General features: G+C 42.7%; 2 protein-coding genes across 2 annotated transcripts; one reads left to right on the forward strand and one right to left on the reverse strand.

The window, feature by feature from the left end:
* Positions 1-18,307: 18,307 nt before the first annotated feature.
* Positions 18,308-19,450, reverse strand: LOC311187447 (adenosine 5'-monophosphoramidase HINT1). Its single transcript, XM_084258852.1, has one exon. It carries the CDS (start codon positions 18,691-18,693, stop codon positions 18,313-18,315), a length of 381 nt encoding a protein of 126 aa, XP_084114978.1. The 5' UTR covers positions 18,694-19,450; the 3' UTR covers positions 18,308-18,312.
* A 9,875-nt stretch (positions 19,451-29,325) lies between these two features.
* On the forward strand, positions 29,326-119,042 carry ADGRG4 (adhesion G protein-coupled receptor G4; the record flags this gene model as incomplete). Its single annotated transcript, XM_084259028.1, has 21 exons — positions 29,326-29,395; positions 41,836-42,450; positions 56,227-62,193; positions 66,540-66,634; positions 68,686-68,750; positions 76,629-76,777; positions 78,166-78,298; positions 80,157-80,275; positions 86,897-87,113; positions 88,283-88,445; positions 93,425-93,559; positions 98,247-98,366; positions 99,506-99,551; positions 101,218-101,321; positions 103,906-104,027; positions 106,972-107,240; positions 108,744-108,822; positions 111,055-111,332; positions 115,739-115,840; positions 116,748-116,915; positions 118,915-119,042. The coding sequence occupies 21 exons, from the start codon at positions 29,326-29,328 to the stop codon at positions 119,040-119,042; spliced, it is 9,144 nt and encodes a 3,047-aa protein (XP_084115154.1).
* Between the last annotated feature and the right edge of the window lie 25,137 nt (positions 119,043-144,179).

Here is a 144,179-nt window from a genome sequence, read left to right on the forward strand (position 1 = left end):
AGTGTTTGATATAAACCATGAGCCCAACATAATCAGTGGCTTCTACTTTGGCGGCACATACTATGTGCAATGTGCTGAGGTTATGTGCTTTGCTCACATCATCTCTTGACAATTGTGCGGAGGTCAGTGGCATTATCCCCTGAAATGTCTAGCACTACTGACGTGTAACCGCACAGCTCAGATCCCTGCCTTTTCTCGTCTCCCCCCCCCCTTCATTTGTGGCCAGAGGACAAGAGATGTTTCATCTGCTCAGAAGAGAATAAGGACAGGAGGCCAAGGGAACTTACTGACTTGAGGCTGGAAGAGGGATTTGTAGCAAGACATAAGATTTAAGTTTTCATGCAAAGAATAATAAAATTGTCACTAACAAAGAAGCTTGTTTGGGGAGAAACAAATACAGGATGCATGCAGATACTTGAAATCTTTTTAAACCAGAATACTAGCAGTTGGGGAACAGGGGACCGACCACGTTGGTCTATTCCCTGGAGGTGGCACAGAGCACACTGTCATGCACTCACAGACACCCCCCGCCCCTTCTAGGCACAACTCTGGGGAAGGCAGAAGGTGCAGCAAGTATAGTGCAGCCACTAGGATGCTTGTGCGACCTCATTTCTTAAAGATGGAAAGGTCCTTCATAGAAGACAGACCTCGCAGGCAGCGAACGTCTCTCTAACGACTGAGGCAAAGACTGAAGTCCCATCTGAAGAGGCTGCCAGCCACAAGGCCACAGCCAGCTCAGCAGCTCATCTGCAGGAATCAGCAGCAGCTGGGAAGCACAAGCCTCTGGAGACCTTCCGGCCTAGGAGGGGTTAACCCAGGTCAAGTGCCTCCACATACAGCTCTACCCCCTAGGCAGCCGGCTAGAATGGGGGGTGGGGTGGAAGGATGGAGGGCTGGGGGGATGGAGAGATGGGGGGATATGTCTCTGCAATGACAAGGTTATTTTAATGCCACTGAACACTGAATTCAATTTTTCCTTTGGTCTCTGGGATGCCACAGCCCAGAATTTCAACACGTTTCACTTACACATCTGTGTCTAGTTCCAAATTCTGGGAGTAGTTTCCCCTTCCCCGTCATCTCTGCCAATTCTCTGGGTGTGGTGGAAAGGAAGCACTTTCAGTCTGGCCTCCCAAATTCACGGCAACATGAATGGCAGTAAAATCATTGAATTGTGCATTGTTTAAAAATAGGAAAGTCAGTTTATATTTTTCTTTGCTGGTATTTTGCACCTTACTTTTCAAAACCTGTTGTTAAAGGACACTTGGGGTGTGGGTGGGGGTATATGAAGGGGCATTCTGAGCAGGGATACTCAGAAGCACCAGAGATAGAAAAAACGGTAATTACTCTGAGAGCTCAAAGTCTTAATTTAGTCACTTTCCTCTACATTTCGCAAATGAGACAACTTGGAGGGGAGTGACTTTACCAAGGTCACATAGCTCAGTAAATGGCAGCAGCGCTGTTTGTTTTCAAAGCCCTATTTTCAAAGTACTGTTATAGAAGCCGACTATATATTTTTTTTAAAGATTTATTTATTTATTCATACAAGCACTGGGTACAGTCAGAAGCACGGGAGGGTGAGAGAATTCACCAGAGCCAGAGCGGGGAGCAGAACAGGCAGACCGATGAAACACACTGCTGAGGGGAGCAGCAGGCGGCAGGAGAGGTCTGCGCGCCATGTGGGACCCTCACAGGTGGGCGGGAATGGAACCGGCACTGTAGAGGCTGCAGGCAGCTTCGCAACCCAGCGCTCAACCGCTGCGCCACCGGGGGAGGCCCCAGAAGCCGACTATATTCCTAGTAGTGTGTGTGTGTGTGTGTGTGTGTGCACAGAAATTGACGCGATAATCAACTTGCACGAAGCGTCAATGAGATAACATCTGTGAACTGCCATGCACAGTAGCTAAACAAAACTAAATCGAGATATTCTATCAACTACACAATTTGTTTCCTTTGGATTTGGGTCCAGATATCTTTTAGGTTTACACAGTTGTAATGTTTGTGTCTATACCACATTGTGATCTCCTTTTTTACTTAATATAGCCGGCATACTTACCATTTTAATGCCTTGAAGAACATTCCATCTGGTTGGTAGACTCTACTTTTTTTTAGACACTCTGCCATCACTGAATATGTGGGTTGCTTCCAGCTTTTCACCATTATAAATAGTGGGGCTTGGAAAAACCTCACAAAGCTTGCCACCCTCCCACCCCCGGGGCTCCTTTTGGACTTGTTTGTTTGGAATGTGTTCTTAAAAATGGAAAGAGACCTAGAAAGAGCTTTCAAACCAGACTGCTCTCCAGAAAGACAGCACCAGTTTGCTAAGTTCTTGTATCACCCAGAGTGGGAGAGGATGTCATCGGTGGGTGGGGCGGGGGTGGGCGGAGGGGGGGCCTGGTAGAGTTAACTCTTCCCTCTAGGTCTGGAAAAGGAACTTGGGGATTCTTGGTTGCAACTTCCTTCCAGGCCTCCACTCACCCCACCCGCTTATCCTTGGCAGAATTCAGCTTTCCTTGCCTTTTTCTAACTTCCTCTTTCTGCGCTGGATCTTGGAACAGAAGTGACTGTGCTAATACAGAACAGTTTCTGTATTAATATGAGGCAAAAGCTAACAAAAGCAACACATGGAAGCGGGACAATCCACAGAACTTCACCAAATAAAACGATGGCTCTCCATCACGAACAAAAAAGCCATTTTGATATCACCCTGGAGTGAACACTTTTCTCCAATTTATGGATGAGAAAACTGAGGCTTGGAAAGATTAACTTGCCCAGAGTCACGCAACTAGGAAGTGTTAGAGCTGTGATTGAACTCAGGTTTGTTTGAGTCGAAGACCTTTTTGTTCTTGATCTTGTCTTGCTTCTCAAATGCTCCTTTATGAACTGGTCACTTCGCTGCCACTGACCCTAATACTGTTTCCAGGATCAAATGAGATAAAAATTTCCAAGTGATTTGTGATGGGTAAACAAAGCATTGACTAAAATTCATAGGTATTTTGACAACTATCAGTAAAATTGGGTTGAATTTGGTGAGGTGTTACAGGGCAGGGTGAGGGGTATACTCTGGGACCCCTACACCTGCATGTCTAAAGGGATTACCTGGTTATAATAGTGGCCCCACAGGACACTACCAGGTCACATGACTTGGTCTAGTACTAGGCTTTCTGGAAAGACTCAGTAGTTTCCATCCTCAGAACAATTTCTGAGAAGTGGGGCCCTCGATGATAGGTACACGAGGATATTTGCAAATACAGGTGTCTCCCACAAGAGAGCTGTGAAGAGAAAGCAGAGGTTTACCTGTGCTGATGGATTTGCTCTTGGTGGTCTGCATTTTCAAGAGGAGTCGGAGGAACAAAATCAGGTATAGTAAAAGACTTGTCGTCAGGGTGATGACACTGGGATGGTAGCGGGGAAGAACAGCTATCTCTCACTTCCTCTCCTAAGAGAGAAACCCAGAGTTAGACACAGTCTACCGAATCGAATCCCACAGTTAACCTTCTAAGTGGCTTAGATCCCCTCTCACTGGACACTGCCACGGTGTTAGTTCCCTGTCCCACCCCGGAGGAAGGATGGAGCTGGGCAGGAAGGCGAAGCTGGGAATTTTCACAGTGTAAATTCCCTGCCCCACCCTAAGGAAGGGTGTGGCTGGGCAGGGAGGTGAAGCAAACACAGGCACTGGGGAAAAGGACGGAGCTGCTGTAGAAGAAGCAGAGAGATGGAGGAAGAAGACTGGGGAGGCACGTGGAGCGGAAAGATGCGTGAAGGAGAAGCCCTGCTTGCTTCTCAGCCTTGGACTTGTTCCAGGGACTTGGGGGACATAGAAGGACACACTTGAAACAGATGCGGTGAGAGACCCATGGGGAGGTTGACAGGGGCAGCCTTTACCTTGATTTTGCTCTTTTCCTTCCAGATTTGCCTGGCCCCTTCTGCCCCTTTCTTATGCGTTGCCACCAGAAGGTGCCTTAGAATTATGGCAGGCTTTTGGCCTCAGCTGTCCTGCTTTGGGCCAAGCCTGTTTGCCTGGACGTTTGCGCACAAGGGGATGGGTAACTTTGGGTGTTTGATTTGGAAACTTTTTTTCTTTTTCTTCTCTCTATTACACACTAATCGTATTAAAGTTCTTTTCTATCGAAGGTCTTATGCATTAAAAGTATGTTTTGTCTTCATGGGGCAGATGGCAGAACCTACTTAGAGTAGGCAGGTTTGGGGGTCCTGCAGTGTCCCTCTCTCTGCCCTATAATACACTGACCCCTCCCACTTCTTACTGCTGGAATATAGCTTCATTGTTTTTGCTTAAGATGCACGTGCTGTCTGTAACGGGAAAAGAGAAGACAAGACTTTCATGCGTGTGTTATATCAGACTCTGTCCCTGGAAATAATAGCACACGCAGCTTGGAGCATCCCTGTTAGTGACATGCCTGAGTGTTCTGTGCTTCCCTGCTCCTTGGAGTTGCGGTCTCTAAATCTGGTAAGGCCCTGGGAGCAGGGTCCACTCTGTCCATATGAAAAATGAAGAGCTAGAGGCCCAGAGAGGTTAGTGTATATCTCTCAGGAAGCACAATTACAAGTGAAATTCTTGGGCATGTTCAGCTCTGGAAAGAAGAGCTTGGGAGTGAGTTAAGAGACTGGCGTGCTAGTTCCCACTCTGCCTCTACTTACCTGTGTGACCAAGGGCAAGTCATTCCTAACAAAGGGAAGGTTCCCACTCAGTGGCTGTCTTGGTTTTTTCCCGGTTTTACCTTTTCTATAGCATTATTTGCGATTACTTGTGATTGGAATGAAACCTGGCCAGTTTTTCAGGAAAATAAAAATAGCAATATGATGTATAGAGGTTCCCCCCCACCCCCCATCAAATATATAGGTGAGAGCTTTCATGGAATTAACAGCAAGGACACTTTTCTTATTTGGCAACGCTAAGTGTTGCTGCCACCTAGTGAGAAGAAGGAATATGGCTTCATGCAAGGGCTGGGCCTTCTGTGGCCACCTAGGGGAAAATACCAGAAATCACCCAATCCAACAGATAACTTACGATTTCACTCATACATTAAAATTTACAATGTTTCTGCAAGCCAATCTCTTTCCCTTTGATTAAAATGAAGCTGGAAGACGAGCTTCTCTGGGCAGTATTATTAAGTCGACATGATTGGTCTTTGGCCTCCTCCAAATGTGTATACACTGTGTCCTTTCCTGCTCTCCTCTTGCCAGCCAAGAAGGAGACCCTGGAAGGTCTGAGCAGGAAGGTAACATTCTCAGAAGATTTCCAGGGCAACCTATGTCATAGTGTTGACCTAAAAATTTAGGAGGCCATTCAAGAGGCCATTATTTGGAAACAAAGACCTGCAGTGCAGGGTGCACAGATTCAGGCATAAAACCCAAATGTATCCCAAGGGAGGGACAGAAAGCTGTTTCTTTTTAGTAGGAAAAGGGTGCCATTATCAAGGAAGAGGTGATGGAGGATGAGATAATGGTCAGGTGAGGGAGTCACAAGGACCAATGGTCCTGTGGATTGTCACAAAGAAAAGGAGATAAAAGTTGACTGTTACTAGTCCTTTCAACTGGATGTTCTTTCTTGCTGGCTTCTTGGGATGTTGGGTGTTAGGCTCAGTTGGGTGGGGGGTGTTAGACCAGTTAAAGGGGCCATTTGTCTATATCGGCCACCCTGACCCCAATTTAAACTGGCTCCACTTAGAGCAACTTTTCACAATTGTACAGAAGCGAGTTTGTAGGGGGTCACACAGGCAGTAGGTCCATCAAACTAGGTGGTTTGATATTTGCAAAATCACTGGCTGGGAGCAAGATTAAGAGATCTTGTCCATGATACATATTTAAAGAGAACCGACTAAGTGGCCTGGATTGGGTGGTCAGGTGGGAAACCTGGAGGAACCTAGGGGAGTTGAGGGGAGCTTTAAACTTAATGCTTTAAAGCTGGCGGGCAGCTGGGTGTCAAGGCCCTAGGGTAGGAAATCTCAATGTTCCCAAGATTCCCACCTTTGGAGCAGTGCTCAGGGCTCCAGATCACGGGTGGAAACCTCTTCCTCTGCTATCAGGAAAGAATATCAGAATTGTTAACAAAGGTTATTGTGACATAATTTGCATCTGCTAGAATATATGTGAACAAATTAAAATTTTTACTACCCTGGTAATAAATCAATTGCAACAAACTCACAACTGCTAGTTCAGGTGACCCATTAATGATTTTTGCACGGTGACCAACCTTACAATTAGGACGACAATAATGATAGCTGCCATTATCTAGAGAGTCCCTTGAGTCAGGGCTTTGGGTTCATGATCTCAGAGGATCTGACAAAGGCCCAGTGAGGTAAAAATGTTGTAAATTGAGTCTGAGAGCAGTTTACTCAGAGGCCCCGAACTCCCCGAGAGCTAATACCTCTCAGTAAGCACCACAGGTGTTCCCTGTAGCTAGTGGACATTTACAGCTCTATTTCTAGGGAAAGGTTCCTCCTTGCCACTCGCACACTCCACTGTAAATTAATTTGGGACATTCTGGTGATAAGTTTCTCCTCCGGGAACTGATCTACCAGCCAGTGGCCTGTAGGGGGAGAGATTACCTCGGGGAAAACATTTTTCCCGCGTTTACAGTGAATTGTTTCCTGGGCTGGTGTAAAGGGCTGTAGGAGGACAGCTGACTGATTAAGGGGAAGAATTTTGGGTTATCTGTTGTTTCAGCTTCTCTCTGTTAACGTGGATAATTAAGAATTAACTGTAGGTAAGCGATTCAAACCTCCTTCCCTTGCACACAAAATTCCCTTAAATAATATGTAAGTATACACAGAATTATTCACCAAAAGGGATGGATTTCCTTCCAGTGTTGGTTGTCAAATATGCCCCTCCATTTCTCCCATTAATTTGTCAATTAGGTGAAGCAATTCCTTAAGCAAGAATCTTATCAATCAGTCTATCTAACATTTACTATACATCTATGTAATATGGATGGAATATGCACTGCACTAATTTTATTCTTACTCAAGCCCTCCACACTTTTGAGGTTTTTGTGGTTCCTTGGGTTATATAACATTTTATGCTGCCTTTCTTTATTCTTTTTAAAGGCAAATAAGAGCAAGGACATTTAGGAAACATGAACAGGAAATAGTTGAGCATAGCTGAGAAAGCTGTGAAAAAAGGAAGTGTGTCGGGGACTAAGGAAACTTTGTGTTGGGAAGGTCATCAAAAGAGAAAATGCCCACTAAAAAAAAAAAAAAGAGGCCCATCACCTGCCCAGATGCCAGGCACTAAGTCTGGATGGTCATCAGAACTTTCAGCCCTTTCCTGAAATAAAGCTGAGGTGCAAGTGGACCACAAGTTGTCTTCAGGCATTGAGAGCAAGTCTCCTATCATTAAATCCCACCACATTGTCTTGCCCAGTTTCAGCTCGGCTGAGATGTCTTAGATACTCAATGAATATATAGTGAGTGAAAGTAAATTTTGTAGTAAGTATCCAGTCTTCAAGAATCAAGATTTTTTTGGGCTGTTAAACAGTCAAAGAAATGAGAAACTCTGGAAACTTCAAGTTAGTGTGACGGTGGTACCATAAAGAGAGTAAATGTTCTCATCTCCTTTTGTGTAAATCATAACTGTAACAATGTAGCCCGCAGCACATCCGGCTGCTCCTTATGCCACTTATTTCAGTAACTTCGCTGGCGAGCTGTCTACTTTTAATATGCAGTTAACTCTGAAAGAAAATTTTAATCGTATTATTATTATTATTATTTTTTAATAGAGGCATGTTTTATTTATTTATTTGTTTGTTTTGTTTATGCATGCACTGGGTACAGTCAGAAGCGCGGGAGGGTGAGAGAATTCACCAGAGCCAGAGCAGGGAGCAGAGCAGGCAGAAGGACCGAAGTACACTGCTGAGGGGAGCAGCGGGCGGCAGGAGAGGTCTGCGCGCCATGTGGGACCCTCCTCTGGTGGCCGGGGAGCAGCCGGGGATCGAACCGGCACCGCAGAGGCCGCGGGCAGCTTCGCAACCCAACGCTCAACCGCTGCGCCACCGGGGAGGCCCATGTATTATTATTTTTTAAAGATTTATTTATGCATACAAGAGCTGGGGTGCAGGTCAGAGGTGTCGGGGCGGGGGTGTGTGTGTGAGAGGATTCACCACAGACAGAGTGGGGAATAGAACAGGCAGATTCACTGAAATACTTTGCTGAGAGAAGCAGGGGGAGAGACAGGAGAGGTCTGCTGTGCCATGTGGGTCAGCTCCCTGGCTGGGGATTGAACTCAGTCTGCAGCGGGTGGCGATAGCTTGATAGTGCTGCGACTTAACCCCTTGTGCCACCAGGGAGGCCTCTATATTATTTTTTATGGAGGCAAAATTGTTTTACCACACTATAGGATTTAGGGGCAGAGGCTCACACCTCTTCAGAAGTATGTCAACACACCCACCACCAAGGCACCCACAATCCTCCATCACAGTCTGTAGGGCCCCCTCCCTTCTTTGTTACCACCCTTTCATCCCCCTTGGCAGTCTCAATTCTATAGTCAGATTTCTAGGGGTTGTATTTTGATTTGTTTGTGAAACAAGTTTTTAATTAAAAAGGAAAACAGTGTGTGCACGCGCATGTGCGTCTCTGGCCACCTGCTCGGTGAGTTGTGTGAGAAGTTCCCAAAGCTGCCTAGCCTAGCCCCCTGGCCTGTCCCCCATCATGCAACTGCTGCTTAAAATCCTGAGGAGGGAGGTCAGGTCTTAACTCAATGGCTTTTATTCAAATTCTGTTTGGGAAAAAGGGTGCAGAAATCACCGGAAATCTTGAAAGGGAGCACCTATTACTTGCCAGGCACAATGCTGGCAAATAAGCATATGAAAAGATGCTCCACTTCCTTAGCCATTAGGGAAATGCAAATTAAACACCCAGTGAGATACCCCTGCATACCTATCTGGATAACTAAAACAAAAACAAAGCTAATACTCTCAGGTGCTGGCCTGGAAGCTGAATATTCAGATCTCTCCCAAGCTGCTGCCGAGATGAAAAGTCTTTATGGGAAGCAGGATGAAGATGTGTAATAATTTGGTTTCTTCTATTGAACGGAGCTTGTCTTGTTAGGGGCTGAAGTAGTGTATAAGCAGGTCCTGATATGGGCAGTACCTAAAGACAGTGGTGGCTGCGTGTTATGTGGTGACTCAGTCATTCCAGAGTAAAATGAAGAACTCTGGAGAAAGACTTAAGTTCGTGATCTTAGCCTGAAATCTGGTCCAAAGAGGGGAGCTTATTTAGCATTCTTTCTTTTTTTTTTTTAGAGGCATGTTTTATTTATTTGTTTGTTTGTTTGTTTGTTTTGTTTATACAAGCACTGGGTACAGTCAGAAGCGTGGGAGGGTGAGAGAATTCACCAGAGCCAGAGCGGGGAGCAGAGCAGGCAGAAGGACCGAAGTACACTGCTGAGGGGAGCAGCGGGTGGCAGGAGAGGTCTGTGAGCCATGTGGGACCCTCCTCTGGTGGCTGGGGGAGCAGCTGGGGATCGAACCGGCGCTGCAGAGGCTGTGGGCAGCTTCGCAACCCAGCGCTCAACCACTGCGCCACTGGGGAGGCCCCTTATTTAGCATTCTTTCCAGTAAAATGACATTCTTCTAGAAAGCTGACCCTAGAGAATGCCATCCCTCCTTTCAATGTTAGGAAATTGGTCACGTCTTTGAATTTGGAGTCTGAGTGTGAGAAATTGAGAGTCTGTAAGAGAGGTTGAGTGTCTGTGTGAGAGATTGAGAGTGTGTAAGAGAGATTGAGAGAGTCTGTGAGGATGTGCGTGAGAGACTCTGTAGGGCAAGTGGAATTAATAGGGCTTTTTATGCCATTAGCCTCTGTGCCTATCGCCTGAGGGTTGCTATAGAAGGCACTTGGGAGCATGGGTGCGGGGCACACATGCCTGACTGTGGACACCTGAAGCATGGGTGTGGGCATGTGTAAGTGGCACACCTGAGGCTAGAGGACAGGGATATAAGGACAGCTACAGGAGGACGGCGATGGGAGAATGGCTACCAGGGGATGAGTGAGTACAGAAGAGGTGAAACTACGAGAGAGCCCAGAGAACGTGTATAGAGATTCCGGGTGGGGGTGGGTGGTGGTTATGGTGCTGGTAGGCTCAGTTGCCTGCCTGCCTCCCAGCCTCCTGCCTTGCACATGCCTGCCTCCATACGTGCCAGCCTCCCTACCTGGTGTGCCTGAGAGAGCATTAAGGACTGAAAAATTCACTGAGGGCTCTGGAACCTTTTGCCCAAATCGATAGTGAACCTGCCCTGTGCTTGTTGGCACTACAGACTCAGAGAAGATGTGTGAATCTGAGTACATGTGTGAGAGAGATTGAGAGTGAGTTTCTGTGTGAGAGAGACTGAGAGTGTGTCTGAGAATCAGTGCCTGAGAGTCTGTTAGTTTGAGAAATTGAGTCTCAGTCTAAGAGACTGAGAAAGTCGTGTGAGAAAGAATTTGTGTAAGAAAGTGTGTGTATGTGAAAGAGATTGAGTCTGTGTGTGTGTGTGAGTGAGAGAGAGAGAACTTATGACCATCTTGTGTAACTTCTTTTGCAGATGGACCTAGTGAGGCCCAGCACTGGCTAGAAAGATCTTGCCTCGGTTAACACTATGAAGCTACTGCCCATATTGGGACCTGCTTATTCACAATGGTGGAGGTAAGACCAGCACCTGGGCCCCTGGATGCCCAAATTAATCCAGTGCTCCCTTCTGATGACTGTACCATGTTGCCTTTTAGTCCTCAGTTTTCTGTACAATTTTACTGTGCAAATTAGTCCCAGCAATCTGCACTTCCCAGAATCAGTGACACTTGGAGAACATCTCCAGATAAGGGATGGATGTAGTCACAGGATTTACTGTGCTTTCCACAATCAATACCGATTACTTCCTCTCATTAATGGCTTCTGCTTTCAGCAGGAGTAGGGCACCTCCCCAGTTCTGTCATTTCCCTGACAGCTATAAATGAAGGTCAAGGTTACCCTCTTATCTCCACCTGACTCAAATCACCCTGCTGGCTTGGAGGCTCTGGGCAGCTTACTAGTCAGATGTTGCTATGGTTGTGTTTGCCTGACTACCTGCCAGTTTGTTAATGCAGGCAAATAAACTTATGTTCTGTCTTTTACCCATGGAGGGGACCTGTCTGGAGTTAATTGAAATGGCGAGCATCAAATAATCCCAATAAATATACACTGTGTCATACAGGGCAATTAAATCAAGCTGGAGAGTCGAGTGACGACTACTATATGGAAGCTGGAGTCTGTTGATGTTACATGCCTGAATTGCTTAGGTGAAGGCCAGTTTTTTTTGACCAGAAAGTGACCGATGATTGTACAATCAATGGGATCGCATCTGGTTGATTTTATTCTGGTTAGTGCATTAGCAGACCAGTGCCCAGACTGTCCATCTTATTTCTAGTTGTTCTGGAAGAACAGATTGATTGAGGACTTTTATCATTCATGGAAACAGATTTGTTTTATGTATGTTTTGATATTTAGGCTTTTGGAGCCCTTTCCAAAGTTCCAGTCTTTTCCTTAATTAAAACATACATCTGCCTGGAGGCTGAAAGTTTATAATGTATCACTCATTACTTGTATAATTAAATCACTAAGTGCTCTGAAAATGTTCTTCCTCTTCACCTCAACTGCTGCATTATCTTGGGGGTGACTTGAACATCTACCTCTCTTTCCACCTAGAATATTCTATGACACTCAGCATCTCCCACCAAGTACAGGTGCATGTTTGAAAGGAGGGACTCTGAGGTTCCCTGAAGCTTCATTTCTCAAACCTTGAGTTTTTTTTTGCAATTTTAGGTATGGAAAGTTTTTCTATTTTTTAAAGATTTTTATTTCTTAAAACTGTTATCTCTTGATATATATATATATTTTTAATATTTTATTTTTGCATAGAACTGAGGTGCAGACCAGAGGTACAGGGGGTGAGAAGATTCAACAGAGACAGAGTGAGGAGCAGAACAGGCCGACCTACTGAAATACACTGCTAAGGAGAGCAGAGGGTGAGACAGGAGAGGTCTGCTGCACCCTGTGGGTTAGTTCCCTGGCCAGGGATCGAACTCGGGCCATTGTGGTGGTAGCACTAACACTTTACCCCTACAGCACCAGGGAGGCCCTAACTCTCTTAGTTTATTTTTTTGTTTAAAGATTTGTTTATTTATGCATACAAGAGTTAGGGTACAGGCCAGAGATGCTGGGGGTGGGGTTGAGAGGATTTACCAGAGACGGAGTGGGGAACAGAACAGGCAGACTGACTGAAATACACTGCTAAGGGGAGCAGCAGTTGAGTCAGGAGAGGTCTGCTGCGCCATGTGGGCTGCTCCCTGGCTGGCCAGGGGATCGAACTCGTGCTGCAGAGGCTGCAGATTGCTTCATAGTGTGGTGCTTAACCCCTTGCGCCACCAGGGAGGCCCCCTACCTCTCAGGTTTTTTTTTTTTTTTAAAGATTTATTTATTTATTTATATAAGCACTGGGTACAGTCAGAAGTGCCGGAGGGTGAGAGAATTCACCAGAGCCAGAGCGGGGAGCAGAGCAGGCAGAAGGACCGCAGTCCACTGCTGAGGGGAGCAGCGGGTGGCAGGAGAGGTCTGTGCGCCATGCAGGAGCCTCCTCCGGTGGCCGGGGAGCAGCCGGGGATCGAACCGGCGCTGCAGAGGCTGCGGGCAGCTTCACAACCCAGTGCTCAACTGCTGCACCACCGAGGAGGCCCCTCTCTTAGTTTTGACTTATAAATTCATTTATATATTTAATGTTTTCCTCCCCTGATTGGCTAAGTTTCATGAGCGAAGGGACCACGTGTAATTTGCTCATCATTAAATCTTTAAGAAGTTTGGTGCTTGGAACAGAGCAGGCCCTCAAGGAATATTTCTTGGCCCAGCACAGTGCCTGTTGGGACTCATTGCTGGACTGAGTGAGTCAAGGGAGTAGAAAGGAGCACAGCTCTTCTGGAACTTTCTGTGGACAGAAAACCTTAAAATAGCCCATATAAATAAAGGTGTCTGGGCATATTTATGAGAGTGGGGAATGGGGAAGGAAGCAAAAGGCATGGTTGGGTATTAGTGCAATAGAGACTGGACCTGTCATTCTTTAGTGCCTACTATTCCCCTCCTCCAAGCCCCCTGGGGGATGGGCAGGAGGCTGTGTGCAACAGCAAATAGAAAAAGCACAGGGAATCAGAAACAGTCAGTGAGCATCATTAGAATGAGCTAGTAATAGTCATAATAACTGCCATTTACCAAGTTTCAAGCCCTGTGCTCGATACTTTCCCATACATTAGCTCCTGTCTTCCTCAAAATGAGTCTGTGGAGAGAGATATTACCTCCATTTCATGCTGTGGAAACTAGGACTCAAGTTGGTACAGAACTTGGCAGTGTTCCCACAGGAGTCCAAGGTGCTTTAACTGGTTGTTCTGAGTTCAGAGCCCGGACTCTCTTTAACTTACTACACTATTAGCCAGAAGAAGAGTCTAGAAACATGTAGAATTGCCTGTAAGTGAGGGGTTAAAGTAGCTTCTCTGGAGCAATTTGGTCACTTGCTAGAGCACCAGACAGAAGATATTTGCTGCTCTTTGGGTAGGGGACCTGGGAGAGCAGGATCTGGCTTGAGCCATGACAAGGGGGCTGGAAGCAGGATGGTTTCTTAGTGGGGCAAAGCTGAACTTGGCCATGCTTTTGGTCCTCCCGTTTGCCCAAGGAGTGTCCCCAGGTCATGTGATCTATTCAGCCATGTGACTGAGTGGCGGGTGCTGTGGTTGCTGGCAGCTCACCAGTGAGAGCTGTGTGTCAAGATGAGACGTGTGCCAGACATCTATGTTGTGGCCCGACTCAGCCCCCTGAACTTGAACCTAGATTCTAGAGCAGTGAAAACAGCAGTGACAGCTGTGAAAACAAGTTGCCTCGCTCATCTGGGCTAGGCTAGAGTTGTCAGGACCGTCATCATTAGAGAGGGAATCAGCAGCGTCTGTCCCGCTGGGCGCTTGTTTCACTTATTGTAGTTACGAAGCCCTGCCATGCTCCCACTCGATAACTACTGTAAAGGATGCCAAAGAGGAGTGAGAGACAGAAAGAGTGAAGGAGAATTAATTTACCACTGGGTGAAATGAAAATGTACTGAAGTGTAATGGAATTTCATTAACTTCGGAAATGATGGTGAATGCTGTCCAAATAATTCTTACTAATGCATAATTCACAGCTGAAAATAGAGCCAAACTCCCCTAAAAAGCACATCCATTTATGCCCCCAAATTAATTTGGTGTGTTATTCAGGATGGTTGACAGGATAAAAGATCTACTATGAAATGTAATCATCTATTAAGATTGGGAATCTATGAGTCTTTCTAGTTTAGTAGATGATGGTGGCTGATAACAAGTGGCATCTTGAGAGGCAGACACCCACAGTCCTCATCCTTATCATTTGAATCTCCCCAAAGACATCATTTCAGACATAACCACAGAGAAGTTAGGATGAGCTTTGAGATCTCCATAGCAACCATGGCCCAATTCATATATATATATCCGAAAAGCAAATTAAAATCAGTTTCAAAAGATTCAAGTGGGGTCAGGAAAAGGCCTATACCTTTTCTGACTGGTGATGTCTTTACATTATATGTTTATATAGCATATAAATATAGATAGATCGATATTACATACATTTACATATAGAAAGATGTTTAAATTCCTTTCCCATTTTATGTAATACTGTCTAGCCTATTTCACGTACTCTCAGCGACATTTATCACTTAATGTCTCAAGATTATGAGCTTTTAAATAATCTCTTCACTAAATCCCTCTTAAGCTTTTTGTATACTCAGGAGAGTGGTAATGGGGGAGAGACCTTTTCACCTTAAGATCTAAAACAAACCCCCACCATGGTTGGCAGAGAGAGAGACTATTATTAAGCAGCAGGGCAACTATTGGCACAGCCTCTACCAATAGGAATCTGTAATTTCAGAGGCCAGTCAACACCTCACAAAGAAGGAATCAAGACTTCCCCCCCACCAGTCCCTTCATCCAATTAAAGAGAGACTTGGTTACACCTGTAAATACTAATGTCGGGAAAGACTTCTGGAAATCTCCAAACTCCTTCCCCAGGGTGGATTGCACTGTGTGGAGGTAGGGAAGTCATGGGAACACTGCTTTCCAGGGCCATGCCTACTGCTTTTAATGGCCAGTCCTGGGGTGACTTGGGGTGGCAAATAAGCACATTAGCCGTGAAAACAGAAGATGATGAAGTGGGAGGTGTTCATTGAGTCACCTTGCACACCCTAGTGATCAGAAGTGGATTTGTATGGGGGATTAAGATTGTCTAAGGCCACTGTGATATTTTCATGAATAGCCTAGCTATCCTGGGTGTGGTGGTTGCAATCAAGCACACTAGCTGTGGATACAGTGATGTAATAAAGTGGGAGGCAGCTATTGATCCAGCTCCCACTAATGGGGACTTAGTTTGAGGGGCCATCAATGCCTCACAATGAGGCACCATGGTCACCTGCTACCCCCAAGCCACTCAGAGACCACGCTGTGATGACATGTTAATAAATATATGAAAGATGACATCTGCCAGCTCTATTTCTTCTACAAGGGTGTGGTGTGGTGTGCAACCTGGAAGTGTTATGGAGGGAACACTATCATGTAGAGGCACCCCTATTTCTCATAAGAGCCCGAACCTATGATATGGGTGGTCAGGCAGAATCAGTCACTTTGGTTACTGATATCGATACTCTAATTAATTTTTTTATAGAGGCATGTTTTTTTAATTTGTTTGTTTGTTTGTTTATACATGCACTGGGTACAGTCAGAAGCGCGGGAGGGTGAGAGAATTCACCAGAGCCAGAGCAGGGAGCAGAGCAGGCAGAAGGACCGAAGTACACTGCTGAGGGGAGCAGCGGGCGGCAGGAGAGGTCTGCGCGCCATGCGGGACCCTCCTCTAGTGGCCGGGGAGCAGCCGGGGATCGAACTGGCGCCGCAGAGGCCGCGGGCAGCTTCGCAACCCAGTGCTCAACCGCTGCGCCACCGGGGAGGCCCGATACTATGATTAATTAAGAGGCAGTCACTGAGACAGTTTCCTCCAATGAGAAACCTCAGTTAGGAGGGTCATCAACACCTCACAAAGGAGGCATGTTGGCTCTGCCCCCATCAGTCCCTCAGCAGCACCATGGGTGCTGAGGTGTAATCAGACTATTGGTTGCTGATGCCCAGGACTGATTGACATGCAGTCATTGGGTCAGCTCCCACCAATGGGAGACCTTAGTTTTGAGAGGTCATCAACTGCTCACAATGAGGCACCATGGCTACCTGCTAAGCCCAAGTCACTCAGAGAGCACCTTGTGAGGACGTTTTATCAGGCACGAGTACTGCCACCTTCTATTTCTATGTGAGGTGGAAGTGTTATGGAGAGAACACTACTACCCAGGGCCGCCATCCCTATTCCTCTTAACAGCCGAACCCTATGATATGAGTGCTCAGGTAGAGCAATCACATTGGCTATTGAATCAGTGGTCTGCTTAAGTAGGAGGCAGCCACTGAGCCAGTTTCCACCAATGAGAAATCACATTTAGCAGCCCAAGGCACACTTCACAATGGACACGTCATGGTCCCGCCCCCATGGGTCCCGGAGCCAATCAGCGCCTTCGTTGCTGAATTGTGACTAGTAATGACCTGGAAAGTTTGGTGTCCTTTCATACAGCTTACCTTGTAGTAGAAGTTCTAATACACAAATTCATTATTAACTTCGTTATCTCAGAGTTCCCTAAAGGCTCTCAAGAGCCCCTTCCTCCCTTTCACCCCCATATCTTCACCCAATTTCTCAGCTGCTGTTTTGTGGCCTCATAGCCTCCTTACAGCACAGTATCCTGGCAACACTTGTTAAATCCCCTCGTTCCTGCCCTTTTCCATACTTACGAGTTTCCATCAACATTAAGACATAATTTACATATTATCCAACATATATTCTAAGTGATTACACAGGAGCCCAGTTCTGTTCTTCAGCAGGCATTCAGGATCCTGTGTGATTTGTCCCTTGTCCCCCCTCCAGCACCTCCGTGTCCCAAGGCTCCTCCCCATCATCTGCTCTAGGCACTATACCCAGGCCTAGTGTAGCTACCAGTGTCTCTTCGTAGACTGAAATGCTTGTTACTTCATTTCTAGCCATACACTTGTCACTCATCACTCAAATTCCAGGTCCGTTATTTCCTTTGAAACCTCCTCCCATCCGGTAGTTTATTTTTTTGCTGTTAATTTGAATTGACTTTGGTGTCCTAACTGAATCTTGGGCTAGAGTACCTGCTTAGTGCCTTTATCTTTTTGCCCTCTAACATTTGTTTAGGGTGCTATATTCAATGAATCCTCATAAACTGTCTCCAACGCTCTGAAGTGAAAGAAAGGAAAACAGTGAAGTAAGAGAAAGCAAGAAAAAATAAGAGGAAGAAAGGAAAGAAAGAAGATATGAAAGAAAAAAGGAAAAGAGAAAGCCAAAATGAGGAAGGAGAGAAGGGTAGAAAGAAAGAAGGAAAGGACAGAGGGAGGATGGAAAGGAAAGATCTGGAAGAACTTGGTGACTCCTCTGGGCTACTTGTCCCATCCACTGCACCCCCTGTTACCTGGTTCTTTCTGCTCTTCTTGGCCACGTCTGCTTTTTCTGATGGAACTTGAATGATGTCAAGCGTAACTGCTGGCCGGATGAGAGGATGGAGGATGGTAGCTGGATATGAGCCTTCCACCCAGATATGGTCCTGATGTACTCAGGCAGGCTCTTCTCCAGTGTCTAAACTGCCCCAGAAAGGGAGTCTGTATTTATATCCTGGCCCCATCCAGGGCTACTATGATCTGAGCTGACTATGACATAAGTGGACCAGCACTGGGTGCCACAGGAATATATTTCAGTGAAATACAATGTATATATTTCAATTGACTAGTTGTCTTTTATTATTGAGATAATGTTTCTTACAGTTGTGTATGTTTTAGGAGTATGGATTCATACCTATGCTACAGAACTAACAATCTCCTGCCACAGTCCATTGTGCCCTCTCTACCCTTTGTTCCCACCCTGAATACTTTTGAAGGTAGAAGAGATATATCTATATATCTCCATAGCAACCATGGCCTAATTCATATATATATGTATATATATATATATCCAAAAATATAGATCTGTATCTATATATTTCTTTTTTTTAACCATTCAACAATGTCTTTTATTATGTATGCATATTTAACATTATTTCCTCAATCCATATATAGGCAAAAGTGTATTGTTCAGCAGTACACTTGGAATTTTCAAATTTAATCATTGACTATAGAAGAGAAAACCATCCCTGAAACATGCTTAGCCAGGAGGCCAATTCATTTGCCGACCTCCAAGAACATGGAGATGAATATGATAGACAGTCTGTCCCCCATCTGAACCGTCATTCACCACCATACGATAACCCTTCTTCAGGCCCAGATCAGCAGCACATTTCTTGCCAACAATCATTAAATGTCCAAGAAGACTTTCATCAGCATCTTCCGCTGCAGAAATCTGAGATATAGGTTTTTTGGGTATCACCAGAAAATGTGTTGGTGCTTGAGGGGAAATATCATGGAAAGCAAGACACTGGTCATCCTCGTAGATGATTTTGGCGGGGATTTCCTTGCGGATGATCTTCCCGAAGATCGTGTCGCCCCCAGGCCGGGCGGTCTGCGCCTTGGCGATCTCATCGGCCATCTTTGCCTCCCTCCCGCGCGGCCGCCACGGGAGAAGCCGGGGAGGAAGGAGGAGCCGCGCCGGCAGGGGGCGAGAGCGCGGGGCCCGGCCTGCGCGGGGCCCGGGGCCGGCGCGCGGGTGTATCTATATATTTCTTTTCCCCACTGATTTTAAAATAAATCCTTACCACATTGTCTTTATTTTGTAGTTGTTTTTCAAAATATTTATGTATTTATTATTTTTTTAAGGATTAATTTTTAATTTATTTATGCATACAAGAACTAAGGTATAGGCCAGAGGTATGGGGGGATTATGGTGAGAAGATTCACCAGAGACAAAGCGGGGAGCAGAACAGCCAGATCTACTGAAATACACTGCTGAGGGGAGTATCGGCAGAGACAGGAGAGGTCTGCTAGGCCCTTTTCCTAATTTTTTCTTTCTTTCTTTTTCTTTTTTAAAAAGATTTATTTATTTATTTATTTATTTGTTTATTTTTATATTTAAAGGGCAGGTTTGTTAGGGAAGGGATAAAACAGTTAAAGACACTTGCAGAGACACAAGCGGGCAGAAAGAGTTGCCCCAGAAGGGACAGGTTTGCTAAGAGAGGCCTGCATGGTTGCAGGCGGGCGGCCTTGACAGGTCACAGGTAGGCAGGAGGCTGCTGCCCTGCAGAGGGAGAGAGTTGGTGAAAAGAGGTACATGCATAGTCATAGGTGGGCAGAAGGAGTGCTGCTAAAAAGATTTATTTATTTATGCACACAAGAGCTGGAGTACAGGCCAGAGGTGTGTGTGGTGGGGAATGAGAGAATTCAGCAGAGACAGAGTGAGGAACAGAACAGGCAGATTGAAGTACACTGCTGAGGTAAGCAGCGGGTGAGGCAGCAGAGGTCTGCTGTGCCATGTGGGCAGTTCCCTGGCTGGCCGGGGGATTGAACTCATGCTGCAGTGGCTGCGAACAGCTTCATAGGTTGCGTCTTAACCCCTTGCACCACCAGTAAGGCCTTTTCTAATTTTTAATTTTCTCTTTTTTTAAAACTAGAAAACACTTATCTATTTATTTATTTTGGGGAATTGAACTGTTTTCTTTTTATTTTCTCCCACCACCATCCCTTATATTACCTTGTCCCTTAAATATATAGTATAAATTATATATACAATATAAAATAGAAACACATCATAATTATATATGTATTTAAAATATATAACCATATTATATACATAAGCACAAAGACTAATACAATGATTGTTTACCACAAAAATTTCCTAGAATTCCAAATTCACAAGCCCATTTCTCCCTTAGTTCAGGGTGAAAAGGCAACTAGGAATACTGCCATAGTCACATGGGAAAATCATTCATCTTTCATTAGACCCAGAGGTCTGGATATGATCCCCACAACCCCCTGATCAACAGCAGTAGCAGAAGTTGAAAACTTTGGTTGCTTCATTTCTAACTAAACGTGGTGGTTCTCTATACTGAAAACCTCTTGTATTCCAGAACAATAGTCACTGCTTTTTAGGTTGTTACCTGCTTCCTCTAAAGTGTGGTTGCTTTTTCCTTTGAACATCACTGTTCAGCATTGTGGTACTATAAATCCAGCTTCCTTCCTTTTCCTGAGAAAGAAAAATCCCTGTAATTGATCTCCCCTGTCCAACAAAAACTTCCCACATGCAGTGGGCCTTCTCAAGATACACTTGAGGAAGGCTAACTGAACATGTTTGCTAATTCTTGCCTAAAAAGTAGCCTCGGGCCTCCTGGGTGGCGCAAAGGGTTAAGTCTCAGTACTATCAAGCTATCAGTAGCCACTGCAGCATGAGTTTGATCCTCAGTCAGGGAGCTGACCCACATGGCACCGCATACCTCTCCTGTCTTGCCTGCTGCTCCACTCAGCAGTGTATTTCAATACAGATGCCTGTTCTGCTTCACACTCTGTCTGGTGAATCCTCTTAGCCCCTGTACCTCTGGCCTACAACCCCATTCTTGTATGCATAAATATATAAAAATAAATCTTTAATAAAAATATGAGGGCCTCCCTGGTGGCGCAAGGGGGTAAACACCACACTATGAAGCAATCCGCAGCCTCTGCAGCACGAGTTCGATCCCCGGCTGGCCAGGGAGCAACCCACATGGCGCAGCAGACCTCTCCTGACTCGCCCGCTGCTCCCCTCAGCAGTGTACTTCATTCAATCTGCCTGTTCTGTTCCCCACTCTGTCTCTGGTGAATCCTCTTACCCCCCGCATCTCTGGCCTGTTCCCCAGCTCTTGTATGCATAAATAAATAAATCTTAAACAAAATAAAAAAGTCACCTCAAATGACAGAGTATGCTATCCCAGAATTAAATTTATCCTAAAATATTTACATATTACAGAAATGAATCCATTCGTGTGGCTTAATTATTTGCCCTGGCCTAGACTTGCAATGATGAAGTGCACAGGTATAAATACTTACAGTGAGTGATGGTAAGTTTGATTTTCAGTTAATCTGACTTCAAAATTCTCTGGAACAAGGGTTTTCTAAGCTTTTTATAGGACAGATACACCTATAAAAATGAAGAAATGAAAGACATTTCCCTGGATGTAGAGTGAAAGAACTAGCTGTAATACAGGTAAAGCCATCCCTGTGTGAAGACTCAGAAGCTCATGAAACCTTAGCCGACTGCTAATGCCAACCAAGCAGCTTCACCAAGATAAACGTTCCTGTAATCACCCAGAAAAGAGCGGCTTTAGCGGAATTAAACAAGATAGCTGTTAACTGTCAGAGATAAGCCCCTCATTTGGAAAAATGATATCAGGGGAGAATGTGAAGTCTCATTACATAGAGTATTTGGCACACCCATTGTGGCTGACTAGAAGCACCGAACCCTTGAAAATGGAATTTTGCAGGAGCTCTTTGTGATACTGCCCATAATCGTGGGGCTAAAGTGGCCACGGTATTGCGGTAACTTTGGTGGGGTGATTTCAGAGGATTGTCATAACAATCCCAGACAAACTGTAAAGGTGGGTCAGGGACAGGAAATGAAGCCAGAAGGGGCCTTTGGACACCTCCAAGTGGACTTTAGACAAATGTCTCCTCAATAGGCTATAAATATGTCTGGTTATAGTTTATTTTCAGGGTGGGTTAAAGCATTTCCTGTCAGAGGGCTACAGCTCTGTGTTGGTCGGCTAAGGCTGCTGTAATAAAGCACCACAGGTTGGTGATTGAAATTGAAATTGATTGTCGTAGTTCTGGAGGCTAGAGGTCCCAAATCCAGATGGAAGCAGGGTTGATTTCTTCCGAGGGCTGTGAAGGAAGGAGCTAGGCCTCTTTCCTTGGCTTATAGAAGGGTGTCTTCCCCCTGTGTTTTTTTTTTTTTTTTTTTACCAATTTCTCTTTCTGTATCCAAATTTCTCCTTTTTATTTTTTTAAAAAGATTTATTTATTTATGCATAGGAGAACTGCATGTAGCCAGAAGGATGTGTGTGTGTGTGTGTGTGCGCGCGCGCGCACGTGTGTGTGTGTGTGTGTGTGTGTGTGTGTGAGAGAGAGAGAGAGAGAGAGAGAGAGAGAGAGAGGAAGGATTCACCAGAGACAGTGGGGAACAGAATAGGCAGATCGACTGAAATACACTGCTGAGGGGAGCAGCAGGGAGACAGGAGAGGTCTGCTGCGCCATGTGTGTTAGCTCCCTGCCTGGGGATGGAACTCATGTTGCAGTGGTTGGTGACAGCTTGATAGCACTGTGTCTTTAACCCCTGCGCCACCAGGGAGGCCCCCAGCACTCTTTTTTGTGCCTTTACTCTTGTAATGTTGCCTATTCTTCTACTTTGATGCCCTTTCGAACACTAATGTGATGTCCTTTATCTCCATCCGATTATCTTTGTCTCCTTATGCTTCCCTCTACCACTTAAGAAAAAACCAGACTCTCTTATGTGCTTTTTTCCCGTAAGCACTGCTCGGAGTTTCACTGACTGCTGTACCTGTTACCCCCTACCTAACTCAGCTGACAAAAATTTAATAGCTGTTCCTTTAAACACTTCAGGAGGTAGATTCCCTTTTACAGGTCGCTTCTGGTACTTGTTTCCCTCACAGCATTCACCCCAACCCTTAGTCTTGTAAAAATTGGACCTCAGCTTCACATCAGCAAAATGTTTCTGCTAAAGTCATTATAATCCCGTCAGCAAGGCCTGGTCATCAGAAGTGGACTTTAATATGGGGAATATCTTAGTTGCAATGATCTCCTCGACCTGCTTAGTGGGTACTGTTTAACCCCACTAAAGGGATTTGTCCATTTGAGAGACATAAATAAGCCCACTCTTACTGTTGTAGATGAGTTATACTCTTGATACTTGAGTACTAGTTCTCATGTGGACAGCAGCCTTAGGGGACTAAGAAGGACACCCAGAAGACTCCAAAATAAAGTAGACACAGGTGATTCAAGAGAACTTCCCAGGAGACGACTGATTTCTTCTTTATGCCTACACTGTGAGCGGTGATTCCTATAACACGGACAATCACGTAGCCCTTGATTTCCTCTTAGCTAGCCAAGGGACAGTGTGCGTGGCACAGCAAATACTACTTGTTGCACTTATGTAAATACTGCAGGACAAGCTGAAGAGTTCATGATTAGGCTAAAAGTGTGAAGGGTGTGTCCCTCTGTCAGGACTGCTCTTTCCTCAGGTATCCCCACAACTCACCCCCTGTTTTCCTTAGGTCTCGATTCAGTTATCACTTGATCAGTGATCACCCTATTTAAAATTGCTTTCCCCTCCTCCTTGTAGAAAGGCTATATCCCTTTCCCACTTCATTTTCCCCTATGGCCTTTGTCACCTAATATATTGTATGCTTTACTTATTTTTCTTGTTTTGGCCTGGCTACTCCCATTGGAAGTAGACTTTATGAAGAGGGAGAGAGAGAGAGTTCAGCTTGGCTCACTGGTGAATACTCAGCATCTTAGAATTCCCAATGTTTCTTTTATTATTATTTTTTTATTTTTTTAATTTTTAAAAGATTTATTTATTTATTTATACAAGCACAGGGTACAGTCAGAAGCGCGGGAGGATGAGAGAATTCACCAGAGCCAGAGCGGGGACTAGAACAGGCAGACTGATGAAATACACTGCTGAGGGGAGCAGCAGGCGCGGCAGGAGAGGTCTGTTGTGCCATGTGGGACACTCGCCGGCAGCTGGGGATCGAATTGACACTGCAGAGGCTCCGGGCAGCTTCGCAGCCCAGCGCTCAACCGCTGCACCACCAGGGGAGGCCCTCCCAATGTTTCTTGATTACATGAATACAGTAGAGCTTGAAAAATAAGTTGTAGAATAGCAGATACTAGCTCACACTTGCACATTTATTATACACCAAGCAGTATTTGGAGTGCTTTATATTATTATCTCACTTAGGCCATAAAATCCCTTGAGAATATCATCATCATCCCCATTTTGCACATGAAGAGGCAGAGGCAGTGAGACATGAGGGTTTCAGAGTCTATTTTATTAGCGATCCTGTGGGATATACCTTTAATACCATGTTTGAAAATGTGCACTTTTATGTGATGTTTAAAAATATGTACAAGATAATGCTCATGATGCTTAGGGACGCCTGCATATGTAACAAAAATGTGAAGGTCTGCATGGGGCTGATGACCAGCAGGGATTCAGTGGCATAGTAGTGCTAAAGGTGGCAATCAAACATAATCAAAACTGTCCTTGAAACTCTCCTAGGAGTCACCAACACAGATGACTTTTACTCCAACATTAGACCCTTTTGCTGTTTCTATGGCCAAGCCCCGAATTCAATAGTGGCCTTGCAGCTGGGAAATCAACAGACTCCTAACAAGCTTGGGGGGACGTTTGCAGCAGGCCGGGGAGGAGGGAACCATGACAGCCCAGACCTTCAGCAGATAGTGGGTCTCAGTGTCAGAAATGGGAGCAGAGTCTCAGCAAACTCAGCTCCTCTTTCTCTGGGAGGACACGTAAACGAGCAGAGCCATATGGCTATCTAGACCTTCGAGTTTCTAGGGATGGATGGCGCATGACTTCCTATGATAGCCTTTTCTGGTGGTTATCAACTCCTATCATCAATAATGGCTAATTTATGTTTGTCTCCCATGCAATTTCAGTCCATTTCTTATTACTCTGTAGATACAGAGAACAGATGGTGAGCATTCTCCTTATGACCTTCTAGAGAATGGAAGACAGCCTTTCCTTCCTCCTTCCTCAGCTGGTTTTGTTCTCTTTGACCAGAGTTCCAACCTCTTCATTTTTCTACACAAGTTTCATTTTTAGTCAATTATTTTATTTGCATTACATTGGATTTTTAATCAAATAAATAGTACTTTTCTTGGCAAAAGGAACACATGCAGGTAGTTAAGATTCTAACAGTACAAAAACACATGTGGTTTTCCTTCCATCCAAGATTTCTCAGGCACTGTCTCTTGATTCAGCTCTTCTCTCGCCAGCAGGTTTTTCCAGAGCATTTTCTTAACATGTCCAAGTATAGAAGAATATATTTTCTTCTACATCCATCTTCAATTCAACACATTCATTAAGGACCTGCTATGTGCCAGGTACTGTGCCACTCCTGCGCCGGGCCACACACAGAAGAGATGCGTCTCCCTGTCCTCTGTGCATGCGTTTCTGGGGGACAAAGGAGAAAGGCAGAGCCACTCATTCATCAAAGGCTGGTTCATCGAGCGCTCGCTATGTGTCAGGCAGTGCAGAAATCACCGAATAACAGGAGTTCTTGCCCTTCCAGATCTTGTAGCCTTATGGGTGGAAGGACAGACTAATGAGCTGGCATGCTGTGAAATGTCAACCAATGCCAGGGAAATGCCAAGATGACCCTTGACAATTGTCCTAGATATTATAAGTTGCATGGCCTCATGTGGGAAGTAGTCACCAAGGTCAAGTCCTGTGCCTAGTGGAAGGGGGGAAACATGGCAGGAACAGCAGCTCCAAATCCAGTGGCAGGCCCGGAGCTGAGCACTTTCCACACACTCTTACAGGTGTGCTTGGGAGGTACGAGGTGAGTGCTATTATCCACATCTAACAGGTGAGGATTACGGGGCTCCACGGATGTTAGGAAACTGACCCCAGAGCACAAAAATGAAATTCAAATTAAAGTGTCTTTCTGCAAAGCCACCTTCCTGATCACTGTTTCTGGGCATGGGTGTGAAGGGTGGGTGATTCTGATGCTCCTCCTGCCCTCGTGGAGAGCTACCGGACTACACATAAAAGGTTGACTCAGTCTCTCACTAGACTGGCTTTTTTCAATATAAGCTGTGAAATGCAGAGGAAGATTCACTGGTCTAGGAGTCAGGAGATCCTGGTTCTGTTCCTGCTCTACCTCTCACAAGCTCCATGTTCTTGAGCAAGACATTCTACCCTCTGGACCCCAAGATCCTGATCTAGGAAATGCAGCGGCTGGTGGGGTCACCTCTGTATGCTTGATGGGCTTTGATGATATTTTGATCTTCCTCAAAGGCTGTAATGATGCCTTCTGGGGCAAAATTTGCATTTCCCCCTGGAGAATGACACCCAACTAGTTCAGTCGATCTGTTTCTTTTCAAGGCGATTTGAGGACTCTGCGGTGAACACCTTACTGAGCGTGCTGTGTGTGAACGTGCTAGTAATACGTCCTTGGCCTCTGCTGTTGCTCGTAGTTCTGAACACTATCTTCCCCCCACCTTTTTTCTCCATAAAGAGGAAGGAGCCTTAGTTAAGTGAGCAAGTACCCATTTAATATAGCCAGCTTAATTAAAGTGACAATCAACCAGCAACAGGAGATAACCCATAGGGAAACTGGGAAAGCGCCCCCAAAGTGATGACTGATTGCAGGTATGTAATAACCTGAGAACTTTGCTCTTGCTGATTTCATGCTTGGGAGAGCAGCCCCATGACGTGCTGTAAGCCACAAAAAGAGGATCTGCCCTGGTCAATAAGCCCCATAAAGCTCAGGGAAGAGAGGCTGGTGTGATCCAGAAAAGAAGGTGGCCAAGGCACGGCCAGCAGATAACAAGTCTCTGGGTTTTTGCTCCTTTTATTTCACATGAAACGTGGGGATTTAGAAACCAGATCTGGTCATTTGTAAAGCAGACGGTTTCAGACTCCCACAGTGAAGTCAAAGGAGCCCCTCCGTTCCTCGGTAAGTGTCTCCTTCTCTTCTTCCCTCCTTTCCTTCTTAAAAAACTTAATTATAAAAATAATACAGTCATAACAGTACTTAATACCTATCATGAGGTGAAATATATAAAAGTCCTTAAACCCCAACCTCTCTTTCTCACTTCCTCTTTCCCTTCTTTCCTTTTGTCTTTCATTTAAAAAAATTATTATCTTTTTTAGATTTATTTATTTTTATTAAAGAGCTGGGGTACAGGCCAGAGGCGCGGGAGAGTGAGAAAATTCACCAGAGGCAGAGCAGGGAGAAGAGCAGGCAGAGGACAGAAATACACTGCTGAGGGGAGCAGCGGGCAAGACAGGAGAGGTCTGCGCGCCATGTGGGACCCTCGCCGGCTGTCCGGGATCGAACCCACACTGCAGAGGCTGCTGACAGCTTCGCAGCGCGGTGCTCAACCTGCTGCGCCATGGGGGAGGCCCTAAAAAAAATATTAAAATAATGCATGCTCATTATTAAAAACAGCACAGAATGGCTGTTTTTAGGTATAAAGGAAACCTCTTTCTTCCTTCATATTTCTTTTCTTCTTTGCTGTCTTCCCTCTCTCCTTTCCTCCAATTATAAAAATGATATAAGTAACATAATGATAATTGCAAAAGAATCAAGCAGTACAGAGCTGTATGTTATATGAAGGAACAGTCCTGTGTCCCCACCCCCCAAACCCCTCTTTTCATGCCTGACAGACTTATGGACTTGCCTTATTCCTTTAAATGGCTGCATAGTGTTCTGTCTTGGCACCTGTTTACCGGGTGCCAAGCAAGTTTCTGAACTGTAGCAGTTCTTGTCCCAAGATTGTCCTCCTGCGTCTATGCAGGTGCCTTCTTCTCCTTTTTTCTTTTTCCTAATAAACCTGTTCTTTTAAAATGCAAAAAAAAAAAGTTTTTGAAACCTACCATGGAATTATTATGCAAGCTTAGAGGAAATGCAAGAAAGATATTGTTTGCTGCTGAAAATGCCATTTTCTAAAGAGCGATCACATCCATTTCTATAGCACTTGATACTTTGAAAATTGCCCTCAAAATATCACCTCATTTGGTTTTCTTCTAGAACAGCTCTGGGAAATAGGCAGATTTTTATCTCCATTTTTACAGATAAGGAAACTGAGGCCCAGAGAATTTAAGGAACAGCAATATAGTCCACAGCTAGTTACAGATGCTCAGCCTGGTCCTCTTGTAGCAATGCCAAATTAAGCTGCATTTCATCTTGCAAGCCATAAAAAATTTAGACACCCCCTTACTTCTAATTAGGCACACAGTTTAGAAAATGCATCCAAACCATACAAATTCCCTTATTACCTTAATGAGAATGGCAGTAGCATACTTGGTAAATATGAAGAGCCTTATTAATGGCTGGCACTCATTGCAAGCCCAAGTTCATTTGGTTTCCTAATTGGCTTCTGCTACTTTAAATGTAAAGTGAGTCTATTCATGCCAAATCCCACTTAGAAGTGGAGAGAAATATAATATATCGCAATAACCTATAGGAAAAAAAATTATAAATCATTTGAAAGTATGTTTTATTTAAAGAAGGACATGCCCATCATGTTATTATCAAGCTTCTGTAATATGTTTCTGCAGGATTTGTAGTTTTAATACCATTTTGGGTGGAGAAAGGATTTCCAGTGTGATTCCCAAATAGGCAACTTTAGTTCTGATTACTGCAGGAGAGAAGCCGGGTGACTATAACGGGATGTTCAAGTTTCTGTTGACAAATCTACTTAAAAAATACAAATGGGGGGCCACCCCGGTGGCGCAGCGGTTGAGCGCTGGGTTGCGAGGCTGCCCGCAGCCTCTGCAGCGCTGGTTCGATCCCCGGCTGCTCCCTGGCCACCAGAGGAGGGTCCCGCATGGCGCGCAGACCTCTCCTGCCGCCCGCTGCTCCCCTCAGCAGTGTACTTCGGTCCTTCTGCCTGCTCTGCTCCCCGCTCTGGCTCTGGTGAATTCTCTCACCCTCCCGCACCTCTGACTGTACCCAGTGCTTTTATAAATAAATAAATAAATAAATAAATAAATCTTAAAAAAAAATACAAATGATTTGATGAATTGCTCTTGGCCCTTCCCCCTTCTTACAGAGCTTCCTTCAAAAAGTTTAGGATCATTAAAACTGCAAGTTGTTTGGTTGAAGTTGTGTGCATTAAGGTTGTAGTTAAGGTTAGTTACATTTTCTATTTATGCATTTAATGTCCGTCTTTCCTGCTGAGCTAACTGACCCATGAATGGAGAGACCGCTCTCTGTCTTTCCTTCTCAAGTCTCATTTGCAGTGTGTAACACAGTGTCTGGCACATAGTAGGCACTCTGTACAATTTGTTGAATTGATAGCTAGAGAAATCAACTGGTGAGGTTTCAGCCAGGCTGCATAAGTCTATCTGGCTGATATGGCTTTAAGCAATAAGAAAGACCCTTGTGTGGGGTATGAGGAAGAAGTGGGGTCACACACTCAGATGCTGTTTGTTCTGAACCTGAGTTGGCATATTTCTGACTTTTTTTGAACACAGGTTTCAACAATGAAAGAACACATCGTTTATCAGAGGCTTTATGGATTGATTCTCATGTCCGGTTTTATCTCTTTCTCAGGTGAGAAAATGTATTATTATCTCTTTCAGTGTCTCATATACAGTAGATTATAGAAATAAGCCATTTGAAAACTTGCTGGGCTATCTCTCAATGGCTTCCTTTTGGCCAATATGCTCTAGGACGAGCTGGAGCTTCAGTAAATGCATCCATTCATTCAGAATCATGTATGACCGATGGAGAACTGGCCTCAAGTAGACAGTAGCCTACTGACATTTCTTAATGCAACTCTGAAATGCCATTTGGCGGCTAATGCACACCTAACAGAAGCTTTAGATTTTCTTTTGGGCTGTTTTCTCTCAAGCATAATGCTTTATTTCAAGCTCCCTGGAGCATTCTGATATCTTTCTGTCTCCATTATATGTATATGGCAACAATCATAGAATTGAAACGGGGAAACTGAGGTATGCCCAAAACTGGTAACTGATTCACAGTGACAAGCAGCCTCAGACACAAAACCATTATTTTAGTTTCAGGTGCACAACATAATCATTCAGCATTTGTTTATGTTGTAAAATAATCATCTCAGTAAGTCTATTTACCATCTTTTCTTAGCAGCTTTCAAATTTGTAACATCATGTCATTAGAGTCCCCATGTTATACGTTACATCACCTTGACTTACTCATTTTATAACTAAAAGTTTGTACCTCCTGCTACCTGCTACTGTTCACCCATTTTGCCCACCTCCCCTCCCAACTCTCCTCTCCCCTGGAGATAGATTGTTTTCTGCTATTTTGTAGCCAATTGATGATTAAGACAGTACAAGCGAAGTAGCTGGTAATTTGGAGACTTAAGGAAAAGGTTATCTTGGAATACTATCATCTTGTCCATATTAAATAAATGTAGTTGATAGCATTGCTCATTTAGTGCATCAGTCTAGCTAAAAGGTCATACATGCCAGTGACTGACAATTCCCAATGAAATAGACCTCAGGTTTAATTTGAACAGCCCTCAGATTTGAGAGCTAATCTTCTGGAAAAATACCAAATCATCATCACCATCAACAACAAACACTGGTTTCCTGTTGTGTGCAGAGCCTGACGGGAAATCATATTTCTTATAATAAAGGTTGCAATGGGACCTATGGGGCACAGTGACAATTCTGTCGCCTGGCCTTGACTACCTGCTAAGATGTTGATTTATCTTTTCCCAACCTGTTTCCTCAAACACAAGAAGCTGTGCTTTTCTATTTCTTTCTCCAAAACATCCAACACAGAGTTTGACGCTTGGTTAGGCACTCAGTACTTATCTGTTGATTTAATAAATTAATGCAACTTGAAAGGATAAAAGTTAGAACATCCGTATTGTGGTGGTGGGTTTTTGGTGAGGGGTCATAGAACATGGACTAGAGGGAGCTAGGAAGAGAAGGATCTGAGGGTCTCTAGTGCAGACAAGGAAGAAAAAGTGGAAGTGTGTGGCACTGGAGAGTTCAAGTGGATTTTGTGAGGAATGTCAGTTGGTCAATGAAAATAATGATAGATGCGAAGATTTTAAATCTGCACAGGTCACTTTAAAACAGCCATGGGGTTTTCCAGACTGTTTGAAATCCATGAGTCAAGGTTATGATTCTTTTCGGATTGTCAAACAATGAGGTACAATTGTTCTTCAACTGGTGAGAAAGTCATTATCTTCTTCCTGGGACTAAAAGGCTCTGTCCTTGAATCAATGTATAACTAAGATTTGGGGCCCTTTAGGTTCCAGAAGAGTCACCAGCCTCCCAACTGGGGAGAGAGTTGGGACCAGATCAGGTAAAGGGTGACTCAGAGGCTCTAACTGAAAAAGAAAGAGATGGATGGGGTTACTGTGTCCATGCAAGATACCAAAGGTCAAGAACACAAAAAAATCTGTCAGAAGGTTTGAGGGGTGAGATCAGGACCAGCAAGAAGAGATGAAGACTGAGGTCAGGAGTTGAATAGTTGCAGAATGGAGCAGGGAGGAATAAAGCAGAGATGAGAGAGGAGGGCCCAGGACATATTCCTACTCAGAGCTTTTTTTTTTTTTTTTTAAGATTTATTTATTTACACAAGAACTGGGGTATAGACCAGATATGCGGGAGGGTGAGAGGATTCACCAGAGACAGAGCAGGGAACAGAACAGGCAGACTGACGAAATACACTGCTGAGGGGAGCAGCGGGCGAGACAGGAGAGGTCTGCCTCGCTGGCTGGCCTGGATCGAAACAGCACTGCAGAGGCTGCGGACAGCTTCACAGCGTGGCACTCAACCCCCTGCTCCACCAGGGGAGGCCCCCCTACTCAGAGCTTTTGACCTGAAAAATTATACCTGTCAGACTCTAAAGCATACATTTCTTTGAAATAATTGTCAGGTATATATTTCCCTGAGTTGTCATAGCCAAGGTGCTTTTATAGCCAGTGTAGGACAAATCAGAAAAGCTCAAATGATATTTTTTTTAAGATTTATTTTACTTATGCATGCACACAAGAACTGGGGTGCAGGCCAGAGGTGTGGGGGGTGTGTGTGTGTGAGTGTGTGTGTGTGTGTGTGTGTGTGTGAAGATTTACCAGAGACAGAGTGGGGAGCAGAACAAGCGGATATGCTGAAATACACTGCTGAGGGGAGCAGCTGGCGGCACAGGAGAGGTCTGCTGCGCCATGTGGGTTAGCTCCCAGCCAGGGGATCGAACTCATGCTGCAGTGACTGGCAATAGCTTGCGAGTGCTGAGACTTTAACCCCTGCACCACCAGGGAGGCCCTGTTACTTGTTTATTGACTGTGTTTCTCTCTGGGACATAAGCTGACTAAAACCAGGGACCCAGCGAGCTATGGAACTCAAGGTACTACAATGGCTGTGAGAGCTGAACCTCCTTTTGTTAACTACTCCCAAGACAGTGTGGGGCAGTGCCCCTAGACTTGCAAAATGAATGTACTGATTGCTGTTGGGAGTCTGATAGGGGTGGGAATCCCTTTTGATCTTTTTTTTTTTTTAAAGATTTATTTATTTATTTAATTTATTTATTTATACAAGCACTGGGTACAGTCAGAAGCGCGGGAGGGTGAGAGAATTCACCAGAGCCAGAGCGGGGAGCAGAGCAGGCAGAAGGACCGAAGTACACTGCTGAGGGGAGCAGCGGGCGGCAGGAGAGGTCTGCGCGCCATGTGGGACCCTCCTCTGGTGGCCGGGGAGCAGCCGGGGATCGAACTGGCGCTTTAAAGGCCGTGGGCAGCTTCGCAACCCAGCGCTCAACCGCTGCGCCACCGGGGAGGCCCTCCCTTTTGATCTTTTGTCAAAAGTTCTCTTAACCAGTGGGGTAGGGCACAGTTTCAGTCTGCAGTTCAGAACTTCTCATTCTGTGCCAGATGCTTCACCCATATTCCTGATACCTTCACCCAAGACATAGTCCTCCATCTGTCCACCCATTGACCTCTAACTTGGAGCCATAAGCCAAGGCACAATCATTTATTCACTAAATAGCTATAAAGGACCTATTATGTGCCAACCATTATGCTGGGCAATGGCAACTGACCGTAGGGTCCAAGGCTCTGGTGATGCCACTGCCCTGCAAAATCAGATAATATAAAAGTTGCAGCATTCTGGGAAAAAACAGCATTGTTTAATGCTCAATGAATTCAATTTGGCTTAAACAGGTAGCACCAGGAAAAGACATTGTCTGCAGGCAGCTTGAGAATCTAGGAAAAATCAAAATAAAAGTACATGTTGAGTAATCACCATAGAAGAGATTTATTTTCTCCCAGGCACTGCCAGAGAAATAGGGGTACCATCTTTTATTCTTTAAAAAAAAAGATTTATTTTATTTATTTATGCATGTAAGAGCTGAGTTGTAGGCCAGAGGTGCGGGGCTAGGGGTGTGTGTGAGAGGATTCACCAGAGACAGAGTGGGGAACAGAACAGGCAGAGCTACTGAAATACACTGCTGAGGGGAGCAGCAGGTGAGACAGGAGAGGTCCGCTGCACCATGTGGGTCACCTCCCTGGCTGGGGATGGGATCTAACTCATTAACTCATGCTGAAGTGGCTGGCGATAGCTTGATAGTGCCCAGACTTTAACCCCTGCACCACCAGGGAAGCCCCTTTTGTTCTATCAGTTTGCTAGAAAGTTAAAAAATGGTAGCTGGCAGACAAAGACATCACACTAAAAGAAAACTACAGCCGTATATCCCTTATGAATATAGATGCAGAAATTCTTACCACACACTAGCAAACCAAATTCAGCCTCCTATTAAGAAAATTATATACCCTGACCAAGTGGAATTTATTCCAGGAATACAAAGTAGCTCAACATGTAAAAAGTGATCAATCAATTATAATATACCACATTAATAGATTGATGGGGAAAAATTCACATGATTATCTCAATTGATGCATAAGAAACATTTGACAAAACCCAGTATCATTTCCTTATAAAAACACACCAGAAGTAGAAGGGAACTTCCTCAATCTGATAAAGGGCAGCATGAAAAACCCACAGCTAACATCATACAAAATGGTAGACGACAAAATATTTTCCCCTAAGATCAGGAACAAGATAAAGATGCCCACTTTTGGGCCTCCCTGGTGGCACAAGGGGTTAAGTCTCAGCACTGTGAAGCTATGGCCAGCCACTGGAGCACGAGTTTGATCCATGTGACCCACATGGCGCAGTAGACCTCACCTGCCTCACTTGCTGCTCCCCTCAGCAGTGTATTTCAGACCATTTGCCTGTTCTGCTCCCCACTCTGTCTCTGGAGAATCCTCTCACCCCCCTGTACCTCTGGCCTACACCCCAGCTCTTGTATGCATGAATAAATAAATCTTAAAAAAAAAATGCTCGCTTTTACTGCTTCTATTCAACACTGTACTGAAAGTCCTCACCGGGTAAATTGGGGTAGAAAAAGAAATAAAACGCATCCAAAATGGAAAGAAAAAATAAAACTAGATTCACAGATGATATGCCCTTATATGTAGGACATCCTAAATGAGTCACCAAAAAGCTTTTCAAGGTAATAAATTCAGCAAAGATGCAGGACACAAGATCCACACAAACATTAGTGGGATATCTATGAATTAGCTTGAACAACCTGAAAGTTAAAAATATTCATTTATCTAGCATTTAAAGAATTTAAAAAAAAGAATTAAAAACCTAGGAATAAATTCAGCCAAATAGATGGAAGATTTCTACAGGAAAACTACGAGCATTTCTGAAATAAATTAAAGAAGATATAAATAAATGGAAAAGACCCAATGTTAATGGATTCAATATTTAATGTTAACATATCAATACTCCCCAAAGAGATCTACAGATTTAATGCAAACACTATCAGAATTCCAGTAGCCTTTTTTTTTTTTTTTAACAGACATGGAAAAACTGATCCTACAATTCATATGAAATTGTCGGGCCTCCCCGGTGGCGCAGCGTTTGAGCGCTGGGTTGCGAAGCTGCCCGCAGCCTCTGTGGCGCCAGTTCGATCCCCGGCTGCTCCCCGGCCTCCGGAGGAGGGTCCCACACGGCGCGCAGACCTCTCCTGCTGCCCGCTGCTCCCTCAGCAGTGTACTTCGGTCCTTCTGCCTGCTCTGCTCCCCGCTCTGGCTCTGGTGAAGTCTCTCACCCTCCCGCGCTTCTGACTGTACCCAGTGCATGTATAAACAAAAACAAACAAACAAATAAATGAATAAATAAATAAAACATGCCTCTATTAAAATAAATAAATAAATAAATAAATGAAATTTATTTATAACCAAAACAATCTTGAAAGAGGACCATATCGGAAGACTCGTACATCCCAATTTCAAGACTTTCTAAGTTGCAATAATCACTGTTATTAGCACAAAGATAGACATAGCTGAATGGAACAGAAATGAGAGTCTGGAAAATCGACAATATATGTATTGTCAATTAATTTTCCACAAGGGTCCCAAGACCATTCTATGACAAAAAATGGTCTCTTTAACAAATGGTGCTGGGACAACTGGAGATGTAAGCACACACATGTATATATGTATGTATATAAACAAACATGTAAAAGAATGAAGTTGGACTCACTTCATACCACATACAAAAAATTAATTTAAAATGGATTAATGACCTAAGTGTAAGAACTACAACTGGGCCTCCCTGGTGGTGCGGGGGTTAAAGTCTCAGCACCATCAAGCTATCACCAGCCACTGCAACAGGAGTTGTACCCCTGGCCAGGGAGCTACCCCCATAGTGCAGCAGACCTCTCCTGACTCGCCCACTGCTCCCCTCAGTAGCGCATTTCAGTCAATCTGTCTGTTCTGTTCCCTACTCTGTCTTTGGTGAATCCTTTCACCCCCATACCTCTGGCCTGTACCTCGGTTCTTGTATGCATAGATAAATAAACCTTAAAAAAAAGTGAAAATTTTTGTGTCAAAGGACACTGTCAAGAGAGTGAAAGGATGACCTCAGAATGGGAGAAAATATTTGCAGGTAGTATGGCTCATAAAATCCTAGTATCCAAAATATAAAAAGAATGCTTGCATCTCAACAGCAAAATGATGAACAGCCCAATTAAATGGGCAAAGGAAATACTCAAATAGCTATTTCTCCAAAGAGGTTATGCAAATGGCCAACAAACACATGAAAAAATGCTTCACATTGTTAGTCATTAAGGAAATAAAAACAAGGTCATCATGAAAGACCTCTCCACACTCTTCAGGATGTTCTAATACTAATCGAAAAGCAAGTGTTATCAAGAAGATAGAGAAATTGGAACTCTCAGACATTGCTGGTGGGAATGTAACATGGGACAGCTAGTGTGGAAACAGTTTGGCTGTTGCACAAAAAGTTAAAGATAAAATAGTTTGCCTCCCTGGTGGTGCAGGGGGTTAAGCACCACACTATGAAGCAATCCGCAGCCTCTGCAGCACGAGTTCGATCCCCGGCCAGCTAGGGAGCAACCCACATGGCAAGGCAGACCTCTCCTGTCTTGCCCGCTGCTCCCCTCATCAGTGTACTTCAGTCAGTCTGCCTGTTCTGTTCTCCACTCTGTCTCTGGTGAATCCTCTTACTCCTTGCATCTCTGGCCTGCACCCCAGTTCTTGTATGCATAAATAAATCTTTAAAAAAAAGAAGATAGAAAAGTTTATGACCTACTTCTGGGTATATACCCCAAAGAAATGGAAACATGTTTAACAAAGTGAATGGCCTGATTATTCAGCAATAGTGTTCACAATAGCCAAAAGGTAGAAGCAGCACAAGCGTCCATCAACAGAATGAATAAACAAAAAAAGGGGGGGGGAGAATGAATAAACAAAATGGGGTCTGTCCATCCAATGGAATATTATTCAGTCATAAAAAAGAATGAAGTTCTCTCACAGACTGCAACATGGATGGACCTTGAAAACACATGCTGAGCGAAAGGTTATATATTTTTGTGTGATTTCATGTATGTGAAATTTCAGAATTAGCAAATCCACAGAGGCAAAAAGCAGATTATTGGCTGCCAGTGACTAGGGGAGGGCCAAATGGAAAGGGGCTGCTTAATGGGTATGGGGTTTTCTTTAGGGAGATGAAGATGTTCTGGAACAAGATAATGATGATGATTGCACACCCCCGTGAATGTACTAAATGTCACTACATCATGTACTGTAAAATGTTTAAAATGGTGAATTTTATGTTGTGAATTTCTCATTACAATAAAAATGGTTCATATGGGTGGGGTTGGAGCAGGTAGAGGGGTTGATTGGATAGTGGTGGATGGCAACTAGACCTTTGGTGGTGGGCAGGTGTGGTACACAGTAGTGTCACTTTCATCAAGTGACAAGGACACTTTCTGAGAAATGCATTGCCATGGTGCGAATTTCAGGGTGCACTTACACCATCTAGATGGCGTGGCCTCTTGTGCCTAGGCTGTGTGTAGGAACCACTGTCGTAACTGCAGTGCGTCACTGACACAAGAACCTATGCAGAGGTGATGAGATGCTAGGCACCCTAAATGTAGCCCATCTTGTAAACCTCGGTTACCTCAATTGAAAAAAAAGTATTTTAAAAGATGCCTGGCACTCCCGGGGCTGTGGCAAGTTATCTAATTGTTTATGCTGTCTTGGACTTAGTGAAAGAATTTAATGGTGACCAGAGTAACAGGTGGGAGGGAGGCAGATGGAGTAAGGACACAGGTGGTTTGGTGGAGGGCAAGAGGAACATGTGTGCATATGGAAGAATAAAAAAGTAACCCCCAAATTAGAATCAATCAATAAAAAATAAATAAATAAATAAATAAAAAGAAATGTTCAGGGTAAGTTTTTCTTTTCTTTTTAAAAAAAATGTATTTATTTATGCATACAGGAACTGGGGTACTGGCCAGAGATGCAGGGGGTGAGATGATTCACCAGAGACAGAGTGGGGAGCAGAACAGGCAGACTGACTGAAATACACTGCTGAGGGGAGCAGTGGGCGAGACAGAAGAGGTCTGCTGTGCCATGTGGGTTGCTCCCTGGCAGGCTGGGGATCGAATTCGTGCTGCAGAGTCTGCAGATTGCTTCATAGTGCAGTGCTTAACCCCTTGCACCACCAGGGAGGACCCACGGTAAGTTTTTCTAACACGGAGACTACTTGGGTTCCAGTGTTAAGTGAGAAAAAGTGGGCTACCTGCTTTTCCATACAAAGTAATCTCAGTCACATAGAAACAAGCAAATCCTGTGCACGGGGGTGGGGTGGGGGGATGGGGGAACTCCAAGGGATATACATCAAAATGTTTCTCTGGATGGTGGCACTCTGGCTGACTTTGTTCTCAGTTTTTAACCTCCTAATAGTGATAATTTTCAATTTTTCTTTTAAAAAGTTCCTATGGCATCATATTTATAATAGAAAAAATATAAATATATAAAAATATAAAAATATAATTGAAAATAAAAGGAAACGGAGGATAGAGGCAAAGAGACGGGGGATGGGGGGCAAAACAAGAGAGCACATGCTTCAGGGGAGCAATCACGCAATCTAGACTTGGAAATTGCTAAGAGACAGATGGCAGCGGCCAAGCAGATACCTGCCATGGATAGTTGAATGATATGCAGAGACACACGTGGCCTTTGGAGCAGGCCCTGGAGAGGCCCCGCTCGCCCAGCCAAACAGAAGGACAAGGTCCCTGGCCCCACCTTGCTGTGTTGGCACACGGGGCCCCTGAGTCCCCTGGGAGCCTGGAGGCTGTGGCAGGGCCCAAGGCAGAAGTGCTTGCATGTGGGGAGGATGTGAAAGAGGTTGTGGGAGAAGAGAGAGGCACCTAATAATGACGATAATGACAATGGCAACCACGGCCGCTGACATTTACAGGGGCTTCACCGTTTATAGAGATGCTCATACACGTGCAGAAGTGGTAATGATTGCATCGCCCTTCTTAGTGACCCGGCGAGGTAGATAATTCTTATTCCCCTCTTACCATGGAGGAGTGTGGCATAGAGAGTTTGCGTGAGTTTACTTATGTAACATCCACATAGGACTCACTCTATGCCCAGACGTTGTCCTAAAAGCTTGCACCTGCATTAACTGCCCGCGTTCATACGGCTAGTGAGGCGCGCAACTGGGACTCAAATCTGGCTTTTTAGACTCTACTCCGCACCACACTTCTGCTCCGAGCTAAACAGAATTCATCTCGACAGAATCTCAAATACACTCACAGTGGCTCCCTCTTCCGCTCCATTCATCCATCTTCATTTTCTGATTAAAATGTAAGACACGATTGTGTTAAAAAAATATGTCAATATTATAGAGCTAAATAATGTGGAAAGTAAAGGTCCCCCAAATTTCACACCTGACAATACTCTCTTACCTGTTTGATGTGTGCTCTTCCGGATTTTTTTCTCTGTGTCTGCTAACACATGTGTTTTTCTCCTATTTTTCTAAAAGAGTAAGTCTATACCTACACTTAGCTACCTGCTCTTTCAGGCAATATTAAGACTTGGAAATCTCTCTATGACTAAATAGATGTACTGGTTTGTCTTAATATCTCACTATATAGAGGTTCTAATTTGTGCTTTGAAAATAGGCAGGGACTATCTTTATATAGCATCGGCTTCTGTGGTTCTGGTTTTGTAAGTTGAGCATTGATGTCCTTTGACACCTGGCTTCATCTGAGTATATTGCAGAGGAGAGGCCCTTGTAGACCATATGAGATTATGAAACATCCTCTTTTGAGGGACAGGTAAGCCTTGGAGATTTATGCTCACAATAATCGTTTTTTTTTTTTTTTTTAAAGCATGGGTTCTGATGAACTAGATGCAAGAGTTATTTATTTATTTATAATTTTTTTTTTATAGAGGCATGTTTTATTATTTGTTTGTTTGTTTTTTTGTTTATACAAGCACTGGGTGGTACAGTCAGAAGCACGGGAGGGTGAGAGAATTCACCAGAGCCAGAGCAGGGAGCAGAGCAGGCAGAAGGACCAAAGTACACTGCTGAGGGGAGCAGCGGGTGTGGCAGGAGAGGTCTGAGCGCCATGTGGGACCCTCCTCTGGTGGCCGGGGAGCAGCCGGGGATTGAACTGGCGCTGCAGAGGCCATGGGCAGCTTCGCAACCCAGCACTCAACCGCTGCGCCACCGGGGAGGCCCACAATAATCGTTCTTAAATGTTATATTTGACGTCATTTTGGATGGTTGAACAGAAAAACAATGTTCACCAGCCATAATAAAGACTTGGCAATTTCATAGTGATTATCACTTTGTAGGGTGATCCCTTAATTTCTCAGCTGCATGAAAGATGATAAGATAATCACATGAATCCGGGACAGACAAGCATTTGCTCATCTGCCACGGACAGTTCAGAAATAGCTGCTTGGTTCATGAATGGTGTGTATTCTGGCACATGGGTGTGTGTATGTTTTGCACACATGGTCAGACATGTACTTGTTTGCTTTTGTAAGATATTCTGCAGAGGATTGGAAAGAAGGAATACTGTGGAGCTAGAAAATATCTAGAAGTTTCCAGAAGCAAGGAAGTAGTCACTTCTGGCCAGCCTCTATAGTGTGTTGTTAGTGTTTTAGAGTGGATGGTCTCATGCTACAGCTATAATTCAGGGAGAATTATGCTTTGTCTTGGACTGTGCTGGGACTAGAATAAGTTTGTTGTTTGGCAATCTTCAGATATCTTCCTAGTGGCTTGGGAGATATCACCACTCATCAAGTTTCCTATGAATCACAGGGAACAGTCAATTACCATTTCCATAAATATTCCCAAATTGCCCACCCAAAGACTGTGCTCATGGACATTTCCTTTGGCCTTATGAGAGGGCTCTGCATGCATCATCTCACTCATCTTCAAGCCATCTTGCAAAGTCAGCAGTCGGGGGTGTTTATCTGGCATAAACTCTTATGTAAATGGTGGCCCTCGGAGTTGCACAGATACAACATCTGGCCCTGAACACCCATTTTACTGAAGCAAACACTGAGACATTGGGAGGTGAAGTTACTTGTTTGAAGTTGCAAAGCTGATGAGAGTCCGAGCAGAGCTTGCAGCCCAGGCTTGTCTGACTTCAGAGCCAATGTAACCGGGTCCATGGCCTCTTAAATCTGTCACGGCCTCCTCAGGGCGGAGACAGAGGAGGGAATCAGAATACATGCAGGGACCTGCTTTTTCTCCACTTCCTGAATGTGAGCAGAAGTCCTGGGTCTTCAGTATTGTCCAGCTGGTCATCCTTCAGGCCTCTGTCAGGGCTTTCACTGAGAAGCAATCTTCAAAGAGAAAATCAGGCCATTTGGCTCAGGAAAGACATTGGAGAAATAAATTGCTGTTGCACCATGAATAGAATAAGGCTGTTAAGTTGATGGAAATAGTTATCTTTTGATTATACAGGTGAGGATTATGTGCAGCAAATTTTAAGTCCAAGCTGCCTTTTTGTTGGCTTCTTCCCTTTCTCCCCACTAGCCACACACTTTTTTTTTTTTTAAAAAAGATCTATTTATTTATGCATACAAGACCTGGGGTACAGGCCAGAGGTGTGGCAGGGGCGGGTGGTGGTGAGATGATTCACCAGAGACAGATTGGGGAACAGAACAGGCAGATCTGCTGAAATACACTGCTGAGGGGAGCAGCGGATGAGACAGGAGAGGTCTGCTGCGCCACGTGGGTAACTTCCTGGCCAGCCTGAGATTGAATTTGTGCTGCAGAAGCTGCGGATAGCTCCACAGTGCTGTGCTTAACCCATTGCACTACCAGGGAGGCCCTAGCCACACACCTTTAACTGCCTCCCTAAACTGTCCAGCTGGTGTGCGTTCTGCAAACACTAATGTAACTTTTCACATTAACCCAAGCAAAGTATAATTAGGAAGACATAATTTTCTTTCAAGAAATGTCACATGCCAATGTCAAATAGAGATGATTTTTGTATATCCACTATTATAGCTTATTTGCATCAGTATTGACTCTCAATAGTATAGTGCAGTCTGGATTTGATGAAATGTCTAAAGCAGATTATAAAATTGACTTTTTGTGAACTGAGATTTCCTTTTTTCTTCTTTTCCCTTCCCAAAATTTGCACAGATGGACTTTCACTCAAGGGAAGAAGACTGGATTTTTATGGAAGAGCTGACACCTACGTAAGCCTGACCAGTACTGTTCCTGAACTGAGTCGATTCACAACATGCATTGACCTGGCATTCACAGATGATAACCCAAGTGATTGGATGGCTTTCTCCTATATTACTAATAACACCTTCTTGGGCAGAGAAGACATTGACCTTGGACTTGCAGGAGACCATCAACAGCTAATATTATATAAGATGGGCAAGATCTTTTATATCCATTACCACCTGACTCCATTACACTGGCATACAATATGCTTGATATGGGATGGCGTGAAAGGCAAATTAGAACTCTTCCTGAATAAAGAAAGGATACTGGTGATTATAGATCAACCACAAAACCTGGCACCTAATGGGACTCTGATTCTAGGACACTTGCTCAAGAAGCGGGACAGCCAGATTAAAAGTGTCATACCAGCCTTCAGTGGCAGCTTGTACTACTTTCAACTCTGGGACCGCATCCTGGAAATTGAGGAGTTTATGAAGTGTTTGGATGGAAACATAGTTAGTTGGGAAGAAGATGTTTGGCTCATCAACAACCTCATTCCCACTGTTGACACGAGGCTGCGCTGCTGTGAGTAGCTTGTGAATTGTCTGCCGTAGTGAGGGGAGCGATGATGCTGTATACCCCAGACCACTTGTAGGCCAGGTTCTGTCTTCCTCTGAGGGACCCACAGTTGTCACAGTTTTGTCATCTGCTTGTTGATGTAGAGCAAATACCATTGTCTTTTATCTTTCATTTTGATAATTTCAACCTTACAGAAAAATTGCAAGAATGGAACAAAGAACTTCTATATACACTCTACCCAGATTTAATAATTGTTAACATTTCCCCCATGTTTTATCATTCTCCCTCTTTTTCCTTCTCCCTCCCTACACACACACACACACACACACACACACACAGAGTTTCCTAATCATTTGAGATTAAGTTGCAGATATAATGCCTCATTACCCCTAAAATCTCAGTGTGTATTTCTGCTTCTGTAGCCGCAGCACGACTATGAAAAACAGGAAATTTAACATTGATACACTACTAATATCTAAACCATAGTCCATGTCCAACCTTTGCCAATTATCCTAATAATTTCTTTTATGGATCCTTTGCTTGGTCCAGAATCCAGTTCAGGACCGCACATTTACATTTAGTTAGAATGTCTCTTCAAATTCTCATCTGGAGCAGGTCCTTAGTCTTTCTCATCTTTCGCGATACCAATTTTTCCCATTACTGCTGATGATAACTTAGATCATTTTAAAAATGATTTATCTGTTTATGCATTCAAGAGTTGGAGTGTAGGCCAGAGGTGTGGGGAGTGAGAGGATTCACCAGAGACAGAGTGGGGAGCAGAACAGGCAGATTGACTGAAATACACTGCTACACTGCTGAGGGGAGCAGCGGGCAAGACAGGAGAGGTCTGCTGTGCCATGTGGGTCAGCACCCTGGCCAGGGATCAAACTTGTGCTGCAGTGGCTGCTATAGCTTCCTAGTGCTGAGACTTAACCCCTTGCACCACCAGGGAGGCCTGATAACTTAGATCAATTGATTCTGGTGATGTCTGCTAGATTTCTCCACAGTAAAGTCACTATTCTTTCCTTTGTTATAATTAATAAGCAATTTCTGGGGAGATATTTGAAGGTTGTGTACATATCTTGTTCTTATCAAATATTTACCCAGTTGTACTTCATCTGTAGAGGATTCTTGCCCACCTAACTCATTACTACCTATGATGGCTGCAAAATGATTTTAAAGACTCTTATTTTTCTACATTTATTAGTATTCTATTATAAGGAAAAATGTTCTCTTCTTCCCCACATAACTTATTTATTCCTTCATTTGTTTTTGTGTTTATATTAGCATGAACTCATGGATTCTTTTATTCAATGGGTTATAATCTGTCGCTCACTTCCTTTGTTGCTCAAGTTGGCCCAGATTTGGCTGGTGGGAGTCCTTCAGTTTGGTTCTTGTGTCCTTTTTACACGTCCCCATAATTTTTGGAGCACTTTACTTTCTAGCACTACAAGATATTACAGGCTCATCTTGTACTGTCCCTGCTCAGCTTAAGAATCAGTTGTTTCTCCAAAGAGACTGGGTTCCTTTTTTTTCAATTTTTTTAAAAGATTTTATTTATACAAGAGCCGGGGTACAGGCCAGATGTGCAGGAGGGTGAGAGGATTCACTAGAGACAGAGTGGGGAACAGAACAGGCAGACTAACGAAATACACTGCTGAGGGGAGCAACGGATGAGACAGGAGAGGTCTGCTTGCCATATGGGACCCTGTCCGGTGGCCAGGGATCGAACCGGCGCTGCAGAGGCTGCAGACAGCTTCACAGCGCTGCACTTAACCACCTGCACCACCAGGGAGGCCCGAGACTGGGTTCCATTTAGTGGAGAATGAATGGTATTAATATTTATAAAGCCAATTCATTTTTGAGAGCAGTGATGATGTGGGAAAAATGCTTGGAATAGAATTCTTATAAGAGAACTTGCCTTTTGGAGTTACACATGCATTTTCCTTCTCTTTTCATTTTTAGAAGGAAATATAGGATTGTTTTTCTCTGTATAACATCCTTTTCCCCTCAAATCTTAGCTTATCCACCATCATCAGCAACAGTCCTGAAGGTGGTTAAAGTCCACGATAACAGTATCAAAATACGATTTTTTTCTCTTTTCCTGAAATGTTCACTTATTGTTAGAAGACCATTATTTATTGTTCTTACGGATTTGGGGGAGGTGGTGGTTAGAGAGGGGATGGGCTAGATCCCTGCCTTGGAGGGCTCTCACAGACGAGGAGGTACGTTTTCACCAAGTGTCTGAAAGGGGTTTGAGTTCAAGGTAGAGGCACATTCCAGGCAGTTTCTGTGTTTCTTTGAGATTAGACTCATGCAAAGGAACTGGAAAGCTGTTCCTTTGAGCTACTACCTAAAGGTAGTTGGGTTTCCTCTTTTCTGAAGCTTGAAAATAAAAGAGAAAAGTCCTAGCTGGCTCTGATCACAAAGCAGAGTCAGGAACCAGTAGGTTATGCCTGAACAGCTCACCCAAAGCAGTTTAAAGTCACTTTGTCTTTCTTCTATGCAACTGGAAGAATGACTTGATTAAATCTGTAGGCTTAGCAGTTGTCTTTGGAAACCTAATCTGTCCAGTGAATTGCCAAGGCCTTTCCTACCACTTGGCTGGTAAATAACTAACCCTAACTGATGTGTTCAAGTGCTCGAAAACCCTCATAAATTTGCTCTTTTGTACACTTTTTTTTCTTTTTTTACCATTGCTTCCCCACTCCTGCCCCCTTGCCACACTCCCATCTCCTTACCCCTCCCAAGTCTGTACACTTTTTATTTTTTTAAAGATTTATTTATTTATGCATACAAGAACTGGGGTACAGGCCAGAAGTGCAGGAGGTGAGAGGATTCACCAGAGACAGAGTGGAGAACAGAATAGGCAGACTGACTGAAATACACTGCTGAGGGGAGCAGCGGGCGTGACAGGAGAGGTCTGCTGTGCCATGTGGGTGGCTCCCTGGCCGAGGATTGAACTTGTGCTTGCAGTGACTGCGGATAGCTTCATAGGTTGTGTCTCATCCTCCACCACCAGGGAGGCCCTGTACACTTTTTTTTTTTTTAAAGATTTATTTATTTATTTATACAAGCACTGGGTGCAGTCAGAAGCACGGGAAGGTGAGAGAATTCACCAGAGCCAGAAGGGGAGCAGAGCAGGCAGAAGGACTGAAACACACTGCTGAGGGGAGCAGTGGGCGGCCGGAGAGGTCTGCGCACCATGTGGGACCCTCCTCTGGTGGCCGGGGAGCAGCCGGGGAATCGAACCGGTGCTGCGGAGGCTGCGGGCAGCTTCGCAACCCAGTGCTCAACCACTGTGCCACTGGGGAGGCCCCCTGTACACTTTTTAATGTACAACCCATCCTCTTTGTCTGATTAAGTCCTGGGGTGGCAATATATATAACTAATCCAACATAGCAAATAAACAAATAAAACAACCTAACATGGCAATGAAGCAAAATCAGTGGAAAATGTTATTTCTAGCATTCAGGCTTCTTTAAGTGTTTTTTCCAAACCTTAAACCAGGGAGTCCAGAATGGCCTTGATGGGCCAGAAAAGTCCTTGACATTGTATGCAATGTGCTAAAAATACAATGTGGAATTTTAAATGACAAAGCCTACAGTTTCTATCACATCCTAAAATAATCTGTAATTACTGTCTTTTACGAGGCTCTTCCCATGAGCCAGGATTTTATACATGAGAAAAAAGAGGCTTAGACGGCCTCCCTGGTGGCACAAGAGGTTAAGTCTCAGCACTATGAAGCTGCAGCATGAGTTCAAATCCCGACCAAGGAGCTGACCCCTACGGCGCAGTAGACCTCTCCTGTCTCGCCTGCCGTTCCCCTCAGCAGTGTATTTCAGTCTGTCTGCCTATTCTACTCCCCACTCTGTCTCTGCTGAATCCTCTCACCCCCACACCTCTGGCCTACACCCAAGCTCTTGTATGCATAAATATATAAAATAAATCTCAAAAAAAAGAGAGGCTTAGACAGGTTCAGTAAATTGCTTAAGGTCACCCATCAAATAAATAGTGGAGCTGGAATTTGAACATAGATTGGTCTGGCTGCAAAGCCCATGCTCTTTTCACCCCCTACAGCATGTCTCACATATTATGCAGGGTGATCTTAAGGGGTAAGTGACTCCCAAAGGTTGTGAACCGCTATTTTAGTAGCTTCTTTAAAGGGAGCTGCTGGTGCTGATAACCACCATCTGAGGAAATAGACTGTTAGCCGCAGTCACTGCCTGCTCACTGTTGAAGGAGCTGTAACACCACAGAATTTCTTCTACCTGGTCATATGCCATCTGGGGGGAGGGGGGCAATTATATGAATAAATAGGAGTGATTACAACATGTCTAGCTTCAGCTTTTGCCTAATAAATTGGTATTTATAGTCCATAGAAGGATTATGACCTTTAAAAAATAAATTTTAATGAGCACATTGCTAGGTTACAAATCTCAATAAATCTATTTACACATGAATTATATATGTATATATTTATATATTCATGAGAACAAGGCTTTTGGGGAACATTTGCTGAAAACCGTGAACCCTACCTGGGTTTAATAAACTAGTATGCACTATAGTTGGAGATGTCACAGGAATATTTAAACAGTGCAGTGATAAATGCTAATAACAATAAAGTTGTTAGCATTAGTAATTTAGTTTTGGAGTAGTTTTTAAGCATCTTTTCTTGATTTTTAAGTATTACAAATACAATACACAATGGTTGCAAATACAATAATCTCAAACATTGTAAAAGTGCATGAAGTAATAAAGTAAAACCTGTCCTGTGTGCTCTCCACAGACATGTCTATATTCTCTGGATCTGTAAGTGTGTGAATATGTAGAGTTTTAGAAAACAAAAATAATACATGCATGCATTTGTTCTACAATTTGATTTATTTTTAGCTTAATATTATCATGGACACATTAGTACATTTAGATCGACCTTATCTAGTCTCAAGGCTGCATATATCCTTTCTATAGCTGTATTATACATTAACTCGCTATTGATGGACATTTAAATTATTTCCAATTTTTTGCAGTTACAAATCATACTCTAATAAATTTCTTTTTTTAAAAGATTTACTTATTTATGCATATAAGAGCTGGGGTGTAGGCCAGAGGTGTAGGGGGTGAGAAGATTCACCAGAGACAGAATGGGGAGCAGAACAGACAGATTGAAATACACTGCTGAGGGGAGCAATAGGTGAGTCAGGAGAGGTCTGCTGTGCCATGTGGGTCACTTCCCTGGCTGGGGATCAAACTCATGCTGCAGTGGCTTCACAGTGCTGAGACTTAACCCCTTGTGCCGCCAGGGAGACCCACTAATAAATTTCTTTGTATATTTATTTTGGTTAATGTGAGCTTACTAGAAGTAGAATTTCAAGACAGGAGAATATAAGCAAAAAATAATTTGTTAATCTAATTCTAGACTATATAAATCTATATGATGAGATTATATAAATAATCTTAGGATAGCTAAAATAATCAAATATTAATAATAATTTCAAGAGAATATAAACTTTTACAATGTAAATTGATTTACCATTTTTGTCATTTCATTAATTTAGCTATTCATTAAAGTTATTTTATTTTTGTGGTGAAAAGGGGAGAGTGGGGGTCCAATGAATTGGGGGTGGGAGGTGCACTGCCTAGTGCAATAGAATAGGAACACCAACTGATTTATTCAATGAACTCCCTTGATAGAATGAAGTTGTTTCCAGTTCTTAGCTGTGACAAAAGTCTACAGTGTTTTGAAAAGGAATGGATGGTGTCAGGAATTTCTTAAAGTCGCTATTAGGGGTTCATCACAGGCTGAAGTTTCTTTCCAGCTGTGGTGAGCATAATTTCCTGATCTCAGCCCAGATGTGTGCCCCAACAAAGGACTTGTTCTGACTTATGAATGTATGAAGATGAAGAGTTTTCCTAAAGGTCTGCAGATTAAATTACTCTTAGTTATGCATTTAAGAAAACCCTTCTTCGAAAAGAATGAGATAACATGAATTAAGCCCATCTTGGGACTCTATATGGTACCAAAACATAGGCTAAGCCCTGTATCTGTGGTGTTGTTCATTTGCTAAGATTTATTGATTGATCTAATGCTCCAGTTGCTTTGAATTAGTTTATGAACTGATCATTCTTAAAATATGCAGAGCTTGATTATATAGTTTGTAGACTTTCTTGGCCCACTGTTAAGGCCCCTGTGTAGCTCTGATGGGAAAGTTTCCATAGTGTTGGGCACTACAAGCTAAAAGGCAATTTGGTTTTGCCCTTGTACATCAATTCCCTGTTTTTCATCATGAGAAATAAGCAGGACCTGTTTGTAGTTCACTCAAACCTCCTTATTTGTATTCTCCTGCACAGGGTGACATCCTCCTATAGATTCAGAGATGGAAACTCTAGCCTATTTCTCTCCCTATTGCAGAATTCATTTTTCATGTCCTTGCTTGGAAAGTGAATACAGACATCATTTTGAAAAAATTTTTTCCATCCTCTTAAAGATGCTCATTTCATATTTTTTCTACCCTACAAGCAAATCTGTCGATGGCAGTTTCTGGTCACCATTATCTCTCACAAATCTAATAAACACACTCTGAATTATATTTACAGGGTCGTGATTGAAGGAAAAACCAGATGGGATATGTGGACTAGAAAAACACAAAGATTTAATATGAAGTGATATACCCAAATCACAAGCAGAATTTGGCACCTTAGCAAATGTTCTACTTAATATTCTGTTGGCAGGTACATCTGCAACAAAATGCCTCATAAATATTCAGCTACTCTATACCTCTGTTCTCCAGCTCGCAGTGATTACAATAATACAATTTTGTCTATAGTGAAGGAGCAAATGGCAATTAAGCCCACAGGCCTCTGTGAATTAGCCTGGATTATCCCCACTTTCAAATACAGAGACAGCGAAGCTCATGCAAACCATTTGTCAGTGATGAAGTGTTCACGAGTGGGAAAAGAGCGAAGGTGGCAACATATCCTTGCAAACCCTTCGAAGTTGGAGGCCAAACTCCATGTCTTCTGTAGTCCCTCCAGTACTAACGAACGTCCAGTTATGGCTCAACTACCTGTGCAATGCGGGTTTTTGCATTTGCTTTTCTTTTTAAATTTTTTTTAATAGAGGCATGATTTATTTATTTGTTTGTTTGTTTGTTTGTTTGTTTGTTTGTTTTGTTTATACATGCACCGGGTACAGTCAGAAGCGCGGGAGGGTGAGAGAATTCACCAGAGCCAGAGCGGGGAGCAGAGCAGGCAGAAGGACCGAAGTACACTGCTGAGGGGAGCAGCGGGCGGCAGGAGAGGTCTGCGCGCCATGTGGGACCCTCCTCCGGTGGCCGGGGAGCAGCCGGGGATCGAACCAGCGCCACAGAGGCCGCTGGCAGCTTCGCAACCCAGCGCTCAACCGCTGCGCCACCGGGGAGGCCGGCATTTGCTCTTCTAAATTGGATTATTCGAGATAATTATAGATTCACATGCAACTGGAGATTGTATACTTTGGCCAGTTTTTCTCCATAGTAACACTTTGCAAAGCTGTTGTATGACAACCAGCATATTGACATTGATATACTCCACTAGTTATATTCAGATTTCTCTAGTTTTACCTTGTACTCATTTGTGTGCATGTATTCAGTTCTCTACAGTTTTTTTTTTTAAAGATTTATTTATGCATGCAAGCACTGGGGTACAGGCCAGAGGTGTGAGGGGTGAGAGGATTCATCAGAGACAGATTGGGGAGCAGAACAGGTAAATCTACTGATATAGGGGAGCAGTAGGCAAGACAGGAGAGGTCTGCTGCACCATATGGGTCAGCTCCCTGGCTGGGGATCGAACTCATGCTGCAGTGGATCTTTTAGGCAGAGTCTATTTCTCCTGACTATGTCAGTGTGAAATTGAAGACATGCACTTAGGGGGCCTAGACAATTGAAGCAATGCCATATATTCTTCTACACATTTTACCTGTGGAAACCCCATTTCCTGAACACTGGGCCTTTCTGGGCCTCATCTCTAAATGCAGGGATTAAATACAATCTCCAAAACCTGGTTCAAAAAGTCTGTGATTTTATTTTATTTATTTATTTTTAAAGATTTATTTATGCATACAAGAGCTGGGGTACAGGCCAGAGATTCGGGGGGGCTGGGTGGTGAGAGGATTCACCAGAGACAGAGTGGAGAACAGAACAGACAGATTGACTGAAGTACACTGCTGAGGGGAGCAGCGGGCGAGTCAGGAGAGGTCTGCTGCGCCCTGTGGGCTGCTCCCTAGCTGGTCGGGGTTCGAACTCGTGCTATAGAGGCTGCAGATTGTTTCATAGTGCGTTGCTTAACCCCTTGCGCCACCAGGGAAGCCCTAAAGTCTGTGATTTTAATTAAGAAAAAGTTGAGTATCTATTAAAAAAGACTTTAAGAAAAAGTTGAGTCTTTATTAAAATAGACTTTACAGGGAAAACTTGGTGCTTTAATTCCTCTGGGGAAAAAAAACAACAACACCTTTTATTGGAAAGATTCAATGATAAGGTTGCTGAAATACACAAACCCAGGCTTCAGGTTCAAATGAAACAATGTGAATTGTCATATCCTGAGAGATAGTGGGGCCTTAAAATGCCACCTGCTTGTCTATTTTGTTCAACTCATTTTTTCTAAATCTTATGCTTCTTTTTGAGATGGTTACTGGAAGTGTTAACAACAATTAACATCTATAGCTCAGCCCTCTCTAGATAAAAATATCATTCCTAGCTCCCATTCTCTGTGTTCTGAAAGTACTCCCACTAGTTACTATGGATTCCTCTAATTGTGCTCTTTAGGGATGCTGCATTATGGATAACTTAGGCTTCTGTGGTATTAGCGTTTTATTGTTTTCCTAAAAAGTGAATGCAGCTCAATCATTAATCATTTGTAAAGAAGTGGGAAGTGTGAACTCTTCTCTCAACAATTAGTGCATTCCTAGAGCGACTCAGGCTCTGCAATGTCACACTTCTCAAATGTGATGTAAGTGACACTTTAACAGGTTTGCTAAGCCAATTGGCTATGATAAAGCAATTTGCAAAAATGGAAACCAAGATCCTGGCAATTCTCCTTTTATTTGGAATTATGGACAAATTTGAAAGCAGAGAGCTATTTTTTTTAGAAAGCTTGAAATAAATACTGTGTTGGTAAAATAGAGCAGTTTTTTAAATAAGACCCAACAGAATGTGAATCTCTGATAATTAAAACAATTTTGTAAAGTGAAGAACTATTTCTTAACTTTGATTTTCCTCCTTATAAATGTGTGTACATTTGTCAATTCATCTATACAGTCTGATTGCCACCCAATTTATTTACTAATGACTGTAAAGTCCTAAAGAAATCCTACATACATCTCAGGATTTCCAGACATACAAATTAAAAAGAATTTGATGTTTAAGACAGTGAAACAAGTTACTAGATTGTCTACCATCATAATTACTCCTCCACAGTTCTTAATATGCTTCTCAGGTGCTTACATTCAAAATGCTAATTTCCCAACAATAAGCATGCATGATTTAATTTTAGGTGATTTGATCTGGAGTAAATTATGACTCAGTCTTGAATTTTACTATGTATCTTTTTTTTTTAATAGAGGCATGTTTTATTTATTTATTTATTTGCTTGTTTTGTTTTTGTTTATACATGCACTGGGTACAGTCAGAAGCACGGGAGGGTAAGAGAATTCACCAGAGCCAGAGTGGGGAGCAGAGCAGGCAAAAGGACCGAAGTCCACTGCTGAGGGGTGCAGCGGGCGGCAGGAGAGGTCTGCGCGCCATGTGGGACCCTCCTCCGGTGGCCGGGGAGCAGCCGGGGATCGAACCGGCGCTGCAGAGGCTGCGGGCAGCTTCGCAACCCAGCGCTCAACCGCTGCACCACCAGGGAGGCCCTATGTATCATTTTTTACTTGCATGTTCCACCATCACCCCAAATTCCACTTATCCAGTTTTTCACCAGGTATTTTTCTTCAGGGAAGGAGTCATGCCGTAAGCTATACACATTTGTCACAGAACCTAGACTGGTATTCACAATACTTGTTAAATTTCACTGACTTGAATTGAAGCATAAACTAGGCTCTAATGGTCTTCAAACTGGGGCGCCGTTCCAGGGGGTATGCAGACAATTCTTTAGAGTGCAGGAAGAAAATATCGTAACTTGTATTTATATTTATTTTGATAATATACTTTTGACATTTCTGCTTTTTGTGTATTTTACCTTATAAATGCGTTCCAGAGTAATCCCATGGGAAATTGGGGTGACCTGCATGTGAGTCCTCACCAGCACTTAAGAATTCAAGATGAGGGGCCTCCCCTGGTGGTGCAGCGGTTGAGCGCTGGGTTGCGAAGCTGCCCGCAGCCTCTGCAGCTCTGGTTCGATCCCCGGCCGCAGGCGAGGGTCCCACCAAAAAAAAAAAAAAAAAAAAAAAAAAGAATTCAAGACGAACCCAAAAGCTGACATGCAGAGAGAAATGAAGGGAAAAAGAAAAAGGTTTATTTGCAAAGGCAGTTAGAGAGGAAGCAGGGAGGGGGGGGGAGAGAGCGAGCGAGCGCACAGAAGCACAAAGAGACTCTGGTCTCTCGTGCATTCAGTTATACACCAAGCATGGCTGCTTGACCCTGCCCCTAGTTCCCTGCTCAGGAAATCCTTTCAGGTATTCCAGACCTTGTGGTTCTGTTATAGGGCAGCCCCGATATTGAACCGGTTGCCTGGCTGTGGGTCCTCACCCGCACACTTAGAAGGGACTTATGAATACTCCACTACAGGCACACACAAAAGGTTAATAAAAGGTTTATTTACAAGGGAAAAGGAAATAAGGAAAATGTACAACTCAGGGAGAAACTAGGGAAATAAAGTCTTTAATGCGTCCTACCCGATCCGCAGACCTGGAAACCCAAAGGCACTCTCCAAGCAGGCCGGAAGCTGCGAGCTGGCGGGGAGCCAAAATGGGGGACCCCCCCCCAAAGCCCACGTGTCTGGCTTTCTACCCACCTGGCTGCTGAACCCCACCTCAGGTCCCAGCCACCTTCCCTTCCGTGGTGATGGGATTTGGAGTTCCCAGTGTCTTTGGCTTTGGCCTGGGGTGGGGGTGGAGTCCACAAAGCCTGTATGGAATTAGCTTTAGGACAGCCTTTCCCCCTAACAGTTCAAGATGGCTGCATGTAAGTGGGGCGGGGAACATGGTACCTCCCCTAACAATCATACATGATGCAAATTGAACATTGGGGTTGCAGATCATATTTTCAATCAGTAGGGTTTAGATGATTAGTGACAATTTGACCAATTGAAAGCCTTTATTAACAACAGTTTATTATTTTACTGTGTTCTAGGTATTATGCTGATTGTTTTATATATATTAACTCAATTATCAAAGCAATTCTATAAAGTAGATGTTATTATCTCACATTACAGAGGAGAAAATTGAAGCACGGAGAGATTAAGTAATGAGTTTACAATGAGTAAGTGATGGAAGTGGAATTTAAAACCACATCTATTTGGATCCAAAGATAGTCTTCCTTTCTGGGAGATTTCCAACTACACAATCCAACTGCCTCTATACACTGAGGACTATTTAAGTTATCTGTTTCTTCTTCTTTTTTTAAAGATTTATTTATTTTTATTTTTATTTTTTATGAATTATTTTATTTTATATAATTCGTACATCATTTTTCATTTTTGCATAATGTATACATTTTCAATTTGGTTATATTCCCCATACAATTCCCACCCCCTTTTTCTGACCCTAATCCCTCTTCTCCTCCCCTCACACTCCACTGTAGTGTGTCTCTGGTCTATAGTTGCTTGTTGATTTTGATTTTTACTTTATTGCAATTAGTCTTTTTCCTGGTCCCTTATTTAGGTTTTCTAAATTCCTGCTATGAGTGAGACCATCTGGTATTTTCCTTTTTCTTTCTGGCTTATTTCGCTGAGCATGATCCCTTCCAACTCCATCCATGTTGCTGCAAATTGCATGAGTTTATCTTTTTGAACGCTGAGTAATATTCCATGGCATATATGTACCACATATTCTTGATCCAGTCATCTATTTTTGGGCATTTGGGTTGTTTCCAAAGCTTAGCTATTGTAAATAGTGCTGCTATAAACATAGGGGTGCAGGTGCCCTTTTGAATTAATGTTTCTGTGCCCTTTGGGTAAATACCTAGGAGTGGAGTTGCTGGATCATATGGAAGCTCTATGTTTAGTAGGTCCAGAAATCTCCACACAGCTCTCCATAGTGGTTGGACCAGTTTGCACTCCCACCAGCAGTGCAGGAGAGTTCCTTTTTCTCCACATCTTCGCCAACATTTTCTGTTGCTAGTTTTTTTCATATGTGCCATTCTCACTGGTGTAAGATGGTATCTCATGGTAGTTTTGATTTGCATTTCCCTGATTACAAATGATGCTGATCATTTTTTCATATGCCTGTTGGCCATTTGCATTTCCTCTTCGGAGAAGTTTCTTTTTAGCTCTTCTGCCCATTTTTTTTTATTAAAGATTTATTTTATTTTATTATTATTTATTTATTTATTTATACAAGCACTGGGTACAGTCAGAAGCACGGGAGGGTGAGAGAATTCACCAGAGTCAGAGCGGGGAGCAGAGCAGGCAGAAGGACCGAAGTACACTGCTGAGGGGAGCAGCGGGCGGCAGGAGAGGTCTGCGCGCCATGCGGGACCCTCCTTCAGTGGCCGGGGAGCAGCCGGGTATTGAACCTGCGCCGCAGAGGCTGTGGGCAGCTTTGCAACCCAGCGATCAACTGCTGCGCCACCGGGGAGGCCCATTCTGCCCATTTTTTGACTGGGTTATTTGCTTTGTTTTTGTTGAGTCTCATCAGCTCTTTGTAGATTTTTGTGATCAGTCCGTTATCATTAGTGTTGTGTGCAAAAATGTTCTCCCAGTCGGTGGGGTTTCTCTTTGTTTTTGTTATTATCCTTTTTGCTGTACGGAAGCTCTTTAATTTGATGTAGTCCCAGCTGTTTATCTTTGCCTTCACTATTACTGCTTTGGGTGATGTGTCTGTAAAGATGTCTTTGAGGCACATGTCATATAGCGTTTCACCTATATTTCCTTCTATATAGTTTATGGTTTCAGGTCTTATGTCTAGTTCTTTAATCCGTTTTGAGTTGGTTGATTTATTTATTTTTATACAAGAAGCGGGGTACAGACCAGATACACGGGAGGGTGACAGGATCCACTGGAGGGTGAGAGGATCCACTGGAGAGAGAGCAAGGAGCAGAACAGGCAGACTGAAGAAATACACTGTTGAGGTGAGCAGCGGGCGAGAGAGGAGAGGTCTGCCATGCCATGTGGGATTCTCGCTGGCCGGCCGGGATCGCACCTGCGCTGCAGAGGCTGCGGACATCTTCACAGTGCTGCGCTCAACTGCCTGCCTCACCAGGGAGGCCCTATCTGTTTCTTCTTAAGTGAATTTTGATAACTTTTGTTTTTTTCAGGAAATTGGTCCATTTCCCAAATGAATCCTCTTAATCAGTGCACTATTTTATCATGCACCCCTCTTTGGGGTATGCCTTTTTTTATTTTATGGAGATACTGTGAAACGGATGTCCTCCTACTTGTTAATCAGGGTTATTTTGAGAACCATGTAGAGATTTTAGAAAGTAGAAAATCACTTTAAGAAAAACCAAGTAGTCAAAAGACTTGATTATATCTGGTACTTATTTCCTCTTAAAAAATATGATAAAAACATTATAGAGCTCTTTCCTAAAGAATTGTCTCTGATGTCTACAGCCGAATCCAAGTAACACATGCTTTTTAACTTTTCAGTTGTTTCTGAAGATACAACTATTCAAACAACTCTTTCACAACAAGTAGATTTGACAACTCCATCTCAAATTACTGGACTAAAACCTAAAAAGACTGCATATGCCACAGCAATGTCTAAAAGCGTGCCTGTATTTGCAACGGATTATACAACCATATCATATTTCAATACAACATCTTTATTTCTGAAAACAACAACTACACCCATTTTGTTAAAGACATCGACAACTGGCACAGTGACATCCGCAGCAGGCATTTTGTCTACTTCGACAGCCATTGCTCTGCCTACCCATTCCATGAAAATAACTAAATCCCCAAGGACAACACAAATGGCCAAAACCATTGCTACTAAGATCTTTCCTCCAACTACAATGACTAATTTTCTACACACATCAAGATTTACCAAGAATTCAATTGCATCCAAACCTTCAGTGACTGGATCTCAGTCAGCTGCTGTGAAGACAACATTTTTATTTTCATCTAAGGAGTCATCTTTCAAGTCTACAACATCTTGGCCCAAACACAATTCCACAGATACGGGAGCACTCCCTATTCCTACCACTAGCCAGGAGTTTCTTGCATCTACAGCTGCTGGAACTGTATGTTGTTCTATGGTGGAACAGACTTCAGCTACAACTACTCACATTGGGGCAACATCAGTAACATCATCTGAACTTGTGCTCACCTCGACAGCTCCAGGGGATTCCATATTTCCTAGAAATCAGTCAGCATCTACATTGGCAACAACAGATAAGAAAGTAGCATTTACAGCTCATCCAATGACACTCCCAGCCAGGCCTATTGAGATGACACCTGCATTAAGAACAGCTGAAACAGAATCGACTTCTGTGAATTTCCAGGATGTCTCTTCACACAGCTTGGAGGATACAGTACCTACTTTCATGCCAGAAGAGACATCTTCTATGTCCCTTTCTTTCAGTACATCCTCTCCATTTGTCAGAACTCAGAGCGTGCAGACAGGGATTCATGCTGACACTACAACTACACGTGCAACCTTTGCTCCTGGAATCACACTTGCACCTACAGTGGCTGAAACTACGCTTTCCCTCGCAATCACTGGGCTAGTATCTACTGAGAATACACCTACAGGTGATGAAAACATGCTTCCTTTGCTTTCCACTATATCGGCTTCCATATCCAAAGTAGCTGGGTCTGGCCCCACATCTGTAACTGATAATGGTGCCCAACTATTCTCCACCAGTGAGAACACTTGGACTTCCAGGCCAGACCAGACCCTGTTGACATCAGCTTTCCATGGGAGTACTTCTAATTCAAAACATTCCTCCACAACTACTCATCTTACCACTCCAGCAGAAGCATTCACAGACAGCAAGGCTACCACCGCCATGGATGTTACTATTACTGCTGATGCTGCTGCAGACAGATATACAACAGTCTTATCCAAATTGACATCTCCATGGTTTGCTAATTTCTCCACAGTTTCTGAAACCACATCTGTAACCAAACTGCCTGAGTGTAAACGTACCACCTTACTACTAAAAACCACCCCTATGGCCACAGTAGCTGAACATGAACTTCTTTCAACACCAAAGGAGACAGTTGTTCCTCCAGTAGATATAATATCTACCCTTTCTGACAATGAACTACATTTTTCTACTGAGAGTGCTTCTGAGACCACACAAACAGAAACAAGGGGTACAGTTGCATTTGGAGAGACAACAGCCCTGGCACCAGAGTCTGCAACACAAAAATTCAACACTACTGTGACAAAGAAAGAAACAACTTCCCATTATCTTAATGGGAAATTGACTGCAGCAGCGACATCTGAGATTTGGCCATCTGCAACAATGATGGAAGCAACAGATGAACCAGCACAGGTGATGACAACATCTGTCCCTGTTTCCCTCTTTCCTGATACAGAAAACTTGAGTACCTCATTGGATAATGCAATTGCTACAACTGAGGCAAGAGGAAGTTGGCTTTCTACAAAAGCAATGAAAACCACATCCAAGAGTTTATACAATGGAACTACAGAAACTTTTATTTCCACACACACCTACACAGCACATTGGACTTCAGAGACTCCACCTAAGGGTAATTTGACACCATCTCCCATGTCTGGGAACACACGGACATTCCCTGAAACCCTGAATGCTTCCACTGCAAAGCTATCAGGGACCAGTTTTGCCACTAACCCTGCAAGCAGGACAGCTATGTCCTTGTCTGCTGGTACCTCATCTCCACAGCCTGCAGCTACCCATTCCTCAGCAACCCCTTGGCCTATAGCCCATATGTCCTCGCTGCCAGTTAATAATTCTGCTGTCACTTCTGTGGGGGCATCTAAGGAGACTAACTTTACCATGCCCGAACCTTCTACACTGCCCAGGGCTTCCTCTACATCTGTGCTCTCAGATGTCTCAATTCTGTCACCAGCTACAGCTCATGCAACCTTGGTGCCACCATCAGATCAGACTTCTTCCATAACCAGCAAGACCGTGCCTACACACAGAGACTCAGGTGGCACCACTTCAGAGGTCACAGTGATCTCTGTGAGGATGACACCTACGGCAGTTTCCTCTTTGGCAGAAGCTTCAGGCCCCTCTCTGACACCTCCCACACCTGTGGCAACGAAGACTGAGACCACCCTTCTCTCCACCTCAGTTGACATAGTAACGCCATCTACACATACTCCTGCTGCCTCTAAATCTCTCCCTGTCACTACTCCTGTTGTCTCCTCCACTAAGGTCATCTCGCATATGCCTACACCAGTAGCAACCCAACCCATATCTCAAGTGGAGGAGATGTCTACCCATGCTGTCAGTTTTCCATATACTTTCAGTGGTGGTGCAGATGTTGTTAGTTTGGCCACTGACACTACAGAAACTTCTGTTGATGAGAACATCACCTCACACAGCTCTGCCAACAAGGTTACTACTTCAGTGGATGGTCACATTTCTCAATCTTCCACACATCTTTTTAGCCTACCTGTCCCCACCCTATTAGAGACTGGTATCTCTACCTTATCTTCTGGCAAAGAACAGAGTGTTTCCTCTTTAGGAAACACTGGAAACACTCCTAAAACTATGAAGGTGACAGAAGCATCCCCATCAAAGAATCCTTTTATTTCAAATTCTCACAGTACTTTGCCTTTGGAAATGACAGATACTGGATTTGTTGAAACCACAACAATTTCCAGTCACCAAAGTCATGCACCTCCAGAGATTCCACTTATAACATCATCTAATGGGATTTCAATTTCATCTACCACTTCTGGAAGTACACAGATTACACCAACCTTGACCTTGAGTCACAAAGTAGATGTTCATAGTTCAGAAGAACCTACTAGTCTTGGGAAAACAGCTGTCCCTACACATGCTCTGACCATCACCACATTTTCATCTCCTGAAAATGAAAGCACGTGGACTCTTTCAGTAAACACTCCCAGGACTGAGAAAATGACAATAAGCACCAACTCTACGACTCACCCTGTCTCTTACCGCCAGGATACTTCATTTGTAGATGCCTCTACTTCAAGAACAAATAAAGTATCAAATCCTGTAAACATCAGCCCAACTGTTTCACACTTGCTTTCACCTAGAACTCAACCTGAGGTGACTTCAATTGCCTCTCCAATTTCTGAAAATAAACAAACTTCCTCTGAGTCCCTGTCTCCTTCTACAATGGGACTATCTAGTGTCAATTTTACAATGATGTCTACTGACAGACCCAGTACAGCACTTTCTGCACAAAATGTCCCTACAGCACTTGTTGAGAAAACCTCTATGATCACATCTATCCCTACCAACCAGATGTCCTCGTTGCCAGTTAATATTACTGTCTTCACCTCCAAAAGAGTTTCTGACACTCCCACAATACAAATGACTAAGTCTTCTAAAACAGCACAGCCAGATTACTTGAAAAGTCCCTTTGTAGCCACTTCTGGGTCTACGTCTGAGACGTCCTCAATACCAGTTAGTGACTCTGCTTTCTCACCTCCAGCTGACACTTCCACACCAGTTGGGTCATTCTCTACTTCATTGTCTTCGGTTGCCCCTAAGACTACTATGACTATCCAAGCATCCACATTGGATGTCATACCTGGGAAATACACTGGGCCTTCTTCAAAAAGCACAGTGGTTTCCTCTGTTTTCACTACTTCAGAAATGAGAGACGTGTCCTCCAGGATCATACCTACATCCTTTTCCTTTCCAACAGAGCCAACTTTCCCCTCTCTGAAAACCATCCCAACCACTATCGTGACTGGGATATTGACTCCATTCTTAGACACCACTCCCTCCTCTCTACTCAGTTCTAAGAACACAGAAGTTATTTCTTCCATTCCAAAGAGCACATTTTTGTCATTTCTATCAACAACAGAACAATCATCACAGGGATATGAGGCTACAACTCTGGGCATATTACCTGGGATTACTAACAGCTCCCTATCTACTGTAAGAAGTGGTGGAGTGACAGCTCTCACAAATCCTTATTCCAGAACTGTTGCTCCTGAAAGTGCACTTTCATCTACTCCTTCAAGTCTTCTCCATTCTTCCTTGAGTACACAAGTTTTCCCATCTTTGACTAGCTTCAAGAGCACTCCTGGACCCACAAGTCTAAAAGCCACTATTTACCATTCTTCAAATGCAGAAAAGATGACTTCCTTGTCAGAAAATACTTTGACAACTGAACTAACAAAGAGTGCCACTTCTGTGAATACACCTGTTTCATATCCTCCATGGAATCCATCTAGTGCAACTCCATCCTCTTTGATGTCATTTCTTTCTTCCCCTCGCAGTACCAAAGCTGAGTTCTCTACTTCAAAGACTTTCCTTCCTCCTACATCCCAAATGGCTGAATTGCCAGCTCTGGGAATAAGAACCACATCTAGTAATGCCCAGTCTCTGTATATGACTTCTTGGAACACACCCACAGCTAAAGATTCTCAATTTCCAATTTCTACCACTACTCATGTGCCTCCACCCGATAAGACAGAAATAGAAACTCCATACTCTCTTCCTGAGTCTTTGACAACATTTACTACCTCTCAGACTGGTCTTGTATCTGGAGATGTTATGGAAATGTCATCAATTTCCTCATCAGGAATTCTTTCTACCTTGGGAATGTCTGAGAACCCTTCAGTATCAACATCTTTAAGATCTATCCCTACCACTTTGACTGACATTAAGCACACATTTGAGAAGACTACCATACCCAAAACTCTTGGACTCACATTCCCATTGAATCCTTCTGGATCTCTGACCTCAAAGACTGCTACTTCCCCCATGCTAGCTTGGCTCGTATCTAGTCTCCATTCAGGTTCCCCTCTGGTAACTAAATCCAATACACCTCACATTACAACTTCCTCTGTAGTAGAGGTGTCCAAATCCACATTTCTGACTTCTGACATGACAGCAACACACCTGTTCACTAATTTCACAACACTTCCCTTTCCTGTAAGCACAATACTTACTAAAATCACTCCTACATCTGCAGTGGGAGGTATCACTACTGGCTTCCCAGCTTCTCCCTCTATGTCTGTAAGAATCACAGATGACAGTGTATACATTTCCAAATCCCCTGAGGCATCTTCCAGAACCACTGTGACTGCCAACTCCAGGACAGTGTCTCAAACTCCATCCTTTGGCATAATGAGTGAGTCACATCCTACAATTGATCACACCTCACCTATCGTTTCCATGCCTCTAACTAATCCTACAACAACCCCTGCATGGAGCAGAATACCAGTTGCATCAGTATCCCCTACTTTAGCTCTTCCTAAACCCACGGGGGACTCCCTTCCAAAAATAACCACCACTACATCCATGTCTACTGGAACCTCATTTCTACGCATATCCACTGGAGTGACACATCCTTCTACAGCAACTGTTTCTTCACTACTCTCTTCCTCTCTTCCAACCTGGCTAGACCCCAGACCCTCCTTTCTATCTACAGAAACATTGACTTCACCTGTTGCAGCTGAATCCACAGGTATGTTTCATAATTTGTGTGGCATATCACTAACAGAATGCATGCTCAACAAGCTGTGTGTTCTCAGAGGTGGCCAGTTCTCAAAGGATTAAGAAGGGCACTGGCATTTCTTTTTTCCTTCAGACAGTGGGTACGGTGTGTACATTGTTCAAACACAGAATTCTCTAGTCATCTTGCTTCCCTTTGTTTTATTGAAATATATTTCAAATATATCTTTTCATTCAATATGACATTTTAAAGCCTCCTTTCTACCCATCAGGAACCTCACCCCTTTCTCAGTGAGTGGATTCTATGGTCTTAGGTCTGACATGTTGTCCAACACCAGAAAACACCAGAATATATTTTAACCTGACTTTAAAAGTTTTTCTTATACAGGTCTCAGTCTTCTCCAGTCTCCACTTCTAACTAGCTAGGAATGTTTATCCATGGCCAGCGAGTATTTGGCTTCCATATTGTTCAAATTATGGATGTTCCTTTGGCTATTAACATTGCAAAATTGAAATTTGATAGGCTAGACAAGAGAAAGAGGGAAATAAAAGGAGAAAAATCTAAAGTAGAAAAAAAGTCTTAGGAAGAAATAAATATTTTCTCAGTACAAATGATCTTGGGAGATAATGCTCACCTTGGCCATTGTTGCAAGTGGCAAGATTTCATCTCTTTTTTATAGCTGAGCAGTATTCCATTGTGTATATATGCCATATCTTCTTCTTTTTTTGTTTTTCATTAGATGTGATTTTCCACCTTCCTTTTTTTAAAAATAAGTTTTATTTTTATATTCCCCATTCAATTGCAACCCCGATTTTGACCCCAATCCCTCCTACCCCCCCCCACCAAAGAGTGTGTCTGGTTCATAGTTGTTTGTTGATTTTGATTTTTTCCTTTCTTATTCTTTTTCCTGGTCCATATTTAGGTTTTCTAGATTCCTGTTATGAGTGAGACCATCCGGTATTTTTCTTTTTCTTTCTGGCTTATTTCGCTGAGCATGATCCCTTCCAGCGCCATCCATGTTGCTGCAAATTGCATGTGTTTATCTTTTTTGAATGCTGAGTAATATTCCATGGTGTATGTGTACCACATCTTCTTGATCCAGTCATCTATTTTTGGGCATTTGGGTTGTTTCCAAAGCTTAGTTATTGTAAATAGTGCTGCTATCAACATAGGGGTGCAGGTGCTCTTTGGAATTGATGTTTCTGTGCCCTTTGGGTAAATACCTAGGAGTGGAATTGCTGGATCATATGGAAGCTCTATGTTTAGTAGGTCCAGAAATCTCCACACAGCTCTCCATAGTGGTTGGACCAGTTTGCACTCCCACCAGCAGTGCAGGAGAGTTCCTTTTTCTCCACATCCTCACCAACATTTGTTGTTGCTACTTTTTTTCATATGTGCCATTCTCACTGGTATAAGATGGTATATCATGGTAGTTTTGATTTGCATTTCCCTGATTACAACTGATGTTGAACATTTTTTCATATGCCTGTTGGCCATTTGCATTTCCTCTTTGGAGAAGTTTCTTTTTAGCTCTTCTGCCCATTTTTTGACAGGATTATTTTCTTTGTTGTTGTTGAGTCTCATCAGCTCATTGCAGATTTTTGTGATCAGTCCTTTATCATTTGTGTTGTGTGCAAAAATGTTCTCCCAGTTGGTGGGGTTTCTCTTTGTTTTTGTTATTATCTCTTTTGCTGTGATATGCCATGTCTTCTTAATCCATTCATCTACTGTTGGACGCTTAGGCTGTGTCCAAAATTTGGCTATTGTAAATAGAACTGCAATGAAGATAGAAGTGTTTATATCCCTTCAAGTGTTTTGGGGTGGATTTCCAGAGTGAGATTGCTAGGTTGTATGGTAGGTCTATTTTTAATAATTTGAGAAATTTCCATACTGATTTCCATAGGGGTGGGACCAGTCTACATTCTCACCAGTGTACAAGGGTTCCCTTTTATCCATCCACACCCTCAACAACACTTGTGTTTCTGGTTTTTTGACCTGGGTCATTCTCACAGGAGTTAGATTATATCTCATTGTGATTTTGATTTGCATTTCCCTGATGGCAAGTGATGATGAACATTTTTTCATGTGCCTGTCGGGCATTTTGTGTATCTTCTTTGGACAAGTGTCTATTTAGTTATTCTACCCATTTTTAAATTGGGCTATTTGTTTTCTTGTTGAGTTGTATGAATTCTTTGTAGATCTTGGATATTAGCCATTTGTCAGATGCATGATGTGTGAATATTTTTTCCCATTATCATTTATAGGATAGTTTACTTTGTTGTGCAGAAACTTTTAATTTTAATTTTAGTCCAATTTTTTATTTTTGCTTTTGTTTCCCTTGCTGTTGGAGTCCAGTCCCCAATGCATCACTAAAAACAATGTTGCAGTGTTTTGCTTATATTTTTTTTTCTATGTATTTTATGGTTGCAAGTCCTACAGCCAAGTCTTTAATACATTTTGAGTTAATTTTTGTATGTGGTGTGAGATAATGGTCTGATTTCATCCTTTTGCCTGTGGTTCAGTTTTTCTAACATGACTTATTGAAAAGACTTTCCTTTTTCTTCGGCTCCTTTGTCATAGATAAACTGTCCATGTAAGTGTGGGTTCATTTCTCAGCTCTCAATTCTATTTCATTGATCAATGTATCTATCTTTATTCCAATACCATATTGTTTTAATCACTATAGTTTTGAGTGTAATCTGATGTCTGGGATTGATACCGTCATTCTTTCTTGTCAGGATTGCTTTGGCTATTTTGGGGTCTTTTGTGGTTCCATATGCATTTCAGCAATTTTTCCTCTGTTTCTTTGAAGAATGCTGTTGAAATTGTGAAAGGATTTGCATTGAATCTGCATATTGCTTTGAGTAAGATGATTACTTTGATAATAGTAATTCTTGCAATCTATGTACAAGGAATTTCTTCTTCTTCTTCTTCTTCTTCTTCTTCTTCTTCTTCTTCTTCTTCTTCTTCTTCTTCTTCTTCTTCTTCTTCTTCTTCTTCCTCTTCCTCTTCCTCTTCCTCTTCTTCCTCTTCTTCTTCCTCTTCCTCTTCTTCCTCTTCTTCTTCCTCTTCTTCTTCCTTTTCTTCTTCCTCTTCTTCCTCTTCTTCTTCTTCTTCTTCCTCTTCCTCTTCCTCTTCTTCCTCTTCTTCCTCTTCTTCTTCTTCTTCTTCTTCCTCTTCCTCTTCTTCCTCTTCCTCCTCCTCCTCTTCCTCTTCCTCTTCCTCTTCTTCTTCTTCTTCTTCTTCTTCTGTTTTATAGTTAATGTTGTAAAGATCTTTTACTTCCTTTGTTAAGTTTATTCCTAGGTGTTTATTTATTTTTAAAAAGATTTATTTATTTATTTATTTATACAAGCACTGGGTACAGTCAGAAGCACGGGAGGGTGAGAGAATTCACCAGAGCCAGAGCGGGGAGCAGAGCAGGCAGAAGGACCGAAGTACACTGCTGAGGGGAGCAGCGGGCGGGAGAGGAGGTCTGCGTGCCATGCGGGACCCTCCTCCAGTGGCTGGGGAGCAGCCAGGGATCGAACCGGCGCTGCAGAGGCTGTGGGCAGCTTGGCAACCCAGCGCTCAACCGCTGCACCACCTGGGAGGCCCTATTCCTAGGTGTTTAATTCTTTTTGATGCAATTGTAAATGGGATTGTTTTCTTGATTTCTTTCTCTTCTAGTTCATTGTATGTTTTGTTTAACTTTTCAAAGAACGAGTTATTGGTTTCATTGATCTTTTGTGCTCTCTTTTCAGTTTAATTCATTTATTTCTGTTTTAATTTATATTATTTCCTTACTTCTGTGGGTTTTGTTTTCATTTGCTGATGTTTTTCTAGGTTCTTAAGGTATAAAGTTATAATTTATTTGAGTTTTTTCTTGTTTGCTGATATGGACCTATATTGCTATAACCTTCCCTTCTGGCTCTATCTTTGCTGCATCTCATAGGTTCTAATACCATGTATCTTTATTTTCATTAGTTTCCAATTATTCAAAAATTTCTTCTTTGATTTCCTTATTAACCCAAAAGTCATTCAGTAGCATGTGGTTTAGTCTCCATATATTTGAGCTTCTTCTTGTTTTCTTTCTGTGGTTGATTTCTATTTTCATGACATTGTGGTCAGTGAAGATACTTGAAATAATTTTAAGCTTCATGAATTTATTGACACTTGTTTTGTGCCCCAGTGTCTTGGGAATGTTCCATATGTATAATAGTGCTACTTCTTGACCTTGGTGTTAAATTAAGCAAAGTTTAGCAATGTGACTTCATTGTTTGGTTTCTTTAAAGTAAAGAACATGTTTGACAAAATTTATGGAAGCTAAATTTCGAGAACTAAATAGATGAAATAAATCTATTTATTTTTAATTACAGTTTCCTTCTATGATATTAAAATGAGCTTCTCTGTCTTTGATGAAGAGTCAAGTATCCTTGTTACCAGTGTTCTAGAAGAATTTTCAGAAAATTGGGTAAAATGATCTTCTGATTATTTATGATACAGTAAGATATGTGAATGTATATATATATATGACAAAAACTGAGTAGATTAAAGCTAATCTTTACTTTTTTTCTACCTGGAATATGTTCCACAGCTGCAAATCTAACCTCTCTATAAGAAACACTGTAATGATATATGCGGTCTCTCTTTCACAGTGCCAATGCTGAAAGCTTTTATGGAATGTTATTATTTTAATTTGTTTAGAACTGTACATTTTCCTTCACTGACACAAATTCCAAATCTTTGCCAAATTTTCTTATCTACGAAACTAGAAAAGCAGTGATAACAAAGTCTATGCCATTGTATTTAAGCATTTTTGTTTTCTTTAATTCTTTCCTCCCTCTTACACAACAAATGTTTTATTTACCATTATACTTTCCTGATAATAAGACTAAAATATACGCTAAGATTAATACATACCAAAATCTGAAAGCCAGAAAGTAAATGTTCTCTCTAATACTATTCTTTGTGTTATCTTCTCTTAACAGTTTGAGGTTTAGTCTTTTAGACTTTTCTCTATAAAGATAATAATATTGATACATGTATATTCTTTTATAGGAATAATCGGAATCAAAAATAATGATGTTCTGTAACTTGTTCCCCCCTCCTCGCACACACATAACCATTTATCTTTGAGCATATTCATACTGGTCAATATAGATCTACCTCACACATTTGAACAGATGCCTAAGATTTTATTAGATGGTTATAATGTAGTGTTTTTTCTAAATTCAGGTGAACAATCTATCCATTGGTGGATACTTAGGTCGCTTCTATTTTTTTCCTTTATTTGGAAGCAATGCTTATAAAAATGCCCTTGCAAAAAAATTGGGGGGGGGGGTTACTTCAACATTTCTATAAGAAATTCCTAGATTGGAATTGATAGATCAAAAGATGTGAATATTTCACAGTATTTATCTATTTATCTATCTATTTATTTATTTATTATTTTTTAAAGATTTATTTATTTATGCATACAAGAGCTGCAGTATAGGCCAGAGATGTGGGGGGTGAGAGGATTCACCAGAGACAGAGTGGGGAAAAGAACAGGCAGACTGACTGAAGTACACTGCTGAGGGGAGCAGCGGGTGAGACAGGAGAGGTCTGCTGCACCATGTGGGTTGCTCCCTGGCTGGCTGGGGATCGAACTTCTGCTGCAGAGGCTGCGGATTTCTTCATAGTCCAGTGCTTAACCCCTTGCGCCACCAGAGAAGCCCCACATTTCACGTTTTAAATGTTATCACAAAGTGGCTGTCCAGATAGGAAAGAACTCGCACCCCCACCAACAGTTGTTGGTCATGTCTGTTTCCCCTTTCTCCCCATCAGCATTTATTTGCAAGTATAAATGATGTGATTACAAGTGCTTGAAAAGGGATGATGTATTTGTCCACTTAGGCTGCCATAATAAAATACCACAACCTAGGAGATTTAAATAATGGATATCTATTTTCTCACAATTTTGGAGGTTGGAGTTCTGAGATGAAGGTGTTTGTAAAATTGGTTTCTAGTGAAACCTCTCTCCTTGACTTGCAGGTGCCTCCTTCCCTCGTTATGGTCCTCAAATGGCCTTTTCTGCATCTGTAAATCTGTAAATGGGTAGAGGTAGTGGGGTGATAGAAGGATAGAGAGGGGGGAAGAGAGAGATTGAGAGAGAGAGAGAGAGAGAGAGAGAGAGAGAGAGAGAGAGAGAGAATCTTGTTCTCTTATAAGGACACCTGTCCTATTTGGTTAAGGCCTCACCCCTATGAGCTCATTTAACTGTAATTACCTCCTTAGAGGGCCCATCTCAAAATACAGTCACATTGGGGATTTGGGCTTCAACATATGAATTTGGGGGTGGGGACACAATTCAGCCCATAAAGTAGGTAAAATGAAAATTTAAAAAACTGAGTGGAGCAGATGGAAATGTTGGAGCAACTGAAATAATGAATGCAGCTTAACGATGACATCATCTCAGGTAACTTTGCTGGGTTAAGGTAGAGGAGCGGAATACTAAAACTGATTTTTTTTTGTCTTTTATAGTTGAATTCTATATTTCAGGACAGTGAATTTGCTCTTGCTAATTTGGCTGTTCAAATTAAAAGCAGGTATGCTAATGTCATTCACTGGGGTTTAAGGGCAGTTTGAGAACCTTCTGAGACTCTTCCTGTTTTGAGGGGATTTTCTTTTCTCCTTCTTTTCATTGAGGTAACTAACATTAGTTTACAACACTGTATAGGCTTCAGGTGTACAGTTTCTCACCTCAGCACCTATTTATCATACCATGTGCCTCTCCCAGATGCCCCAAATGTCCCCCAAATCCACCACCAGTTGGTTCACCACCATCCTGTTGGGTTTTTTTTTTTGTTTGTGCCATTGCTCTTGCCTGAGATGTAAGGGCTGCTGTGTTTTGAGTTGCATCTTCCCTTCTGGGTGTAGGTTATCTTCAGAATGAGGAAGAAATATGTTTCATTGCTTTAGAGTATAAAGTCACTGGGAGAACAAATCAGAAGAACATAATAAGGGAAACAGCAGAAATGAACTGAGTTACGTCGAATGCTCTTTTCAGCTTAAAAATATCATGCTTCTGTGACTTAGGAAAAAAATCATCCCTTAAAAGGATGAGAGACTAAGGATGGCCATTGCTTAAGGATTTACAAAGCCTTTTATTTTTTGGACAATGCACTTTCAGGAATTAGAAATTCCAATGGGAACTTGAAGTTTTTATTTATTTATTTATTTATTTATTATTTATTTGGAACTTGAAGCGTTTAAAGTGAGGAATGCGGACAAGTTCAACACTGTTCAGGCTACAAATTTGGTGAGGTGATGGTGGTAAAATTGGCGGGCACTGAGCAGTATCAAGGAGACCATGACAAGGGCAATGGGTCATCTAAGAAATATTTCCTCTGCTCTTACCCTGCGCATATCCTAGTCTTGTGTTAAAGAAATATCCAGAAGAATCTCTTTGAAAAATAAGTATGACTCCGGTGTTCCATGGTAAATTGATTTTTAAAATATTAAATGTGACTATCTTCCATATCTTGAGATTTTGTTTTCTCTTACACATTCAGATAAATAGGTTCCAGAACGTTCATAGGAAGTAATAGGAATAAATCCATGTAAGTCATTAAAATAGTGAATGTCTGGAGTATACAACATTCTTTAAAAATTTTGTTTACTATTTTTCCTTATTACAAAAGTAATGTGTGGCCATTATACAGTCTTAAGGGTTTGCAAGAATATATAACACAGATAGCAAAAATGCCCAGAAAACTGCCTTCCTCCACCTTGTCCCAGAACTTTTGTTAATAGCTTATTTTATATATTCTTCTAGATTTGTTGCTATGCATTTATAAAGAGAATGGGCTCTTACTCTACAAGCTATTTTACAACTTTCTTTTCTTTCTTTAGAATACATCATGTACATCTTTTCAGGCCAATGCATACATATTTGGCTTATTCATTTTAACGACTGCATAAAATTCTTTTGTGGGGGTGTGTATGGTTTATTCATCCAATTACCTAGTGATGGATGGCTCAGTTACTTACACCTTTGTACCTATAGTTTTTATGTACCCTTGCTGGTATTTTTCTGGGTTAGATTGTTGGAGGTGGGATTGTGCAGTCAAAGACTTACCACCATTTTGATATGTAAATAATGACCAAGCTCTTTTGGAGAATCTCCTAGGAGCTCTAATATTACCTGATGGTTTCATTCATTTGTAGAAAATAAATAACCAGAGAAAACAAATTGGCAAAAAAAAACCGAGAATAATTTTTAGACTCTGGAAAAAATATACTTGTTATCAGAAGGAATGAGGGTAGGGAGGAGGGTGTAGGGGAGGGGATGTGACAGGATTGTGGCACTGGAGGCTTGGTGGAGGGTGAGTGGGGCATGTTTACAAATGGAGGAGTGAATATGTTCTCCCTAAATTATATAGTTATGTAAACAATTGGCAATCAATAAAATTTGAGAGGAGAAAAAAAAAAGAAATCTAAAAGCCAAGATTGATAATGATTCTAAGGCCCGAACACTATGGCTATATTACTTTTTTTTTTTTAAAGATTTATTTATTTATTTATACAAGCACTGGGTACAGTCAGAAGCGCGGGAGGGTGAGAGAATTCACCAGAGCCAGAGCAGGGAGCAGAGCAGGCAGAAGGACCGAAGTACACTGCTGAGGGGAGCAGCGGGCGGCAGGAGAGGTCTGTGCGCCATGTGGGACCCTCCTCTGGTGGCTGGGGAGCAGCCAGGGATCGAACCGGTGCTACAGAGGCTGCGGGCAGCTTCGCAAGCCAGCGCTCAACCGCTGCACCACCAGGGAGGCCCCTATATTACTTTTATATAATAATTTTAGTAACGAGTGACCAAAAGGTCACCGTCTCTTCCAGCTAAAAGAAAAGAAAAATGTAAAACTCAAACAGTATGTCCTAAAAACTTCCATGGCCTCCCAGATTTGGAAATGTCTATTTAAATTATAAAGGTTTTATTTTGTGGTATAAAAGATCTCATTTATATTTATTTATTTATCTTTGGGTTGTTTACGTGTCTATATTACTTTGGGGTTAAGTTTTTACTCCTTCATATATTTACATGCTTTGAAAAGTTAAGGTATAGGCTAGAGAAATTACTTGGAATTACACATCCAACTAAAAACTGGTATCTCAAATATGCAAGGAACTTTAAAAGTTTCATAAGACAAAAATAATCTAATTAGAACATGGGCAAAAGATATGAGGAACATTTTACTGAAGAATATATATCTTTGACAAATAAACACATACAAAGATCCTCACCATGAACCATTGCTGTAATGTAAATAAAAACTATCAGAAAGGCTAAAGTAAAAATAGTGACAAAACCAAATGCTGATGAGGATAAGAAGTAATTTGCACACACATAAATTGCTGGTGGGAGTGTAAAATGATATAGCCCACTTTGGAGAATGGCTGATTTTCCTTAAAAAAAAAAAAAAAAAAACAGTCAAAAAGCATAATCATGCAACTAACATACACCCTAGCCACTGTGCTCCTGGTCATTTATCCTAAAAAAAAAAAAAAAAAAGAAAAAAAAAGAAATTCCAGTTGGGGGATTCTACTGTTCTGTTCTTGGATTTGTTGCTCCCTGACCTTGTGTCTCCATGTGTTTGCTGCTATATTTCATTTTTCTATAATTTTGTGATGCTTTTTTTCACAGAGAAACTCCTGAGGAAGAAATAAACAAGCAAGGAGATTTTGTAAGTAATTTTGCAAAACAAACCTGCTCGTAACCCATCATTTACCTGATTAGATTTCAGTAAATAACTTCCACCCGCATGTACGTTATCAGGCAAAGCTCAATTCTGATAATTAGAGGTCAAATTACATTATTTTCTTTGGGGTCTGCACAAGAACCTATCAAGAAGCTCATTCTCTGCCTTTATTTTTTTTTTCTTTTTCTTTTTTGAGGTACCATTGTGTTAAGGCATGACAAAGGGGCACCCAGCAACCCCAAACTGTTAAGGGGTGCATGCTGTAACAGGGATTCTGCCATCTGCTGCACAAAGACAAAAGAAGCAGACTTTTAGTGTGATAGAATTATTGTGTGTGTGTATACACACATACATATATACATACATACATACATACACATACATATGGAGGGGGGAGGGAGAGACACAGAAAGAGACAGAGAGAGAAGAAAGGCTATTCCTAATAATAGTTTCCCAATAAAACCCGCAAAATTGTCTCTCCCCTCATGGACAAATGTCCAGCCAAACAAGATCAGTCTGAAGCAGACCCACAAACTTGGCACAAGTCTAAGGCACCTTCTGGCAGGGAACAGTGAGAAAGTGGTAAGGCAGGTTCCAGAAAGCTAGGACAAAAGGAGAAAATGCAAAATCAAAGTCCAAATCAAGAACAGGGTCTCTGCCAAGGGCTAGGAGCTGCCTCTACGCGTGTCTCCCATCTGCGTGTCTCTTTCATGTGTCTCTACATGTCTTTCCTGCACATGTCTCCTTCCAAGTCCCACAGAGTTCCTGGGTGCAAGTCAAAGCCGGAGAAGCAAGAGTCCTCCAAAGGACGCACCTGCCTTCCATGCAGTATAGCACCTGATTACTCGGCTCCACCCCTAGTTCCCCTGATCAAGAAGTCCATTTCATGGCACACTGGGGCCTGTAATACAAGGTGGTTACGTACAAGTGGGGATGGGGAAAATGGCACCTCCCCGTCATGGAGGTGCCTCTGTACAACTGCATTATAACATTATATATAAATTTCAGGCTTTCATTGTTGAGAATCAGCATGTGTGTCTACTACAGTAATGTCATCTCTAAAGGTTCAGATCTATCTTTCGCCAAACCACGGTCCCCTTTTAAACCATTTACTCTCTGTTTTTCTGAACGACTTAGCAGTTTTTTGAGGCACATTTTGTGGGCTATGGAAATGTGGAATGACTTGGGGATTGTAAATGGTAAATGGAAAGTCTTGTTCGTAGACATCTTGCAAAACACCCTGGCTCTTCCAAGAGTGACACATTGCTTGCAAGACTGGCATTCGCATAATAAATATATCCTCTATTTGTACAGATTTGAAATCAGAGTAAGACAAGCTTGCCTCCCATCATCCTGGCCCCAATTCTCAGTATTTATTCCAGCGCTTTAAAGTTTTAATTTTTGATTTGGAAATGATTAGTAAGCACAGAAATTTTAAGGTATTTTATGAGCTAAATCTTTTGGCTATACAAAATACAATCAAATCTATAATATTTTGCAAGTTATCTGTTGTCATTTAAGAAGCTTCTGGTAAATAGTTGAGGCAGAATTTTTAAATTCTAGCCCTTGAGATAACATGACATGATTTAAATTCTTCCCAAACAATAGGGGTAAAGGCCTTTTGGCAATAATGTGGTTTTCAGAGGCAAGCCTGCTTTGGAATCCCTGGGCAACTCCATTAACCTGTCTGTGCCTGCTTCCTCATCTGTTAAATGGCAATAACAACAGTGCCGCTCTGCACAGGGCTTATGACAAGGTGGAGTGGGCTAATGTATGGGAATTGCTTAGCACAGGGTAGAAGGCATAGAAATGCTTGGAAGTGTTTATAGTTGTTAGAATCCAGATCCAGAAGACTTCATTTTCTGTCATTCCTTAGCAGTGTGATGCTGGGTGGATCATTTAACTTCATGAGACTTAGCTTCCTCATCTAGAAAATGGGAGGGCAATTCTTTTGTTGTCCTACAGGGTTGGTGGGAGAACTACCAGCATTGATGTTTTCAAGGTGATCTGCAGATAGTAATGGGTTACGCAAATGGAAAGTATAATTATGCTTGTTTTTGTTAACAATAACTCCTGTACTTGATTGGGACATTTGTTTAAATATTTTTGTGATTATAATTCTTTTCTTTTGCATTATTTGAAACAGAAAGAAGGGCAAGGAATGGCTATAATTTCCCGGGTACTACACAGGTAGGAGCTGAGTTTATTCATAGCTGGTACATTTGGTTCTGATTTTCCTTCCATTTAATTCTGTATGTGCAGCCTGTTGGTCAGAGTTGTCAGAAGGAGATCAAAGTACCGGTGGTTATTTTACAGATGCTGTAATTGGGCTCTTGCCTTCATGAAATAAGTTGTTTCAGTTGGTCACGGCACAGCCTAGCAGCCTGCCTGCTGCCTCTTTGTAGTGAAGAGAAAATGGGGTCCAAAGTGGTCATAATTTGGGGATGGGGGAATAAAGTGTTTGTTGTCATCAAAAAAGTTCACAAAATACTGAGCAGGGAAATTGAGAACAACACCTTGGAAAGCAGCCTGGGTCTTGTTCAGACTCACGGTCCAGCTCCTCCCAATCATCAACTACTGTTGGCCAGACTGAGGAAGGTCATGGAGGACATAGAGCCAAAGAAGGGCTGGTGGGAAGGCCCCTGGAATGTTCAGGGTGCTAAGGGTCTCTCACAGCAAGAGGAAAGGCAGAAGAAAGAAGAATCCTCTCGAGACTGGAAAGCTGAGAGCTGAGAAGAGCTGGGCTGCGAATGGACTGGGTAGCAGGAGCAGAGATGTCACCAATGCGGGTGACTGGGGCGAGGTGGGGGGAGGCATGGCTCGGCCGGGACAGAGAGAGAAATGTGGAGTGAATGCAGGTGCATCTCACGTTTAACAGCGGACAGGACCCCTGAGAATGGTGTTCTTCAAAAAGATGTATCAACAAATGCCAACAGGGAAATGGTATAGATAAGTTTGGGCATCTGTTATGTGCTCCGTCTTAGAATATTAGAGGAACTTAAAATGTTTGAGGACCTTGGGCCTCCCCGGTGGCGCAGCGGTTGAGCGCTGGGTTGCGAGGCTGCCCGCAGCCTCTGCAGCGCCGGCTCGATCCCCGGCTGCTCCCCGGCCACCGGAGGAGGGTCCCACATGGCGCGCAGACCTCTCCTGCCGCCCGCTGCTCCCCTCAGCAGTGTACTTCGGTCCTTCTGCCTGCTCTGCTCCCCGCTCTGGCTCTGGTGAATTCTCTCACCCTCCTGCGCTTCTGACTGTACCCAGTGCATGTATAAACAAAACAAACAAACAAACAAATAAATAAATAAATAACATGCCTCTATTAAAAAAAAAAAAAAGGACTTTAAAATGTTTGAGGACCTTGCTACAGAGGTTGAGGTCAAGGACTACCTTATTCTCTCATAATATATCCTTTAGTGGCCAGAATATTTAGAAATGGAATACTATGTGATTATGACCTTGAGAAACACCATCTCCAAGACTCTGTTTTCTCATCTGTAGGATGGGGATGATAATAGCACTACCCCCAGAAGGTTGCTGCAACGTTAACATGAACCAAAGCATTGGAACAAGACAAATGTTGCTCATGGTCATTATCATTACCACTATTGCAGAGATAAACCTTTTACAGAACACATCTTTTTTTTTTTTTAAAAGATTTATTTATTTATGCATACAAGACCTAGGGTGTAGGCCAGAGGTGCAGGGAGTGAGAGGGTTCACTGTAGACAGAGTGGGGAGCAAAACAGGCAGATTGACTGAGATACACTGCTGAGGGGAGCAGCGGGCGAGACAGGAGAGGTCTGCTGCGCCATGTGGGTCACCTCCCTGGCTGGGGATGGAACTCGAGCTGCAGTAGCTGCAGATAGCTTCATAGTACTGCGTCTTAACCCCTTGCGCCACCAGGGAGGCCCCTGCAGAACACATATATTTTTTTAAAGATTTATTTATTTATGCATACAAGAACTGGGGTACAGGCCAGATGCGCAGGAGGATGAGAGGATTCACCAGAGACAGAGAGGGGAACAGAACAGGCAGACTGAAGAAATATACTGCTGAGGGGAGCAGCGGGCGAGACAGGAGAGGTCTGCTTTGCCATGTGGGACCCTCGCCTGCTGGCTGAGATCGAACCGGCGCTGCAGAGGCTGCGGACAGTTTCACAGCGTGGTGCTCTACCACCTGCGCCACTAGGGGTGGCCCAGAACACATCTTTATAAACAAGTTGAGCATGGGTCTACTTGCCTTGCTTCAGTAATGATGGATAAACCGGAAACTGGAAGGATGAAAGGGTTTCTTTGAAGTAATAAATTCTGAGTATTTTTTCTCCATTGATTATCACAAACTTTTGGAGAAATCGCAAGGCTAGTCAATTTCAACCCAGTGCAAAGGTTGCTGACCATTCTTTTGAAAATAGGTTTTGACTTGTTTGTCTTGGATACAAGAAAATTTATCACAAGATTTTGACATGTGTCTTCCATCATTTCTTAAGATTTGCCGTTAATAGCTAAATAGGTTAAATCGGTTTTGACTTGTCTTGGATACAAGAAAGTTTATCACAAGATTTTGATATGTTGCCTTCCATCAATTTCTTAAGATATGTCATTAAATAGCTATAAAATGCTTGCTATTTTTGGATTACCAATTAAGTCATCTGTGCAGAATTTCAGCACCACAGGCCAAGTTGCACTCTGTTGATATAACTGCAAAATCTTGCTCTTTTTCTGCTTTGCATTTCAGGTGTGTTTGTCAGGTCATCATTAAGGCCAACTCTTCTTTACCATCCACCGAATTGATTAGCAAGATCAAAAGTAAAATACATGGCAACTTCACACAAGATCAACTGACATTATCAATAAGGTCTGAACACGTCGCAGTTGAAAAACTAGGTAAATGGTGGTGGTGGGGGTGCCGGTATTTCCATATGAGTTCTCTCCCCTGAGTATAAAGCTCATGGTGCAAACATACTTATGGGGTCCTGAGTTCACAGGGGAGAGAGGTTGTCTTCACCTTGCTTTCCACATCCTCAGTGCCCACTTGCTCTGACACCTTAAAGAGTTCATAAAAATCAGTACCCCGGGGGTTATCAGAGATCCCAGCTCAGCTCTGGAGTGGGAGAACGTTCTCTCTTGCATAAATACCCAGAGACCTGGAGAGCTTCCTCATTACACACCAGAGACCTGGAGAGCTTCCTCATTACACAGAATAGCTGCCCAATGGGTCGGTGCTAATTTATTGATTGATTTGCTCAGTCTGTTCCTCTTAGAAAGTGATTGCGGAACAGTCCAGAATCTCTCTTGTGGACATTGTCTGCTCCCATCAGCAAGGTTTCAGTGGTAAAGGAGAGTCGCATCAGTTCCCCTCCCTCCCATTGCTGCCAATTTTCTTTCTTGTCCCAGAAGAGTGAGGTCAAAATTCTCTGAGCTAACAAAGATAACACATGAGACATTAGAAGGCCCAGCCTTGGCAACAGGTGAGTTAAATGGCAGATGGCAGGCAGTGAGAGTAAAAGGGTGAGCGTGAGAGGAAAGGAACGAAAGTGTGGAGGCCCCAGGCAGAGGCCACCACTCAAATGACAATGATCACTTCCTGAGAGTGAGAGCAAGGTAGGTGTCATCTTCATTCAGAGAGGAGACTGAAATGGCAGGGCCACTCTGTCAACACCTGAGGACGTGATCTCCACAATCAGGCACTTAACCCCAGTGCATGGTAAAAACTTAACATGCGGATCTGGCCCAGGTCCCATCTCCTTTCTTGTGGCAACACTTGGCAGCCAGACCTCGGCCTCAGCACCAACATCAGAACGGAAGTCCCCTGACCCTGTGGGTGATGGCAGATGTGTTGAGTTGACTAAAGCCAATTCCACCCGACCCCAAGAAGTACAAACCATTCAGAAAGAGAAGTCAGGAAAGCCACATCTTCACAGCGTGAACCTCAGAGGAGGCAATCGCAGTGGAGACTCTGGGTTTTTACTCTACACCCCAGTGGGCTTCAGTTTTTCGTGATGTATGTATATCATTTTGAAAAACAAAAACAAAAGCAAAAAAACTGTCCTGTCAGCTGGTGGTTTGCATGAACAGGACTAAATGTGAGGTTGTCCTGGGAGACTTAAAGAAAAAAGACTCCATTTAATGCTCTTTTTAGTGAAGCCTGGCAGAAAAAGTTTCCTCTCGCTGGTATTTATGTGTAGGGTAATAAATGATGGGTCATAATGGATGTTCTTGACACCTTTAAGTGCCTTTTGCCCTTTAAAAGGTGCGTACATTTTTCTCTATAGAGCCAGGAAAGTGCAAAGCCGATGAAACAGCCTCTAAATACAAAGGGACGTATAAATGGCTCTTAACCAACCCCACCGAGACTGCCCAAACCAGATGCATAAAAAATGAGGATGGAAATGCTACGAGGACCTGGTATGTCCGGCCAACTTCTAATTGCTAGCTCACACACCCACAGACCTGCTGCACTGGCATGTTCCTATGTCTGCACAGGCCCCTCCTTCCACCTGTCTGGCTGTCTTTCTTTAACCTTCAGACCTACTTAAATATACACATGCAACATAAATAATATGCAGAAAAAATGTGCAGAACAAAAGAGAAGAAAGTCACCCATCGTGCTCCCCACCTGAGCATAGCTCTTTTTAGGTCAGTGCAGTTTTCCTTCAAGCCTTTTCCTGTCTGCCTTTACGTTTTCTGTAGCGGTAATTACTGTCCTCCAAGCAATCATGTAATTGACCCTTCCTCTCCATGCTTTACCAAACATTTTCCATGTTTTACATTCAGCTTCTGTAATGACCATTTTGAAAAACTGCCTCCAAAGCTACCTCATGGATGGGCCATAATAATTTACTAAATCACTCTTTTATTGTTGGCTTGATCATTTTCCTTTTTAAAATCAGCAGCCCCTTTTTCTTACTCTTGGCTGTTCATGGTTTATGCCATTAACTTAAGTGGTAACCCAGAGAGGCAGCAGTTTTGACAGAGGCTTAAAAGCTGGCATTTGGAAGGTGACCTCTTAGACCCTATCCTACCACTTCCTCCCTACTTCTAGTCTGCTAGCAAGTCCTGCAGCTTTTAAGGTCACAGTCAGGGCTCACATTTAGCCTTTCCTTTCCAGCCACGCTGCACCTACCTGGGGCGGGCCCGTACTGTCTCTTCCCTGCTACTGGCCTGCTACTGCCTTCTGACTGTCAACCACCCCCAAATACACATTGCTGTCAGTGGCTTTTCCTCATCAATCAAGTCCAAACCCCAAAATACAGTACTGAAGACCCGTAGACTCCTTTACTGTATAGGGCAGCCAAAAGGGCACCACTGTTCTGGAACCAGGGGGTGTTTCCCTTGTGTCTACTGTGTATGCTCTTGGCTCCACCCCTTTCCAGGTGGGTGGGGAAGTGGCAGGAGTTTCTCCATCTCTGTCCTTTCAGTGCACAGCACAGTTCAAAAGTTTTAAAGAAGTTCTCCTTCTTGCTTTTTTTTTAAAAAAAGATTTATTTATTCATGCATATAAGTACTGGGGTACAGGGCAGATGAGCAGGAGGATGAGAGGATTCACCAGAGACAGAGTGGGGAACGGAACAGGCAGGTTGACTGAAACACACTGCTGAGGGGAGCAGCGGGCGAGTCAGGAGAGGTCTGCTGCGCCACGTGGATAACTTCCTGGCTGGGGATTGAACTTGTGCTGCAGAGGCTGCGGATAGCTTCACAGTGCTGTGCTTAACCCCTTGTGCCGCCAGGGAGGCCTCTCCTTGCTTGTTGGTTTGATGTGTATACTAGTCTTTCACCTTATAGCTTGCCTACTAAATCCGGTCACACTTGCAGTCTCAAACCACCAAGTTCTAAGCTCTTCAAGGCACAAGTCCCTGACCAGATTGCCTGCACTACCTACATTCATCCTTAGAATACAGTGGGAGCTCAATAAGTGTGTTCCTGGCTTGAACTGAGTGGAATTGGAAGAAGCAAAGGGGAGGGGAGATGATGATAAACAATGAGCTACAGAGGGTGCTATACTAATTGCCTTGACTAAATCAAAATGCTGAGATAGAGACCATGTTCTAACTGGAATGTTCCCTTTTAGTCGGGATAGAAGGGAAAGGGAGGATTCAGAGTCGTGTTCACAGCAGGAACACCTCTGGTAGACCCTTGGTCGCTGGACGTTATGATGCCCCAGGCCAGATGGCTTGCCTGTTTATACCTCCTGCCTGGGAACCGTGACAAAAAAAGCAGGTGCAAGAAACAACAACTTTTTATTCCTCTCCCCTCTCTTTTCCAGCTCAATCAGTATCAAAAGTGGCAAATCTCAGTGGGAAAAACCCAAGTTTAAACAGTGCAAATTGCTCCAAGGACTTCCAGATAAGATTATGGATCTCGCTAATATTACTATAAGTGATGGTAAGACTGGTTTTGGCCACATTAGAGAAAAAGTGAACTCGGGTTAATTTGTCTACTCTGACCTGAGACAAGAAAGTAGACAGTCAAAGCTCAGGTAGGAAAATCTACCTTACAACAATGCAGTTTCAGAAACTCCAGAGTTAATGGTGGTGGTGAGGCATGAAAACTTAAGACTCTTCGTGGTTTTATTTGTTTTAGAATTTTTTTGATTTTATAATGTTGAGACAAGTATTCTTTTTCATTTTATTTTAATGTTTAAAAAGTTTTAATAGATAACACTTCATATACTTCAATATTAAAAATAAGTGCCCAAAGACAGAGGACTGGATAGGAAGATGTGGTCTATATACACGATGGAATACTACTTGGCTCTAAGCAAGAAAAGTTCTTAGCATTTGAAACAACATGAATGAAACTGGAGGGAATGGCACTAAGGGAAATAAGTCAGAAAGACAAATACTGGATGGTGTCAGTTATAGGTGGAATATAGAGGACCAAAACAAAGGGTGGATAAAACCAAAGCAAAAACAAACCCTAGAAATCTGTAGAACCGATGCTGCCACTAGAGGTGTGTGTGTGTGTGGGGGGGGGGCGTGAGAGGGGAGAACAAAACAGGGAAGGAGCACAGTGGAATATGATGGAGGACTGTGGGTGTCTGGGTGGTAGGTGTTGGATGGTAACAACACCTGAAGGGGGTGATCCTATCCCTCTAACTCGTATAGAATATTGTAAACCAATGTTACCTTAATATAAAAATAAATAATTAAAAGGAAAAACATTAAATCAACAGAGAAGAGAATAAAAGGACAAACAGTGAAACCACTCCTCGCCACTGCTGACCCAGCCATTCAGTTCCTATGCACAGAGATATTGATGCATCTACAAGGAGCTATAGATTTTAGAAATATATTATATATACATATATATTTTCTCCCTTTTTGTACACAAAGTGAAAAATGCTATACATGCTGTTTTGTTCATTTAGTAGTACAGTATAGAAATTATATTTTTATATAAAGAGCTTCATCATTCTTTTTTCCACTGCATTGTATAATACTGCATGGGAGTGCCATAATTTATTTCTTTAGCCTGATTCCTATGGATGGGTATTTAAGTTGTTGATAACATTTTGTTTTAAAAAAAACTGTTGTAATGGATAGGGTACACATGTCATTTATACTTGAAGTATAAATTCCTAAGAGTGGAATTGCTGCATCAGTCCTGCTTTTGATGGTGTCAGAATGCTCTCTGTAATCATTGCCCCAATTTATACTCCCACTTTGCAAGGTATGAAAGTGCCGGTTTCTGAACACTTTCATCAACACAGCATGTTATCAGACATTTGGATCTTTGGTGATTTGATAAGCAGAAATTGATATCTAAATGTAGTTTGAAATTTTGTACAGAGATATTCACACATCATTAAATCCACTCATTTAATGTATACATTTCCGTGGCTTTAGTATGCTCACGAGGTTGTACAACCATCATCACAAATTCAGGAACATTTTAATTATTTCAGAAAGAAACCCCTTACACATTAGCAGTCACTCTCCATTCGTTTGTCTCCCCAACCCCTGGAAACCTCTAATCTACCTTCTTTTCATAATTTTGTCTTATTGCAGTAAGAGGACTTATTGTAGTAAGAGTTCTACTGTCTTGACAATTTTTTAGTAATACATTACTATTGAGTCGAGGTACTCAATATTGTAAGCAGATCTCTAGAACTTACTCATATTGTTTACCCAAAGCTTTATGGTGTTGATAAGTAACTCCCCCAGTCCCTGGCAACAATCTTTCATTCTGTGCCTCTGTACATTTGATTATTTTAGATACCATGTTCTGTGTGAGATCATGTAGTATTTATCTTCGTGTGTCTGGTTTATTTCACTAAGCATAATGCTCCCAGGTGCATTCATGTTCTTGCAAATGGCAGGATTTTCTTCTTTTTAAAGGCTGAATAATATTTCATTGTGTGTGTATGTGTGTATATCTATTATATGTATCATTTTTGTTAGCTATTTCTAATCATCTCTCCATAGACACTTAGGTTGTTTCCGTATCTTCACCATTAGGAATAATGCTGCAATGAACATCAGAGTGTAGATTCTTTTTTTTTTTTTAATGAATTTTTTTTTAAGATTAATTTTTATTTATTTATTATTTATACAAGCACTGGGTACAGTCAGAAGCGTGGGAGGGTGAAAGAATTCACCAGAGCCAGAGCAGGGAGCAGAGCAGGCAGAAGGACCGAAGTACACTGCTGAGGGGAGCAGTGGGCGGCAGGAGAGGTCTGCGCGCCATGTGGGACCCTCCTCCGGTGGCCGGGGAGCAGCCGGGGATCGAACCGGTGCCGCAGAGGACGCGGGCAGCTTCGCAACCCAGCGCTCAACCGCTGCGCCAGTGGGGAGGCCCCAGAGTGTAGATTCTTATTCAATATAGTGTTTTTATTTCCTTTGGTTATACACCCACAGTTGAGATTGCTACATCCTATGATAGCTCTATATTTAAATTTTTTGAGGAACCTCCATATTGTTGTCTATAATGGCTCTATCAATTTACATTTCCCCCACAGTCACAAGGGTGACTCTACCAATTTACATTTCCTCCACAGTCAAAACGGTTCCCTTTTCTCCACACCCTTGCCAGCTCTTGTAATCTCTTGATTTCTGATCATGGCCGTCCTGCTAGTTATAAACTGACAGCTCATGGTTTTGGTTTCCAGCTCCCTGATGATTACTGATTTTGGCCACCTTTTCATATATTTATTGACCTCATGTATATCTTTTTTTGATAAATGTCTGTTTAAGTCCTTGGCCCTCCCTCCCTTTTTTTTGTTATTGAGTTGTAGGAGTTCTTTGCATATCTGGAAATTAGCCCCTTATCAGATTTATAGTTTGAAAATATTTTCTTCTGTTGTCTTTCGCTCTGTTAATAGTTCCTTTTGCTGTAAGAAGTTTCTTTGTTTGTTTTTTGATGTAGTCCTACTTGTTTATTTTTGTTCTTGCTGCTTATGCTTTTGGTGTCATATCCATGAAACCATTGCCAAGATCAATGTCATGAAGCTTTTCTCCTATATTTTCTTCTAGGAGTTTAAGAGTTTCGGGTCTTAGATTTCAGTCTTAAGTCCATTTTGAGTTGATTTTTGTATATGGTGTAAGGGTATGATTTCACTCTTTTGCATATGACTATCCAATTTTTCCACCACCATTTGTTGAAGAAACTATCCTTTCCCCTTGGTACTTTTGCCAAAGGTCTGTTGATGGTATATGTGTGGATTTATTTCTGGGCTCTCTGCTTTGTTCCATTGGTTTATATGTTTTTCTTCATACCAGTACCACATTGTTTTGATTACTGTAGCTTTGTAATACACCTCAATATCAAGGCTTCTGATGTCTCTGTTTTTTTTTTTTTTTTGAGGCAGTTTTAGCTATCCAAGGTCTTTTGTGTTTGCCACATGAATTTTAGAATTGTTTGTTCTATGTATATAAAATTTCCAAGACTAGTTCAGTGGTTAGACTAGTTTACTGAAGTCTATTTCCCCTACAATATAAATCCTCTGAAGCTACTTCTTAGAAGATGCTACCTTGGGCATGGACATATTTTCCCTGACCACCAAGGATGTCTGTGGTCCTAGCTGGGTTCTCTCTGATTATCTTTTTCTTCTGATCTGTCTGCTAAGCTTCTGGCTGGTCTGCCTCTGTTGGTATCACTCCCAGCTCTTAGCCTCCTAATTGCCAGTTGATTGTTTTGCCATTTTTGAAAAAAGTGCTCTATAGTCTTGTCCAATTACTATCTGCCCCCTAGCCAGGGGCAGGATATTGCCAATATTTAAATCTTTCTCTAAGCAAAATATCTGTCCTATGATGCATGAGCTTAGTGGGTGGTGATGGTGGTGAATATGCTCTTCACCAGGGTCTTCGCTATGGAGGAGGGGCTGGGTGTGTATTTGGCGAGAAGGAGGACTTATTGCTGGCCCGCAGTTAACTGCTCAGTGTGAACTGCTCAGTGTGAACATTGATTTGATAGCTCAGAGTCAGAAAGATGGAAACTGTGAAAGTCCACTGGCTCTCAAATTCACCGGAAGAGTTCTTCTACCTCAGGGACTTGGGGGAGATAGTAACTGCCACTGGGTTGTCTACAGTGATGGAACAATTCTTCCAGCAGGCAGAGCTGTGAGGGATAGGCAGACTTCCTAGCTCAAATATAATGGCTTTCTACACAACTTACCAAGGTTTTGTAGATTTTGTTGAATAAATGTGTCTCAATTTATTGTTAACCCTCCCATCCATCATCTCCTGAGACGTTCAATGATTGTGTCTGTTAATTTTGACCGGTGTGGTAGGTTTCACTCTTGGTGAACTTTCCCCCATGTCCCTCCTCACAGCACTGCTCTGAAAGTCTAGTCCCTCCTTATTAGTACTTTTTAAAGAACACATAAGGTTTTCCTCATCAAATTTCAGTTCATGCACATGCTGTCAGACATGGCTTTACTGCACAAAATGGGTCCCAGTCATCATGCAAAATTGGAAAGTGAGGTACAGGGGTTCCAGTGCCTTCTAGAACAGCCAGGGAATTGCCTTGAGGTCATGAACTTTTCAGACTTGTCTTCCTTGCAGAAGATGTAACTTTCAGATCCTTGCAAAGGAATAACTAAGAATAATTGGAACAATAAGCACATGCTTGATGGCTTCTAGATCTGAAATCATGATCCAGGGCAACTGAAGATGTTGCAGCTTGAAGCGAGTGGGAGCAAGACAGAGAGGCCAGTGCTTCATGTTGACCTTCCTGAGTGACATATATATTTTTTTAAGACATGCTAATAAATTTTTCTCTGTGGAAGAAAAAATTAACAAACAACTATGACAACAACAAAAACACTGCACTGGCTTAGGGTTTTTAGAAAATTAACTGTCAGGAGTCATTAATTAGAAACAAATCTACCGCACAGGAAGAGATCTGTTAGATGGTGACTGTAGTGCATATAACTGGATCCCTGTAAACAGTTCTGGATCTCCCATTTACAACATAACCAGAACAATTTATTAAGAACAGAGGAAAGATCTGTGAAAGAGAACACTACATTTTTCTTCCATCCCTAATCTTACTGTTTTCTTGGTTTCTTTAAACTGACCAGAGGTAGATGTACAGAGGACAGAATATTATTTTAGAAGTAATTCCAACCCAGTTCAATCTCCCCCGTTTGTCCATCTCTTCCTTCCATATCCAGTCTGCCCCCCTCTATTCTTCCTGGAGAGAATTCTCTTGGCTGACTTGATGGTTAGGTAAGACCTGGTTGGGCAGATTGGGGTAATGACATTGCCAAGGACAGAAGTGTTAAACAAAAATTAACCTGTGCAGACTCTATTGGGGGTGAAGTTGTGGAGGGCTTGGGAAAGAAGAGACAGATTTGGGGGGAGTTGTTGCCAACTGGAGAGGACATTGAAGGAGAGGGAGAAGTACAGGCAGGGTGGGTGGAGAGAAGTTCATGCTGAATTGTTTTGTTTTCCCAAACAGAAGTGGTTATTTATAATGTAACGGGGGAAGTGTGTTATAAGTGGGCTCTCTCTTTGGAAAATTTTCAACAGATTGTATTTTTCAATTATTTTCCATTCTGTTTTGGTTATTGAACTTGAATGTGAGTGCTTTACACTTAGGAGGGCACCACAGGGGTACTCAGCTTTATATAGGTCATTTGAGCTAAAATTTTATTTGTGTTATATTTAGTTACAAAGCTCTGAATTATGAAAGTGGGTGAAGATTCAAATAATGTATTTAAAAAAAAAAGCACTTATAAGACAAGAAAATTTGAACACTGGATAGTTGATGGCTTTGAATATTATTGCTAACTTGTAAAAATAAGATATCATCTGTGGTTATGACAGAGGTTTTTTGTTTTAGAGATACATACTGAAGTATTTTTGGGTGAGATGATATGATGTCTGGGGTTTGCTTTAAAATAATCTGGGGTTAGGGAAGGTGGGTGGGAGTGTAGATAAAATAAGATTATCTCTTCATTGACACTTGTTGAAGCTGTGATTCATGAGGTACATGGGGAGTCATTATACTATTCTTTCTACTTTTGTGCATGTTTGAAAATTTCCATAATAAAAGTGAGGAAAAAGTGGGCGAGCTAATATCTATTGTTCTTACTCTACAAAAATCTAACGTAAGTTGCTTTTTATCGTTCATCCATATTTGCTTTTTCCCCCCATGAACTGCTAGTTCTTGACAGAAAAACATGATCACCACCCTGGATTCAGAAAACATAGACTGAATGTTTGCTGATATTTGAGTATAGGTGGGATCTACTTAACTCAATACACTGCTCAAAAGTCTTAACTCAATTAGAATCTAATTGCAAGATAATTCTTCAGTGACAAAAAGGTTCCCTGGTGTATTTAATTTTTTTTTTGTAATGAATAAAAACTTGACTTATGTGCTACTTTATGGTGCTCCATCTATTGTAGAAATGCTGAGGCCCAGCATTTTTCTTTTGCAAACTTTGTTACCTTGGTATATTTTCCTATTTCATTGCCTTTACTTTTTAAAGGGAAGGAAGCAGCAGCAAGGTCCAAAGCTGAATAATGCAGGTTTTATATTTCAATTTTGTTTCCTCAGAGAATGCGGAAGAGGTTGCAGAGCACATTTTAAATTTGATAAATGAATCCCCCCCTCTGGATAAAGACGAAATAAAGATTATTGTTTCTAAAGTATCTGACATTTCATACTGTGATGAGATAAGTATGAACCTAACCCAGACTATATTGCAAATAATCAGTGCTTCTTTGGGAGAGCAGCACGGTTCTGCATCTGAGCTGCACGAAGTAAGCAATGAGTAAGTACTAATGCTTTGGAAAAATAATTTCATAAAATTAAAAAATATGCATTATGAATTCCTTTCCATACAGTCACCACCAATATTAAAGGTATGGCACTGTACTTATTTTTAATTCCTTAAATATTCCTGGAATCCAACCACTTCTCCCCAGCTCCACTGCTGCCACCCTAGTCCTAGGCCCATTTCTGTCACCTGAACTTCCACAGTAACCTCCTGTCTGCCTCTGCCCTTGCCTTTCTGTGGTCCGTCTTCTACACAGCAGACACAATTGACTTTTTAAAAAAAAAAAAGATTTATTTATTTATGCATACAAGAACTGGGGTATAAGCCAGAGGTGTGGGGGGGTGAGAGGATTCACCAGAGACAAAGTGGGGAACAAAACAGGCGGATTGACCAAAGTACACTGCTAAGGGGAGCAGCGGGCGAGTCAGTAGGCCCACTGCGCCTTGTGGGTAGCTCTCTGGCCGGCCGGGGATCGAACTTGTGCTACAGAAGCTACAGACAGCTTCATAGGTTATGTCTTAACCCGTTGTGCCACCAGAGGGCCAAAAATGACCTTTTATTGCACACGGCAAGTCCGCAATGTCAACAGGTTTTTGGAACTGCTACTCTGACTGAAACAACATCTAACAAGAGCAGGTCCTCTATTAATGCTGTTTGCTTAACGTCTGTTGGGATTGTTTTTTCTCATTGATGTTATAATGAAATGACACTGAACAAAACAATGTTATTCGAGGCCCTGCAGTGTATTGGATCATGTTATTTGCTTGCTTTTAAAACCACTCAGTGGCTTTCTGTTACATGGCGAATGAAATCCAAATTTCTTGTCCTGTGAGGTCCTGCAGTATCTTGCTTTATAGACAACACATTTTCTTAATCTTTAAACAATCTTTGGAGACAAGGGCTAGTATTATCTATGACCTTACAGGTGAGGAAACTGAAGCTCAAAGAGATTTTTTTCATCTCCTTTGGAGTTAGAAATTAGAGGGGCTAAGACTTAGACCTCAGCCTATCTGACTTCAAAGCCAGTGCTCTTACCTCATCATTCTAAACAATACGCACATAGTGATTATAACTTAGTCTTACATTGAGGAAATCTTCGAAGGAAGATGAGCTTTTCATTAAAAAGGTGAAAAATATTCTTCTCTGTCTGTGGTTCCTTGCAGGATCCTGAGGATAATCGAGCGCGTAGGTCACAAGATGGAGTTTGTTGGGAGGTCGGCAAACCTGACAGTGGCCAGGCTAGCCTTGGCTGTCCTGCGGGTGGACCACACCTTTGAAGGCATGGCTTTCAGCATTCGCTCCTATGAAGAAGGCACAGACCCTGAGGTGAGTCTGCACTCCCCTGGGAAGTGAGAGTCAGGCAAGACTGCCCCAAGTCTTCATTTATTTCCCCTTGGGGAGCTTTCCCTTCCCCGGAACTTTGGAGTAGCCGGATTGCCACACATCAGTGATGGAAGCAGCATATATCTTGTTTTGGGAAGCAATTCCCTGAGTCTGTTCACTTACCACATGGTTTATCAAGGTTGAAAGTTGGGCAGAAGCTCTGATTTCTCTTTAAGTGGTAATGCCTTATACCAGCTTTCCCCAAAATAACCTGGGTACTTATTGTCAAAGTTGATCCTGTGGTGATGCCTGCCCCCACTACCACGACTCTGGGGTGCTTCCGGTACTTGTCTGCAGAAATATAGAGTGACGTAGACTTGACCATGGCTCAAGTGGCCCTGAAGTTTTCTGGTCTTCTTCTGTCTGGATGGCGTGTTAGCAGCCAGGTGAAAGAAAATTGTTTCGCTTTTTAGATGCCCTTTATTTGATTGAGGAGGTTACTTTCTGTTTCTAGTTTGCTGAAAAATATTATTGTGGATGGTTATTGATTTTGCCGAATCTTTTTGTGTCTTGTGAAGTAATGATTTGATTTTTCTCTTCCATTTTTCTATTAAGATGAAATATGTTGATTTCAGAACCAACCTTGCATTTCTTGAAGAAACCTTAGCAGTCATGACGTATTATCATTCTTATATATTGCTATTTTAACTTGGTTATATTTTGCTAAGCATTTTTGCACTTATGTACATGAAAGATGTTGGACTGAAATTGTCTTTGCTTCTAATTTCTTTATCAGACTTGAAAGTTTTGCCGACTTCATAAAAGCGAGCTGGGACACAGTCGTTTGTGTAATGTTACTTCTTCATGAAGTGCTTGATAATGCTCACTAGGAAACTCTGGGTCTGGAATTCTTTGTGGGAAGCATTTTGACAACAAATCCAATTTAGTTAATGGATATAGAGCCATTCAGATGTTCTGATTCATCTTGCGTCTGTTTTGGTTGGTTATATTTTTCTAAGAATTTATTCCATCTAACTTGTCAAGTAGGTTAGCAATAGTTGTTCATAATATTTATTTTTAATGTATGTAGGATTTATAGGTGTGGTCAGCAAACTTTTTCTCTATAAGTCGGATACTAAATATTTTAGGCTTTGTAAGTCGCAGGTGGTCTCTGTTGCATGCTCTTATTTTCTGTTATTTTTTTCCCTCCTTTGTCTTTCTTTTTGCCTTCCTTCCCTCTTTTTTCTTCCTTGCTTGCTTTCTTTTTCGTCACATCCTTTTTTTAATTTTTTTAAAGATTTATTTATTATTTTATGCAAGCACTGGGTACAGTCAGAAGTGCGGGAGGGTGAGAGAATTCACCAGAGTCGGAGCGGGGAGCAGAGCAGGCAGACTGACGAAATACACTGCTGAGGGGAGCAGTGGCAGGAGAGGTCTTTTGTGCCATATGGGGCCCTCACCGGCAGCTGGGGATCGAACTGGCACTGCAGAGGCTGCAGGCAGCTTTGCAGCCCAGTGCTCAACGGCTGCACCACCAGGGAGGCCCTCGTCACACCCTTTTTAAATGGAGATGCAAAAAAGTCTTTGCTAGCTCAAGGCATAGGACTTTGGTAGGACTTGGCCTACTAACCAGTTTGCCAGTCTATGATCTGTAGTGATAATCTTTCTTTCATTCTTGATACTGGTCATTCCTTTTTTTTCCTGATCAATGTAGTTAGGGGTTTTTAAAATTTGTTGATCCTTTCCAACAACCAACATTGGCTTTGTTACTTTATTGTTTGGTTTTATGTCTTTGTTGATTATCTGCGCTTATCTTTATTTCCTTCTTCGGGTTTACTTTGTTTTTCTTTAGCTAGCTTCTTCTTTTTTCTTTTTTTTAAAGTTCTTTTTTTTTTCAAAGATTTATTTATTTTTATACAAGAGCTGGGGTACAGGCCAGAGGTGTGGGAGGGTGAGAAGATTCACCAGAGACAGAGTGGGGAGCAGAACAGGCAGACGACAGAAATACACTGGTGAGGGGAGCAGTGGGCGAGACAGGAGAGGTCTGCCGCGCCATGTGGGATTCTCGCCGGCCTGGCTGGGATCGAACCCGCACTGCCTAGGCTGTGGACAGCTTCACACACAGCGCTCAACCCACTGCACCACTGGGGAGGCCCTAGCTAGCTTCTTGAGGTGGATGCATAGGTCATTGATTTTAGACCATTCTTCTTTTCTGATATAATCATAAAAAAATATAAATCTCCCTGTAAGCATTGCCTTAGTTGCAGTCCACAAACTTCAATGTGTTGTATTTTCATGATTAGTCACTTCAAAATGTTTTCTACTTTCCTTTCTGACCTGGCAGTATTTTCTTTATATCCCAAATATTTTTTTGGGCAGGTGGGGTGGAATTTAAGATATTTTATTTTTATTGATTTCTTGTTTATTTCATTTTGGCCACAGAAAATACTCAGTATAATTTCAGTCCATTTAAATTTATTCAGACTTGTTTTATCATCCAGTGTATGATCTATTTTGATATTTTATTTTTATTTCTTTTTAAATAAATTGGCATCCTTAGGCAACTTATTCAGTTCTCTTTTTTTTAATTAATTAATTTATTTATACACGCACTGGGTACAGTCAGAAGCGCGGGAGGGTGAGAGATTGCACCAGAGCCAGAGTGGGGAACAGAACAAGGAAGTACACTGCTGAGGGGAGCAGCGGGCGGCAGGAGAGGTCTGCGCGCCATGTGAGACCCTTGCCCTGTGGCCGGGGATTGTACCGGTGCTGCAGAGGCTGCGGGCAGCTTTGCAACCCAGCCCTCAACCACTGCGCCACCAGGGAGGCCCTCTATTTTGATATTTTATATACTTGAGAAACTTGGTATCTCATGTGCTCTTGAAAAAATGTGCATTGTACCATTGTTGAATATGTTGAACTACAAATGTTAATTAAGTCTCAAGGTGGTTGATAAGGGTCTCAGATTTTAGTTTACAGGATTGTTAAAGTCTCTAACTTTGTGAAATTATCTATTTCTCTATAGTCCTGTTAAATTTTGCCTTTTTTTATTTTGGGAGCTCTATTATTAAGTAAATACACATTTATGTTGCTATGTCCTTTTAATACTAACTCTTATCTTAACCTACTTATCATTTTGAAAAAGCCCTCTTTGTTTCTGGTATTTGTTTCTCTTTGTCTTGCAGTATGTTTATCCAATTTTGATATGTCATTCTGGTCCTCTTATGTTTAGGGTTTTATATATATATATATATATATATATATATATATATATATATATCAGTACTTTCTAATTATCTGTGTCTTCTTACTCAAAGTGCACTTCTTTTAGATAGCTTATAGTTTGTATTTCACCTTTTATCCATCCTCTAAATGTTATGATCATTGTTTTTTAAAGTTCTATGAAATTGAGATAGAAATAGTCCTTTATGTTTCCCTAGATATTTATCATTTTCAATGCTCTTCATTCCATCCTGAAGGTCAGCTTCCATCTGATAACATTTCCTTTCAACTTCAAGAGCTTCATTTAGCAATTTTTATAGTATAAGTTCTGGTGGTGATACAATTTCTTTTCACATATCTGAAAATGTCTTTATTTTGCCTTTATTATTGGAGGATATTTTTGTTTATTATAGAATTGGAGGATATTTTTGTTTATTATAGAATTGACAGTGTTTTCCCCAACATTTAAAATATGGTATTCTAGTCTTTTCTGACTTCTGTGTTTTCAGAGGAGAAATCAATAATCATTATTATTTGAATTTTTGTTTCTGCTTGTGATGTGTAGTACATAATTTTCCTCTGTTGGCTTTAAGTGTTTTCTTTGTGTGTGGTTTTCTTTGCAGTTTTCTTTTCTTTTTTTTTTTTTAAAGATTTATTTATTCATACAAGAACTGGGGTACAGGCCAGAGGTGTGGGGGGTGAGAGGACTCACCAGAGGTAGAGTGGGGAACAGAACAGGCAGACTGACTGAAATACACTGCTGAGGGGAGCAGCAGGCAAGTCAGGAGAGGTCTGCTGCACCATGTGGGCAGCTCCCTGTCCAGCCGGGGGGTCGAACTCTTGCTACAGTGGCTGCTGCTAGCGTCATAGGATATGTTGTGTCTTAACCCCTTGCGCCACCAGGGAGGCCCGGTTTTCTTTGCAGTTTGACTTTTTTCTTTTTCTTTCTTTTTTTTCCCCCCCAGTTTGACTGTTATTATGTGCCTAGGCATGTTTTTCTTTGTATTTATCCTCCTTGAGCTTTCTTGAGCATCTTGCATCAATGAATTTATGTTTTTTTTGCCAAATTTGGGAAGATTTCTACCATTATTTCTTCACATATTGCTTCTTCTCTATTCTCTCCTCTTCTTTTGGGACTCTAATGATATGTATGTAAGATTTTTGGTACTGCTTCATAGGATCCTGAAACTGCCCATGTTTTTAATCATTTTGCTATCTATTCTTCTGACAGCATAATTTTTTAAAGATTTATTTTTATTTATTTATGCATAGAAGAACTGGGGTGTAAGCCAGAAGTGCAGGGGTGGAGAGGATTCACCAGTGACAGAGTGGGGAGCAGAACAGGCAGATCTACTGAAGACTGGCCTTTATTTCTGAGCATCATGACAAATCACCTAACCTGTCATTCCCCTTTCCACCTTTCTGAACATCCAGGTGGAAGCAAACCAAAGGGAGAGGAAGTCAAGGACTGGTTTAGAAAGGAAAAGCTGGTGTGTATGTGTGTGTGTGTGTGTCTATTGCATCAGGTTCAGGTGTGATTTTTACTCTGTGCAGGTGTGTGTATGTCTGTTGCATCAGGGTCAGTGTGATTTTTTACTCTGTGTCTGTGTGTATAAAGGTGCAGCATGTGGAGCTGGTCTTCCATCTTTAGCCTCCATGTGACACTCCTGGGCTGAGACTGGGACTTGGGTGGGAGATGGGACAGACTTCAGCGTGACAGGTGGCGATCCCAGTTTTCATTTCCTGTTTTTTCTTGGCAGATTTACCTAGGCGATGTCCCTCTGGAGAGGGTTTTGGCATCCATATACTTGCCTAAATCACTGAAAAAGAGAATTCCTCTTAGCAACTTACGGACCATCTTATTTAATTTCTTTGGTCAAACTTCACTCTTTAAGGTAAGTTCTTGCTTCTGGTAACTGTCGTGGACTGAAATATGGTGACTCATTGTAATTGTGATCTCTTGCCATTTTCATGATGTTCTATTTATTTTAGAATATGCTTTCTGGTTTCTTCCACAAGTCTCTCAGCACAACCCCTGGCCCTCAACATGAATCAACGTTTACTTTAATTATGCTCCACCGTTTTTAATTTTCACAGCTTCTCAGCTTTGGAAGGGACATTAAGGATTGTCTGGTGACCAACAGAGGTCTCAAGATGTTTTAAAATCATAAAAGAACAGTGAGTTCTGATGAAATGCCATTCAGCACGTCAGCTTTTTTTTTTCCTGAATCTCTCCAGGCTCCTCAAAGCCTATGTGCCCACTCTCAGGGGCCAATTTATTTGCAGCTGAGTGATATTCAGTAGGACACTGACCTACAAGCATTTGCTGCTCCTTCCCACCGCCTCCACAGAAACTTCCCTGATGTGCCCAGTCCTCACCCACTGTTGCGACAGGGAGGCAGTGTGATGTGAGTGAGGAGACAGCGTTTAAAGCTTGCTTTGCCATTGTGTGAGCTTGGGAAAGTCCCTCACACTCCATGCACCTTGGTTTCCTCCTGTATGAAATAGGGCTGGTGAAGGGTGAAAGGAGTTAACATGTAGAAAGTGATTAGAATACTACCTTGCACATAAGTACCATGTGACTATGCATTGCTATTATTCTCCCACCCGGAGGCTTTGCCTAACAAAGGTTCAGTCGTTCTGGGCCTCCCCGGTGGTGCAGCGGTTGAGCGCTGGGCTGCGAAGCTGCCCACAGCCTCTGCAGCGCCAGTTCAATCCCCGGCCGCCGGCAAGGGTCCCACATGGAGCGCAGACCTCTCCTGCCGCACCTGCTGTTCCCCTCAGCAGTGTACTTCGCCAGTCTGCCTGTTTTGCTCCCTGCTCTGGCTCTGGTGAATTCTCTCACCCTCCCGCGCTTCTGACTGTACCCAGTGCTTATATAAATAAATAGATAAATCTTTAAAAAACAAAACAAAAAAACAAAACAAAGGCTTAGTCCTTCAACCCTGTCCCACTGAGCTGTTGGCAAGACAGTGATCAGAGTTTGCATAAAGTTGTAGATGGTGATTGTTAGTGATTGTTAATATTTGTATTTACCTTATTTGTTTCTCATGAGAAACCAAGACTCAAAGAGTTTGATATTGGAGTGTTTGTGTTCCCCCTAAAATTCATGCGGTGAAATTTTCACTCCCAAGGTGATGATTTTTGGAGGTGGGGTCTTAGGGAGGTAATTAGGTCATGGAGGTAGAACTCTCATGAGTGGGATCAGTGCCTTATAAATGAGACCCCAGAGAACTTACTTTCTTTCCACCACATGAGGACACAGCAAGAAGGCACCACCTATGGACCAGAAAGCAGGCCTTCACCAGAACATGACCATATGGGTACCCTGACCTTAGACTTCTAGCCTCCAGGACTGTGAGAAGTAAATTTCTGTTGTTTATGAGCTATCCAGTCTATGGTATTTTGTTACAACAGCCTGAAAACCCTAAGACAAAGAGGTTAAGTGACTTTGCCCATGATCAAAGAGTTAGGAATTAGAATAGCTTGGGTCAAACCCAGGCTCTTTGACTCTAAAGTTTCAGTGTTTGAGAGATCAGCACATTAACTTGTCTGAATGTGTTTGTATGTTCTAAAGAGACTGTCCAAAGGAATGAACTTCTAATGGTCAAATATTCGGAGTTATTTTGGGGGAGGTGATACTGGGCCAACTTAAATATATGACATATCCTCCCAGCATACCAAACTCAAATATAACACATTATCTCTAGCTGTGTCTATAGCACATTCTATTCTCTAGCTACTGCCTCATCCATGTATCGCTCTCTCTCTCTCTCTCTCTCTCTCTCTCTCTCTCTCTCTCTAAATTCTATTTGTTACTATGGATTTAACTCCCATCCCACCCAGGAAGCCTGCCTGGAGTCTGTAGTCCTTGTCCTCTTCCCCATCCCCTGCTTGTATTCTTTTCTTACACCTTTGCCTAGTTTGTAGACTGCTCTCCCCAAATGGGTTGTGGCATATGTCTCAGCTCAGTCATGTTTTACTTTCACCACACCCAGCACAGGGCTGGGTACCCATCAAGTTTTCAGTAGGTGTGTACTTAATAGACTCCTTTTTATGGAGAAAATTAGGTTGGGAACAATAATTTTAATAAAAATTAACAATGTGATTCATAGTAGCAGAGCGTTTTGGTAGGCTTATTTCTCTGCATCATCTGAGATGTCATTACTTTGGTCTCAATCTCTCACCTTTCTTCTGAGACCTGCATTTGTCTCATAAAATAAAAGATAAACTTGTTTTGCATAGATTTCACACATAATAAGTAATTTTTATTCACTAACATCTTCCACTGAAAGGGATTAAAGATCTTGCCAAAATTAGACTACAGACGTCATAGCGCCAGATGAAGAACTAGACTGCCATCAAGTTCAGAGACAGAAAGGTCCTCGTAACTTGTATTGTCCCATCACCTCATTTTACCAGTAAGGAAATTGAGACCCACAGAAAGGAAGGAACATACTGGAGGCGATACAGTTTATCCATTTATTCATGCAGCTATTTATTCATTCAGCAAATACTGATTGAACTCCTACTGTGTGTCCTTGGCCGGGGTGCCGGGTGTTGGGCATCTGAGAGTGAGCAGGAGGGAACTTGCAATCTGATGGGAGAGAACAGAGACCTCAAATTTCTAACTTTGGAGGGGGATGACTTGAGGTTGGGGCCTGTGCCACTGGTTGTTGGGGAGTGAGGGCTTTAATGAGATGTCACCCTTCAACAACCTCCCCTGCCACCAGTCCCGAGTCTCACAGCCTGGCTTTCACATGACACCCTTGACCATCTTTTGATCAAAATTTTAGCTATCATTACAACATATTCCTTCAAAATCCTTGACAGGACGCATCTCTTTGAAAACACTTACCTCCTTCTCCACCCCTCCGCTAGAGACACTTCTCAGGGAGAAGGACAAACACTTGGCAGGGACCATGTGGCACAGGGAACTCTGAGAGCGTCCTCGTCTGGGAGATCAGGAAAACACAGCATGACAGAGGTGTCTGCCGACACCCCAGACAGTAAGAGCTAGAAGAAGGAAAAGAGTGAGAAGAGAAGAGTTTTCCAGGCAGGCAGGGCAGCTTCTGTAAAGGTTTAGAGGTGAAATAGATACAATTCAAACCTAGAGAGCAAAGGGTAGAGGAGTGAGAAATGATTTAGTTCCTGTCCCTGCACGGCCACCATTTTGTGGGAAAGAAAAATAAAGCCAGAAAACAGGTTAATCAAGTCCTGGGTCACGGTGTTTCTCCTCCTTTGGCGTTTCCATTCCAGAAAATCGTCTTTTAGACTCAGTTCTGAGGGTTGTTAGATATCTGATCCACCTTCCATCATGTCCAGTAACCCAGAAAGCAGAGGGAAGGGACTTTCAGGGAACAAAAAGGCTCGGATTTGCGCTTGGTCTTTTGACTGTCAGCCTGGGCCGTTTCCATCATGTCTTGCTATAGTTGGTCAGGAACAGGCCGTGAGTAGCTTGGTGAAGCCCCAGGTTACATTCACAATCACCCACTTCTCAGCAGCTACACACTGAGGTGGGGTAGGGAGTGGAAGCTGTGCACTGTTCTTTCAAAAATAAGGTGGTGTGGCATGTTCTGGAAGTGACGGGCAGGTTCCACTAGGACATCATCTGGGCTCACTGTGACCTCTGGTGTTTCTTGGCAAGTCCTCAGAGTATTTGCTTTGTCTCCTTCCTGTCTTATACCTGCCTCATCTCTTGTCTCTTCCTGGGCACCCAAAGAGGCAGTCTCCTGGTTGGCATGCCTCCTGGAACCTTGACCTGTGGCATTTTGACCATGTTAATCAGGAAACTCTTGATGGCTGTTTTTTAGTTTGTTTCCTTCAAACCAACATTTCTTAAGTATCCCTGCTCTATCATTTACTAGTTGGGTGAACTTTGTCCAAATTTTTGAGCTTCTCCAAGCTTTAGTTTATCTGGAAAAGACCTATATTATTTCAGTGAGGACTGAAGATAGTGTATGTGGAAAGCACTTAACAAAGCAACTGGGTACAAGATAAAATTCCTCATGCGTGCTAGGACATGGGGGTGACATCAGGGTATGCAATGTCTGGGCTTTGATCTCAGAGTTCATGGTCTCTGAAGGAGACAGCTATCCTCAGAGACTTGTTCTAAGCTGGTTGTTGATCACCTTGCTTCCATCTCCAGTGAGGAAGGCACAGGAAGTGGCTTATAACTAACCCATGACCAATTCATGTTCCTTGTAAGGAGGGCCTTGAGGGTCAGACCTGGGATAGGCTTGAGTTGTCTGGGTCCAGAGGGTAATCAAAGTAGGAATTAGCTTCACTTTGTTCCTAGTGTGGCGCTGAGTAGTAGGTACAAAATCAATGCTTGTTGGATAGGTATTTGGATATATATGAATAAATGGATTGTTCTGGCTTGGTGTATTTGAGACCTATTTTGAAGACTGGAGATGAGCTAAATGGCTTCTCAAAAGTCCGTCTCAGTTTGTGATTTTGTGTTCCATATTTCTGGAACTAATGCTGTACAGCAGTACTTCAGAATTCTAGCTTCATTATGAACATGTAAGAAATTAGAAATTTTGGATGTGAATTCCTCTTCCTTGTGTATTTCATCTACAGGTCAACAATGCCATGAAAGCATTAACCACCTATGTTGTGAGTGCCAGCATTTCCAATATGTCCATTCAAAACTTGGCCGACCCGGTGGTGGTCACTCTGCAGCACATTGGAGGGAACCGGGTAACATATCCATTGTCATCTCAGAATAAAAAGGCCTCAGAACAATCCTCCATGATTTTCTTGTTAAAAATAATTGGCTAGTTTACAGATATAATTCTAAAACCTAATGAAGATTGTCCTCTTCCAGGTAGCAGAGATGTGTTTTAATTGGGGCCTTCCAGAAATAATGCTTTATCCTAAAGTGATAACTAATGGTGAGCTTCTAGCTCTGTGACAAATTGGCAGGGAAGGAGTGCGCGCAGGCAGGTAGATCTTGAGGTGGTCCTATCACATTAAATGGTATTTAATTCCATTAATTTTGTAGTGAGACTAACAACTTTCAAAATAATTGAACATTTTTGTTATTTGAATTTCCAGGAAGAGCATTAAAATGTGTATTATCACCAAAGGATTAAAACTATAGTCATATGGTATAACATAAGGTCTATGTTACTAAATGATCAAATTTAGCCGTGGTATAAGAGTGAACTACTATTCCACTTTTTGATGTGATGTATGACCAGTGTGAAGACTTAATACCTTCTTTTTTGATTTCCAATTTAAAAGACCATATGGTACAGCATATTTTTCACAGGTCTTAATTCTAGAAGGGAAGAAGGGAAAGTGGGAGAGGGAATTAAAAGAAAACACAGACACTAAATGAAGCATGTTAGATGGTTAAGATTTCTCAGCTTGGACTTGGACCACAGCTCTCCAAGCATAACTCAGTAAGCAATTTCTTGTTGCCTCCAGTTCCCTGGAGATTGTAGGAGCTGGGGAAGCCTCCAGAATGTTCAGTAGGCCAAATGAGGGGGAGTTCAACCTAGTATCCTTAGGATTGGTCTCGGCTGTGAGCCCCAAATTCCAAAGTTCCACCACGAGCACATCATACCTGTACTGACCATCCACAGCCCCCTCCCAGGCCTCACACCAGGAGTGCATGGCAAATTCCTATGTCCCCAAATATTTTCACCAGGTCACCATGTGGTAACATTTGTTTTCTCACTTGTAAACCCAGAGTTAGTTTTACAACATCTCACAAATGGTTCAAGTGTGTATATCCACTGTTTGAAAATACATCAAAAATAAGAACACTGTGTTAGTTATTGTGTGGTAACTCACAAGGAAGGGCGTTTACCTCAGATTTTTCTGTTTTCTAGAGTTATGGTCAAGTTCACTGTGCCTTTTGGGATTTTGGGAATAACAGTAAGTATTTTTCTTTGCTTTTCACTCTCAATGAAACTTTGCCCCTCGTTATTTTCCTGCTTTCCAGTTGGATGAGAGGGAGTGGTACTGATGCCTCAGTCTTATTACCCCTACAGAGGACTCTGACCAAGATATAAAATATGAGTTTTATTTCTAATTAGGATATATGAATTTAAAGAACCCTTCTTTTGGGTAAGGGACTTATTTGGGAAGGCAGAAAAATCCCACAACTCTGGGGTGAGCAAAGGAAGTGAGAAGACCTACTTCAGAGTCGTCACCAGCTGTTTGGGGCAAGTTGAGGGATGAGCTCTTGGCTCTTTATCTGTGCTTTTGCACAGAGGTTTGGAATGCTACTCTCTTCTTCCATTTTCTCATCTCTTCTAGACTGTATGACTGTGGGTAGTCCATTTACCCTCTTGGGACCCCTATCTTTTTATCTTTTCACTGAGGAGGTAAGAGTTTCCTGTTAGTCTTGAAGGTTCTTTGCCTGCTGGTTGAGGAAGGGTCTTTGGGGCAGTAAGAGAAGAACTTGGGGATGGGGATTGCTGAGATCCTCCCAACCTTGCCCTCTCCTTTGGAACCTCCAGGGACACCACCAGACCTCAGAGAATTCTCACACAGAACGCCAGGGGCGGCCCTGTGACCAGTCCCTCTCCCCATGCACTTGCTGCCTGGAAACTTTGCCTTTTTCACTATCCTTGGAATTATGGGAATGAAAGGGAAATTCTCTTCCCATTCAGCTCCCTGTGGTGTAGGAATACTGCTCCTTTCTAAGAGCGGAAATGGCCTTGCCCATGTCCTCCAGGTCTCCTGGGATGAGATCCCTGTCACTGGCAGAGTTAAGTTGATCTTTGTTCATTCATGCCAGTTGCCGGGCTTCTGCCTGGTCACCCTTTGCCCTCACCCTTCTGCCCATAGATCCAGAACTTCTGGAATCTATGGAGTTGTCCTGGATGGACATATTTTGACCATGCTTGGCTGCCTGCCCAAGGATAACTCCTCTGATAGAGTGCCACCCTGGAGCTTCTCCTCCAACTCTGGTTCATTACCCGAGATTTACAGGTCATGGAGATCTGAGAGTTGGTTCTATAACCCCGATATTCTCAGGAGTGAGAAACTAGGTAGGTAATAAATAAATAGACTAGAGGTTTTAATTGGCTCTAAGAAGCTTAAACCATGAGCTGTGTATTGAGTACAAAGCACCTGAGACCATTTGAGTTCTGGATTGAACTAGTTGTTTCAGATGTTTGTTCCAGTCGTACCAAGTGGACCTGAGAGTCAGCCTTATATTCCGTAGCTTCATGTCCTGCATAAAGTTCTAGATCCACCTGTTTCCTATTTGTTGGCGACTTCTACAACAAGCCTTGCTCTGCCACTCCAGCTTGGGACGGGATCGTTGCTCGCGATTTGCGTCTATCCTGAAGTGGGAAAGGCTGAGATAAGAACGGGAAAAGTGAAAGCCAAAAAGTTAGGGCATTTACCAAGTCCCCAAAAAGTCAATTTAGCCTATTAGGCTTAATTTAATTTCAGTGTTCAATTATACCTATCTTAGTGTCTTAACAAACAATACTAATTATAACACACGTTCAGAAGGTGCATATAATGAAAAGTTAAACATTTCTGAGAAAAACAAAATTGGTTTGAAATTCCCTTCTGTCTCCTGCAGATGGGCGAGGTGGATGGAATTCATCAGGCTGTAAAGTAAAGGAAACAAACGTAAATCACACAGTCTGTCAGTGTGACCACCTCACCCACTTTGGAGTCTTAATGGTGAGTTGTGTCTTAATCATTCCTTGATATAATCTTGACAACTTTTATTAGATTAAAGACCAAGGATATATATGTAGACTAAATTGTGGGAAAGTGGTTTGTGAGTGGAAAAAAAAAAAACGCTCTCTTTTGTTCACCCAAAGTAGAGTAGATTGAACCAAATATTTACTTTTCTTAGAAAATGAATGCCTGCCTAAAACACCAACATTACAAAAAGAGTCCCATAATTCCTCTCCCAAGAGATCACCACCTTTTACACCTATATGCATTCTTTAAGATTCTTTTCCTGTATTTATATTAATAGATGCTTTTGTTTAGAAAATAATTTACAGTGGTTTTACTGCTTGCTTTTCTTTTCACCTAACAATATATATTGTATGCCTTTCAGGCAAACGCGTCTCCATCTGATTCAATTTTTTAAAACTACCTTCATAGTATTCCACTGTGTGGATTTAACACAATGAATTTTACCAATCCCATACTTCAGTTGTTACTGTTTTTCCTCCATTATGAACAAATACTGTAATATACATTCTTATCATTTCTTTTCTAACACTGGTATATTTCTGTAGGATCTATTAATGGAAGTAGAATTCCTGGGTTACAGGGTATGATCATTAAATTTTTTACATTTAATGGTGTATTTTTTTAAGATTTATTTATCTATGCATACAAGAGCTGGGGTACAGGCTAGAGATGAGGGGGGTGAGAGGATCCACCAGAGACAGAGCGGGGAACAGAACAGGCAGATTGACCAAAATACACTGCTGAGGGGAGCAGCGGGTGAGACAGGAGAGGTCTGCCACGCCATGTGGGTTTCTCCCTGGCCGGCCGGGGATCGAACTCGTGCTGCAGAGGCTGCGGATTGCTTCATAGTGTGGTACTTAACCCCTTGCGCCACAGGGAGGCCCTAATGGTGTATTTTTTAAAAGGATATTTGAAGTACTTAACCTAATAATAGTTATCTGATCAATTTACATCTCCAGGTTTAGCGCCTCAGAGTCACCATTAACTTCTGTAGCTCCTGCAGTCCCTGTGATCCTCCCCAACGTCAGGACTTGCTGTGTTTTCCTTCAAAATGGCTCTGAAATGTGTCCATCTTCTCTACCCACCCCTTTGTACTTCCTTTCTTTTTTTTTAAAGATTTATTTTTATTTATTTATGCATACAAGAACTGTGGTGTAGGCCAGAGGTGCAGGGGCTGAGAGGATTCACCAGAGACAGAGTGGGGAGCAGAGCAGGCGGATCTACTGAAAAACACTGCTGAGGGGAGTGGCAGGTGAGACAGGAGAGGTCTGCTGTGCCATGTGGGTAGCTCCCTGGCTGGGGATTAAACTCATGCCACATGGCTGGTGATAGCTTGATAGCACTGAGACTTAACCCCCACGCCACCAGGGCGGCCTCATCCGTGAGTACTTTCTTAGTTTTCTTGAGTCACTTCATTGTGTAGGAACATACTGTATACTGTCATCTGAGTATGTCGTGTATGAGCTGTTTCTCCTACTAGTGGTAAACTCCTCATGGGCTGAGTGTCTGTATTTCTTATCTTCTCTTCTTTTTAACACATCTACCCAGCAAATAAGAATTGCTCAATTGATACTTATGGAATTATAAGAATTTTGTTTATCCCTTCCAAGAGAACATTGCCCTAGGCACCTTAAGGCTCCTGTCCCAGCTCTGTCACTACCTATCTGGGGTCTTGGTCAGGTTGTTCCACTTATTTGAACCTTGGGTTTTTCTTCTGAAATATGAAAGAGTGGAGTAAACCGGGATTTCCCAATCTTGGCACTCTTGATATTCTGGGTCAAAGAAGTGTTTGTTGTGGGGAGTTTTTCTGTGCACTGTAGGATGTTTAGTAGCATCCCTAGCCTCTGCCCACAAGATGCCAGGAGTGTCCTTCCACATTGTGACAACCAGAATGTTTCCAGATATTGCCAAATGTCCCTGGGTGAGGGGCAAAATCCCTCTTTGTTGAGGAATACCAGAGTAGATCAGCACTTCTTAACCTTTTATGAGTCATGAATCTCCATAATCGTCTGATAAAAGCTATGGACTTTCTTTCTAGAATAATGCACACATATATTCAAATAATTTTTCCTGCCATTTCAGGTCTTTTATGGTCCTCGGCAAGAAATTGCTGGACTGTGTGACTGCTAAGTCTATTTTGTGTCTTAATTTTATGAAAGAATTTTAAGGGCTAAGGAAAAGGAACATTTTTTTAAATGTTCTTGTAGTATTTTGGGACGCTCAGTTCAGAGAATGATTCACTTTGCATCCCAAATTCACTTCTATTAGTTTGGTTATATTTTAAGTATGGAACATGTTAATGACAATAAAACCAAGGACAAAATGTTCTTCCAGTGCTGTTGATGGCTCTTCATGCCTGTACATAGTAAGTTGCACTAGGCATACTCAACAAAAAACATCCAGTCTTATCATATATCCAAGCATGTACTCTGGTTTTATAAGGACTATAGCAGATAAACCATACATCCTGGGAAACTCGTATTAATGAGCCCTGGAAGAGTTTTGCCATAAACTTGCTCTGGCAAACATATAGACCTCAACACATTATGTTCCCTAGGATTTATCCAGGTCTGGAATGGATGCAGTGAACGAACGGATACTTACACTTATAACATACACTGGATGTGGCATCTCCTCCATTTTCCTGGGAGTTGTGATGGTGACATACATAGCTTTTCAGTAAGTTGATAGTCTTGCTCTGAGTAAGCTGAATTTGGTTTGATGGATACTGTTGTCATTGTAACCTTGTTAATTCCATGTTAATTCCATAAAAGGTTCCTATTCATCACAATAGGAAGAGGTCATATCCATTAGATTATGAAGTGGACAGGTTAAAAAAAAACAACAACCGAGGCGCCTTTAAAAAAAATTGTAATTGGATTTTTTAAAAAGCAACAGGGTTGGGATAGGAAGAGATTTCTCTAACAGGATACAAAAACACTAATCATAAAAGAAAAAGTGGATAAATTGAACTTCATTAAAATTAAGAACTTCTTTCATCAAAGGACACTGTGAAGTAGTGAAAAGGCAAACCACAGACCGGCTGAAGAGATTTGTAATGTATATATTTGACAAAGTCCTTCAATGCAGACACATTAACAATTCCTAGAAATAAAAAGCAAAACACAAACAATACAATTTAAAAATGGGCAAAAAACTTGAATAGGTACCTCACAATGGAGTATCAAGGCCTAGTCCTAACTCTCATTCAAATGTCTAGTATGCATATGACATTGTTGTCAAGATAATTTCTTATCAGAGAAATGCTAATTAAAACCACAGTGATACTTCTGTTCACCCACTAGGATGGCTAAAATTAAAAATGCTGATAATAACAAGTGTCAACAAGGATGTGGAACAAATAGAACAAAATGGCATAGACACTGGAAAATTCTTTGGTAATAACTACTAAAGATAAATATACTTCTAGCTGTAGACCCAGAAATTTCTCTTTGAGAGAGAAATGCATGTGTCCATTGAAAGAGATGTACAAGAATATCCACAGCAACTTCATTCATGATGGTGAAAAATTGGAAGCAACCTGAATGTATAGTGACCATTGTCTGGTTGAATAAATTGTGATACAGTCATAAAATGGAATGCTTCAGAGTCATAAAAAAAGAATAAACTATTTCTCTACAATAGTATATCTAAATCTCATAGACATAAAATTGAGGAAAGGAAGCCAGAGAAAGAACAGAACGTATGTATGTTTCAATTTATCTGAAGTTCCAAGTACTAGCAATGCTAAATCTATGGGAATAGAATACTGGTTACCTCTAGTGGGAGATATTGAATGAGAGTAGCCATGAAGGAGGCTTCTGAGATGCTGAAAATTTCCTACCCCTTGATCTGTGTGGAGGTTCCTCAGATCTATTCATATGTAAATGTTCATTGAGTTGCATTCTTAAGATTTGTGCTTTTTATTACTTACCTCAATTTTTAAAAAAACATGAAAATCACAAAATCCAAATAATACATATTAAGTAGAAGTGAAAATGCTATATGAAAACATCTATACTTTTTTTTTTTATAAATTTTATTGTTATATTCCCCATACAATTGCAGCCCCCCCATTCTGACCCCAATCCCTCCCCTCCCACCCCCGCCCCCCTAAAAGTGTCTCTGGTTCATAGTTTTTTGTTGATTTTGATTTTCACTTTCTTATAGTTATTCATTTTCCTGGTCCCTTATTTAAGTTTTCTAGATTCCTGCTATGAGTGAGACCATCCGGTATTTTTCTTTTTCTTTTTGGCTTATTTCGCTGAGCATGATCCCTTCCAGCGCCATCCATGTTGCTGCAAATTGCATGTGTTTATCTTTTTTGAATGCTGAGTAATATTCCATGGTATATATGGACCACATCTTCTTGATCCAGTCATCTATTTTTGGGCATTTGGGTTGTTTCCAAAGCTTAGCTATTGTAAACAGTGCTGCTATAAACATAGGGGTGCAGGTGTTCTTTGGAATTGATGTTTCTGTGTCCTTTGGGTAAATACCTAGGAGTGGAATTGCTGGATCATATGGAAGCTCTATGTTTAGTAGGTCCAGAAATCTCCATACAGCTTTCCACAGTGGTTGGACCAGTTTGCACTCCCACCAACAGTGCAGAAGAGTTCCTTTTTCTCCACACCCTCGCCAACATTTGTTGTTGCTAGCTTTTTTAATATGTGCCATTCTCACTGGTGTAAGATGGTATCTCATGGTAGTTTTGATTTGCATTTCCCTGATGACAAGTGATGAAAACATCTATACTTTTTTAATTTGGAAAATGCCAGGTCAGTTTCCACAAGGTGAAATTGTGATCACTTAGTGAAGCATAGGGCCATGCTTCTGTGATACCAAACATTTGGATCTTTGGGGCTCTCCGTGTAACTTGCTGAAATGTTTCCACATCAGGATGCTAGTTGGTCTTTGTAAATCCAGCCTTGAGTCTACAGAAAGAGTGATGATAGAATCAGTTTCTACAAAACTTTCCTTCTCTCCAAAAGAGAAAAGGAAAAAAGAAGACTGCCTAGCTGAGGGAGGCCACTGTGATTCCTGTTAGGGAAGGTCACTCTACTTAGGATACTTTGATTCTATCTGGAAAGAGAATGAGAGAACTCTATAATGCAGTACCTGTCAGGTAATATGAGTTTTTATTTAATAGACAGTTCTTTTATTCTTTTACTTTTTGTGCAGCTAAGATATGGCGGTGCTTGACTGAAACCCTAACTATCATAAATGGAATTTTAAAAAAGTAAGAGGGATGGGATAGAAAATGTTTCTCTAACAGGAAATAACACACTAACCATAAAAGAAAAAGTAGATCAACTCGATTTCATTTATGTTTTCTTTTCTTTAAAGATTTATTTATGCATACAAGAGCTGGGGTACAGGTCAGAGGTGTGGGGGTGAGAGGATTCACTAGAGACAGAGTTGGAAGCAGAACAGGCAGATCTACTGAAATACACTGCTGAGGGGAGCAGCAGGGGAGACAGGAGAGGTCTGCTGCACCATGTGGGTGACCTCCCTGGCCGGCTGGGGATCGAGCTCGTGCTGCAGAGGCTGCAGATAGCTTCATAGTGCTGTGCTTAACCACTTGTGCCACCAGGGAGGCCCCCTATTGTGTGTTTTCTTATAGCAAACTTCGAAGAGATCATCCTTCCAAAATCCTGATCAACCTATGCACCGCACTACTGATGCTCAACCTGGTATTTCTGGTCAATTCTTGGTCATCATCACTCCAGAAGGCAGGACTTTGCATCACCGCTGCTGTGGTGCTTCACTACTCGCTGCTGGTTTCTATCACTTGGATGGGCCTGGAGGCAGTCCACATGTATTTTGCTCTAATCAAAGTCTTCAACATATACATCCCACATTATATGCTGAAATTTTGTCTAGTTGGCTGGGGTGAGTATAGCTGCCATTGTCTTTGGGCTGTCTGTGCTCAACCTGTGTGTCTTAATTCTAGCCCCACTGGGCAAATCATTGGCGACCCAATTCCTTCATGATTAAGGCAAGGAATTAAGGATTCCTGGTGTTGGGTGTGCATCTCTTTTTCTGCATGGATAACTCTGTAAATTCAATTTCTAGCCATTTTGGTAGGGAATTGGTCCACAAATATTTACTGAACACCCATTTGAGTAGTGTGCCTGCTGTGTCTGCTGTAGTGAATGATTCCGATGCAGCAATTGCAACTTACACTTGCTGATGTAACAGCCAACACTCAGGCAGCTCCTCCATGGAGCAGAAGCTGTTCATGGTGCTGCATGGTGTTCACTTGGCCTTCATAGTATCTAGGTTCCATCATTATTGCATTTAATAGATGAGGAACTGAGGCACAGACTGTGGTGGTGGGCTATGGGTGCCTTGACGGCAGGTGTGGTGTGGTAACACACCTGGAGGGTGTGACACTGTGCCTCTGAGTCAAATACAGTGTTGTAAAGCAATGTGAATAAATAGGCTATATTTTAAAAAAAAATCACAAAAGCATGGATCTTTTTTGCTTTAATTATTGAGTTGCAAACAGTCTCCAAAATGTGAGTGCTCCCTTCAGCTCCCCGTTCCGGCCTCCAGCAGGTATTCTGCTGAGCATCTACCTTGCAGGGGGCAACACGCTGGGTGTGTGAGACACAGGTTGATAGGAATCGTCCTTTTCATCACAGAATAGGACAACAGAGGGCTTTTCCAGATGCTTGGCACTCGGGGATTTGAGACATCTTTGAAACAGTGTGATGCTCCTCGTTTAGGAAAAATGCATTGTTAGAAACAAAGACGTCAGTTAAGTTTTGCAAATGTACATGGGATTGGATTTTGAAACCCTGTGTCTAAACTCACGTCACGTTTGACCACTTTGACTGAACTGATTGCTTTATTATTGTCTGACTGAATTGACTGGTTGTTAACTGGTCGATCTAGTCAAAATGTCAAACTAGTAACGAGGGTGGAAACAGCTCCTCTGTCAGAAAAGCACTGAAGGCTGCAGCTGATTGCCCGTGCCCTTCCTCCAAGGTGACCTGTGCAGGAAGAGCCTTGCAGTGGAAGGAGCTGCTTGGATGGGGAGGTAAAAATTGGCGTTCCATCATCTGAGAAGAAATGCTTGATGTGAATGTGCTTTCCTGTGAACTAGATTCTTCCATTGCCAAGTTGAATTTTTGGCACTTGAGCTATTTTTAATAACCAGTGGGCGTTGTATTGGAGCCACCGGCATGCTGTTTAGTTTAGCAGATTGGAGAACTCTTAGAAATGTTTAACTTGGAAGAATTTGAAAACATTTTGCAAACAATGGTATTTTGATGCCCGCACAGCTGTGGCTCGTTTAAACAGTGTCTCAATGTCTCAGCGCCCACAGTCAATGATCAACTCCCTCCCGGTTCCCTAATGGGAGGCCTCCGGCTTGCTTCTCCACTTTAGGAATTCCGGCGATCATCGTGACAATCATACTCATTGTGAACAAAGATGTGTATGGAACTCTGGGCTCCACGACGCTATTGTAAGTACTGGCATCGCTGCTTCATCAGGCGGTCATGCTCTTACCTGCTTGGGGCTTGGCCTTGACGCTGGCTTTGGGGAGGGCTCAGTCTCAATCTCTCTGGCCTAAACATAGTCATGACTACACTCTGTAGAATGGTTAGGTGCTGGACTCTGCAAGACCTTGGGGAAGTGACCTTACCTCTTACTGCCACATCCTCTTCTGGAAAATGGGGATAATAATGTCTGCTCTTAGTGTCATGTGCAAATTAAAATGATGCCTTGGATGTAAAGTGCTCAGCTGGTGGCCTGTTCCACGGTAAGACCTGTGTAACTGATAGCTCTTCTGACAAACAAGTTCGCAGAACTGGGAAGGAGTTGGAGCAGCCACTAAGAGGACATACTGAGTATTTTGGGAAAGATGTTGTAACTTTCACCAACAAGATATTCCCTGAAGAAGACTCCAACTTTGTTGTCCTGTTGTTTTTTTTTTTCTTCTTTTGATTTATAAGTTCATCTCTTTGGTTCTCTCATCCATGGCCACGAGAGAGTAGCCATTCACTTCGTTCTACCCTTCCAGAGCCTTCTTTCACAAGTCTGTAGGTAGTTACTGTATTGTGCTTTAGGCTACACAATCTCATTTGAGACTTCTGATTGTTTTTTACTTAACCATCTCCATTCTGCTTATTTTCATTATAGATTTCCTCTCCCACTGAATGGGAATCAAACACGGGAGATCTTGCCCCTGAGACTCCTCTGTCTTTCAGATTGAGATGACACTTTCCAGAAGGTCAAAATTATATTGCCCTTTCTATCAGATGCCTTCTAATTAAAATTCCTTCTTAGCCTTTCTTTCTCTCCCTTTTCTCTTCCCTTCCTTCTCATCTCCTCTTCAAGGATCCCCACTGTCTAACTAATGGTGGTGATGCTTCTTCAAAGATCAAAAGCAAAAGCAAAATCAGGACAGACTCAAGTCCACCTGAAAAGAGTCCTTTCATATGTGAATTGGCTAGTAAGAGAGGCTGACAGCTCTAAGAGGTTTTAAAAAATGCATTATATTTTGAAGAGGTAATACATACACATGGCACAGAATTCAAAAGTACAAAAGGGTAAAGGATGGAAAGTAAGCTCCACTCTCAACCCCCAACTACCCGGTTTCTCTTCCTTCCTGCAACTATTGTTACTGAAAATCAAATTTGTACAGAGATTCTCTTGCACCCTGTTACCCAAAAGGTAGCCAGACACTATTTGGTACTTAACAGTATGTCTTGGAGATGATTCTGTCTCCAAATATATACTACTGCCTCTTTGTAAGAATTTTCTATAACCTCCTTCAAGGCCACGGAGGATATTCAGGGACCCTTAATATTCAATTCTATTATGGAAATGAAGTGCTTCCTCCCCTAATCCCTTGCAACACCCACCAGCTCACACATGCATGAAAAGTAGCACCCTAACATGAACAATACAACCAGGAGAGATTTTCCTATTTCTAGAAAAGAGGTCTTGGCTAAGTTCACGTACAGTTAAATTGGGGAAGTTTGTCTGTGTCCAAAAATCAGAGGAAATGCCTCCAGTAATTGCAAATGTTATTAAGTAAAGTATCTATTCATATGAATCACCATTATTTCTTCTTTAATGGAAACCACTAATGAATCCAGTGGCCAACTTTGCCTTTTGTAGTCCAAACCTGCACCTGCAGTGGGAGGTTTCAAAGACACATCACATGTAAGGCAGTACGAGTAGAGCTCCCTTCCCATTGCATTTTCACGACCACGGGTCATCTTCCCCTCGTTTGAGACAGCCTTCAGAACAGTCCACCGTTGCTGTTTGCTTTTACTGTGATGCTCATCATGCAAAGCAGAATTTCTCCTCCAAATAAAGTTCAGAAATAAAGTGGGAAATTTGGGGAAACCACTTTGGGGGGAAATACATCATTTGGCTTTCTGTAGTTGAGGAACAAAATCATCTCCTAGGGAATTAGACTGAGAGGTTTCTGCATATGTACGCAGAAATAGCTGTGAGGATTTCTGACTTGGTGCTGGACAGACCCCTGGAGTGGGGCTCAGGGGATTGGGGTTCTAGTCCCAATTCTGCCCCCAGTGGATGTGAATGAAATCTGTCTTGTCAGTTTGTCTCTCTAGGCCTGGGAGTCCACGGGTGAAGTGAAACTGACCAGGGGAAGTCCAGAGCCTCACTGCAGAATATAGGTTTGTGTTTCTGCACCTCACAATGGTCTTCTCTTCTCTTACAGTTGTTGGATTAAGGACGACTCTGCCTTTTACATCTCAGTTGTCGCTTATTTTTGCCTCATCTTTCTCATGAATCTCTCCACGTTCTGTACTGTTCTTGCTCAGCTGAATTCTATGAAATCGCAAAACCAGAAGACTCGGCAAAAGATAATCCACGATCTCAGAGGCACCATGAGCCTCACATTCTTACTTGGCCTCACCTGGGGCTTTGCCTTTTTTGCCTGGGGACCTGCGAGGATCCTGTTCTCGTATCTTTTTGCCATTTCTAACACATTACAAGGTAACTGCTGTCTGTTATTCTTTCTGCTGCCAGCTAGACCTCCTTCAAAGCATTTGTTACTTTGGAAAATAATCTCACTCTCAAGGCCACAAAGGAGGGAAAGATACTCCAAGAGATCTTGCTGTCAATGAGTTGACAGGCAGTCGGAACAATAGCTAGATGTTAGGCTTCATGACATGAATACACAGTCCTCTCTCTCACTCAGGATGTAGGGAGAAGGCCAGATAGCTAACTCAATGCCAGCTAGTTGGCAAGGTCCTCATCAAACACTGACTGGCATTACTTCCTACAGTCTTCATTGCACCAACATTGCTCATAAGTGTAGAGATTCACACTTATGTTGACATTTTGAAGGCACAATTCAGTTGAACATAGCAATTATTAGACAGTAGAAACATGAAATATTTGACTCCATAGACTGGCTACATCAGATACTCTAATCTAATGATATTCTAGTATCTATTCTAATAGTGGGAAGAAGCCAGGCTAGAAAATTGCAGTCATAAAAGAATAAAGGTGAAGAGCAGAATCATGGGTTCAAGGTTGTAGTCTTGGTTTTGCTACAAATTGACCTTGAAAAAGGTCAGGACAACTGGTTGAGTTGATAACCCTAAACCAATGACTCTAAAACTCTTTAATCTCATTTCTATATTCTGGTGAAAGGAGCACATGATCAACAAAGTTATTAAATGGTAGGCCAAAGAGGACATTTGAAATAAGAGCTTAGGATTTGGTCAATATGCCTCTGAGTAATTGTAGAGGTTCATTTTAACCTGATTTTACCTATTAAAAAATCTTGGAAGAGAGAGGCATGAAGAATGCTCTTATTCTCAAGTTTGGCCCAGTTCACATGGGCCACATAAGCGGGTCGTTCATCAACTCGAATAGTCTGTTGAATTTGGGTCTCCCTTACTGCTCTTAATTATTCATTCAATAAACCTTTATACCAAACAGTCCTTTGGGATGCTCCAGTGGAGGGGGGGAGTTATTTATGGTCAAAGAAATTTGTCAAATGTGGCAATTTTTTTTTTAATATCATTTTTCCGGTACTTTTTTTTTTTTTAAGATTTATTTATTTATTTATTTATACAAGCACTGGGTACAGTCAGAAGCGCAGGAGGGTGAGAGAATTCACCAGAGCCAGAGCAGGGAGTAGAACAGGCAGAAGAACCGAAGTACACTGCCGAGGGAAGCAGCAGGCGGCAGGAGAGGTCTGCGCGCCATGTGGGACCCTCCTCCAGTGGCCGGGGAGCAGCCGGGGATCGAACCGGCGCTGCAGAGGCTGTGGGCAGCTTCGCAACCCAGCGCTCAACCGCTGCGCCACCGGGGAGGCCCCAAATGTGGCAAATTTTATCTCTCCCTCCCTCCCCCTTTCTTGAAATGGTACAATGTATGTTAGCGTGGTCAACATTCTGAGCAATTCTTCTGGGGGGGGAGTTAAAAATTTGTTTTAACCCAGATTTTTCAAGACCTCAGAACCCTTTGGCATTGTGGCTGTCATTGTGGACAATACGGATCGATACGCATGAAGCCACTACCTGCCAGCACTTGCAAGGCACTGCAGGATGAAGGGGGAGCAATCTAACACACCACATGGTTTTGGCCCTCATGTCTTATGATCTAAGAAACCATCTCATTTGGGAGTCATGAAATATAGCAACTGGAACCTTCTGTCCCACCAGATTTTGCCCCCCTTCTACAGTCATGTTCTGATTGGAATGTCAGAAGACACAAAATTTGTTCTTCCTCCACATGCCATTTGTATTCCTCTAGTAGCAGAGAGAATATTCTAGGAGCACTGCACACCCCTCGCTTTTGGTTTCTTTAAAAGCTGACTGAGGCCCTGATGACAGTTCTTCACGCCTTGACAGCACTCTCTGGCCATTAGCACCTTGCCTGATGAAGCAGCCTTAGTGTAGCACATTCCTAGAAGTGATTAGGAACCAGGCCCCTGTGCAAATTTCTTCCTCAGCAATAATTCTGAGCTTCTCTTTGGCTCACAAATTCTGAGGAGGAATGGGCTCACACCATGGAAAGAGGGGTGAAATTGAAAGCTGACAAAAGAACAAGAAAGCAGAGCAGTTTAGAGCTTAAAAGGGACAGGTAAGGACAGTTTTCAAAAGAGCAAGTGTTCCATCCCCATGGTGGAGAGGGGAAGTGGTATCTATGCAAGAAGCTTATGTGGGTAGGAGAAATCCAGTTGGGGACTCTCCTGAGGATGGAAACCAAAGCCCCAGAGATCCAGCATCAACAGTGCCAAAGCTGTCTCTGTCAGACATGCTTGATGCCAATCAAGTACCAAACAGTCTCATTTCCTAGACTTGACTACAAGATAGGAGATGCCATCTTGTAGAGGGTGATTCCGGAGCCCTGGGTTTCAAACTCACGTTATACACACACACTCACACATGACTCACATACGGCAAGGATGAAATACAACAAGAGAATAAACAAGCCATTTAAAAGACAGATGGCGAGCTGGCAATTCTGACTGAAGGGGGTTGCCCTGTGGCCAGGTGTGAAAAAATTATGCTCACGATGAGCCATTTCGGCAGGAGGGAGGCACAAATAAACATGCATGTGACAAAAACCCTGACATCGTTCCTCATGCCCATGTTCCAGTGAGTAAGCGGATCAAGCTGTTATTGGAAAGACGGAGGCAGGTGGCAGAGAGGGAGCGCTGGCAGCAGCTCATTGGAATTCACAGACTAACCTTTAAGCCTGGGAACCACCTCAAGTCCCTAAGGACAGCAGAGCGGCACGAGGGGCTCGCTGCTGTCCCTGTTGCTCCTGGTTGGTGCTGCCGCTGGAGGACAGTGCCTGCTCTGAGGCGGGCTTCGCTCTCCTCAGGGCCTGAACCACCTTGCAGGTGGCTGCTACTCAGGAAAAAAAAAAAATGAAGGCTGCTTGGATTCATCAGCATAGTTGTTTGGTTACGAAATGGAGAGAAAACCCTGGAGAGAAAACCCTGAGTTAGTGGGATTTGTCGCTACGTTTAGCCTCCAGATTGCTGCCTCCCACCTGGAATCGGAGATCCTCACAGGGCTAGGGCAGGGAACAAAGATCTTCCCGTTCTGGCTTCCCATCCAGTGACAGCAAGTCTAGTGCTTCTGCTTGAAACTTCCCAGAGACAGAGCTCACCGTTCCATAAAGCAGAGCCTGCTTCTCTCTCCACTAAGATCTATTTGACAGCTAACGTCGATTTGAGGTGGACAACATGATAGGACACGTTGATATAGTACAGTGCGATTGCCATGGCACCTGTGTACCTTACTTGGGGGGCACCCTCCCCTGAGTGGGGGCTAATGCAGTGTGTAAGCCTCTGGGCTCTGCAGTCAATCTACCCAAGTTCAGTTCTGACGCTGCCAGCTCAATGTTAGCCCTGTGACTGGGGTCAAGTTTACTAGGCTTCTTGGATGCTGACGTCTCTCATGTATAAAATGGAGACTGACGGTGCAATGCTTGTCACAGGGTCAGTGCGTGGTAAACACTGGCCAGGATGTGTTATCACAGAGCCGTTCCGCAACCTCCTCCCGTCACTCCCGGTTTTTAGTTGACAACCACACAGATCAAGACTGCTTTGTGCTTGTCACGAAAGTCCTTTCAGATCTGTGACTATAGTTCTCATCTCTCTCTCCCCCCTGAAGTCCCCACTCCAAGTTTTCTCTTATCCAAATACGGCATCCCAGTTATTTCACTCTCTCCTCAGCCCACCCCCGTTCATGTTCGCTTTTTTCAATAACTCTGAGTATGGTGCCTGCAGGGAGAGGACCAAGCCAGGACAGGATGGTGGGAGAGTCGCCTGTCTCTGTCAGGGCTCTTTGCTTCCATGAGAGCCCCAGCTGAAAGGCGCTCCGCGGGCATGTCCTACTCGCTTGTGCTCAACTTCAGTGAGTTAAGACCACTCTGATCCAGCACCATGTGGGCCTCTCCACAGGATGCTCAGGGCGTCCTCCAGACATGACAATTGGCTCTTTGGACAGAGAGAGAGAGAAAGAGAGAGAGATTAATTCTATTTTCTAACCTTATCTTGCGAGCAGCATGGTCACTTACCACTGCCTCTGTCATATTCTATTGCTTCAATGTGGGAGGAAATTACACAAGGACATGAAGGCCAGGATGAGGGGCTCATTGAGAGCATCTGAGAGACCAGCTACAATCGCAAACTGGTCTCTCCTGGTCTGGGATGGACAGCAGCCCAGGGGGAAGCTGTGATTCACACAGACCTTCCTTGTCACCATCTCCGCCTTTGGAAGGGAGACTAGAAAGGTGAGCTCAGAAAGCCAGCAACGGCCCTGGTGTTCCTTAGACGGGAGTATGAATGGTGACGAGACTCGGCCTGCATCTGGGCCCTGCTGAGGGCTGCTGAAAGAAGCGGAGAACACTGACCTTCTTCTCTGGTTTAGGATTCTTCATCTTTGTGTTTCACTGCGTGATGAAGGAGAGCGTGCGGGAGCAGTGGCAGATACACCTATATTGCGGGTGGTTGCGACTAGATAACTCTGCTGGTAAGACACTAGTTTGCATACGATTTTGAATTTTACAGGCTTTATGAAACTGATCAGATTAGCTTGTCTCCTGACTTGAGTTGGAAAAGCATCAGCATCAAAATGGAGGCTGTTTCCACATCATGAAGATGATTTGTGCTGGTGTGTGCAGATGAATGAAGTCAAGTGAAGAATGTGACTTGGGCCATATTTTAACTTGCTGAACCTTCTCTCTTAGTCCAGATTCCTTGGATTGTTTATCCTCCCTGTCACCTCCTCTCAATTCAATTTAAAGAACATTGATTGAGTGCCTCCTATGTTCCAGGCACAAAGGTTTTCTGCTCCATAGTCAATAGTGGGTTGAGTGAAGTGATGTGCAGCTGGAGAGAACTTACTAGAACATTTAAAGATGCCCTGCTGGTGTGTCGCCAGCAGTGGCACATGCTGCGCAGTGGGAGGGACAGTGGACTCTGATGTTGCCTCTGAGAATGGCTCCATGCAAGGCAAACCAATATTCTGAGTATTAACAGACTCTTTCAATTAATTCAGGCAACTTGTCTCAGTCTCTTGGCTAAGCCCAGTCTATTTCCTTTAGGGAAGGCAAGGCTTGAACTTGAAGCTTCTCTAAATATCACAGAGATCCCCTCCTTTACTCCGGGTGTGCCAGTAACCAGCCGGTTACTGCACTGGGCTCTTGGGAAAGCAGGCCTCCTTTGCAAGAGTTGACTCTGCCTGTGGCTCACATTTCAGCTTAAATGTAATTCTCCAAGTTTTGTAGAAAAGTTGACTCCTTGAGGTACCTAGAAAAAACACTGTGCATCAAACTTTATATTTCCAAAGAGGATTGTGGGGGTTCAATTTATATACCATAAGATTTACCCATTTTATGTGTAGGACTTGATGTATTTTAGGTTTTTGTTCCTTTCAGATGGTAATAGCAGACATGGGCTAAATGTGGTGTATCAGCAGGAGAGACTGAAGAAAACCTTCCAGCACAAATTGTTGACACCATCCCTCAGGTCAACGGCAACTAGTTCTACCTTCAAAACCTTAGGCTCCGCCCAAGGTACACCTTCAGAAATAAGCTTCCCAAACGGTGAGAGAAAGTCATGTCTCCATTTAAATTCCAGAGACAGTGAATTATCATGAAGCACAGAGGTGGTCTTGGGAAACACTCCCTCCTCTAAACTGACTGCACATGTACATGTTTATAGCTGGACTCATTCTTGACCAGGAAGGGTGTGTAGAAGCACACAGTGAGCTCAGTGCTTGCTGGGTTATTCGACTCACAGAGAGAATGTTAAAATAAAAATCATCATGGGTAATTAAAAACAATTGTCACAGTTCATTAGAACCAGAAGGTAACTCAGGCGTTGCCTAGTGCAGTCATCTCATTTTACAGATGAGGAAGCTTCCAGAGGAAGCAGAACATGTGTCATAGAGAGTCCCTCAGCCCAGCAGCACCAGAACTGGGGCCAGAACTCAGGTCTCCAGGGGAGTCTCATCACACCCCACAAAGATGTGGGTACCTGCTGGGTAGCTGCTGAGCTGCACACCTTCCCAGATGCTCATCCTCTCGCACAGGAAGCTGCATGTGAAGGCACAGAGACAGATGTTGAGATGGAGCTGAGTATTGGGAAGAAGAGAATAGGGAAAGGATTGGCTGAAAGTCTGAAGTGAAGAGAAAGGCAAAGAGAACAAAAACTTGAGAAGTTCAAGCTGGTTCTGTGATGATTCTGTGTTCTGTGGTCCCAGTTGGACCCTGGGGCCTTTGGTGTCTTTTCTGACCAAAATAGACAAAGTAGATTGTACACACACACACACACACACACACACACACACAGCTTTGGTGGCCTGGCTTGCGTCATTCTCTCACCTTCTTGGTGCTGGAGGTAAAGCTGCCTCATCCACTTGCAGTTTTCATTATATTGGCTCTGCTCAACAGCTCTTTTTCTAAGGGTGGCAGCCAAACAGGAAACAGCATGGTGGGGAGAAAAAAAAGCACTAAATTTGCAGCCAGAAGGCTTCAGCTTAAGTCACTCATGCTGTGACCTTGGGCACATGATTTTCCTGCTCACAGAACATTCATTCTGCCTTCGACATGAAGGGACTAGAATAGCAAATCTCCAAGGTGCCTACTGGGACCAGGTGAGGACACACCATTTTCCCCTTAGGCCGGTAGCCTCGTCCAAGAGTCCCACTCTCCATTTCTGTATGGGAAAATTGGCACATGTGAAAAAAGTCTTTCTCAGGCCACAGGTGCCCAAACTCTGGCCAGCCACCTTGCAAGTATGTTCATGTGGTGCTCGTCTGATGCCCTAGGGGGCTAGGACACACAGAGGGCAGGGCTTGTGGAAGCTTCCGGTAGACAGCAGTTGGGCTCGTTGGGAAATACCATTGCTGCAAAGGGTTCATTAGCACTGGCTTCCCTGCTGTCCCTGGGGGATATGTGTTCATCAACAATTACACAAATGTACCTATGGCGGGGAGGCAAGCAGTAGCCAATGCTGGGTCCAAGCTACCAGAGAGCCAGGGGCCGGTGGCTGGCATCGAGGTGCTTCTCACTGTGACAATAGTTCAGCCAGCGGGGCAGAGAGTGCAGCCTCTTGGGTCATGGGTTCTAAAACTGCCACCTGCCATTCAACTTGGGGTAGCGAGCAGCTCAATTCCATAAAAACAGAGGGAAACATCACGCCCTTGGCACTCTCGGGCTTGAGAAACAGCCAAACCTCCCCAGAATGTCAAATTCCTGGGGGATATAGATGCGTGTTTATTGCCATTTTCCAAGGTCTCTTCCCAACAGCCTCCAAGGCTAGTCCATGGATATCCTGTCCTGGGCTGAGGTTTCTGGGTTGATGCTGCCTTTTGTTCACAGCACGGGGAGAACACCAGCACTGCCACGGCCTGAACGGTGCTGTCAGAACGAAGGCGTGTGTCCACTATGTGTAGTAAACTATCCCAAGGAAGCACAGCTTCCCTTTCCTTTCTATCTCCTCTATTTAATCCTTCATCCCATGAAAACTTCTTATGCTTCTACTATTTGCAAAGTCCCCTAAGCCACAGCTGAAAGTGTTCTTTTTTTTCCTTCAATGCAGCTGACTTTGATGAAGATCCCTACTGCTTCTCTCCCTTGAGTTGTGAAGTTGTGCCTAACTGTGTGAGAAGAATATTACCTGTGGAAATCAAAATTAATTCCATTCACAAACAAAGATTTCTTCAATAATTCCCCATAAAAAAACCTTCACCCCAGATTATGGAAAATATGGGGTGTGTGAAGCTTCCTGCTCCAACTACATATTCAAAATATTTTGGAAGGGGCCAATGAGGTAGCGTTTGGTGACTATTAAATCCAGAATAATTCTACTCATTGTTACAATTGTTTCTTTTCGACACTTGAAGGGGGTGATCCTATAACTCTAAATCATATACAATGTTGTAAACTAATGTTACCTCAAAAAATTAAATAAAATTTGCACCTATACTTATGATTTATCAAGGAATAAATGTCTACAACATTAGAGATTTTGTTTCAAAAACTCTTAGTATCCACATTCTTCCCTGTGAAATTCTGTCCTGAGAAAATCCCACTTCCCCTGTTCCCCATAGTGCTTTATGTGTACTTTTTTTAAACGTGTACTTTTTTTTTTTTTTTGGGGCAGGGAAGGTGATTGTCTGTGTGTGTGTGTGTGTGTGTGTATAAAGGACTAACATAAATGATGAACCAAGTATCATGTTAGAAACTGTCTTTGAATTGACGATATTTTAGTCACATTCATTCAAAAACAGATTTAGGGACAATCCTTGGGCATAATTAGCGAATCTACAAGTATGTGCATTCTATGAATGCTTTGATTTGGGTGATCATTTGCCTGTAAAGGTGGCCGTGATTATATTTATTTTCAGCAATTAGTAGGTTTCTGACTGTCTTGCAGGAGTGATGAAAGTCTAGTCTGTCTCTAATGACCTGACACGCTGTCAAGAACAAAAACGCTGTTTTATAGAAAAGTTCATGCTTCCTGTCACCACTCCTCCTGTTAATTAGTAAAACATGGGTTTTCTGCAAATTAGATGGCAGTTTGAAACTGTCGGGAAAACACCGATTAACCATTTTTCAGGCATCCTTTGGTTTGCTCTTCCTGGGCCAACACAATGGCAGATACTTTGTGTGAAGAGAGCACAAGTGACTATGAAAAGAGACCCACTACCCTCTGGACTGCCTTCAGTCAGCAGTCAACCCCCTAGTATTTATTGAGTCCTGACGTGGAAAGAAATGTACAGACCTTCATACTTAGACCACTATCTCCAGCAGCTTACTGCTGGCCAGAACTTTCTCATAAGGGCACCACTACCGAGAAAAATAAACAGTAATTTCTTCTGTCTTCATGTTACCAGCTTAACATTCAGAGTTTTACGAGACTGCTTCTGATCCACTACGCTTATTTTTTGTGCTGTACTGAATGGTGAGAGGAGGGCTGTAGCAGAAGGAAATTTTAACCCCTTGATTGCAATAGTGGTAAGACAGGAGTTTAGATTTACCGTCCCATGAAAAATAAACAAAACTGGGGAGGAGTCATTCTTCAAAAATAAATTTCAGTGTTTGTAGAAATGAACAAGTATGGGGGAAATTACCCCCACATGCCCACAACACTCAATATAGGATCAAATGTATTTCGGTTGAATGAACAGCTTATTCAGTAACATACTTCAATGAGGGGGCAGTAGACCTCAGATGAGGAGGTCTTTCCCCCACTCCCATGCCTCTTTCAGGTATTCACTTGTTTTTTTTTTTTTAAAGATTTATTTATTTATTCATACAAGCACTTGGTACAGTCAGAAGCGCGGGAGGGTAAGAGGATTCACCAGAGCCCGAGCGGGGAACAGAACAGGCAGACTGATGAAACACACTGCTGAGGGGAGCAGCGGGCATGACAGGAGAGGTCTGCTGCACCATGTGGGACTCTTGCCAGCGGCCGGGGATCAAACTGGCGCTGCAGAGGCTGCAGGCAGCTTCACAGCCCAGCTCTCAACCGCTGCGCCTCCGGGGAGGCCCCACTTGTTGTTTTTTTTTTTTTTCTAAAGACAAGGTATATCAGGATGTGTTGAGAGAGCTGAAGAGTTCAAGACAAGCATCCCGGAATGGTAGAGAAGAATGCTGTTAACAAAGGGTGACCTCTGTGTAAGGAAAGTCATTATTTGTCTATGGTGTTACCACATTTCTCCAGAGGAGTTAACAACTGATTATATTCCTTTGTGAAGGTACTCACCATCCAGCTTTCCATAAGTTCCCCCAAATATCTGAAAATATATTTTGATCCCAACTTTGAGGACCCTTCCGATCTGATTAGAGAGGGCTCAGTTTCCTGAGATGGAAATCGAAGAAGAATGATGGTAACATTCTCCATTTTACATGCTAATGGCAAGATATTCACAAAGTGAGATGCACAGAAAAGGGGGAGGCATGTGGCATTCAGGGCCCTGCACTGGGGAGATGCTGGTGTGAGTATAAAGCATAGACCCAAAACATAGACCCGAAAGAAATCAACAATGAGTGGTAACTTCAAATATTGAAAAAAATTAATCTCATATAAGCACATAAGAAAATTATAGTTGTTTCTTTAACATGTGAGGTCGTATGCAAATGACTATGTAAATTAAACAAAAGGTTGGAGCTGGCAAGTTTCCAAGATTTACTTTTGTTAACCTGGTATTCATCACAGAAACAAGGTTGAGGATTTTTGCTTATACCCCATGTCACTTGACTGTGAGGGGAGGCGAGACTGAAGGATATGCTACATTAATAGGATGAAGGCACTCAAATCACAGGACGTGCTAGATAGATAGTGGAGGGATAGATGGTTTTCACCTTCAAAATGTTAGCTGGCTCATCCATCATGCTTAGTTGGTTGTGGGCAGCTATGGGACTAGAAATGGAAATGAATCTGAGTTGCAGTGAATTTTGATGAAGGCCTAGTTCATGCAAGAAAGATTCTTTTGAAACAAATCCACAGCCCACAAATTCCCAGAGGAGTGGAAAACTTTAGAGGCAGTTACAAAGGAAGAATAAAGACCCAGTGAAACAGGCTCCTCCATCAAATCTTTAGACACTGGCCCTTTCAGGGGTGGGCCATAAGGGTCTACTTTATGGTGGGTCAGACTTCCCCAGGCAGCATCATAAGGGCCTTTGGTGGACCTAAAAATCGGGTTATGAAGTGTGACAGTGAGCTGGACTAGACACTAGCTGTCTTCCATCCAGGGACGTATTCTCCCCAGTCCCTCTCCCCCTCCGCTATTAACCTCAAGTGGTAGTGTAATACTAGACTCTTCTGCACCTTGAGTTTTTGTTATTGCTGTTGTTTTACATTTACCATTGCATCAGGACATGAAGAGTGTCCTGCTGCGATGTGTTGAAGGTGGTCAGTGTCAATATCTAAAGCATAAGCTGGGCAGGTGCTTGGGCAGGGAATTGCTGCAGAGAGGGTGCAGATTGCAGCATTAAATATGGCAGTGAGGGTAGGTCTTGTTGACAAGATGATATTTAAGAAAAGATGAAAAGGAATTACCCACATAGCTTACTGCAGTGGACAAAAGTATTTCTGATGACATCAAGGACAGGTAGCAGTGGAAGGAAGAGGACTGATTCTGAGCATGTGTTGAAGGTGGACACATCGTGACTTCTTGGCACATTGGGTGTACTGATTGAGAAGAAGAAAGATATCAGAATTGACTCCAAGGTTTTTGGCCTGAACCAGCAGAAGGACGGATGGAGATACCGTCGCATCTAAATGCAGGGCAGAGTTTGGAGCAGGTTTTCCTTCTGTGTTCCTTTCTGCTGTAGGGACAGATTGGCGGCAGTGCTCTAGACATGTCAAGGTGTCTCTTAGCAATTCCAGTAGAGACGATGTTGACTAGGAAGTTGCAACATGGATGGAGCTTGAGGGCATGATGCTAAGTGAAGTGAGCCAGAGAGAGAGGGAGAATACCTCATGGAATTTATATGTGGAGCCCAAAACGTTATACTCGTGGGAACAAAGAGTAGATTGGTAGTTGTCAAAGGCTGGAGAGTAGGAGAAAGAGGGCAAGGTTCAGTTCCAGGGTGAATAAGTTCTGAGGATCTAATATAAAGCATGATGACTATATATGCTAACACTGTGTTGTATAATTGAATTTTGCTAAGAAAGTAGAATATAAATGTTCTCACACACAGGATAAATATGTGAGGTGATGGATGTTAATTAACTAGATGGAGGAAATTATTTCACAAGGCATAGGTATAGCAACCCTGATGATGTATATTTCATCTTGCAATTTTATATGTCAATTATACCTCAATAAAGCTGAGATTTAAAAGGAAAGGAAGGGAGGGAGGGAGGAGGGGAAAAGGAAGGGAGGGAGGGAAGGAGGAAGAGAGAGAGAGCGAGAAAGTTGGATACACAAGTCTGAAGTTCAAGGGCGACGTCTGGGCTGGAGGTGTAAATCTGGGAGTCCTAGGTGGACAGGTGGCCTCTAGAGCCTTGGGACTTGATGAGATCACCCCAGGAGTGAGCGGAGATAGAGCAGGGTTCCCAGGACTGATCTGAAGCCCCCAATATTGAGCAGTCGAGAGGAGGCCAACCAGCAGAGACTGAGTGGCTAGAGAAGATGGAGGAAAACCAAGTGTCCTGAAAGCTACAGGAAGGAAGTGCATCCAGGAGGAGGGAGTGACCCACTGTCTCAAGTGCTGGGTCAAAGAGACTTGACCCAGGGATGAAAACAAGGAGGTTATTGGTGACTTCGCTGGAGCAGGTTTGGATGGGTGGTGGGGACAAGAGCCTGAGTGCAGGGGCCCCTCGACAAAGCCTCCCTGACGTGCACTGTAAACGGGAACAAATTAATGGCTGGAGGGGGCAGATGAAGCCTTATTAGCTCCCTCCTCTGTAAATGGGACTGCTAGTGTTGCCTGTTTCTCAGGGTCATAGAAAAAATTAAAAGAGATTCAAATTAAACTTTTTTGAGTACAGAGAATCATACGTGTAACATGTCCATGACAAACTACGTGCTCAATCAACAGCAGTTAATCTTTTTATAATGTTCCTACTAGAATTAAAAGCATATTCCAATACCCCATTTTTTGAGACATTGGGTGATTATTTACAGCAGGGAGCTTACTCTGACTAACACAGACATAAGGAGTTTTTTCAAAATCAATTACATTGCTTCAAAGCTCACCCCCAAACTTTCCGATGATCATTTAACTTCCCACAAAGCCTGTAACTACCTACTTTTCCCTGCTATCAGGAAAGGTGAGACTCAGTCCGCTCCTGGCGTGACTTTAAGGATAAATGAGTGGTATTTTACTTATTTTTCCTTTGAAACATGTAGATATGGTAATATGCTTGTATACCTTTGTAAATCACACAGGTTTTCATCTTAGAGCAACAGATGAGTCACTGGGTGAGGGAACAAAACATCTCAGAGTAAGTTTTGCTAGAATGCACATCAAACCAAGTCTGAGCAGATGACCCCCAAAGAAGCACCTGCTGGGTTTTCATCACACTCGTGTTCCCTGGGATGTAGTAATTATATGTAACTACCAGAGGCCTGGGAAGAAAGCTTCTTTCAGAAGCACAATCTTCTCTCAAAATGGGACAAGCCTCTCCATTAGCAGGCATAGCTTTTGAGCCTGATGAGACCGTGAAGTTTTCCTTTTTTCCTGCAGATCCATTTTTTTCCCTCTCTCATCTCATAATTGCCAAGTTAAATGTCACAGAAGTAAACGAACATCTGAGAATTTTCTCCCGTCCAAACCAGTGCTCCTTCGAATATCTTTTATGAAATGGTGAACAAACAATATTACACCAGCTACAAGTTGGGAAGACTGAGCTGACCGGAAGAGTCCAGTTATGGAAGAAAATAAAACCAAAAGTGAAGTTTGCCTGACCAGCACATGCTGGCGTGCTCAGCTGTCAGGGTGCCATGCTCATTAGGTGGAAGTGGTGAGCCGTTGGCAGGAGTGATTCCAGTGAGTTACTTCTCTAGACAGACCACATGAATGGCATCTTTCCTCTTGGCTGGTTTTTCGGGCACTAATACTTCCATTAATGATGAAGATGTTTTCCAAAACACCACATATTATCAGGTTTGCTTATTTGTTAATGCCTTCCTGTTTTCCAGGAAAGGGGTTCTTCCTTTCTATACCACATGCCTCCATCACCTCCTGAGGGAGCTACCCCCTTCAACACCCTTTTCGCCATTACCCAAAAGTGTGGGTCCTGCTTACAATACCCAAATCTCTCTTTTTTTTAAAGAAATATTTATTTTTTAGTTTATTTATGCATACAAGAGCTGGGGTACAGGCCAGAGGTGTGGGGGGGTGACAGGATTCACCAGAGACAGAGTGGGGAACAGAACAAGCAGACTGATTGAAATACACTGCTGAGGGGAGCAGCGGGAGAGGCAGATTTATCTCTGCTGCATCATGTGGGTTGCTCCCTGGCTGGGGATCAAACTCATGCTGCAGTGGCTGCAGATAGCTTCATAGTGCTGAGACTTTAGCCCCCGCACCACCAGGGAGGCCCAACAATACCAAACCTTCTGAGCCCGGCTCCTCCTCAGGCCTCCACCCCACTCTCCTCCCTCCAACACCAAACCTCTCCTGGGCTCCAGTTTGTCATTGGCAGGCATTCTGGCCCCGCCACCCAGCTCCTTCCTCCCCTGCTCCCCGGCAACTCCTCTGGCAAACATCACCAAGGACCTACTAATTGACTAATCTGATGATTTCCTTTCCACCCTTATCTTCTTACCCTCCTGTAGCGTTCCAAGCTGTTGACCACCCCTCCGTCCTGCAAACTTTGTCTTTGATTTTTAAGGAACTTATTTTTATAGCAGTAACGTTGGTTTACAACACTGTGCATGATTTAGAGGAATAGGCTCACGGCTCCTCAGACGTATGTCCCCACCCCACCCCATCACCAAAGCACCCAAAATCTAATCCCAGACCATGGGGCCTCCCTTTGCTCCCCAGCCACACCCTTCCTCTCTGAGACTTTGTCTCCCCTCAGCTTCCTTGACACCATTCTGCTCTTGGCTCTTGTTGGATTTTTCCAAGTTTCTCTCCCCTGTCTCCTCTTCTTCTTGCTTTGTGTGTATTCTCCCTGGGAGAGAGAATTCACTTCTTTAGCTTTTGTTATCAATAATATGCTTGTGACTTCACATCTGTGTCTGCCCCAAACCTCTCCGCTGAACTCCAGCCCTGTATTCCCAGCTCTAATTGGACATCCGCACCAAGGTGACTCATGGACACGTCAAGTGCAGTGTGTTCACCCTCAAACTCATTATCTTCATCCTCTCTCCTCAGCCTTCGCTATCACCCAAACTAAAAATCTAGGGGGTCAGTCACTATCAGTTCTCCCCTAGATCTGGCCACCTGCATTCAATTTGCTCCCCAACTCCAAAATGCCTCTGGAATCCTAGTCCCCTGTTCTTTCCCAGGCACCATGGGCTCGGTTCAAGGGTTTTTTTTTGTGTGTGTGTGTGTGGGACCCTCGCCCCGGTGGCTGCTGGTGATCAAACCGGTACTGCAGAGGCTGCGGGCAGCCACGCAACCCAGCGCTCAACCGCTGCACCACCAGGGGAGGCCCTCGGTTCAGGGTCTTTGCATGTTTTACGCTCCCTCCCTGTCCTCACTGACTCTGAGGACTTATGACACACCTTCCCTGAATGCCCCATAATCTTTCTACGCCAAGAAGCAGAATCCAAGCTGCAGTTCTGAAATCTAAGCCTTATATTGTAGAAAATGCCATCTGTGTTCCACCTACGATATTTGCAGGCTCCAAGCCAATTATGCTACAGAACTGAATATTCAGTGCAAGGAAGCTCTGGGGCTGCCAGGCTGCTGTGTGCTTTGTTGCAGTAACAGAGCCCAGATGAGCCCCTTTGGGTCCCTGGTTCGCTGGCGTGCGAGCCCCCTCCCTCTGTCCCTCTCTGGAAGGACTATGCAGATGATAAAAGATAGAGTAATGATTGGGTTTCATTCTGGGGCCTCCTGCCTTGTTCTGTGCAATGGAGATCTGTAAAAGGAAAATGTCCATTCTCTCACCCCAAGCCAAATGGAACCCCACAGTGAGCTGGAAAAAGCAAGCCTAATTCCCGGCTGCTGCCTTTCCCAGTGCCCTCCACTCAGCCCATTTGGAGAGAATGGATCTGATTGTGGTTCTCTCAGCTCATTGTGAAGGATTATTCAGATTTAACAAAGGTGTATTTTTAAAATGTCTCTGTCTCATTGTTATATTTTTTCATTCTGCCAAGCAGTCCCAGCATAGTACAGCATTTCTTAGATCTTCCCCCTTCTCTCCAGCCAGGGCCCACATGCGGATCTTAACCACATCATTCCTGGGCAATTAGAAGGTCTTTCCACCTCCTGCGTTAGTCCGCACGACCCCTCTCTCCCAGCCATTCACTCATTTATTCAGGCAGCCTGTCAGTTGATCAGTCAATTAAGAAGCAGCAATTGAGTAACAGCCGTGCATGGTCTCAGTGGTGGCTCCTAAAATGGGGGGAGGGCAGGGAGCTAGAAACTAAGCAGACCCCTACAAAAAGTCCACGATTCAGCAGGGGAGATGGACAGGTCTGCCTGGAGGGACGCCCCCCTTCCTGCCTCTTCTCGGTGTAAGCAGTTGCTCAAATTTCTTTTTATTTGTGCATACAAGTACTGGGGTGTAGGCCTGAGGTGCAGGGTGGGGTGGGGGAGAAGATTCACCAGAGAGAGAGTGGGGAGCAGAACAGGAGGATTGACTGAAGTACACTGCTGAGGGGAGCAGCGGGTGAGTCAGGAGAGGTCTGCTGCGCCATGTGGGTAGCTCCCTGGCCAGCCGGGGATCGAACTCGTGCTGCAGAGGCTGGGGATAGCTTCATCGGTTGTGTCTTAAGCCCTTGCGCCACCAGAGAGGCCCAGTTCCTCAGATTTCAACACCCATCTCAGATCTCACAGGCGGAGGGATTTGCCGCTCCTCGGTGCTCTCCAGGGCCTTCGCCTCCATCTTCACCGGGCGCTTGCACACTGGATGGAATATTTTCTCATCTCCGGACAGCGACCTCCTGGACACCAGGGGCTGCCACACTGAGCTGTCGACATGGTGACTGAGCGCCGCACAGATGGTCCCGAGAACACTGAGTAAAACAAAAAGGGGAAGAGGAAACGTGGCTGCCAAATGGCGACCCACGCAGCGTGCGCTGTGATGGCGGGCAGGGCACCTCGAGTGCCCTCTTCTGCCAGACAGCCTGCCCGCCACTCCGCCAATCATCACTGACTGGCCCTTCTCCAGCCCCCGAAATCCCGTGCCTGGCTTTCCTCCTGTGTGTGGCCCAGGTCTTCGCCAACTGGAAGGGACACCTTACTCTCAGCAGGAGGCCTGGGAGCGGGCGAGCCTGCACGGAGAGACCCCCAGGGAACCCCCGAGCCACTGTTTCTCTCGGGAGAGCCACTGTCGAGGAGTGCGGCCTGGCTGGCTGCTGCAGGCTCAGGCCTCCTCGGCACTTCAGTCAGGACCGCGGTGGTGACTGTGTGCCAATAAATGCCGCCTACAGGCAGCCGCCCAGGGGGACAGGCAGGGCTGGAATCTGGAATCTCCGCTTTGCTCACCAAGCCCGCTCCTTGCACTGGCCTCAGCCGCTGGGAGGAAGAGGGACCACTCGCCCCATCTCCCCCTTCGCGCAAAGGCTCTGCAGCCTTAGGCACCTCATCAGGCGTGAGCCCCTCGACGGGGCAGCAGCTGGAGGGCATGGTGGGAGTATCCGCTGTTCACGGAAACCTGCAGGGTTGGAAAGCAAGCGGCCCCAGTGGGCAAAGGTGACGTCATCTTTTGCCTTGAATCTCTATTTCTTTTTGACATTTCTCACCTATGTACTTTACCAGTTAGCTCTAGAAAGGAGTAACAAAAAAGTGATGAAAAAGGACAACATGTGAGTTAGCATCCTGTGTATTCAAGCTCCCCCAACAACATTATTTTCTGAGCGTTGTGCTTCTGTTGAGACTGAAAATGGTCTTTTGAAGATGTTTTTTATTTCTTGTTCTTTTAAATATATATTTGGATTGGGGCAAATATAAAATCAGGGGTGCCCCTGGGTGCTCCTGGGTGCTCCGACCACAGGCGTGCGCTTCCAGTTCTCTGTACAACGCCCCTGCCACCTGCGAACAACTCTTTGTGCGATCCCTTGGAAGGAACTGCCTGTCACCTATGCCATCAGCGTGCCGGGCCAGCAAGAGAAGGTCGGCGACGCAGTCACAGGATCCTTGGGAATTAGGCAGCATAGAAACAGCGAAGTGAAGACACCAAATTCCAAAGAGATGGTTTGAGGCTAATCTTTCTCTGATTTTTTTTTCCTCCAGATTTGGAGGTTGACTCACCTGTTTATATGCTAAAAAGAACCCCCTTATTTTGATTTCTGAATACTTTTTTCTCCTAGTAGTCAAACTTATTATGGAATAAAACATTTTGATAATTGCTTTTTAATATGATGAAAGGTTGGAACCTTTTCCAGTGACAAGGAAATGAGAGAATATAATGGAATGATGTCTTGTAATTTTTATAACTTCCAAATAGCAAATGAGAGAATCGTTCATTTATTCACTGAAGTTTCCTCCCAGAATCACAGAATTACTCCTACACAGCAATTAGAAGGGGAGATGAATGTTTAAGCATTAGCTGTAACTTGTCTTTCTGGGGAGGAGGGGACTGAGTTTAAGCTGTTGGCAATGGGAAAGTTAATTAACAAATAGAAAATTTTAGCTATTACTTCCTTGGATTCTGAACAGGTTTTCTAAGTTGTGAAGTTAAATAAACCGTCACTGTAATTTTCAAGGCTTTTCTTTAGAGAAGGAAGCAAGGGTAAATAATCAAAATGTTTGTATTGTGCTAGTCTTGGCTATAAAAATATGTTTTTTTGGGGGGAAGACTCGCTCTTTTTTTGAAGTAGCACTGCATTATAACACCATATAAGTTTGAGATGTGTGTCTTTCAAAATCAACATTCGGTCCACCACTAAGAGCCCAGAGCCATCCTTCACCTTCCGCTGTCTGGGGGATTTCTTATCTGTCACTTGCCAAAGTGCATGCATGAGTAGTCCTGTGCGGAGCAGCAGACAGCCCCTGTGGTTGGTCCTTTGCAGGCCTCTCAGCGTGCCTCCATCCCAAGGTCACAGCCAATGCGGCAGTGTGTGTCATGGCTCACAAAGGGCATTGGCCAAGAAAGTTTGGAGGGCTTCAGAGCTGTCATCAGTCCTGGAGAAAGAGCCCCCAGTGGATGATTTACTCTCAGCACCATCTTTTCTTTAGACAAGAAGAGATTTGGAGTCCATCATGAAGTATTTGCTTGATTGCCAGAAGGCCAGAATAACTTGGGCACTCAATTGCAATGACTTCTCAACCTTCGGTTCCTATTCCATTCATGATTCATGATCATCCTTTCCAGATGGAGTTGCTGATTTGTCCTTCCTATCTTTCCTTTAACTGAGCTGGGTATGTGCCCTCTCTTTCTCTTTCTATTTCTCTTTCTTGTTCTCTTTTTCTGTCTCTGTCTCTCCTAGAGTAAGCCCCTTCAAATCTTTAGAATTCGATGACTGTTAGATTTAAGGACAGCTGACTCACTTAACAGCATGGCCCAGTGGGCAAAGGTTACTTCATCTTTTGCCTTGAATCTCTATTTCTTTTTGACATTTCTCTTCTTCATCTCTACTTGACATTTCTTTTCTCACCTATGTACTTTACCAGTTAGCTCTAAAAAGGAACAACAAAAAAGTAATGAAAAAGGACAACATGTGAGTTAGTATCCTGTGTATTCAAGCTCCTCCAACAACATAATTTTCTGAGAGTTGTGCTTCTGTTGAAACTGAAAAAGCAGAAAATGGTATTTTGAAGATGTATTTTTATGTCTTGTTCTTTTAAACCAAGAGATTAGTTGTTATAACAAAATCACTCATTTGCTGCCTTTTCTTGCAATGTCCTGATTTTATATTTGCCCCAATCCAAATATGTGTAATTTTCTTTTTAAAAAAAATTATTTATTTTCTGACATCATTCTTCATTTTTGTACAGTAATTTGTTTTCCTCTCAGGTGTTGTCCCCATTATTGTCCCACCACTATAGCACCCGTGAACCATCACCACTGTCCCTTGTGCTCTTCCCTGCTGTTCTGACCCCTCCCTCTCCCTCTCCCGTGCTGTGGGCCTCAGATCCATGGTCAGCTTGCAAGTTAAATATATGTGATTTTCAAGTCACATCAAATCCATTTTGGAAAAAGATGGTGTATAAACAAGATCTTTTTTTATTTTGTCTTTTTTCTTTAGTGTTTTAAATGGTTTGTCTTCATTCATTAATGGACTCACTATTCAATAGTCATTCATTTATTAAACATTTAGCAAGAATCTCATTTTGTGCCAGGTCTTTTGCCAGACGCTGGGACCCAAAAATAAATATGACAAAAATTTGAAAACTCTCTTTCCTCAAGAACTGGGTGTAAGGGCCAAACTTCCCCCATACAGCATTCTATATATATATATAAGGGACAAGCCACACAGTCAGGTTCACAAATAGCTGCAATGTAACACTTCATTTACATGCTATAGTGCTTGGGGACCATGAGGGTAGAGAGCTGCTCCCTGAATACCTAAAAATCTCAGGAAAAATATATGTGCAACTTAAACATGAAGCACCTGTTTCATTGGTCAATTATTTAAATAACCTTTTAAAGCCCTATAATTTCAAGGGCACCCTCACTGTACCCTTGGATTTTGGCACAAAGGGTTAGTGCCAAACTATTATACTGTCATCTAAGAGCCCTGGAACTGACTTGGGTCAGATGTGATTTCTCCTCTGTGCCAGGGAAGACAATTTGTCTAGCCCAGGCAGTTGGTCCTTTGATAAAATTATAGAACCCTCCCATACTTGAAAATACCCATCTCTTAAATTCCAAACCACTGATAATGGAGCAAAGTAGAGGGTCACTTATTTAGCATGGTTACTTAGTCATATCTGGGTTATTTAGAAAGCCTTTCAAACTGAGGGACTAACTGTACTATACGGTATTTTTTTTTTTTTTTTTGCCAGCCGACCATCCCCCTTTAGCTTTTCCCAAGTAAATAAATACTGTAAAGCAATTGGCATTCTCTTCTATTTATTAGTAGTGTGGGAAAATAATGAGAGGTGCTTTTGCAAGATAGTCAGACACAGATTTCCCTACCATTCATGTCAATATCCTGAAAAGCACCAGATAAGAAATATGTTGACTTGTGCCATATTGGGTACTTCTCTAACCTTAGTATCATGAGTGCACTCACATTGCCAAGAATAAACTAAATTTACTTTTTAAAATGATCACTCTGGGGGCCTCCCTGGTGGCGCAAGGGGTTGAGCACCGCACTGTGAGGCAGTCCGCAGCCTCTGCAGCATGAGTTCGATCCCCGGCCGGCCAGAGAGAAACCCACATGGCGCAGCAGACCTCTCCTGACTCTCCCACTGCTCCCCTCAGCAGTGTATTTCAGTCAGTCTGCCTGTTCTGTTCCCCACTCTGTCTCTGGTGAGTCCTCTCACCCCCCCACATCTCTGGCCTGTACCCCAGCTCTTGTATGCATAAATAAGTAAATCTTAAAAAAATGATCACTTTGACTACTCCTTTGGGAGTGGCTTGTAAAAGAATAAGAAGAGGAAGGAGACTTATGTGTTGGATCTGTGTTCTCCAGTCATATGAGGGAATCCAGTGGACAGGTGGAGGGTTTGGCCTCCAGTTTGTGGCAACTAAATTATATGGCAGAGATGCAGGTCCATTGGTGGATTTGGTGGCAGAAGCATACATAATTTTCTTTTTTTTTCTTTTTTTTTTTTCTACATCCTCTGATCCCCAGTTTCCTCTACCTGTTGCTGAGGCAGCTGGGTGAGCTGAGTAAGCTTTGACGTCCAGCTTACTGCTGACACTTACCTAAGCATCATAGACTTTCTTTATTGGTAGTAAGAAGCATACATAATTTTCTTCTGATTGTATCTATTGTTTCCATAAAATAAATAAAGTCATCTTTTGAGAGAGAGGAGAGTTTAGGGTTTGAGATCATGAACTTAAAGTGAAGGCAGGTGTGAAATGACCATCTGAAAGAGTAGGAGAGTGTATACAGTAGGCTCGTGAGCCATGCTGAGTGTGCACTTGAGGTACTGGCATAAAGGTTAAGCGAGACCAGTCAGCATGTTTGTGTGCTTTGCTGCAGACAGGTTTAGATACCCAGGAGCTGCCATAGGGTTGGTGGAGAGTTGAGATTTTGCCTGGCAAGTGTGTTAGAGGGAGAGAGAGGTCAGTCATTCAAGGGTACGAGCCAGAGAATGGTCATAGTATTAGGTCATTGAGTCTGAGCTGGGCAAGGCAGGAAACAAAGACATGAGGGTTTCACTGGGTCAGTGAGAAAGTGGTAGGATTCACAGCTTGGAGGTCCAGATGAGAGTGAAAGAATGGTTACTGTAGGGGAGCCAGAAGTGATGTGGAAGGTTGGAGATGGTAGTCAGAGAAAGAGTAAGAGACTTGAAGTCAAAACTTTTCAGGTGGTTTTATTTTTCAAGGTGTTAACATATGACTATGGAGGTAACTGAACTGGGATGGAGGAAAGATCACCAAAAGAGAGAAAGTCATGGATCTGACAGCCAGAGGAATGGAAGGATTCTACACTTAGGATTAAAGTTACCAAACATGTGAGTTTGGAAATAGAATATGGTAATTCAGGTATTGAAATCTTCAGTGACTGGAGAGATGATAGTTAACTGCAAAAAGGAGGGGATTCCAGCTTGATAGATTCTAATATCTCAAAGAAATAAAGTGAGGTCATTAGCTGGAAATGAGGAGCGTGGGAGGGAAGTTTCAGGAGAGACAGAAGATGTGAATTATTTTGGAGGTTGAGAAAATGTATTTATCAGGGAAATATACCAGGATTGCCTGACTATATTAAGTGTCGTGTGATATTTGTGATCATGAATTTATTTTTTTTAATATGAAAGCTTCATAAATTTGTTTATCATCCTCGCTCAGGGGCCATGCTATTCTTGTCTATACTGTTCCAATTTTAGTATATGTGCTGCCAATGTGAGCACTGTGATGATGAATTTAAAGTGAAAGCAGACATGCCAGCTCCGACAGTGGAATCTTACTGGAACGTGCAGACCATGTAGTGGAGGTCAATGAAGGGGTCATTGATGGTAACAACATCTACTTTGCCAGAGTTAAAAGCAGCCCCGGGGACCAGGTGTCCGATTTGACCAAATCCATTCACTGTGACCTTCACCCATGGTGCCTGAGGGATGCGCTGGCCCTGCGCAAGGAGAGGCCGCTGTTTGTAGAACTGGGAGGAGCAGAGCCGATCCTGAGTCATTTGATCCTGAGTCATTTGATCTGGTCCTTTCGGTAAAGGACCAGACCCACTGTGTGGGTCAATCTCTGTACAGAGACTCAGCTCCACTGTAAAAGCAGTCACAGACCATACACAGACAAATGGGTGTTTCCCCTCAAACTTTCTCTGCACTACCAGGGGACTGGTCCACACCTCAGTCACAGCTTGCCAACTCCTGGTTTATAGAGTGGCAAGAGGTTTTGAAACAAAAATGAATAAAAGCAGTAAATCTAGTTAGGAATATATATGCAAATGAATTTTAAGCTTTTAATTTCCATTAAACTAATAAGCAGAGGTCATTAATGGTTTTAAAAAACCTTGCTTTTAATGAGCAGAGGTTTAAGTCTAACCTTTTCCATTAGATGTCGTCTGGATCTGTTTTACCCATATTGGTAAATGAATCAAGCAGCACAGACCCAAACAAAATTAATAAGGCACAAAATAGCGTGAGGGCGAAGAGGGCAGTGGTTCAACCTTAGTGCTTATTCTTTTTAAAAAAAAAAATTTCAATTTATTTTTTTATTGGTTTAGACAACAAATTAAGACAAGCAAAAGAAAACAGCAAAAACAATTTCGAGGATTGTCTTTACAATATGACTACATACAAGGAAAAAGAATTTTAATCTTATGGGAATATTATGATAATCACTGAGAGCTTTTAGCAGATTTGCTATGGATATAATAAATATAAAAATCCTTTTGTGTTTCTGTACATCACAACAACTTGTTTTTAAAATCACCATTTGTAATCACACACAGAGTACATGTAATCCTATACATATTACCCATATGTACACATATGTAGTATAGATAACAGATATTCATAGATATATAGATACATATGGATTACACAAATATAATCACATGTATGGCTATAATAACAAAGTTGCTTATTGCAGTATTTATTTTGTTTTATTTTTAAAAAGATTTTATTTATTTTTGTGTAGAAGAACTAGGGTGTAAGCCAGAGCCACAGGGAGTGAGAGGATTCACCAGAGACAGAGTAGGGAGCAGAACAGGCAGATCCACTGAATGAAATACACTGATGAGGAGAGCAGCAGGAGAGACAAGAAAGGTCTGCTGTGCCATGTGGGTCAGCTCCCTGGTGGGGGGTTGAACTCCTGCTGCTGATAGCTTCATAGTGCTGAGACTTAACCCCTTGTGCCACCCGGGAGGCCCACTTGATTCATTTTGTGCACAGGTAGCTGCTGACCATATAACTTAAGGTCTAGTTGGTCAGTGGCTGGTCCTCTGCCTATTACTTCTCCCCCAAAGCCTATACAACTGTCTCTCAATATGCTTGCTTTTTAAAATGTGGCAGAAAACAGGGAGGGGGTGTTTATTCATTTAACATCCAGCTAAACATCTTTTCTGACAATGTTTATGGAAACCTACAGGAAGACGTGGGAAGGATGACAAACTGCACTTCTTTGGATTTTAAAATCACATGGTATATTACTTGGATACTGGAGACTTACATTGGATTTTGGGCAAGTTCAGACCTGGTAGCTAAGATAATAAAAGTTACTATGACTATAACCATTGTGGTGTGGTGATGGTGCACGGGTAAATTGGTGAAGGAAATTCTATGGGGACTGCATCTGAGGGGGGGGGCGGGAAGCAATCATTATTTAAAAATGAACAATGATGTGAAATATATATAAATAAAAAAAATTTTTAAACCATTGGTTTTATATGCCTATGGATGTGCTTTTAACTAAATTTCAAGACCCAATACACTCAGAATAAATATTTTTTTCCCTCATTTGGTTGGCTTATGAATAGCCATTAACGAATCCAATTTGTCTGACATTTGTCTGGAAGGATAACAAAACAAAACTGACCCGGAGAACGGCAGAGTCCTTCATCTCTCAAGATCAATACTGGCCACACAGAACACACTGCAGAAAATCAGGCAGGAATATCACTTGTTATAAATACATGTTGCCATTAACCCTTATCTGATAGATTTGGCGTAGGGAAATAATTGGAAGTTCTATTTATGGTCCTATTTACACTTCTACCACCAAAATTAATGATTCACTCTAAGTGAGAGTTTTGCCCATATTCATCACCCATCAGTGACTGTGACTAAATTAAAATGTGATTATATTTCCACAAACCTTGAATTTCATTGCAAAACCCAAGATTCAATTATTTTTGTGCTAACATTTATGGTCAATAGCCTACAGTCTTCCCTAAATTAGCAAATTCTTACCCTTCAAAATAGACATTTGTTTTTAAAAGGTGTTCTTTACCTACTGAATAGATATAAAAGAAATGCATGGGCCTCCCCTGGTGGCGCAGGCAGTTGAGCACAGCGCTGTGAAACTGTCCGCAGCCTCTGCAGTGCCGGTTAGATCCCCACTGGCCAGAGGTGAGAATCCCACATGGCGCAACAGACCTCTCCTGTCTTGCCCGCTGCTCCCCTCAGCAGTGTATTTCAGTCAGTCTGCCTGTTCTGTTCCTCGCTCTGTCTCTGATGAATCCTCTCGCCCTCCTGCGCATCTGGCCTGTACCCCGGTTCTTGTATGTATACATAAATAAATCTTTAAAAAATTTTACAAAAGAATGTATTGAAAATTATACCATTTTTGCTCTCCCTAGTGGGTAAATTCCTCCCTAATCCTTTTTTATGCCTGCATAATATTCTATTATAGGGCTTTAACATTATTTATTTGTGTTTTGGTTGTTTCTAATATTTTGCTTCTACAACAATTGCTGCAATGACTAATGTTGTATGTAAATCATTATATATATGTGTGAGTATATCAGTAGATATACTCATTTCTAGAAGTGGGTCTGGTCAAAAAGCATATACATTTTCATACAGAGAAAATATATGCTTCTACTAGCAATGCATCAGAGTGCTTCTTTTGCCATACTGTTGTCAGTGAAACATGTATTTAATCTTGTCAGTGTTATAGATGAAAAATGATATTGTGGTGATGAATTAAATTTCATTTCAAAAATATTCCTGAAGCTAGACATCTTTTCAAATGCCAATAGTCGCTCTTCTGTGAACTGCTTGTTTACCTTTACCTATTTCTAAGGTAAAGGTTGGTCTTTTCCTATTGATTTGTAAAAGCTATTCATTTAAGGTTTTTCTTTACCTGGTATTAATCCTCCCCCCTTCAGCTGTCTTTTTACTTTGGTTAGGTGGTTTTTGGCATGCAGAAATTCATTACTGTGTAGTCAAACGTATCAATCTTTTCCTTTATAGCTTTTGTGTTTTCTGACATATTTGGCAATGTCTTCTTTACTCCCAGAATAAAAACAACAGACATTTAAACAGAATTGTGATTCATGAATCTTCAGGCTATAGAGTGTGAAGTCTGTTTTGCTGTAGCTCCTCTACATCTGACCTCCAGCATGAAGCATGGATTGGGCATGAAGAGTTCTGGGTGGTGACACCTCAGTCATGAAACCCAGTTGCTATGGAAATTTGATCCCATTCTACTGTTTACAAAACACTCATCGCTTGTCTATTATGAGTAAAACACTGTGCTAGGCACATTGTGGGATACAAAGAAGAAATAAAAAAATGGCTCCCTTTTCCCAAAGTGCCTACAACATAGTATGAGATAGGTATGTTCAAAATTGTGGGTCGGGGGAGTAAAGAGGAGACTGGTATGTAGGTGAGGGCTGAGGCTCTATGTAAGTTGAGTGTACACACAGTTGGCCTTTATCGGCCTCCATATTGGTTCACTGATGTTCTTATCATGCAGAACAGGGCTCAACAGGCGTTATCTCTAAGGGACCAGATAGTAAATAGCTTCATCTTTCTAACTATTGTACTCAATTTTGCCTGAACAATGAGAGTGTCTGTGTTGCAATGAAATTTTATAGAAATGTGAATTTCATGTGCTGTGAAATATTATTTGTTTTTAACTTTTTTCAAACTAAAAATGGTAAGAAACCAAAACAAAAAACACTCCTGGCTTGAGGGCCATATAAAAACAGATAGCAGGTTAGATTTGGCCCACAGTCATAGTTTGCCAATCCATGATTATAGGGAACGACTGTGTAATTCTATCCCAGGAGCAAGGATGATTTTAGAAAAACTATCAATTGTCGAAAGCTTGAAAAATAACTTTAAAGTCATCACTTTAAGTTTTGCAAAAGGAATCTGGAAGCAATGAATGGGGAAGCAGTGAATATGTGACCTGCTGTTGCTCAGCTAAACACTGGAGAGGATGCAGTTCTTTGAATCAAATTCACCGATTCCTTCTGTTAAACTGCCTTTCACCTGATACTTCTGTCAGAGAATCTAGAAACTATGGTGATTGATGCCATAGAAACACACAGCGAGCGAGCAGGGTGATGAGCTTGTGGATTGTGGCATGGCTGAGAGGGAAAAAAAGCTTTTTAGCTGCCAATCTAGAGGTAAAGTAATGGAATAAAATGCAATGCAGCTAGCATGCAGGGAGCTTTATTATTTACAGAACCTTTTCACATATATTATAACCTTTAATTTTATTCAAACGCCACAATAGCCCTATGTGGTAAGTGTTTTTATAATTTTACAGATCTGGTTGCTTTCTGCCAACAATTTTCACATTGCTACTCTAAGTGTAAGGACCAGAAGCCCCTCCATGCTAAGCTTCAAGCCATAATTAGTAAATAATAATGATGAGGATAATGATAGTAAAATTATTCTAGTCACTGGATGTTGGTTACAGCCCAGTGAGGCCATTGACATAGGATATCTCATTTTGGTCTCACGGCTGTCCAAGTATGGCATGGTTCTTTCCATCACAAGCCTTGGAGTCAGATAGAACTAAACTCATACCTTAGTTGTGCCACTTATTGCTCTGTGACCCAGAGTAAGTTACTGAACTTCTCTGATTTTGCATTTCCTGAGATTGAAAAAAAAGCAGATGACATAATAGTAGCTACTTCTGGCTCTAGCATGGATCAAATGGGGTAATGAATGTAAAATGCTCAGCACATACTAAGCACTCAATAAACCTTTATTATTAGTACACAGAACTTATAATAACTCTCATAACCCTGCCAAAGAGGATTAAGATAATTTACTAAAATTCACATACCTGGCATTCAGACCTAAAAAAAAAAACTTTTACTTTGAAATAATTACAGACTCACATGAAATTGCAAAAATAGGAAAGAGATTTAAGTTCCCTGCACCCACCTTCCCCCAATGGTGACGTGTTATATGGCTGCAGCACAATTTCAAAATCAGAAACTGAGGTTGGTATACTACTGGTAGAGACAGAAAACCCTATTTTTAACCTGCATTCATTTATGTGTGTTTAGTTCTATACACTTTTACCCCAAGGATAGATTTGTGTAACCACCACCACAATCAAGATGTGAAAATGTTTCCATTACTGATGCTCCCTCTTTGGATTTGCATACTTCTTTCTGTACCTGCCCCACCACCATCCTTGTCCCATGGCGACTATGAAGCAGTTCTCCATCTCTGAAGTTTTATCATTTCAAAAATGTTATATAAATGGAACCTTACATTGTGTAACCTTCGGAGATTGGTATTTTTTCCACTAAGCTTAAGGTCACTGAGGTCCATCTAAGTTGTTGCCTGTATCATAGCTCATTGATTTAGTGCTGATTCCACCGCATGGCTACACTAGCGTTTGTGTGACCACCACCCATGCAAGACCATTTGGATATTTCCAATATCTGTTACAAGTAAAGCTACAGGGCCTCCATGGTGGTGCAGGGGTTAAAGACACAGCGCTGTCAACCTGTTGCCAGCAGCATGAGTTTGAGTTCGATCCCTGCAGGCCAGAGAGCCAACCCACCCATGCAGCAGACCTCTCCTGTCCCCTCCTGCTGCTCCCCTCAGCAGTGTGTTTCAGTCAGTCTGCCTCATCTGCCCCCCACTCTGTCTCTGGTGAATCCTCTCACCCCCTGTATACCCCTGTATACCAGTATACCCCTGCCTGTACCCCAGTTCTTGTATGCATAAATAAATAAATCTTTAAAAAAACTATGGAGGAACCTTCAGCAAACAAACAAACAAACAAACAAACAAACAAACAAACAAGTAAAGCTGCAATTGACAAGAATAGGGTACATGTTTGTGTTTGCAGACATAAGTTTCCATTTCTTTGTGCTTGAGTGTGATCGCTAGGTCATATGGTAAGTGTATGTTTAAATTTATGAGTGGCCGTACATACCTAACAGCAGTGCATGAGTGATGTACTTTCTCCACATCCTCACCAACAGTTTGTATTATCACTAGTTGTTATTTTAGCTGTTCTAATGTGCTTACAGTGATAATTCCTTGTGGTTTTAATTGTCTTGCCCTAGTGGCTAGTGGTGTCCAACAGTTTCTCCTGTGCTTATATGCCACACGTCTCCTCTTTGGTGAAATATCTGCTTGTGTCTTTCATCCATTTTTCTAACTGGATGGTTTGTGGTTTTGCTCTTGTGTTTTTGAGGGTCCTTTGTATGTTATAGGTATAAGACCCTTGTTGGCTCTATGGTTTAGGTTGTGGGTTTAATAGTATGTCCCCAAAACATAGGTTCAAGTCTAAAACCCAGGTACCTATGGAGATGAACTTATTTGGAAATAAGGTCTTTGCAGATATAATCGAGTCAAGATGAGGACATACTGAGTTAGGATGGGCCTCACCCAGTGATTGGTGTTTTCATAAAGAGGGTAATCTGACTTTTGGCCTCCAGAGCTATGGAAGCAAATTGTTGTTTTAAGCCATCAAGTTTGTGTAATTCGTTATGGCGGTCCTTGGACATGAATTGAACTTATAAATCTTTTTTCCCCATCGCTACGTGGTCTTTTCACTCTACTTATAGGATCTTTTCAGAGAAAAGTTTTAATTTCTATGAGGTTTGAACCAATTTTTTTCCTTATGGATCATGCTTTTTGTCTCATGTCTGAGTACTCTGCCTCGTTTTCGATGCCAAAGATTTTCTCCTACATTTTAAAATATTTTATACTATTTAAAGCCATTATCTATTTTGAATTACTTTTCATATAAAGGTGTGAGGTTTGGGTCGAGGCTTATTTGGTTTTGTGTATAAACCCAATTGTTCTAACACACTTTGTTGAAAACACTTGTTTCTCCATTGGATTGCTTTTCTATCTTTGTAAAAAAATCAATTGAGCATATTTATGTTCATGTAGTCTAGGATCCTTATTCTGTTCCATTGATCTATGTGTCTATTTCTCTGCTAAAATGCCACATTGTCTTAGTTGTTGTAGCTTGGCAATAGATAGAGTGATTCCTTCCACTTTGTTCTTTTACAGAACTGATTTTGCTACCTTTCCGTTTATTTAAATCTTTGATTTCTTGCATCAGCACTTGGTAATTCTCAGTCTAGAAATCCTATATATGTTTTGTTAGATTTATACCCAAGTACTAAATTCCCTTGACATGATTAAAATTGGTATTGTATTTTTAATTTCCATTCTACATCTGTTGCTACTATATTGGAGTATGATAAAATCTTGCAGGTTGATCTTGTAACATGCAACCTTGCTAACTCAATAATTTTACAAGCCTTTAGTTAATTCCAGACCTTTTTCACACACTGTGACCGAAACCATTTTTTTAGTAATCAAGATGCAGACTTGCCCAGGGCCTCCCAGGTGGCGCAGGGGGATGAGCGCAGCACTGTGAGGCTGTCTGCAGCCTCTGCAGAGTGGGTTGAATTCCCAGCCAGCCAAAGAGATACCCACATGGTGCAGCAGACCTCTCCTGTCTCACCTGCTGCTCCCCTCATCAGTGTATTTCACTCAGTCTGCCTGGTCTGTTCCCTGTTCTTTCTTTGGTGAAACCTCTCACCCTTCTGCACATCTGGCCTATACCCCGGTTCTTGTATGCATGAAAAAATAAATCTTTAACAAAAAAAAAGATGCAGACTTGCCCAGATCTCATGACACATGTTAAGGAGGCAATATCAGAAGAATTGATGCTGCAGCTCAGTCTCACTTTCACCACTTCTTCACTCTAAGGGTGGCAGCACACATGAAAATTCATAGTGACAACAATTTATTTTATTTTTTTAATTTAATTTATTTATGCATACAAGAGCTAGGGTGTAGGCCAGAGGTGTGTGTGGAGGGTGAGAGGATTCACCAGAGACAGAGTGGGGAGCAAAACAGGCGGATCCACTGAAATACACTGCTGAGGGGAGTAGCGGGCGAGACAGGAGAGGTCTGCTGTGCCATGTGGGTAGCTCCCTGGTGGGGGATCAAACTTGTGCTGCAGTGGCTGCTGATAGCTTCCTAGTGCTGAGACTTAATCCCTTGTGCCACCAGGGAGGCCCCTGACAACAATTTATTTTAAAGTTAACATTAACTCACTAAAATAAAGATAAGACAGTCCTCCCCTGGTGGCGCAGTGGTTGAGCACTGGGTTGCAAAGCTGCCCGCAGCCTCTGCAGCGCCGGTTCGATCCCCAGCCGCCGGGCGAGGGTCCTACATGGTGGCGCGCAGACCTGTCCTGCCGCGCTCGCTGCTCCCCTCAGCAGTGTACTTCAGTTCTTCTGCCTGTTCTGCTCCCTGCTCTGGCTCTGGTGAGTTCTCTCACCCTCCCATGCTTCTGACTGTACCCAGTGCTTCTATAAATAAATAAATAAATTTCTTTAAAAAAATAAATAAAGATAAGACACTTGCCTTCCATGTATACACTCCTAAACTAGAATATATCTTAGCAGCTAAGCTCAGTTCCACTGATCAGTGTGGGGAAACATGTTCATTTCATTCACTCATTCATTCAACAAATAATTACTGAGCAGTAGCTGTATAAGTCACTGGGATAGATGCTACAGACCTAGAAATAAACAAGACAGTCATATTCTCAAGTGTATTTGCCAAGCGACATCTTGAGCTCAAAGTAGAAATTTTTAAAGGATGTTTGTGTGGCTTCTAATTTCCTGAAGATTGAATTATTCATTCAATTAGCCAGTGAGTTTCCAAAGTATCTTATGATGTGGCATTTCCACTGGGAAAAGCATGAGAAAGAACACTGTGGTTATAGTTCTATTGATATAACGCTGTATCTTCACAAGCAAAAAGAAAAGGAAAATGGAACAGCTACCCACACAGTGGTAAGATCAATATGGTCACTTACGAGCCCCCCAGCCCTCCTTTTGCAGGCCCTGACCCGGTCCAAGGCAACGGTGACTTGAACTTGGCAATGCTAGCAATGTTAGCGGCATCCCTGGATGCTAACATTGGTCTCCCCCTTGCTGCGTGTTAGGAATCACCTTGTGAGATTTAAAGAAATGCAGATGCTCGGGATCTGTGCCAGACCAACTGATTCAGAGCCTCTGGGGCTGGCGCCTGCTCCAGATGATTCTGAGGCAGAGCGCCAACTAAGAATCACGGTGACTCCAGCCCAGTCGGCTGATCAGGGTTGCTTAAAGCCAGTCTGTGGACCAACTTATAGAACTTGATTTTGTCAAGGTTCCATTGACTATGTGCCTGGCACCTTAATGAGCATTTTGCACACATTGTTTTGTTTTCTCTTCACAAAGTGTCTGACTGAAGAAGTGACTTGAGGGATGGGAGAAGGGGGCTTTTGCTTTCCTTCCCATCGCTATCAGATCCCTGAAAATAATTTCAAATAAATATACACATAATGAAAATTAAAACCATTCTTCTTGCTAGGTTATTCAACATAAACTCACCTTTGGCTTGTCTCAACTGACTAGGCTATGCCCAAGTCACTCCCATATGGAAAGCCAGAGGTAGAAAGCCAGGGTGACTGAAAACCGTCCTGTGAGGTAGGTATTAGCACATGGGTGCTAATTACATGGGTCACCAGGACCACACAGGCAGGAGAGCAGAGGCCATTTCCATTCACCAACCACACGTGGGTAGCCTCAGCTGTGCTAGTCGTCACTGTACGCCCAGCACCGTATCCACTTGCGTGTAATCTTTAGATATTAGTTTAGTTTTGAAATGTTTATAGACTTTTATTAATTATCATGAAACCCACACAGCTGTGCCAAA

The sequence above is a fragment of the Talpa europaea genome (assembly GCF_964194135.1).
Source record: "Talpa europaea genome assembly, chromosome: X".
NCBI classification, from domain to species: domain Eukaryota; kingdom Metazoa; phylum Chordata; class Mammalia; order Eulipotyphla; family Talpidae; genus Talpa; species Talpa europaea.

What these genes read in the sequence shown, in the direction of transcription:
- LOC311187447 (XM_084258852.1), bottom strand. Translation starts at nt 18,693, where the DNA reads ATGGCCGATGAGATCGCCAAGGCGCAGACCGCCCGGCCTGGGGGCGAC.